Source organism: Medicago truncatula, chromosome 8, assembly GCF_003473485.1.
Source record: "Medicago truncatula cultivar Jemalong A17 chromosome 8, MtrunA17r5.0-ANR, whole genome shotgun sequence".
NCBI lineage: Eukaryota > Viridiplantae > Streptophyta > Magnoliopsida > Fabales > Fabaceae > Medicago > Medicago truncatula.
The window spans coordinates 37,669,769-37,813,289 of NC_053049.1; the positions used below are offsets into that span (position 1 = coordinate 37,669,769).

Sequence of the window (143,521 nt, forward strand, 5' to 3'; positions counted from 1 at the left end):
TTTCTGACAAATATGACTAATTTTTTTCTAAAGAGTTCTTATAATAAAGACCAAACGGAAGTGTATTTTCAAAAGTGTCTCCTTCACTAGAACTTGTTCATTGAGAATAAAAGAGTTAGTATTAAAATAAGATAGGATCAATTCGAGATGTAAATTGATATCTATGGATGTGGATAGTGTCATATATGTGTTCACTCCATTGGATAAATATGAAATCTATACCCTATTTATATTCGCGCGGATATACGTTTAGCTGGTAATTCGTGGATTTTGAAGTATCCACTTGTTCATTCAGATATCCAAGGATAACATTTATAAAAATAAAATAAAAAATTTGTTTAATTTTTTTTAGCTAAAATTTTGAAACAAAGGTTCTACACATGCATTTTCTTTTCTTTTCTGTAAAACATAATATTCATACATTACAATAACAACAAAGAGTATTGACTCAACAAAAACATAAACAACAAAGATCATTGACTCAGCAAAAATATAAATAAAGTCTCTTACATTTAATAAAAAAATAAAGTTTTTTGATTTAACAAAAGCATAAGTAAAGTTCATCATATTCAACAAAAACAAAGCTCTTATTTCAACAATCCTAACCACTTTCACTTTTTTTTTGAAGGAGCATAATAATTAATAACACTCACAATAACTAGGATATTTTCTTAAGTAGTTGAATGATAATAAGGTTATTTATGTAATTTACTTAGTTTAATAGCGGGTGTGGATACCGTTAAATCGGGATCCGTATCCATTAATTAGCGGATAGTTAAAAAATCCATTTATTTTATCCATGGATATCCATTAAGATATCCACTCCGTATCCGTGGTGCGAATTTTTTTGCCATCCTTAAGATCAATTGACATCATGACGTCAAAATTTGTTTGAGATCAAATCTCTTTATTCATTACATTTAATCCAAAAATTTAAAATTATCCCCAAAATAATACTCCTACACTAATTTCTCTCTTTATCATCAAATTAAAAAGAGTTAGTTATTTATCATAAATTCATCATCAATCATTTCCTTTTTGTTTCCCCCTTTTCTATTACTTATTACCTACGTTTCTAATTATAAGACTCTTTTGCTATTTTCAAGTACATTAATTAATTCTTTACCAACATATTCCTATTTATTTTATATCTTTTTTATTCAATCAGCATTAAATACTATATTGAAAACATACACTAACATTCTCTCTTAAAGGAAAAATTTATAAAAACAATACTAATTACAAACAAATTTATTATCATTTTTAATTTTCTTAATTTCCGATATTTTTTTAAAAGGACCCTAATTAGAGACGGAGGTTGTATTATTCTTACTTGGGATTAAAAAAAAAAAATCATGCTTATTGTTGATTGAGTCGGTCATCACCCCTGAGAAATACCAAAATGATTATTTTTCTTTCACCATTGCTGCTAACGACGCCTTTAAAAATATTGTTGCTAATTAGATTATTTTATCACTCATCATGTTTAAGCTTAACAATATTGATCTTTGTTTCACACATCTTAGTGAGCATAGCTCAATTGGCAAGGACAATGCATTATTATATGTAGGGGTTGAGGTTCGAACCCTGGACATCCCACTTATATTCACTTTAAAAGTGAATTCATAGCCACTAAGCTACCTGACTAAAAAATTATTGATCTTGGTATATCTCACAACAATTACATTTACCAATCAGGCCCCTTTCTTCCTCTCTCTCTTCTCTCCTTCTCAAACCCTAGCCGCCACCCCTTTCTTCTTCTTCTTCTTCTTCTTTTCAGAGGGGTGATTTAGGGTCAATTTTGACCCAAAAATCACTCATCCGAATTGTCTTTCCTTCTATCATAATTGAATAAGTGATTTCACATATTTTCTGTTTTCTTTCGTATGTTTTTGTGATTTCGTCGTCTCTGAACGACTATGTTTGTTTTGATTTTCCGTCTTTGTGTAGTGTGTTTTTGATTTCCCGTCCTAGTGCGATGTTTATTTTATTCAGGTTGAAAGATTAGCTTTGAGCAAGTGCAGATCCGATCAATGACAATGACTTTGGTGTCGTCAACGTTGCAGATCTAGAGACATGAGTATTTCGGAGACATAAATATAGTCATATTAGTCATATTTGTAGGCATAGATACTTTGCCGTTTTATGCTATTAACATGGATGTTGTGAGTTTGTTCACAGATTCATCCTTTTTGTTTTTAGCGAATTTGGATTTGTATTGTATCGATGTACTCTATCAATTTGAATGAATGAATATCGTTTATTTTTCTAAAAAAAAAAAACAGTTAAAAAAAACGGCTTACTGCCGTTATAAATTGTGGAAGTAATAAAAAAATAGAGGAAAAATATGAGAATGATTGATCATACATATTTTCCTTTTTTTTAGTTTAATTAGGCGATGGAGGGAGAAATTGGTGTAGGAGGATTATTTTAGGGATAACTTTAAAACTTTGGGTTAATTGTAATGAATGAATGAGATTTGGTGTCCAACTCATTTTGACACTATGATTTCATTTGATCCTATCTCATTTTATAATACGAACTCATTTATTCTTATGCAACAATTTCCAACGAATGAACCACTCTTGAGAATACACTTCTTTGTGGTCCTTATTATAAGATTTTTTTTTTTTTTAAAAATTAGGGGTTCATTGGGCCTGAAAAATTTACTTAAATTTTAATGTGGGGTGTGATTGTTAGTAAGAGACTTAGTTTTTTGTTGACCAATTTATAATTTATTGTGATGTTATAAATGTTGTTCAAATCCTTAGTTTTCCATCATCCCAAACTCTTCGGTCGTAATCAAAAGAAACCATCCCACACCTCTTATCCTCTTCAAGCAAAATTTTCACACTTTAATTTATTTTTATTTTTATACATACACATTATTTAGGACCAAAATTGTAGGTTCGCCTTAGGTCACTGAATTCTCAGAAACGTCACTGCTTTGAGTTAATGTGTGATTTTGATATGCTAAAAGTTTGTATTGGATAGAACATCACAAGACAAAACATCACAACACAAGACAGAACAACACATGATAAAATTTTATGGTATTAGACCATTTTTTGTCTTATATAATTTTTCTGTGAACAAAAAACTATTTTAATATTGTAGACAATTTGTACTTGAGACAAAAAGTAATGTTGTGGTTCATTGTAAGATACAAGAATTTTAGTTTTTGTCTTGTGTATTGCATCCAATTTGTCGTGTACATGATTCGAGTTTACAAATCAAACAATATACAACTGAAGCTATCATCTCATATCATTTATTTTTTATCGGATCAAACACATCGAATAACTATAAATAAATGTATTTTATTTGATGTTAAAATTTAGATGTTTAAATACACTTTAAAATTTCATAAAATACATTTTTAAAGAGGAATGATATGTGAACAACTAAATTGTACAACCAACAACTCATTTGCTATTTTTAATAATATTTTGTCTGATTAATTTCTGTGCTTCTCACAAAGTTAAAGGTTGTTGCATTTTATCCAATTTTAGATCTACAAATAAGATAGCTAAACAACTTTTCATGACAAAATGAATTTTATAATAGAATTAAATTGTGTCATGTTATTTTATCAAGTCTCTTACCCTGACTACCAGAGGACCCTTAAATTAACTTCTGATAAGACACCAAATCCTTAAATTAATGTATGAAGACAATTTTATCATTATCTCATCATCATTCGCCGGCTGGTTCAGAAACTAATGAACGGAAACTAGCATGATACTTCCTTCATTCAATTCAAAGTCAACATGCTTCCAACTCTCTCTAACACGTTTTTTTTTTAAGCAAACTTAGAAAATAATACAGACAACAACAAACTCCTCCTCATAAATAATATTCAAGTACATCAAACAAAAAGTCAATGACCTGATCGTGAAATCTTCTCTCATTTCATTTTTCAACTTCTTTTTTTAAGTATAGACGTCAAGTTTTGAAGAAGAGTGGAGTAGTTAATTTGTTTTCTGGCACTGCAAAAAAGAATTGGTACAAGTAATAATTTAATCAGCACAAATAATTTTATTAAAAGTCAATAGGTAATATAATCATTAATTTTTAGCTAAATTGGATATTTGATCCTTTAACTCATTTTTATGTTTTATTTTGGTCTCATAACTACCAATTTTACTATTTTGGTCCCTTGTTTCTACTTTCAACAATCAACTTATTAGTCATTTTGTAGTTTTTTTTACAAAAAAAATAAAAATATTGCTCACGTGGTGTGTGATGTGGTAGTTATAAGATCGAATTGAAACTAAGATTTTTTTTTAAAAGACTAAATTTGTTATTTAAAGTTTATTTTACCTATCTTCATCTTCCTCATCATCACTTTGATTAGGGGGAAGGGAATCATGTTAGTTCTGCTTTTGGTTTGATATGATGTTATTTGGATCATCTGAACGTTCCGGAATAACCTTATGTTTTCTGGCGACGCTCATCACATGCGGGTCGATTTGAATGATTATTTAAAAAGATATTATCCTAACTGATTCAAATATATGCGGTTTAATTTGGTTCAATTTTTGGATATTCAAAATGCAACATATGTAAAAAAAAATTTATTAATACTAATGTTACACATAAAATTCACCAGAACAACTTTACCTAAATCAAAAAGTAATTTTTTTAGAGAAATTTAGGTTTATGGTCTAAGTGTACACGTCATGTTTTTATTTAGTTTATTTTTTTATAACCATATTTTTATTTAGTTATGGTTTTTTTTTTTTTTTGAGCATATTTAGTTATGGTTGACTGTGGCTAAATTTATTATTTGCATATGTTATCAATTTTTTCCCAAAGGTTCAAAGAGGAAGTATTCCCTACAAAAGGTTAAGAAACATTAGTTCGGGAAGAGAATTTTTTTTTTTTCTGACCCACTTTTCGAAAAAAAATTCAAGTATGACCCCCTATGGAAAAAAATTCCCAAAATGACCCACTTTTGGTTTTTTTTTTTTTTTTTTTTTTTTGTCTTTTAGTGGCGTTCCCGCCACCTGAAATGGCGGGACTGGCCGCCGGAGCTGACATCCGTCACGTCAGCCGTCGCGTCAGGCTGGCGCAACTTTTTTTTTTTATTTTTTTTTTCGTTCCCGCCGTTTCATCTGGCGGGACTGATTATTTTATTATTTTTTTTCGTTTTTTCTATTTTTCAATTAAATAATGATGATAAATAATAATAATAATAATAATAAATAATAATAATAATGATAAATAATAATAATGATAAATATTTAATAAAAAAACTACTTTCTCCGCGGAAACCAATTACGCCAATGTAAACTATGACCTCCCGTAGCACATAATTTATCTTTTTTGTTCCGTACGGGTCGTTGGTGTTGCTCTTCCGCTTCGTCTTCCTCTTCCACATCCTCGTCAAGAATTTCAGCATCATCGTTAGTTTCCATAGCGACTTCATTTTGCATTTGTGAAGCTGAATTGGTCCAGATTTCATTAACGAAGTTATCGTCATTAAACCCTGCTGCCAGATTTTCTATGGGATTTGTTTGTGAATTTGGCCATTGAGGTGCATAGCTTGTTTGGGGATAGTTGACAAAGTGTGGAGGGGTTGGTAGGTTGAACGAGGAGTATTGTGATTGGTCTGGATAACCGGTTTGTGTGGTGTATTGAGTTGGATTGTAGTCATCAAATGAATAGTTTGATGTTCGAGAGCTTTCTCCATGATGACTTTGTTGAGAATAGCTTGGATATGGGATTGGGGTGTTATGTAAGATTTGGTTTGTGGGTTGTGGCGGTGATTGGTAAGTTTGGTTGTAGTTGTAGTTGGTGGATGGGTTAAAGGTTTGGTCAAAGTTAGTGGGTGGAGGTGTATTTGACCACATATTTTCATCTGGCACCGTATAAGCTTGTGGGACTGCAGGATAGTCACGCGGCAATCCTGGTAAAATTGATGCACATGCTTGCCTTGGGTTTGACAATAATACTTCTCTAGAAAGCCACAGATAATCTCCGAAAAATTCCCAATACCATGCAAAATATTGACGATTTGGATAAACCTCATGGTTATACCGAACGCTGTGAAGTGCTAATTGATGACGTTGGTTCCAGTTTTGGACTTGACGATGATGCTTATCTCCCCACGAGCCTTTAATTCTATCTTTTGACAAATTAATTTTGTGGAAATCTTTCAAATTTTCTGGTAAGGAAGGTGGGTGTTGCGGTAAGCCAAATTGAAGCCTTACTCTGTCTGTCTGATGTCTCTCGACAATCTGAAAACAGATGAGATATGTGTTTGCAGACCATATCTGGCTTTCTTCTTCGTTGCTGTAATTGAAGTTGACATAAGGCCTCCAGGAGAACTGTTTAAAAAGAATGAATATTAGTCTTCAATTGTTGACTAAAAAGCAAAGACTAACAGAAAGTGTAATACCTGATCATATGTCATGGTGTCGATTTTTAAACGAGTACATACGAGATTATGGCGAGGATTTTCCACGAATTTATTACCATGTTCTAGCCATCTAGTTAATTTTGAAAATGTTATAATTAGTAAAGTCTGGATAAATTTATGTAAAAATTAATAAAAAAATAACATTTATTTTACTTACATATTTGCCAACGGAAGTTGTGCATGAGCTTGTGGGGGTATCCTTGGCACGGGAGCTAAGCATGACATTCTTGACCACGCCCATGCTTGCAAGAGAATTGTGCACCCAGGCATTTCGGTATTGCCATATATTGCACCGTCACACAAGGATCTATATAGCGTGGCCAAACAAGCTGAACCCCAACTATACTGTCCAACCTCCTCAGGTGATTTATCCAACAATTGCAAAAACGACAAATGTACAAGATTACCACTATTATTAGGCATTATTCGAGAGCCTATCAAGTATAAGACATAGGCTCTAAACAAATGTAGAGTTGTGGGGGGACCTGTCATACCAACACCGTTGATATATTCTTGAAGCCATGATAATCTTATACTCTTCCCGTCATGGCGAGAGTTTAATGGCTTACTTCCTAATATAGGTTCAACAATGTCCCACCCAACTTCTGTTTTACATTGGCGTAATTGGTTTCCGCGGAGAAAGTAGTTTTTTTATTAAATATTTATCATTATTATTTATCATCATTATTTAATTGAAAAATAGAAAAAACAAAAAAAATAATAAAATAATCAGTCCCGCCAGATGAAACGGCGGGAACGAAAAAAAAAATTAAAAAAAAAAGCAGCGCCAGCCTGACGCGACGGCTGTCAGCTCCGGCGGCCAGTCCCGCCATTTCAGGTGGCGGGAACGCCACTAAAAGACAAAAAAAAAAAAAAAAAAAAACCAAAAGTGGGTCATTTTGGGAATTTTTTTTCCAAAGGGGGTCATACTTGAATTTTTTTTCGAAAAGTGGGTCAGAAAAAAAAAAATTTCTCGGGAAGAATATTTTGACGGCGATGAGATGATATGGGTGTTTTATCGATGGAGAATCATGACGATGCTTAGGTGATGTGTTGACCAAAGATGGTCGCATTGAGAAAGATTTTTGAAGAGGTAGAGGAGAGGTGTTTTCAAAGAGGACAACTAAGAGATCACTGGTGGAGCTTCGATGATGATGACTATTGTGGGGATAGGTCACGTTTGAGTTCATCATGGATTATTAAGTTTTGTATATTGAGTCTAACTAATATATATAAAATTAGTTTGTAAAGTGAGGTCTTTATACATTCATGTTAAACTTTATATTTATTCTACGTGAGATTGTAGTTTTTCTCCGTACAGATTGATACTTCCATAGGAACTAAAAAAAACACTTCAATTAGATGATGCATGCAACTAAAAATTATTGAGTAAATAGTCAATTATCCTCCGAAATTGCAGCTTTCGTCAAAAACCCTCATGAATTTTGCAAAACTTCAAAAACCCCCTCGAAATTGTCAAACGTCAGTCAAATACCCCCCTCCGTTAATTTCCTCCATCCAACATGCTGACATGGCTGTTAACTGCCACATGATCAAAAAAGTCATGACATGTCACGGGGGTAATTGACTATATTTTTAATTTTTTTTTATAAAAAAATATGACTTTTTTTTCTTTTCAAAATTAACATTTGTGTCACCCACTCACCTTGCAAATATCCCGTGAAATTTAACATTTACGTGCATATACCCCCTCAAATTTAAAATTTATGTATCAAATACCTCCTCAAATTTACTCCACCTGTTTTTAAGTGTAACCATATTGTTGTTTCATATTGAGGAATCATTATATTAACCTTTTACAATAAAAACTACACTGATCTTTCATATTAGTTAGTTTAATTGCTCATATGGATAATCTCATATTTATAAAGGTTTATTTTATATTGTGAGAGTAAATCAAGTACAATGCTACTGTGACTGTATTTCGCAGCTTATGTCATGCCAATGTGAAATTCTGATTTGTTGCTGATATCATACAGGCATGCATAATTTATTCTAAGTTTTATTATACCTTCATAATCAGAATTAGTTATGACATTGTACTTTATGAAGCAAACATAATTATAAACATAGATTCATGCCTAGGCAAACATAATAAAGGTTGTGTCAATCTAAACATTTAGATATTAATGCATTGTCTCCAAGAATGTTTATCTTTTTTATGAAACTGAAGATATTATCGTCGTAAACTATGTTTTTTAAATTTTCATAAGTTGTTCAAGACAAAAATTTATTCAATTCAATTGCTATCTTTTTCATATGGGTTTGTTCATCACAATTTGTGACTTCTAATGTATATGCATTAAGAAATACTTAAGTTTTATACTTGCAATCTCCCACTGATAGTGTTCATAAACACAACCTAAATTCAAAATTAAATTAGATTTTGATGTATACAAGCTATATATGTTTCTTAATTTAAAAATATGGTTTTTTAACGTTACAGTAATTAGAGTAAGAAAATTTAATCATGTAGTTCAAACTTTAGGAAATGGCAACTTTGGTCTTTGCAAGCTATTTGTATTTGTAATCTTTTAGGTGAGTATCAAATATATAGTCACTTTAGAAAGCCATTTCATAGAATATTGACCAAGTGTTTTGTCATAAGTCTTAAAAAAAAATAGTTGGACTTGCACGTATTGTCATTTTTTTTGTACAAAGTATTTTTGTCATGTTAATTTTCCTTTGTAGTTAATTAGCATGCCTTAATTTTTTAGGGGTATATCCACGCAAATGTTAAATTTCAGGGGGGTATTTGTAAGGTGAATGTGTGGCACAAATGTTAAATTTGAAAGAAAAAAAAATCAGATTTTTTTTAAAAATAAATTAAAACTATAGTCAATTACCCCCTGTGACGTGACATGACTTTTTTGATCATGTGGCAGTGCCACGTGGCAGTTAACAACCATGTCAGCATGTTGGATGAAGGAAATTAACGAAGGGGGTTTTTGATTGACGTTTGACAATTTCAAGGGGGTTTTTGAAGTTTTGCAAATTCAGGGTGATTTTTGCCGAAAGCTACAATTTCAGAGGGGATAATTGACTATTTACTCAAAATTATTACAATGCCATAAGTTTACATTGAGAGCCTTCGACTCGAGTTCATTGATGAAAATAAATTTAAATAAAATCGTTATCACTAATATAATATTTTATTTTATGGTTAACATAAATTTTCGTAAAACATTATATCAAATTAAAATTGAAAATTTAATTATTAAAGTTACATTTTTTTAAGAAAATTATTAAAGTTACTTAAATAGTAAATTTAGCCACAATTATGTTTTCTTCATAATCAAGTTGAATGTATTATGTACTGAAAGTTACATATGAGTGGACAACAAGGGTCAACAAGCTGTGCCACTACGTTTTTTTTTAAGGAAAAACCAATCGTTGAAATTCAAACCCATATGATTTTCTACTTTCAAATTCAGATTATTCCACCCAAAAGCTACACTTCCGGAATTGAGGTAAAATTGAAAAAAAGTCATGGAATTTTTTTATAAAATAGGCGGTGCTAAAAGCAGCACCCTTTGCACCTAAAAGACCTAGTCCATAGTGATCCTGGTAAGCAGCATTGAAATAAAATCAGGTTTTTTTTTTTAACACATCGTAGAAGAAGAAAAAAAAAAAAAAAAAGCTTCCTAACATCTCTGAGGGGAAAAAAAATCAGAGAGGTTTTTTTACATCTGAGTATGACCTATTTATCAAATTTTGTATTTTAAACTTATTGATTTAATCTGTATATGTGTTCTCAAAAAAAGAATTTATATACATTTTTATAAGCCTTTGAACTTGTCATATATCAAATTCTGAATAATGTAACAAAAAAAAAAAAATCTAATTCTTTTGGTTAAAAAAAGATCTAATTCTGAATAGACATATTTTTTAATATTAAATGTTACCGTAGGCTATAAATATATATGCTTCTGAGATGACATAAAACTTAGTCTTTTCATTCATATATACTTTAAAAAATTTACTTAATTTCTCTAATAATAAGTTTGTTCTCATCTGGTAAACAGTGTAGCTCAGATGGTAAAAAAATGATAAAAAACATATAATATGTGGAGCGAGAGTTCGAACATGTAATATCATTTTTACTGCATTTAACATGTGTGAGTTATATTGCTAGGTTCTTGAAACGTTCCATGGATGGCATGCCTTATTCGCATAACACCCTATGTGTGATTATGTTTTAGTTCTTCAATACCCATTTAACACCCTATTTTTCATGCATTTCTCTTTCAATCACATTACCAACATATGTTACATATCACCTCTATTTGATCGATCACTCTCTTGATCTCTCTCTCATGTGTATGGTGTTCAAAGGTAACTTTCCATCTTTAATTTTTGTGTTCTTATATACACCGTCATTCCTTCCGTTTTAATGCAATGGTTTACATAGATTCATAGTCACATGTGCATCTTCAACCACATGGTCCACATCTCTGCATTCTCATTTTCATGTCCTTGGGCACCTACGCTACGCCCTTTCAAACCTTCAAGAGTCTTAGCCAATATTGTGGTCCAGTGGAACATGGACAAGAATCTAGAACTACTAGGACTTTATTTGGTAGCATAACTAACATTTTATAAGCAAAGATCTTGCTAAGCTTTCAATTAAACGTACGGTCTTTCAGAGGTAAGGTATGAGACTACTATAACTTGGACATGTGTGTGATAGCATAATCTTAATTGAAGGTTTTTTGCTAGAACATTGGAAATAATGAATGAACTCAAACCAAACAAAATAGATCCACTTTGAACCACACCTCATGGTTCTTATATATCAAATTCCAGAGATACATCATTTATTTAGACATAAAACATCTACCCTATTTTGCTAAACTTAATAGGACAACAATGATGGGGAAAATACAAATTAGAAGAAAACATTAATAAGGTGAAATTACAATAAAAAGGTAAAATCGCCATTGGAAATACACATCTCACTATACATACAATGCATTCTTGTCTAGTAATCAATAATTTAATGTCCGAATAAAATGATACCAAAGACAAATAATCTTAAGATAAATGATACAAGCACTTGGCAAAACCTTCATAAAGTCATAAACCCCTCATAGAAAATAATAATAATAAACGAGTGATTGAGAAATTTTAGATGAGTGTAAAACAATGAATGAACCACTTCTTACAACCACCAACTCATTATTTTCTCAAGGGTTTATCTATGTTTTTTTTTTTTTATGAACCTATTGATCATTTTATGACTGTCCATGAAGGGATTTGAACTCGGTACTGAAGTTACATAGTCAAGCTCTTACCACTTGATCGAACCGACACCTCATAAAAATGGTTTACCCCTGTTTGCATCATCTCTCAAATCTTATAGCTTCAGTGTAAGATCAGGAGATGCAGATGCTTGAGGTGGAGGAGGTGCCATTGGAACAAAACTAGAATTTGAAGTTTGAGGATATCCTATATTAACAACTCCTCCTTGATCCACCTGTCTAAAACTTCCGGGCCAAAAGCTACCTACATCATCATCTTCAACGTAAACTAGCGATCCAAAATGGTTTCTATCAAATTTCGCAGCAGCTCTCATATCTGGAGCTCTCATTGATGATGATGGTTGCATATGTCTTTGATGCATTGCAGAATGAGCTTCAACACCGAGGGACCGAAAAGGCGAACCATGAAGAGGTAGAGAAGCAAGGCTTGTATACCTTTCGGTGAACATTCCCATTCGCATTGCACGTTTAGCCATCGTCCTCTCCCTTTTGTGAGCGTTCTGATGACCACCTAATGCTTGCGAGCTATAGAACTTCCTCTTGCAGTAATTACAAGAGAATATCCTTGGAGTTACCGATGGCGAAGCATGAACTTCAGCAGCTCCTACTTCGCTACTAGCATCACTTGAACCCATTAACTCGGCTTCACTCGAACTGAAATTGAGTGTCAAGTCAAGGGTCATAGGATCTAGATCTTGGGGTGCTTCTGACTGATTTTCAGGTTCCAAGTTCAAGTTTGGAGTCATCATTTTTATGAACCTTATATGAGCTATAACTTCTTTTCCAGAAGGCAAGTTGGATAGATCAAATGTGGCAAATTGATTAGCTTATCATGATACTGTCACCTACATTATGATGAAAAACATTATATGATATGTAAAGGTTGCTCAATGTCAACAACATCTTTAACTAAAAAGATTTTTATGGAAAAAAGAACTTTTGATCTAAAATTCATTTTGTTTGCCCAAAAGAGGAAATGGCCTTCAAACTATCACATCAGTAGTAAACTATCTTGCCAAAGAAGGAATTAGAAACTTAAATATGTAACAATTTAGATTTGGTCCTTAAAAGAACCCAAATGTTTAATTAATAGATCCACAACAAAGGAATTAGAAAAGTAAGCAAACTGAAAGGGGGGGCTGAGAGGCTTCACACATTTAATCTGATTTCATATTCTTATTGCTAAATTAATTGCTTGTTTGGTTTCATTAAATTATGCAAAAGAGAATATTGGCACTGTGTGTTGTCTGTTTTGCAAATATAACACTATTCAAACTTTTACAGTCTTGCATCCTTTATTTGCTGGGGAAGCCAAATTATATTTTTTATTAGAGTTAAATATATTTTAATCCCTATAAAATTTTAATTTTTTGTAGAGCAAAATTCAAGATAATTGTAGAAAGTAATCACATATTTAACCCTTAATTAACACTTCTATACTTGCATCGATTGATATGATAAGTAACCAGTAACCACTCAAGACTACTCCTAACTATATAAGCAAATAAATAATCAATCAATTATGGAAGATTGGAAACACTCAAACTCTATAAGATAATCAATTATGGTTGGATTGGTTATTGGACAAAGGAAGAAAAAAAATGTTATTAACATCAAATTAGCCTCCCTTTGACACTCACAGCTTAGATCTAAATTTCAATACTCAAATTTAGGAAGCTTAATTACCTTCTCTTTTGTTAGGAAACTTATGTTAATATATTAATATTCTTGCAAGTTAAAAAATATTGTCCAAAAGAATAATTCTTGCAAGTTAAAGTAAAGCTTCAAGGAACTGCAAAGCACAATAAAGATTAAAAAAGAAGAGGAATACACCAATTAAAGAAGAAAAAGAATAGGTGAAGAAAAAAAAAGATAACCAAAAAGAGTAAAGCAGAGTGGTGAAGGAGAAGAAATGCATGGAAGAAAGTGTAAAAGAAGCAAATGTTTAGGTGATGAGATGATTGAAAAGATGTACTTACATAAGCAGCTAGCATAGTACGAAAGAAACTAATATATGCAGCAAAACCAAGTAGTGACTGGGAAGAGTATCAGACAGAAGCAAAAACAGACGGTGGGAAGCTTTTTCTTCTAGTTTCTAGGATAAAGGAGGAGAATGAGTGAGTTGATACTTAAAAAGGAGATGATAAGATTACAGAAAAAGAAAGACTTATGGGAAAGCAGAAGAGAGATGGTATTGGTAGGGTTGTCAGATAACATAATTACATAACACAACACTACAAGACATATAGTAGAGATGAAGAGGTCAGTTGTTTTTTGTTTTAGTTTGACATTGATGGGGAGTGTGGGAAGTGTGGGGAGTGTTAGGAGCAATAATGAGTTAATGGTTCATAATCACTAAGAGACCGAAACATTACGATCTTCATTCAAAATTTTAAGACATTAAATTGGTCTATGCGCTAGACGCAAACACTAGTTTGCCAGGCGTATGGTTGTTGAGTGTTTAGGAGAGTGTTTGCTTCTGCCTACTATGTGAGGTGCTGAGACCAGTACGGTATGAGCCGTACTAGTGCTGACTCATGTGCTAGGCACACGAGGAAGTGTGATTGGCACACAATTTAGTACATGGGTTCGAATTTTCAGCTTTTGGAGTCTAAAATGCTAAGACTGGTTCTTTTTCGTGTAATCTCATAGAAGCAAAAGAGGAGACTCTTAAGAAATGTATAGGCTAAGGGTTGGTACCTTTTAATGAAATTCGAGGTTTGGGAAACAAATGAGATTGTGAGAGATTTGTGTGCAATTTGAGTGAATCTTGAGAGATTAAAAGAGAAGATATTTGCGACATAAAAAACTATAGGTTGGTGTCTTTTGGAAGTAGATCGACTCTATAGTTAGAAAACACTTTGTAAACACCTTGACACACTGAAAATCATTGAGTGATTGTAAAATGGTAGATGGGAAAAATTTAAGGGATGCTCTTAAAGAGCATTGAAAGCTAAATTTTGTAGTCATTTTTAGTGGAAAATGATAAAAATTAAGTTTGCTCTTAAAAAACTTATTAAAACTAATTTTTTATCATTCTTTGTATCTGTTCATATTGACTCTTTGATATGTTAATGAAGAATGATCAATACATATTTATTTCATATGCATATAAGTTGAAGTTTTGTTATACAAATTTTGACCAAGATTTTTTTTATTTTTTAAGAAGTTAAAATGAAATATATTAACCAAAACTTAGTCTCTCAAGCACAAGGTGTGCCAGAGAAGAACTAAGGTAGAAGAAATGTTTGTTACATCAGGTTAACAATGAAAAAAAAGCGATATAGTCATGATTCAAACACACTTAAAATACAGAAGCTAAAATAAATTAAGTGATAACTCCCAAACATAAAAGAGGATTAAGCCACCACATATAATAATTAAAATCAAAATTAGGATAATTTGCCTTCAACCATCAGAAGGATTGGAGCTTAACTTTATCTATGTTGAATGATTGAATTCTCCTTTTGTTGAAAAATTCTAGCATTCTTATCACACCAAATAATTCAAACAAAAAAGCCAAATTAAGTAAAAAACAAAACACTATTTTTTGAGAAGCCGCCTAACAATCGAAAATGAAGCAAGTGATACTTTACTACGAACAAATTATAACATACCAAATTTATCTAAAATAGTCACAAGTCAAAAGATAATCATATTCATCTTGACCAAGAAAATACTTAACTAAATCATATTCTAAATTTCAAATTTTTTGAATTGTATCGCACCCTTATTTATACTACTTATCCGTTTCATAGGCCACTTGGTGATGATAATAATGTAAGAAAGGTAGTTTTTTTTTTTTTTTTAACGGAAAGTGTAAGAACGGTAGTTAATTATGAGTTTAGATGAGTGTCTGTATCTTTGTCTGTGGGATGGTTGTTATTATGGAAAAAAAGGACGGACGAAAAACAGAGACTGCGAGAAAAAGCAGTCCCCACTTCTTCTCTGTCAACAGCACCAACAATAAAAGATGCAACATGCTCCTGCTCAATTACAAATGTGACAAAATTGTATATAAATATGTAAAAGTCACTATGGTTAATAATTTCACACAATTTTTGTTTTAATTTTAATTTTTTTTTTGTCAAGTAGTCTAGTGGCTAAAACTCACACAATTAAATTGTGGAGAAGTGGAATGTCTGGGGTTCGAACCCCAGCACCTGCATATAATATACAATATCCCTACCAACTGAGCTAAGCTTACGGGGATGTTTTAAACTTTTATTAGAAGCAAAAAAGATGTGCAAAATTCTATAAATAATTTAAAAAAAGGTCATGTTAACTTATGCTCAAGTTAAAAACTATAAAAGGAAATGAAAATAAATTTTGTATTGAAAATATAAATTATTAACTTTTAGAACATTAAATATACAAGTTCCAAGAAAATATTTCCATCTTTATTTTTTTAACTTGTGTCTTAAGGACACAGATTATTCTTTCGGTTTAGAAAACTTATAATAAGACAATAGGGTGGTATCCAACCACAACTTTCACACTTCAAATCTCATTAGACATTTATCTTTAATTCACTGTTACTCCCTCCGGTCCTTTTTATAAGAAAAGAAATAAAAAACATCAAAACCAAGACTATCATTACTGGTTGTAATTTTTTAAATGTTTTTACAAATATACCCTCATAAAAATTTGTGAGATATTAAATATACTCTCTAATATTAAAAAGACAAACATTAAATGAGGGTTAGAAAAATCTTTTAAACAATAAATGTATTTTAAAGTTTTGACTTTTTCTTATATATAGGATCAAAGGTTTTTTTGAAAATTTTCTTATAAAAAGGACCGGAAGGAGAATAATAAATACACGAGTTAGCTATTGAGGTTTGGAACCATACAATTCAATTCAATATTTCTGCAGATAAACACAGCTCATTCTATTGGTTAGTTGAGTCAAATTTCATCAACTTTTAATTATTGAAAGTGGACAATAATCAGTAAAGTTGATTGCAACCCTTTTAATTTGTTTCTCATCTAAACTTGATATCCCGTTCATCAACAATCAACAATACTGTACCACAACGGTGTTGTTAGGATCCAGGGTTAGGAGGTTCAAAATTTTAAACTTTAATTTATAATAAATATAATAATATATATTCAAAAAATTACATTGTATTCAATTTATAATGTACTCAAAAAACTGCATCCATTCTTTACAAATGTCCCCTACGCGGTGCCATCTTCTGAAATCGTTGAATAACCAACTCATCATCAATTTTGTCCGCCACATCTCTCTCAATATAAGCCACAAGACAATCATTCATCAAATCATCTCCCATTCGATTACACAATCTAGACTTCACAATCTTCATAGCAGAAAAGGCTCGTTCAACGATTGATGTGGCAACGGGAAAAATCATTGCTAACTTCAAAAGTCCATAGACTAAAGGATAATCAATATGTTTTTTGAGTGCAACCATTTTTTTTTTGAAAGATCACTTATTCCTTTCAAAGATGCAAATTCAACAATCTTACACATATCAAAGATGTAAGTCTCAAGTTGACTATCAACAGGTTCAAAGTGCAAAAAAACATAGGGATATATGTAAAAAAATTAAAATTTGAGGGTTGGCAAGTGCATCCCCTGAGAACTATGTGCACCCGCTACTGTTGTACCAATAAAAGCCACTAAATAGAATACTCCCTCCATTCCATAATACATGACACAACTGACCTTATTACGTATGTCAATCCATAATTTTGAGCTTAAATATCTTGAATAATATATTAGAAAAAATTATGAAAAATTTGATATTTTGAAAATACTTATCGAGACAAATCTAACGACATCTTATATGATATTATTTATCTTTTGTATATTAGAAGAAAAAGATGGTGAAAGTAAGTTAGGTCAAAATTACATATTTTCAAATGGATCATCTATTGTGGAACGGAGGAGTCCGAATATGCTCCATTTACATCTTGCTCCATGTAGCCCATTTAGGGTCTTGGATGAGAGACATCTGGCAAAAAAATATTCAAGGGCTGAGATTTAAAAATAAATAAAACATGTATTTTTTTAATTAAAAAAGATTAATAGTCATAAACGTTCCCTCATTTCAGCTTCCCCCATAAGACTCTTCTTCTCCCTCCCTTATCATCGTCTCCTTCCCTATTTTGTTTGATTGTTTTTCCAACAAAAGAAAAGAAACTTAACTTAAAAAAAAAAAAAAACATAAATCAATTGTTTCAATTCGGAACATGGAAAATTTTGTTTTATTTATTTTTAAATCTCAGTCCTTGAATATTTTTTACGACATGCCTCTCATCCAAGACCCTAAATGAATTAGATAGAGCAAGATGTAAATGGAGCATACTCGAACTTAGGACGGAGGGAATAAATAATAAGTAACTAATTTGTATATTCTGTATTATTTTACTTCCCTTTTCTTTAATAAGATTTTATTTATATAACACCAAAGCAACACAAACAACTATATAATACTGCTCTTGTAAAAAAAAAAAAAAAAAACTATATAATACTGCTATGCGTCGATATTTTTGTTGTAAAAAAAACGGTAGATTTGTTTTCTCTGTAAAATTAAAAAAAAGTGGTCCCATTCTATTCAATATTTGACCTTTTTTTTTGGTCAAAATTTGACCTTTTTTTTCCCCTAGGTGATATTATATATAAATTTTCTATGATTACGAGTATATAGAGGATATTTATATTTACCATTTATTGACCCATCCATCTTTATCACACTTATATGGATTCCCATAACTTTCCCATCTTTTTCCCACTTGTGTGCATTGCATATAGCTCTCCACATATCTTTCTGTTTCTTTTCCCTTTTTTGTTGTGGCATGGCATCAATAGAGCTGCGCACTACTTAAACTAGTGCTTTTATTTGTTTATTAAACAATTGTACATTGAAGTGAGACAGATACCATATTCAAGTTGAGCCAACAGATTTTCCTCCAATAATCGTGACTCGAACATACAAGTGAATGATTTTACAAAATTTAAAGATAAATAATTAATTTCAGAATTCAGTAGTACGAGTATATGGTGGGATTTAGCCCATGCCTATATATATCATGAGGCGTGTTTAAATCTCCACCATGTAAGAATAATAAATTTAATAAATACATTTTTATTTTAGGGAAAAATTTAATAAATACATGTTGACACATGTGAAATGATGTAAATATGTATGAAATGATGCAAGTGAATCTCTCTCTCTCTCTCTATTGGTAACTTGATGGAAGTTACTGATTAGTGTTTAAATGGTTTTGCCATTTACATAAGATCTATAAATTTGTCAACACTCAACAAGAACTAATCTTGAGAAAAAAACAAACCAGAAATAGATAGGTCGAGAGGATTGTTGCTTCTACTATCATCATGGATGAATATATGTTATTTAACAAGTAAATAGGCAAAAACCTCCATGAAATTGGAAGTTTCGTCAAAAACTCCCTTGATTTTTACGAAACTTTAAAAACTTCCTGAAATTGTTAAAATTTAGTTAATTACCCCCCTCCGTTTATTTGGGCTGTTAAACCATGTGACATGGCAGTTATATGTACATGTGGCATCTCCATGTGGGCTAAACCGCATGTCACGTCAGAGGAGGTAAATGACTATTTTTTTTTTTTGTTTTCTTCATCTTCTTCCTTCCACATCTCCATCTTCTTCAACATCACCTTCATCAATATTCATAAAAAAAAATCCAGAATTTTTTTTAGGAAACATCAACCATCAACACCACCACCATCTCAATGCATTCTACCAACAATTCTAATTTCTCATACATAGGACAAACCCTTAAAATTTGCATCATCAATCAAAATGATTAGAACACAATAATAAACCAAATCATTTTTGCTTGTTCTTCCCGATGAATTGGTTAAGCATGCTGTTTCTGAGGGTACCAAAGCTGTGACCAAATTCACAAGCTCTTAGATTTGGGTTCTTGTTTATTATAGGTTGTTGATGGATCATTGTGTCTCTATTGAACTGATTGGATCTTGTTGATCCTTTTTGTTAATGAAAACGGTGGAATTAATAATCCTTTTTGTATAATATAATTGTGCTAGTTTATGTTTTTATCTGTTTGGACCAGAGTAACCAAGATTCAACCTCTTTGTACTATTTGAAATTGCTGCCTTTTTTCATTCTTTAAAGATATGAAATGTATGTTTGCGTTGGTGTTTCCTCCATATCAGTGTTCGTCAATCCGGGTTTTTTTTTATATGAATTCGAGAAGCTTCTAAGCGTAACTTCACTTTTGCTTTTGTTGAAGAAAATGGTCATAATATTGGATTTCAGAAGTATTTGTTTGGTATAACTTGGCAAGTTTGTGTTTTATAGATTGAACTAGAGTAATAAATATTTGACAACTTTTCTCCCTTTAATACTGTTGGGTTTTGTAGCATGCACATTGAGATGATGGTGGTGGTGTTGATGGTTGTTGTTTCCTTAAAAAAAAAAAATTGGATTTTTTTATGAATATTGATGAAGGTGATGTTGAAGAAGATAAAGATGTGGTACGAAGAAGATGAAGAAAGCAAAAACAGGGTGATGTGGCATACAATTTAGCCCACATGGAGATGCCACATGTACATATAACTGCCATGTCACAGGGTTTAACAGTCCAAACAAACCCTTGTTAAAAAAAAAACAGTCCAAACAAATCGAGGGGGTAATTGACTAACGTTTGACAATTTCAGGGGGGGTTTTGAAGTTTTTTAAAAATAAGAGGGATTTTTTACGAAACTTCCAATTTCAGGAGTTTTTTTTTTTGCCTATTTGCTCGTTATTTAACATATTTATTATATAAAAGTAAAAGATTCAAATATAAAAAAATTATGATAGTTTTATTGAATGTGAACATAATGTGATAACTACCTAAATTTTATTGAGAATGTAGGAGAGCTCCATGGAAACACCTCTATCGTTTGTCGCTTGCACCATTGACCCCCGCATGAACCCCTCTCGCGGTGAACCATATTGATCACTGCCTAGCTCGAATTCAAGATCAAGAATGTTGGTTCAATTATGTTTCAAGATTCTAGCCCTCATTCAAGTTGCAATTCAATTTTTGTTCATTTTTTTTATTATAGTTTCGACCCAATCTCTGTTTTCATCTTCGATCCATTTTTTTTTTTCTCGAATTAGGGTTATTCACATGGAGATTTAGGTTCATCTCTTCCTCCATCTTGTGTGTTTGTAGGTTAAGGGGTTGGTCTATGAAAGGTGGATTCTTTGATTTGCTCATGCATGTTACGCGGAATGGCACCTCCATCGCCGATGGGTTAGCCTAAAAAAAGTATGTTCTTGCAAACTCTATCAAATTCGAGTGACATTCAGGTAATATATTCTTTATCATTCAAGTCAATTCTGGTGACTCGTAGGACAAAGTATGTGATGTCATCATTGATAATGAGAGATGCAAAAATGTTGTGTCAAGCTATATAATAGAAAAACTATATTTTCCAACAAAGGAACACTCATGTCTATACAAGTTGCAATGGCTTAAAGAGGATAATGAGGGAAAAGTATCTTACCGCTTCCTTGTATCATTTTCCATTGGCAAATAGTACAAAGACCAAGTATGGTCAATGTTATTCTTATGGATGCTTTTCACCTTCTTCTTGGGAGACCTTGACACTGATTGTCATGCCTTCTATATGATTGTCATGCCAACACTTACACTTTGGAACACTTACACTTTGGAAAAGATGGAGTTAAAATCACCACCCAATGAATTGAATGAAAGAAAAAGGAATTCAATTCACTAGTATTTTTTAGTCACAAAGGAACCATTCAAGGTGACAACAAACATGTACTCCATCCGTATTGAAATATAAGCAAAAAAAACTCATTTTATTTATTCTAAAATATAAGCAAAAAAGACAAACTTTTATTCTATTTAATCTTGTTTTTAAAAAAATCATCTTTTCCAATAAAAACTTTTTCTTATTCTCATGAAATTAAATGCAAATTATATTTAATTTTCTCTCTCTTTTATTTTTTTCCATAATCAATTGCCAATGAAAATTGTTTTTACATCTTCCCATGAAACTTATTCTAAAGAAAACACAAAAAACTATGCTACAAATTTTTATGTTTTAGTTTTTTTAATAAGTGTGATTTTTGTTTTTTTTTTATAATTTAAGACGGAGGGAGTAGTCAGTTTGATTTCTAATCCATCTCGGGAATTCGCTAGAATCAATTTGTCTTTGGACTGCAATTGACTTAGCAACATAATGATTCTATTAATGGTAGTCAATGATAGGTTTTAAAAAAATGACTCATATCACCCCAAGTGAAAAGATTAATGATTGTATCAAAGAACAAAGTCTGAATTAGGGATGAGTTTTTTTAACCCAAGGAGAATATTGAAAAATAATAAAAGGATGATAGAGAATGTTATTGAAATTTCAAGAAACATAATATTATAACAATTTTTTTATCATGTGCAAATTTCTAGCCATATGAACTAGAACACTCATAACACTATCTAGATTTTTCTTATAATAATCATTTAATTTCATTAAATGTATCTAGAACTTTCTATATTTGTCATACTTATGCACACAAGATGAAAATTGAGAATATTATTCTCACTTGAATGCTATAATATTTTTTTTGGGCCACCATGCTATAATAAATGTAAACATATTAATTAATTTATTTTTTATTGATTTGTTCAAAAAAATAAATGTAAACATTTAATTAATTTTTTTTTTTTTTTTTTTGTAAATTACACTCAATTTTGTCATATATATTTTCAGTTAAACAGTACTTTACCAAAACAATATAGGAGGATCTCGTTCCACTTCATTTAAACAATAAGTTTGTATGGTATGCAATAGGGATGTTCAAAACCGAACCAACTCAATAGAAAAACTGCAAACAAAACCAATTCAAATCGAAACCGCAAAAAAAAACGCGCTTGATTCGGATGACTTTTGCACTGAACCGCGCGGTTCGGTTTGCAGTTTGCATCTCAGAAATTTAACCAAACCAAACCGCAAGAATAACTTTTATTGGTTCTTAAATGTTATTTTGGTAGTGATGTTATTTTGGATAGATAACCTTTATTGGTATTCTAATGTTATTTTGGAATTTTAAGTTCTTTTTTTGGATATTTAAAATTGCTTGGTACTAAAATGTTATGCTATAAAGATATCTAAAATTGTTTGGTACTAAAATGTTATATTTGGATGATGAAGTTACCCATATAACTTTGGTGGTATGTTCTGCCACTTTATGACACATGTAATACATAACTATATTAACGCGTAACAATATATTGTTGGTATTGAAAATAAAATTTTAGGATCTATGCAATTCATGTTAATTGTATAGTCATATTTTACCATGTAAACAACAAATGCTTCGCTGCTTATTGAAAGCGAATGCAAGGAAGAACAAACACACTTTAGGAAGTCCTACAAACTCACATATACATATGGGATATGTCCACACTATTCCAAAAGAAAAAGCTACTGTTTAGGAGAAGACGACAACAATAACAACGACGACAATAATAATAATAATAATAGTAGTAGTAGTAGTAGGGTATTTTAAAAAGAAATAATAACATGGTTATTGTCATGTGGCATTTAATATATTCATTATTTTTTTGTTTTTCACAGATTAATGACTGTTGGCTGCTCCACATACAATCCAAATGCATGCGTACGAAAGATATGTTGTTTGTTGTTGTCGTCAATAGAAAAAGTGGAAGTAGCTTATTGATAGCTCAATATATATATATATGATCCAACTAGGTAGTGGAATATAATTCTGATCGACATACATTAACTTGTTTATGTTGCTTTTCTATAGCTATCTCTGCATGGCTGGACCACAAAATGTACATTTGTTTTGGCAAACAAAGGTATACGTAATTGTGTCCACGACAAAATACGCTAATTTTAATTTGACTATAATGTAACAAATAGTAGATTATGAGTAGTAAGAAATAGAAATAAACATCTAATTAATAAAGTAAGAAAACAACTTCATGTATCCTATGATTACCTAAAGTAAGAAATAGGAATTAATCACCGTGAAACATTGTTAAGCTCTTACAATCCATCAAGCGGATGGTGTTGTATCCTATGACGGTAGCTCGAAAGTGCTTGATTGCTACATTTATATATTTTGTACCCATAACTCTATTGGTTTTGTTGCCATTAGGAAAGTTTGCTCGATTAATCCACTTCAACCTCTTCACACTTGATGTTCATATAAACATCAAACACATGGACAAATAAAATGTTAAATAATTGAAATGAAAAGACCTAAACACACAAGCAAATTTCTGCATACCAACAAATCTACACATATCGACAAGACGATCGCGAGATCTTAACAGATAAAAGAGCGAAGATAACTAGGGTTTAACAAGAGAGGTAAAAAAATATCAGCACCTATTTAAAATGCACTTATATTTTTGAAATATTTTACATATTAAAAATATATATTTATATATTCAAAAATCAAAACTATGCTATGATATAGTTTTCCATTTCTTTTTAAAAAACAAAAACGATCCTTAAAAAACTCTCCGCAATATGAACCTAAATAATGATTATTTTTTTTTAGGAGCTAAATAATTAAACATATACTCCCTCTTTTCCTTTTTAAGCGACATTTTAGAATATTAACACCAAAATAGCGAAGTGTATTTTTGCACATTTTCTTCCTGTTATACCCTCATTTTAATCCATCAATATATTCCTATTTTTTTGCACACACTTTCTCTTTCCAATAAAATTAATAGGTTATCTATCTCTTGTAAGAAACATTTGCTAGTTACTATTTTTTTCTCCAACAAATACATATGTTATTTTTCTCTCAGAGTTGTTCTTTTACTTTGCACTTGAAATTTTAAGATAACAAGAAACAAACTTTGTTTTAAAAAAAACAAACAAACTTTGTTTAAAAAAAACAAATTTTGGTTTTCCAAATATATATTATTAATTAGTTTTATTGAAAAAGATAAGAGTAATTGACAAATCACACTCTTAAAATAGCAAAACGACAGTTAAATAAGAACAAAAAATCCGCACTAGAACGATTCTTAAAAAGAAACTGAGGGAGTATATAATATCTCAGATAGAGACCAATCATATAATTGGTTTAAGTAATAATTTTATGACAATTTAAACAATTAGTTAAAAATTCAATCCATATCTTTTTGACATGGGAAAAAAATCAGTTGAGATCAATGAAAAAATCTACCTTAAATATTTAACAGATTTCTCAATAGAAAATTAATCACCACCAAAACAACTGTGTAAGTTTTTAACTTGATGGATTTTCGAAAGAAAATAATACAGAATTGTGCATTCGTTTCAACAACAATGCAGATGATTTCAAAACACTTGCACAAAGTAATATGTTCCCTTATGCAACCTCCACGTGAAAGCCAGGTGGTTTGATGTCATATGTTCCCTGACAAAATGACAAATTCTTCCTGTTCACTTCATACCCCGCCATAACTATAAAACATGCAACAGATGGTTCCTCTACAGTCAATTAATATATCATCATTATGTCGTTCAAATTATTTCGTTAATGTTTTATTAGGTCTTTCTAACTTTTTTTTAACAAGTCAAAATAGAATTAGATTATCAAAAATGATTCATCTCGCACAAGACGTGCAAAAGAAATCACCAAAAACAAATACAAAGTCAAGTCACAAGTGTCTCAAAAGCGATCACCTGAATATAAATGAAATAACAAGAAGATTACAACATAATACCAATACAAGACAAAGAGTGCAGCCACCCGTCGTCATGGTAGCTGAAAACAAAAGAGTGCAGATTGGCCTTTAGCCACTGGAATGGAAGTAGTTTCACCCTGCTGGTATAATGTTAGTACCCGTAGAATTCTGATTAAAAATGCGATTGTTCCTCTCCTTCCAAATGGTCCAAACATAAGCTAGCCTGATTATCTGAAGGAACGAATGTGAAGAATGCAATAACCCAGCCAAATGCCTGAACTGAATATAATGGTCACGACACCCAACAGGAGCGACGAACGATAAACCAAGCCACTTCAAAACCGCGGACCATACGTTGCCGAAGATATCACAGCTAAAAAGAAGGTGTTCCGCAACCTCCCACACAAGCGGTGTCATCCATGTGTAGGACTCGTCGACGTAATAAATTGTCTTTTGTAGACAACCGGTTGCGATGTAGTCTCCAAGCAAACAGTGAAACATTTAGCGGAGCTTGCTTATGCCCCACAACATCAAACCGACCCCTGTGAGGAGGTACATGTATAATAAGTTCCTTAACACATGTCATTAACGATACAAAATAGCATTTGCCTTTTTCTATTTAAAATTTAAATATACAAATGATCATTCAGTTGTGATTTAAATAGAAATTTTTATAATGTCAATTTTTTGTTTTTTGTTTTTAACCTACTAGTTCATGAGAGAAAGAAATTTTATTAATCTCATCATTGATTGTTCTAATTAAAATTTAGATTCAAATTCTTTTGAGCATTTTAAGTTTTGACAAGAAGAAAAAAACAATATAACAATTAACATATTTTTTTTGAACAAAACAACAATTAACATATTAATATTTATCATTAAAAAAAATCTCTCAAACAATTTGTTCATAACATCAGCTCATTAACCACTTCATTATAGTGAAGGAATCTAAAAGGTTGCAAAAATTAATAGATTAAGTTTTAAGTTTCTTACTCAAAACAGTCAACCATAAGAAAAGAACGGTGGTTAAAAAAGTGGTCAGGCAAGAAAATAAAGCCTTGTTTTTGGCGTGTTATGAAATTTCATAATTAAGATGAATAGATGATGATACCTTTTAGTGTGTGTTGCTATGCATAATAAATCTTTTTTGAAGATATATATCCTGAAGACAATGACGTTTTGCTTGTCTTTGTATATCTAACTACTTTTCTTTTTATCTATTTTCATATCTAAGACTAGCTCTAATTGAACATAATTGATTTTTCTCTTTATAAGGGAGTTATTGGATGTGAAATGTTCTAATTAATTGCTTTCGGCATTCTTTCTCCGCCACAATATAATCCACTTGGAACTTTGATTGAATAAGACAATCACAGTAGTTTATATTGTCACGATGCAATATGGTTCATTATATCATTTTCTTTGATATAGTAGTTTATATATAGTGGGTCTCTTTCTTCATAATTCACTCCTTCGTCCAATCAATGTACAATATTATGCTCTTTTACTTAACCGAAAAATCAATCAATACAAACATCCAACTATATCATATATTATATCAAGTTTTGTGATCATTATAATGAGAATAACACGTCAATTCAATCTATGATATGTAATCCACTGACTGGAACTGTACTTTCGGATTAGTTTATTGTATATACTATATAGTATATTGTAATAGTAACTCAATTTAGATGTATTGTACTATTGCTATTTAATTAGAATCTCTTTGAAGATTTGGTTGATAGAATAAGATGCTAGATAAGGAGAATAAAACAAAATTAAAGCCATCATGTAGCTTTAGCTACCTTTAGTCCATTACCAACATATGAGCAAAGCTACTATTCCATCAACACGTAGTTAGAAAAATAGGAATTATTTTGTTTTTTTTTTTTTTAAAGAAAAGGTCATAAATTATTTAGCGTGTGTTTGTTTTGCCGGTGAAAACAAACCAAATGTACGTTTAGCTCAATGCTACAATTTGTAGTTTCATGAAATTCACGGTGGAAAAGCCTTGGGACATGATATTTATACTTGAAACGCATATTCAAATAGCTTGCAAGTGATTAATGATTTTTACTAAAAGATGAATTATTTAGAAGAACTTAAATTTGATTTTTTGGATGAAACAAATCTTTCATTAACTAAACTTTACTTACCTCATAACCGAACGGCAGATTAATAAAAACCTTTTCTTATGAGAATCAAAATCAAAATGGTTAAATAAAAATTGAACACACCTAATTAAAACATTTGGCTATGTAGTGGGTTTAAAGTTCTTCTTTTTAAAAGTCACTTTTAAAATCATAATTATATTTAAAAAATTAATTGTATCTTCTGTTCTGGGAAATGACCCAGACTAATTTGTGTTTGGTCATGAAGCAACTAAAATGTTATCACAAATTATTTCATCACCAAAAATCAACTTTTAATATGAATTGAGTACATCTTTTTTTATAATTGAATTATTTGTTGAAAAACTTGTACACCATATCTTTACTTAAAACTTTTAAAATATTAATTATATCAATGATCTCTCTCTTTTATATCATATATTTAGCTTTTTATGTACGATGTCGATTATTTCTAAAAAAAAAATGTATGATGTGGACTATCAACTCATACTTAAACTTCAATACTATTCACCTATCAAGAAGATCAATAAGACGACTAAAATTACATTTCAGCCACTGCTGCCATCTTATTATCAATAAGATCAAAAAGGCGACTAAAATTACATTTCAACCACCGTTGCCATCTTAATTTTAATTGAAGTTTGATTTTGTTTTTGTTTGTAGATAACCATTCTTGATGGCTAACATGCTTGAGAGTATTTGATCTTTAGTGAAGGTGGTGGCAGACATGGGGCAGTTGGCATACTATGCTTGTTTTTTAGAAGCACTCTAGCTAGGTTTTATGTATTTGTTGTTTTGGTTTTTGTTTTATTTTATGCTGTTGGCTTGAATGATTGATCAACATGTCACAGAAGGCTTGGACAATTGGAGAGTGAAGTGATTTGGAAAATCTTGTCAAATTTTATCTGATGGAATTGTGTCTGCCAGATATTTTTAATAAAGGTGAAATAGGAGTTACAATTTTGATGATAGATTTACATCACAAGAATTTGAAAGCAAAAAGTTATATATACACAATAATGATATTTGGAGCTTCTTGTTATTGTGGCTTTTAGGGAATTTGATTAGTCAAGTTTATACAGGGATGTAAATTAATGATCTGTATTTTTAATAATGATATACATGTATGGAAGCAAACCGATGAAGTGGAAATTAAAAAGGTTTTTCTTGTTGCATGAAAATGAAAAACTGCTGTATCAGATGGTCTTAGAACTGTTATGATGTAATTTAAGTATGTTTCGTAGTTACGGATAAGTAGTTAGCTTGATCGAGGAAGCACATAGTTACTAATAAGTGGACAGGTCAAGTGAAGCGAGACATACATGCTCTTTTGTGCCGTGGGTGAAACCCTCTGATACACTTCAAGACTAATATTGTAAAGGCTTTAGCAATAATTACAGGTCATTTAAAAATTGATACCTGTAATCGGGAGTGGTTATGGTGCATAAGGAAATCCTTATGCACCGTGCATAAATCTCAACATAATTGTTTCCTACACCCCCAAAGTGAGCCAAAATCATTTTTGTTTAAAATAAAAGAAATCTGATGGTTGTGATGTGTTTATGCACGGTGCATAAGGAAATAACTTATGCACCATAACTTTTGCCCCTGTAATCATCCCTTAACCCATTTAATGACTGCCACATCATTAATTTGATGACTTGGCTCTGTTAATTGGTCAACCCACACATGAAATGACAGTTTTACCCCTATCTTCATCTTTTTTTTTTTTTTTTCCTTTTCTGAGGGACCTATCTTCATCTTCTTCTCACCCGTATTCTTTCCTTTCTTCTTCTTCTCCTAACTTTCCTATACATACCCACCAATTCATTCACGACATGAACATGATTCTTAAAACCCATCTCTAAAACATGACAATGAACAATTTTACAATGACCAACACTTCCAATTTTCGAACAAGACTTAATTATCAAAGGTAATGTAAACCCATAAGATAAATGATAAATATTAACAGCATAATTATAATACCCATGTGATACATTGACTCTAATGATAGAATTCCATACAAGATTTGAAAGGGATTCAAATGGCCATCTCTAGCTTCCATCAGACACATGTAAACTTTGTTTTCCGATTTCAATTGTTAGAGCCAGTTTTCATGTTCATCTTCGTTACTGTGTTTAAAGTTCATGCCTTCATTGATTAGAGATGCCACTTTATTCATCTTCAATTTAACAAGTTGGCTCTACATTACTCAAATGTTTGAGGTATTAGTACGGTTAGTTTTATAGGCAACTGTATTTGATATTAAATTTGATTGGTGTGGGGAAGAAACTTATTCAAGAGGTACTTATTGGTGGTCCAACAATTACAAGCAAAACCTTGAATTCAAACCTCTATTCCGGTGTTGGTTTTATGTAAATGATATTGGGTATGTTAGAAAATGTTGGGTATTATTCACGAAGGAGAAATAAGATGAGGATATAGAATAAGAGTGTTGGATCTGCAGAAAAGAAATGAAGAGAAGAGAAGAGGGTTGAATGGTTTAAGTAGTGGAAAATTGAAGAAAAGAAGAAGGATGATGAGGGTATTTTTGTCTATTGCCATCATCCTTCTTCTTTAAATTAGACTGACAGCGATTAACTGGGTCAAAGGACGAAATTTTAAATGATTAAAGAATGCAAGACTAGTTTGCAAGGATTAGCGAATACAGGGATCAATTTTTAAACGACCTCTAATTGCAATGATGAAATACATATTTAAGTCTATTGTAAATTAGACTACACGTATTTAAATTCAAGTTTTTATAAACCCTAACTTTGAGATTAATACAAATAGTTACTCTACGTTTGGAGATATAGACACAGCTGACCGAACTTCGCTAATAAGATCTTGTATTATGTTTTTGCAATTTTTGTTATCTATAATGTTTTAAACCGCAGTTGTTGTCCTAACATAAACAAAAAAACACTTACAGGTTCAATGTGAAGTTATTGAATTTTCAACAAAAATAATTTCAATCAAGGATTACAATTTTTCATAGAGCTGCAACTCAACTTACCTAAACTTTCTATAGATGAAAAAAAAAAAAAAATTATAGTTTTGAATTTCATCCTCCAATGTACACTTCTCATTTTGAAGGAAACAAAATCCTTTTCATTTTGAAATGATATGCTGAATACAGTAGTGAATCCTTTCCTTTACATAAATGCTGCCTTCATGGTATATATATTGTAGCAGAAAACTCAAATTTCAATTTATAAAAGGCTGCTTCAGATCTGTTTTAAGTTCTGTATAGATATAACATTTCTGCATACAAAAGTTTAATCAACTAATCAAACTGAAAAACATAGAATCAGATTTTGAGTTTGATTCTTGCTAATAGTCATTCATCACTAGATTGAGATTCTGTAATAAGTCCTTATATCGTTTTATGTACACCTCAATCTTATATATCGGTATTAGTATATGACGGAATAGATAAGCTTGCTAAATTTGAATCTGGTGACGATGGTGGCGGATCAATTTTTATCAAAGTGGTATCATCATCTCCTGAGATATCCAACACCTCAGGTTTACATTTATATTTCCCATCACTCTGAATATCCTTAAGCCTTTCCATCACTTCTACCATAGAAGGTCTAACATCTTTAGAACTCTGCAAACACTGAAATGCTAACTCTGCCACTGCATTTATCATTTTCCTTACTTTGAAATCTGATTCAAAACTAAGTGTAGGGTCAACAAGTTCATGCAGTGTCCCATTTTGAATTTTCTTAATAGCCATGTTAGACAAATTGATTTCTTGTCTATGCCTTGTGATATCAACAGCAGGCATGGACGATATTAGCTCAATCAGCACAACTCCGAAGCTAAAAACATCGCTTTTATCGGTAAGCTGATAGTACAAATGGTATTCCGGATCCACATAACCAGGAGTCCCTTGTGGAGCAGTTGAAATGTGTGTGACATGGATTGGAAATAGACGCGAAAGTCCAAAATCTGCTACTTTGACGCTAAAATGATTGTCTAGTAGAATGTTGTTTGTTTTCACATCTCTATGGATGATGTCAGAGGCATGAAGATAAACTAATGCACTAGCTGTTTCTATGGCAATATTCATTCGGATATGCCAAGGTAGCATGCCAGGTTTTGCTTTTTTACCATGAAGGTGATCAGCAACAGTTCCATTAGGAACATATTCATATACAAGCAGTAGTTCTTGACTATGGCGCGAAGTGCACCCATATAGTGACACAAGATTTTGATGGTGTAGTCCTGTTAAAATCTCAACTTCATTCACAAATTGCTCAACTCTCCTATAGTTGTTTTCATTCATGCGTTTCACCGCAACCAGACGCCCGTCCTGAAGTGTTCCTAGCCAAAAGAATATCAAAAGACTTAAATTTAGCGATAAACTCTGATTATTTCAAAGACATTTATCTCGTATCAGACTTTTAAAAAGATCAGATTATACACCAGCCCGACTAATCAAACCATATCAAAATCGCTTAATTAAATTATTTATTTAAACAATACCAAGAGTTAATAAATATAGGGTACTAGATTTTACCAAAATATACTGTGCCAAAGCCTCCATCTCCTAGCGCTCTAGTAGAATCAAAGTAGTTTGTGGCCTTTTCAAGTTCACTATAGGTGAAGAAGTGTACTCCACGGTATCTACTTCCCCTCTCAGTATCTTCTGAACTATAACCAGATACACTCCGAGATCGTGCAGATGAAACTACATGAACATTCTTTTTCTTCTTTCTGCAATAATAATAGATGTAGAAGCCAATGCCTACTGCAATTGCACTGACCACAACAACAGAAACTCCTAAGAAGAATTATTGGAGTTTTTTTCAATTAGTATAATAAAATGTAAGTATGTTTTGCAGTTAATGAAAAAAATACAAGATGATGAAAAGAAGTTGCCATGGATTGATTAAATTTATTACCTACAGCAACCTTTGTTTTCGAATTCCATCGATTATCTGTGACAGTTCAAACAAGGCAAAGATGAGTAAGAGTATTTTGAAGGAGATGTTGAAGAAACTTCATGTCAAATCAAGGAGGATATCGATATTCTAGTCCAAGTTGTTAACAAAATAAATATATTTTGTTGGAAGATAAAGAAATCTCTCATTGACTAAGGCCAACTAGTAAATATAAGATTGAAGTCAACAATTTGATAAAGTCAGTTATAATGGTTTATGAGCAAAGCAAAATGGTCAAAGTCAAAAAAATACACAATGTTCACACTCATAACATAGTAGGAAAACAGTTTATTAAAGATGTAGCATCAACATAATGTTTGAGATATGTTTTTTTCAGCTTATTTTCATAAGTTCTCCATAATAGCTTATGAAGATAACTTATAGCTTATATGATATAGAAATAACTTATATGACAAGCGTTTATGCTATAAGCGCTTAATTATACCGTTTATCCAAAGATAACCTTAAAAAGGAAAAGAAGACATACCGTGGAGATGTGAACAATCTAAACCTTCAGTTCCATCAGGACAATAACATGAAAATTTATTCTTATCATTTCCCCCACAAGTTCCATTACTTAAAATGCATTTTAAGCATGCTTGAGTATCAAACACATATCTCACATCAAATCCACCGCTCAAAGCTTTGTTCAACCCTTCAATTCCACTACCTAGCTTCGCTTTCTGTGCTACCTGAACTTCAATACGAACTCCTTCACAATTTATACTCTCTGCAGTTGCAGAATCCATAAATAAAGCACGCTTGTTCTCATCTTCCTTGCACGAAAACGAGTTTGTGCTACCGTTCATGCCATTTGGAAGCTTGATGCCATTAGGACAGTTGTATAAAATAGTGATGTTCCTCACATTAGGCATGTAATGAAAATGACTCAAGTTTAAAGAAGTGTTGGTTAAAGCAGAAGAACAATGATCATAAACAAGGCCTTTTCGAAACATTGACATGGTGTAACCCAATTGATCAATACGTAAGACATGGAAATGTTGTGAACCAATTTGAATGGATGTGTTTTGATGATGAGAATCACATTTAAGGTTGAATTCATTGTTGCTACCACAATAACTTGGTTTGTTTTGTCCCCAAAATGGATAGTATATGCCGGATACTTCACCACATGTGTATGGTTTGATACATTCTTCATATTTGTTATGTTGATGTTGTTGGCAAATTGTTGTTGGCAAAATAACCAACAAGAACAAGAACAAGAACAATATAGGCAAAGCCATAGAAGAAAAATGAGAAATGAAACAGATTAATATGAGTTTGAATGATTGTGATCCTATATGATGATGTAACTATAATAGACAAGACTATAGAGTTATTTTTTTAAATATGTTTGTCTTTGTTATTTGACATTTGATTTTTCAAAATTTGGCTGATTTTTAATTGATCAAGATTTGACTGATTTTTATATGATGTATTTCTTCTTTCTTGGTCTTGTTTATATACGTGGCCAGATTATACTTATGTTTAATTAGGAGGTTGCTTTTATTATTTGGTTAAGTGGCTATGTCATGTGTGTGGATACATAGATTAAGTTCTTCAAATGTACGATTTGAATGCCCTCTGTCGTCATTTAATAATATGGATATTTAATACTTGACGGGTTTCTAATGATACTATGTAAATAAATGTACAAATGTTTTGACTTTCAAATTAAGAAAATTATAACCTTACTTGTTATATAGATAGTCATTGAAAACTCACACACAAGTCAAAAATTAGGGATCAGAACTTTGATCATGATGTTCGACTTAATAGTTTTATCATTTATGTCAATTGAACTAGGACATGTCAATAGGGGTGGGAACATACCAGACTGTTCGACAGAGGCCTACAACATAGCCTATTTAAAGTTTAGCCCGACCTAAATCATTTAATAAGAAGACTAGACTCAAACTTTTTACTATAAAACATGTTTAATTAAATAGGTCAGGTTAAGACTTAAAAAAAAGTATTATGTCTGTCATGTTAGTCTATTAAGTTTTTTTTATATCATATCTCTCCATTATTGATATTGCGAAAGTTTTTTATTTATTTATTTTTTTTTTTTATAAACTCAAGCTTTGGTATGATTTGGTTATTTAGTAGCAGGTATATTAGTGTGATTAGATCTTCGTAATATTTTGTTATTTAGTGGCATTCCTATTCTAGTGTTTTATGGTTTCGTAAGATTTGACCTATTTAGTAGTTGGCTTATAAATGTTATTTGGCCTTAGTGTAAATCAAACTTTTAAACTTCATCGAACATTTAAAATGGTAAGGATAGACCTTGAAAATGAGTCTATGACGGATAATAGGTTACACTCAGACTTATAATTTTTGAAGAAGATCAGACTTACACCTTACAAAATTCGGCGTAGCTTATTTCCGTCCCTATCCGTGAACACAATAATCAAGGTTTTTTTTTTTTGAAGATGTATCATTTAGTCGATCTATTGCAAGATTAAAATATTAAGCATGTATGCAATATATTTAAAATTATGACCAATTTAAATTTAGGTAAAATTTCACAATTCGCCCATTAATTTAATTTAAGTTAACATTATTATCCTTTTTTAATTAAAACACTAAAAAATCTATAAAATTTATCAAAACCCGGAATAATCATCACAAAACTCGGACCTTCTTAAAAAAAAAAAAAAAAACGCACAATCCCGTCAAAATTTCATCTTCTTCATTTTCTCTCTTATAAAATGATCATCATCACATTGTATTCTTCCATTTTTTTTCTGTTGGCCTTTGTTGGCCATAACCTATCAAACAAATCTGTGTTTTTCGTACACACTCCTTATCCATCCGAATGTAATTTAACCGTATTGCTTGAATTTAATTAGAAAGAAAAAAATAGGTAAGTACTTTTGCAAGGGTGGCAATCTGGTCTTGTCTACATGTATTGAGGTTCAGCGAAGAGAAAGGGAGAATCATTCCTCTTCGAAGAATATTGAATTGTTAGCAGCAGACATGCAAGGCCACTGGGTTAGTGGTCCAAACTCTTATTCAGTTGAGTGATAATGATGAAGACCCTAGCTATACAAAGTTTGCATTATTCAAAGGATCTCTGTAATTTGGACGAGTTTTGATTTTTGTCTTTGTAAATTTTTATTTTCGAAAAACGTTCTTGCAAATTTTTTTTTTGTTTGAAAAAGGTCCCTGACCCTACTTCAACATTGAGTTGGCATGATTTTGCCCACGTGGCAGTTGCTGACTGTGAAATTTTTGCCACGTGGCGATGACGTGACATGCCACATAATAAAATATTTTTTAAATTTTGAAAATAATTTTTAAAAATTAAACAATTGAAAATAAAGTTAAAAAATCATAAAAAAATTCCAAATATTTTTTCGATCATATAATTTTTAAAATATGAAAATTAGTTTTTTTTTTTAAATCTGGAAATAAAATTTTGACAATATAATTGTATCAAAAAATTTAATTTTTTGTCAAAAAAATAAGTTTTCAAAAATTTTAATTTTCGAGATTTTTTCTTTTAAAAAAAATGAAATTTTTTGTAAAAGAACAAGAAAATAACTTTTCGAAAAATAAAAAAAAGTTCTTGGAAAAAATCTGAATATTATATGTTCAAATTTTTTTTTTTAAATATTGACAACTTTATTTTCAGAATTTATTTAATTAAAATTTTTTCGATTTTTCTCATATTTCAAAAAATTATATAATCGGAAATTTTTTTATTTTTTAATTTTAAAAATGTTTTTTAAAATTTAATATTATGTGACATGTCATGTGGCAAAAGTTGCACAGTCAGCAACTGCCACGTGGCCAAAGCCATGCCACTTCAGCTGAATAGTGGGGTCAGGTCAGGGACCATTTTCAAACAATAAAAAAATTTGCAGAGATGTATTTCAAAGTTATTTTTTTACAGGAACGAAAATCAAAACTAGACCAAATTACAGGTACGATTATCATATTTAAGCCTTATTTAAATTCTTACACTTCTCGGGTCCTTTCGATAAAACTAAAGATTTAAATACAAGGAATATAATAATAATAAAACGCGCATTAGTTTTGTTTTTCAAATAATAAAATGCACATTAGTCAATTTTGTTTTTTACCAAAAAAAAAAATTAATTTTGGTCAAATAACTTTTTCTGTTAATTTAATCAAATGTTCACTAATAGAAAACATTAGTTAGTTTTTTTTACCAAAAAATAATTGATTTTGTTCATACAACTTTTTTCTTTTCATTTAATCAAAAGATGATCATTTGATAAATAATTTTTTTATTAATAATCTCAAGATTTACAGCACTCACATACATTTTACACCAACCACTTCTGTTATAACTTAAATGAAAAGTAATGTAATTTCTTTATTTTAATCTTTTTGTTGAGTAAAGAATATATTTTTACATAAACTTATTTTATAGTTAGAGAAATTTTAAAATGCTAACATTAACATAATATAAATTGATTTATATTGTTCAGTATCAAATCAATTATATCTTAATAATTAAACCTCACATCGAACCATCAGAGACATCTAAATCACGATTCAATTATTTTAAATCGTTTAAATCAATATAAAATCATATTTGATTTGTTCAAACAACCATCAAAAAAATAGTATCAATTTACAATTCAAGTGTTCAAACTTCAAACAACCAACCGGAACATAGTACCAATTTACAATTTGAGTGGTTGAACCATCTTATTAAGTTTCATTTTTTAAAAACGTTGTACCAAACATCATTTTCTTCTTCTTATAATTAAGTTCATTGGAGTATTTATTAAGTCATTTAACATAAATTAAGAAAAAAATTATAAATGGAGGAAAAGCAATAAAAGCTTTATTAAATATTTTTTTTGACAAATCAATTTTATTATCTTTATTAAGAAATCTTATAAATGAATTATTGGTTAATTCTCATTATCCTAAATTACTTATCAACTCCAAAGACTTGGTTCAATGTAAAACGACAAGTCTTAAAGTCGAAGTTATGAGTTTGAATTCACTAGTGTCTTTGTAAGCATTGTTTAAACTCAAAAGTTTTGTCGGCCTTGAATAGGGATGGCAATTGGACCCAGACTCTATGGGCACTCGCAAAAAATACCCGCTATGGGTAGGGTAAAACTCCGCTTTCATGGGTCCGGACTTGGGTATGGGTAATTACCCGCAAATTTATATGGGCAAAATTACATAAATAGTCCCTTAACTTATTTTTAGGTAACGTTTTAGTCCTTTATCTTTTATTTTTCCCATTTTCGTCCTTTATCTTTTTAAAATTTGTCACCGTTACCCTTCTGTTACTCATCAGTTAAAAAAACCCACAAAATTCAGATTATCTTTTTATCTTATTATTTTCCTTTTTTCTAATTACCCTTTTAACACTTTCTTATTGCTCTTTTCTAGTTATCCTTTAACCCAGAAACGTACAAGGAAGAAGAAAAGAAGAAGAAGAAGGAGAAGGAGAAGGACAAAGTTGCATATGCTGCGATTCGATTTGCAAGATTTATTTGTGATTCTGAAACAGAAGAGGGAAACCCAAAAACGCAATGCTACAGAAAACGCGATTTGATTATGTTCTGATTCGATTCTGCTCTGTTTTGCTAGGATAATATTGATTTGAGTTTCGATTCAGATCTAAAGAGGATGATTCAATATCGTAACTGTTCGCACAACATGCTGCATCCTACATAAACATTCTCATGGCAGGCGAGGTCCACTGAAAATGAAGAAACCGTATAATAACTTTGTATGTGAGGATGCCATAGATTCCAAGGATTGATTTTTATGGTTCTGTTGCTTCCTATGTAACATTGGAGAAGATGAAGTTAACGTGAGATTTGTTTTTTTTAACGGAATGGGTAACAGATTCTAGTTAAAGGGTAATAGTGAAACATTTTAAAAACATAAAGGACGAAAACGGGAAAAAAATAAGATAAAGGACGAAAAAGTTACCAAAAAATAAGTTGTGGGATTATTTGTGTAATTTTGCCATTTATATGGGTATGGGCTCTGTACTACCCAGCCCCGCAACCCGCATATATGTATTTATATAATATTATAATTTTTTTTTGTACAATCAATTAATAAATTTAACTATTTAAGCCTAACCTTAAACCTAAAACAGATTAATAAAAACTTTAGTAACAATTTATTATGATTTTAACATGCAGTTGCAACTTTTTAACGTATAACTGATGTAAGGTATCTATTTTTTTTTCTTTCCAGGAATAATTTGGATGTTTTTTAATTTGGTTAAATATTACGATTCATATTATTTTGTAAGTTGATTTAAAAAAATTTGGATCATAGTTTTATTTCAAGTGTGGTGATTTTTATTATGTTTCCATGGCTAAAGTGCGGGTAATGGGTGCGGGTATGGACACTTAAGTACCCATAGGGTATGAGAAAGGGCACTAAAGTTGTTTTCCACGAGGATACGGACACATGTACGGGCATTTTTTACAAACGCAGGTATAGGAATGAATACTATAGTACCCTATCCATTGGGTACCCATTGCCTTGAACCATGAGAACATCTCTTCACCTTAATTTTTTTTTATATAAAAAAAGAAAAGAAAATTAAATAACTTACCCGAAACATCTATATAATCATTCAAATCACCAAAAAAAAAAAAACGGATTAGTTAAGTTTTAAGTCTCTATAAATATTTACAGTTTTATTTTTAGTCCTTACAAAATAAAATTACACTTTTCAGTCTTTGTAACATTTTAGGGATCAAAAATATTGATGATAATTTTTGATAGAGACTAAAAATGCTGACAGAAAATTTTATAGGACTAAAAACACTAACGAAAAATTTTATAGAGACTAAAAAATATGATTTACAAAGACTAAAAACAAAAATTTAATTAATCAAAAAAAAAAAAAAAACAGAAAATGATAGAATTCCACCAAACATGCTACGTGCACTAAACATTATGCAATTACAAATGTTATTCTTCTTCTCTTGTTTGTCCTAAACTAAACAAGAGAGAGAAAGCGTTGAAGCTTTTCTTCTTCATTCTCTTCTTTCATTCCTTTCACATACGTATTCCTTTTTTATTCCTTTCAATCTTCCATTACCGATCAATTTCTCATACGAATTCACACTCTCCCTACTTATTGATCCTCTCTTTTTCCTCAACTTTTTTCCAATACCATTTTTTCTGGGTTTCGTTCAAAAATCAAAAACAATTTTTTTAGAAAAAAAATCGTATTTTGAAATTTGGGTCTTGTTTATAACAACCCAATTAAGTTTGGGGGAGAAAAATTTGCGAAAAAAAAGGATTGGAAAATGCTGGGTACTACACTGCAATTTGGTGGTGTTGGTGGTGATGATCGGTTTTACATTCCGGTGAAGACAAGGAAGAATCAGAATCAGCGTAAGCAAGCTCAGAGAGACAAGAATGTTGAAGAGGAATCAATAACAGTTGCGTCTGTAGAAGAGTCTGTTAGTAACATTGATAGGTTCTTGGATTCCACAAAGTTATTGGTTCCAGCTCAGTATTTCTCCAAGGTTTTTCTTTTGAAAGTTTTTGATTTGTTGGTTTTTGAAATGCTGAAACATTGATTGCAAATGTGCTGTGCTTTTGAGTGTTTTTGTTTTGATTGCATTTGGTATTGTTTTCTGTAATGTGTAACTTACTGACAAGTTTAGGAATTATTGTAAATTAGTTAAGTAATTTAGTCTCTTAAAATTTACGAATTAGAAAGTTAGTCCAAAGCACAAACAAAGACACCGGACACGACACACTACACACTACACAGACACACCGGTAACAGTTTGAGAAAATGACAAAAATGAATGTAAGCACATGTGTCGGTGTCGTGTCACACCGACACATGTCTGACACATGACACAGGCCACGTCTTCAATCAGAAGTGCTGGTGCTCTTAAATTAAAAACGTCAACTGATTGAGAAATCACTTTTGCGGCATACAAACAGAATCTTTAAAATAGTGGTGATAGATTTGGAAAAAGGACTAAATTGACTGATTTTTTAGGACTAAATTGACGGAACGTTATGCTCACGTGCTCGTTTTATTTATTACTTTCCCTTTTTTTATTCAGATGCTTATTATTTATATAATTGGATGGATGGTACAAAGTTTGATTGTGGTGAATTTTGGTTATTATTGTTGTATGCTGCATTAGTAACTTTTTTATTCTGTTGTGTCTGTAGACGACAATGAGAGGTTGGAAGACTTGTGATGTCGAGTATCAGTCTTACTTTGCTCTGAATGATCTATGGGAATCGTTTAAGGAGTGGAGTGCTTATGGTGCTGGAGTCCCTTTACTACTTGATCAAAGGGAATCTGTAGTCCAGTACTATGTTCCGTATTTGTCAGCTATTCAGCTATATGGTCAACCTACAGAAAAGTCGAGTGCCAAGCCAAGGTATTGCCATTTCATGTGTAGAACCATTCTTGTTATATGTGCATATATATGTATATCATAATAATTGTTTACTTTAAGACAACAACACTAACCGCTGGAAGTTTAGCTGTTGATAGATGTGGCTCTTTTGTTCTTTTGCTTTGTGATTCAGTTATTTGTTTGTTATGTAAATTGTTCAAATGGAATTTATGTTGGATTATGTTTTGTTGTTGCTGGTTGAAAAGGTAAAAGAAAAAATTGAGAAGTAAATGCAACAAGAGAACTAAACACGTTGTTTTAGTCTTCATAAATTTGTATGCTTGTGATATATCTACTGATGGGTTTGTCTGTTATCAATTAAATTATTATTATTTTTTTAATTTAAGAGCATTAAATGATTAAGACTATCCTCTTTTATGCATTCCTTGGTCTTTTGTAAAAGGAAAAAGCTATTTAAAGCGAAAACTTTCTTCACAATTGTATTGCGACATGTATTGTAGTCTTTTCTAATTTGTATTCACCCACTCATTATTTTTTTTTGATAAGTTCACCCACTCATTTATTGTTACAACCACTGATGTATTGTGCCATATAAACATCCAACGGTGAGAGTGCATTCGCTATAATTTCGTGAAATTGCTTTCGCTGTGTATAGCAAAGCTCTTTGTAAAAAGTGTCTAAAACACAAGTTCATAGCCAATTTATTATTTATCTGTTCTATTTTTCTCCCTGTGATTTTGGCAGTAAAATTGAGAACTGTTTTCATTCTTTTACCTATATTGCTTAGCCAAGAAAAGTGAATAAAATTCTATCGATATTCTTCATTTTCCTTGTGGGTTCAATATAGCATCATGGTTTTCTAAAATGATATTGAAACCACAAATCATAGTTCAGGATTTCACTCATAGGAAAAAGGTCTAGTTAAGCTCACAGATTTGTTAAAACAAATTGTTCTAAATTTGCTTTTAAGTGCTGGATTTTTTGAATTCACACACACACATAGTGATATAATGCTTTTATTTTAAAACCATTTTGCTGAAGTTTGGAAGAAATTGCTAAAGTATGTGTACTCTCTCTCTCTCTCTCTCTCTGTGTGTGTCTCTCCCTCTCCCTCTCTCTCTCTCTCTCTCCCTCTCTCTCTTTCTCTTGTGCGCGCGTGTGTGTATCTTTTGTATAGTAGAAAGTCATGCCATGAGGCCACTGCTCAACATAGTGTTTTGGGTATGGATGTGTTGTTAAAAAAAAGTAAATAGTAATACTCAATTAACACCCTGAGTATAAAAATGATGGCAATTAAAAGGTGAAAAGCAAAGGCTCTTTGGGAGAAAATTTGCGGAGGGTTTGAGAGATCTAAGGAAGTGCTGGTGATTTTTGAAATGAGACGAATAAAGTGATTAGAAAGGCAGTCAAAGAAACACTGGGAAAATCGAGGGGTTTGCACCTAAGAGTGAAGATTCTTGGTTGTGTGATGACAACATACAACCAAGTTAAGGTTATACGGGATTGAAGCATGATACTTGTGTAGAATGGGAAGTTCAAATAAATGTAGATAGCTAAATAAGAAACTAAAAAGATAATTTGAAGGTTTATTGTCATTAGGAACCAAATTAGGGAAGCAAGGTATCTATAGACTTGCTAAAAGTAGGGAATGAAAAACAAGAGACTGAAATCCAATGTTGTAAAAAGAGACGCTATAGCAGAGTGGGAATGGCTATGGAGCGACACTAATCACTTGTTATCTGCGTTTTTTAGCTGCAGTAGTAGCTGCTGCAAATCGAGGCCAAATAGTGGCAAAATAGCCCTTTAGTGGTTGTTAAATGGTAAGTGTTTGTAAAGCCCTTTTTGACCCTCTCTTATATCCAATTTTAAATGTTTTTAGGGCCGTTTTACCATTTCCCAATTTCAGTAAGTTTCCTTACACCTCTTCTCACTCGATGACAAAAGAAAAATAGAGACACAAGAGACGATCTGTTCTCCTTTGCGCTTCTACAACTGTGAAAACAAAAAATTGCATAGCGGCACTTTGTTTCCGGCGATAGAGGAGGCGTTTTCTGGCGATAGCGACTGTATCACGTTCTGGTTCTCCACCCTTTCTCGTTGTTGTTTCTAGGTTCTTTCCCCTGTTTTTTGACGTTTGCGTATATGCAAATTGCGAAGGTCAAGCAGCCCCCTACACAATAGGCGTTCTGATAGTGATTCTAATCAAAGAATCACTTGTTATTTTGAATACTTTTAGAGCTTGAATTAGTAGTTAAGTTATATTGGGTTTTGGTTTTGAATGTTAATGAATGATTTTAAAGGTTAATTATAATTATTAGGTATGACCACCCCTTTAATTTCGTGATTAGTCTTCCCAATAGCAGTCATCCGGCTATCCACTATACCACTTTAGTGGTTTTGGGGTCGGGTGCTTCATTACTATCTAAGATTAACAACTTATCAATATGAGATGCATTAAGGATGATGACGAAAATTATTGGTCACTGAACAAGATATCAAAGATGGAAGAGTTATTTTCATACAAACATTTAAATGAAGGGAACAAGTATTCCTTGAGGTCTAACAGACTAAACACTAGAAAGGAGGATCAAGCATGAGGTATATGTGGTTGGACTAGATGATATACCCCTTGAGGTATGATGGGGATAGGAAAGAAAAACATAAGTAGACTAACAAAGTTTTTTCAACAAGACTATGAGTTCTAAGAGCATGTTAATTGATTGGTGAAGAAATACTCATTTCCTATCTTCAAGAAAATAAGAAATATATAAAGTTGCATAAATCATAAAGGGATTAATTTTATTAGTCGTACTATGAATCTTTAGGAGAGAGTAATTAAGGGGTGATTATGACAAGAGACAGACATCACTAGAAATCAATTTGGTTTTATATCAAACTATTAAGAGAGATTTAGAGGTAAATGGTTATTTTGTAACCTTAATACACACACAGGGTGTTCTGACGTTGATTGATTTATGTAGTCAACCCCACCTTGCTTGATGGTTGTAGTTGTATCTTTTGCTTCAGTTTATGTGCTTGTGTTTAGTTCACGTATTTTGTACAACTTGTTCAATGTCCAAACTATTAATAGAAGACAGGTTTTGTTGCAGTGGATCTATATTCTTCAGCAGCAGTTTTATTGGGTTGCACAATAATAATTAAGATGTTGCTTTTTGAATTAGATTTCGAGTATCAAGTGGCAATATTGAGTTAATGCATTGAGTCGTTAAATAATCACTGAAGTTCAACCAGTTGTGCAGCATCTCATGTTTTGATTTGTATTTTAACTGTTTAGATGTAATTGGTTGAAAAAGTTTGGCTGACCGCTGGAAGAGTGTATAAAATGTTTGTGTGTGAGGTAAGTGGAGACACTGCACTTGAGGTTATGTAGAGCCCTCTTCTTATGATTGATAATGGATATGGAGCTTATCTGATCAATATTTAATATCATTCCTTTTATTGCTTCAGGGATCTCTTTATATTGTGAAGTGAAAACCAGTAGAATGTAGTAGATATCATATCATATCTCACTCCTTCCCTCTTCATTCCATACAATTTTCACCCTAACCAAGAACACTTAATTTTTTTTCGAAATATAAATTTATTGGTTGAATTTAGTCCTCGTCGCCATCGAGATTTCAGCTGAAGTAATAAATAACATATACATTGGTATTGAATTTTGATGAACTAGTGAGTGATTCATTTTAGATCTCGATGTATTGGATATGATAGGTTTTTACCTTATTTTATTTTTTATATTCTCTCTCCCCTTCTTTATGGCCACTGATTCTTATATGTAGTCAGTGTAATACCAACTTAGTGAATTTAATTTTGCTTTTTTGATATATGATCACTTATTGTCCTACTTCTTTGCAATTATAACTTCTGATCAGCGTTAGCAAATGTGCCATTCATGATTTGTATCCTATAGATGCACTTGGTAGCTATTAGTTATGCATTGGCTTGTAACCAACCAGATATGATTTTCCCATGTCATTAGGTACATAAGTGAAGATAGTGATGGGGATTACTACAGAGATTCATGTAGTGAAGGAAGCAGTGATTGCGAATCTGGAAAAAGGACAGAATGTTTTACAGCACAGAGAAGCAGTAAACACCTGACAAGTGGTGTCTCTTCTCAAATGAGCACACTGTCTATACATGACAAACACAATACAGTACAAGAAGGATTTTCTAGTAGTGATGACAGCGAAACTGGGAATCCTCAAGAACTGCTTTTTCAGTATTTGGAACAAGGTCATCCTTATGGCCGTGAACCGCTGGCTGACAAGGCAATGTCTGATCTTAATTAATTTGTGGCTTCTTTAACCCTTAACCTGAACAGTCCATCTTATATTGTACAATATTTGGACAGATACTAGATCTTGCACGCGACTATCCTGCCCTCATGTCGTTGAGAAGTTGTGATTTATTGCCAAACAGTTGGATGTCTGTTGCATGGTGATCTAATCCTTAACTTCTTTCCTTTTTTTTTTCTTCCCGATTTGTATAGACACAGCAAGATTAATTTGATCTGATGCATTAGTGCTGGTTTTTTTGTTGGTTAACATTTTTTATGTCATTTTATAGGTATCCTATATATCGAATACCCACAGGCCCTACTTTAAAAGATTTAGATGCCTGCTTTCTAACCTACCATACACTCCATACACCCTTGACAGGTAATTTTGAAATTTCAAGCCTGTGTTTATCTGCAGTAGAATCTTGGCTTTATACAGCACTTATTTTGGCTCAATACTTTTAGTAGATTTACTTGTGTATTTTAATATTATTTCCTTTTAAGTTACTCCTGCTTTTCTTCTCCAAAGTTGAATGAATGTCACATTATTTGGTCCTTAAAAGATTCTTATTGTTAATTAAGTCCTTCAACAATGCAAAGTATGATCAAATTTGTCCTCCAAAGATTTTTTTATACCATAGTTTTATTGCTTAATAATACAGTGTTATTGTGTCGGAAAAAAAATACAGTTTTATCGATTCAGTCCCTTAAGCATGGGCAAATCAAAATTGTATATGTTCAACAATAAGGGACCAACTTGATGATGTTTGTCATAATAAAGGGATTAATTCGTTGACATTAAAAAAAATTAAAGTGAAGATGCTTGTGTTTTTGGATAGGGGTTTACTCTATCCTTTATCCTATATAATATCAGTCTGAACTCGGAAACAAAATAAATTATTCCTTTTTTATTCTGCTGGATTGAATCTCACATCAAATCTAGAAAATCATGTTTTCAAAACTTCCGCTCAACCCACTAGGTTGTAGCTTGATGAGAACAATTTTCTCTCTTGGAAAGAACAAATTGAAGGCATAATTTGCACGTACAAGTTGCATTGGCACACCCCGTTAATCCAAATGCTCCTCTAAGATACCTCTTTGAACTAGATTGCAATCAGGATGTTGAAAATCCAGCTTATACGACCTGGGACTCACAAGATTCCTTGTTCTTCACGTGGCTTCTTTCCACTCTATAAGACTCGTTTCTTTCCCGTGTTGTTCGGTGCCCTCGCATCACCTCTGGGACGAAATTCTTATATTCTTTCACTCACGAATCACTGCCAGGTCGTGTCAACTCAGAGCTGAGTTGAATCCATCACCAAGGGAGATTGTTCCATTGCTGAGTATCTTGCTTGCATTCAAGCTGATCATTGACTTTCTTGAATCACTCAGAGATCCTATCTCCCATCGCGATCAATTTGATCCTATCCCACCGAAATGATTAGCTTGTGTCCCTCAGTATCCCCTGTAATTTAATAGTCTCTTTGGATGTGAATCTAGAAAGTTGGTGATTTTTGAGGTCTGCAGTTTCGTACTTCGAAATGGGTTTCATCTTCTATTATGTCATCATCCATAATGAAGACATTAAATTGCTTATTTGTAGATACATGACCTAGACCAAATCTTTCATCACAATGGAGGCATAATCATTTACTCGATTTCTCTTGCATTTCAGTGTCTGTCAAATGTTCAAAGTTTCATCCTCTAAAAGTACTTGTGCCTTTAGTCTTGCTGGATTCTCCCATGGCAGGAATGCTCACTGGTTTTGATGGTGTCCCTTCGTTCCTAAGTCACATTCCAATTAGAGGGAAAATACCTTGGAAAATTTGGACCATCAGTACTGCCAAAATTTTCTTTCTTAAGAAGGGCATTCTTTTCATCAATTCAATGTGCAAAAATCCACCATTTCAGGCAAGAAAGTGGCTGGGTGCAATTTCAATTCGGCCTTGACCACATCCTTCAATCCATTGAGAAATATACCTTTAAGATATTCTGGTTCTTCCCCTCTGAGCTGTCCTGCATACAGTTTGAATTGCTCGTGATATTCTTCGACGGATCCAGTTTGTTTGAGACTTGGCAACAATTCTTACAGGCTTTAATTCATTGTTGGTTTAAATCTCTTGTATTAAGTTTGCTTGAAATCTTCCCAAATTGGATCTTGTGCACAAAATTCCCACAATTCATACCAAGTTAGAGCTTTAATGCATTGTTCAAAGAACTCAACTCCTGCCTCCATAATGGTGCACGTCAGAACCATACAGGTTTGCCTGGACCGATGCTCCAATACCAGTAACAGTTATACATTTGACTGAAAAATAGAAATTGCTGCACACGATTAAGTAATTATCACAAATAACCAATCCTTTAGGAATTAGAGAGCCTAGACTCTCCCAAACCTAACCAACATCAAAACAACTGAATGGCAAGTCTAAAGCCATCCTCGTTCTATTTAATTAAGTTTGGGCCTTGGGTATTGAGCTTGCTCCTCACAAACATGTTCTTGATAGGAGGCGTGCTAACATAAACCACCAAAGAATGCCAGGACAATCAACCAATAAGGTTTGTGCTTAAAAATAAATCATCAAAAACCAAATGAAGAAACCACTGTTTACTTTCATGAACAGCAGACAAACGGAACCAAAATTAAACCAGGCCAGTGCTTACACACATCTGAAACCCAAACTAGAAGATGTCACAACTTCCAATTCGAACCAAAATTGATACTGGGCCAATGCTAACTGCAACTGAAGCCCCAACTAGAAGACGTGACATCTTTAAACCAAATCAAAACAATATTGGATCAGCACTAACTGCAGATGAAATCCTATCAAAAACTTAAAACTGATGGTGGTATTGACATCACAACTTTGAACCAGATCGGAATGAGAAATTGAGGTCTGGAAACAACTGTGATGTAGCCAAACAACATCAGTACCAAAGAGACACTTGGAAATTCTGCAAAAATGGGACAAAAAAACTAGAAACTTCCAAGAGTTCGTCACTACCTTTTCCTTTCTAGATTTTTATGAAAATCTAGAAACACATGCTTTTCAATTACACTGCTGACTGCTCAAACCCACACAAGTAGCAATTGTGCATAATTTGTCAGAAATGGCTGCATCATATTCATGATGTCAACTGTGCAACTAAGAACAGAATGAGTGCAAGTCTGCATCTGATTTGTAACCACATTTTTAGGAAAGATTATTTGTTTGAAGCATGACACTCTGGGAAAATCTTGTAATTTGAAATCACAAATATGAAAAATCACAAGCCGCTGATTCTTATAACACATCACTCAATTTTCTGGTTGCTGTCATTAATTATGCAAAAATATTCCATCCTTTCAAAAACATGAAATATAATATTTATGTTTGATGTAATGTTGACTGAGTTATTTTGTTTTGTTGCAGGAAGTGGTCCTACTCCTGGTCCTGTACTAGTTTATCCCAGTGAGATGGATGGTGTACCAAATATTTCCATACCTACTTTTGCAATGGCTGCCTATAAATTAAAGGGATCTATTTGGATGAAAAAAGAAGTTAGTGAGAATCAAGTAATGAATTCCCTCGTGCAGGCTGCAGATAAATGGTTAAGGCTAGTTCAGGTGAATCACCCGGATCATCAGTTCTTTAAATCGCATGGCACATACTACAAATGAATTGAATGATATGGCGTGCCAGTTATATTCCCTCGGTTAAAATTAAGCCTTAATTTCATTGCCGTGGTGCAAACTTTATTAAAGTCCATCCATCTGTAGAGATTGTGATGGCACGGTTGTGACAGCCTAATTGTAGGTTTTTCTTATACGCCTAAGCAGCACAAAAGATGAAACTGATCTCAAGCGATGAATTCGTTGAGATTGCCAAAGCGAAGACATAAAAAAGAAAAAAAACTGGTTTTTATAAGTGGAACTCCCTTCTGAAAAGGGAGAAAAATTAAATATGAAACAAAGATTAAGTGGGTATGACAGATTAACAGAGTATGTGTGGGTTTAAGCCAAACTGTACAAGTATTTACAGTTCAATAATGGCTGAGACCCCTTTAATTTCTGGACATAAATATTTACACATGTTGTGATAATAGAAGAAAATGGAAGAAATACTAGATTTCACTGTGGTGTGGCACAATTTTGGTACTATCTGGTGAACATATTGTTGCTCTGATGATAGGATAGATGGTATTGTATAATTCAAATGAATGATACACTTTGTGTTTTTGTATGCCAAATCTTTGAATGGTAGTATATGTTAGTGTTATGTTGTTGGTGTTAATGTCTTGTATCTTCTTTTATTGATAGAATGGTTATATATCTTAACTCTGGTTTTAAAGCCATAAACATTTGAAGAGAGGAAATAAACATGAATACAAGTTAATTGATGAAATAACTTGATTGAAGCAATTAAAGAGTATTTTGATCGGGACGTAATTTTGATGGCTCAACATTAGTACATTACACACCAACCATTACACAATTTTGGCAACAAAAAATCATAACAAATAATGAATGAGTAAACCATCAAATTCGTCCCTAATATGATAAGACATTCTAATACGTCATTGAGATTATGAATATTTCATAAGTCCCTGGATTTGTCAGATATTACTTTCATCCTTCTGTCAATATCTACCTCATCAGGAGCCAAGCACGTGAGAAGTGATTCGCTGGGAAAAACCAATGCGAGGTAGATACAAATGTAATATCAATGCCTCATTCTCCTCCTCTCTTAACCAAGTTGTTATTGATATGTTTTTCAGAAATGATGCATGTGACTTTGTGCTTGCGAGAACTGATTGGTTTCCCCTTATGCGATGTTACAGTGGGAGAAGCAGTTGGGTTACACACGGTAATGCAATGGGTATCAGATCTCCGATTTGAGAATGTTGATTTTGTACTAGATTTACATTATGTAGATTCTTTTCACACAGAGGTAGATGATGATAGTGAACTTTGTTGTATTATTATTGCCCGTAGACAATTATTTCAGGATAGTTTTCAAAACTCTCATGTTGAGTTTAACAAGAGGCCAGCAAATGTGGTCGCTCACGAATTAGAAATGGTAGCTCTATCTGATCACAGTCCTAACATTTATGATGATGTACCGTCATGTATTTGACATCTTTTGAGTAATGAAATGAATTAACTTCCTTAAAAAAAAAAAAAAGATAGAAGAACCAACTTACTGTATTCCCTAAAAAAGAAAAAACCAACTTACTTTACATTAAATTTCAGAGACTATTTTACCTATCGACAAATTTCAAGAGGCATGTTCAACAACTATAATTTGAAGGGGCAAAATGGTAATAATCAAAATTAAACACAACAGAGAAGCGAAACGAGGGAGATCAAATTGAAATCTGAAACCCTAGATTGAGAAAGAGTGAAGTGAAACAACCATGACACAATTTCTACTGAGAAACGCTTCTCTCTACACTCGCAATCTTCTCCACCACCACCACTCTTACACCACCGCGCCACTCGCCGCTTCATCTCTCTCCCGCTTCCGTTTCTTCTCCTCCGACGAAAACCCCTCTCCACCTCCCTCCACCAATGAAGAAAAACCATCTACCCTTCCCTCCATCAAAAAAGACCCTGCCCCCCTCGAAGTCAAAGACGTCGGCAACAAAGGTTTCATACTGAATCTATTAATTCTTATACACACAATGTGAATTATAAACCTGATTCTGTTAATTTTTGTTTTGTTTTATTTCAGAGTTCAAAGCGATGATTAACCAATACCTACACAAACACGACGAAACAGTGTTGCCGGCGATCATGGATGCGATTATGGTGAGGAGGTTATCGGGGTTACATGAAGAAACTGATGATGAGATTATGAATGAACTTCAGATGGCACCTATTGATGATGTGGATGATATGGATTTTGAAAATGATTTTGAGGAAACACATGAAACTGATAATGAGATTGATGATTTGTATAATGCTAGAGATCATGTTATGAAGAAAATGGTTAAAGATCAGTACTTTAATATGGATGATAAGAAATGGGCTGATATTGTTGAAGATGGTGTTAAGCATGGCTTTATGACAGAGACTAAGGAGTGTGAGGCTATTCTTGAAGATATGCTTAGCTGGGATAAACTTCTCCCAGGTACATGCTACTACGCATTCGCATCACATTCGCAACACACCATTGTTCATAGATTTATGTTATGTTTTATATGTTACTTTGTTATTTGTATATATGTGAAAATTTGGTTTTGGTTGGTTCTGTTGATTGTGGAAGCTAAATAATTTTGGGGAAATACAGGGTGCATTTTGGTATGTTGGTTAATTAAGTGCTTATAAAATAAGAGAGAAAATGTGCTTAAACTGTCTTCGTATAAGTTGCAAGTTATTAGCTGTTGTCATTAGCTATTTTTGGGAGATTGTTGAAACATAATAAGATATTTTTGTAACTTGTAAGCTCTCCCAAATCCTTGCATAAGTGCTTTTGTCATGAAACAAACTCAACTAAGGCTTTGTGTTGGATATTAGGACCTTAGTGTGTGTTTGGATAAGGTAATTTGGAAATTTCAAAGAATTTAAAATTCTTGGCAATTTACCTCAAGTATTTGAATTCTCTCGTAACATTACATTACCTCAAAGTATTGGAAATTTTAAAGAATTTAAAATTCCTGGCAATTTAGGAATCTGTCCAATTTCAATGTGCAAGACTGTCGTAAGGGTTTGATATTTGCACTTGACTTTTATTGCTTGTTCTGGCCTCACCATGGAATTTGTGTTGAAATGATATGATGTTTGAATTGAAATGTGGTCATGACCTTGCAGTTTTGGTACTCTTTTTGATTATTTTCTATGCTTTGATATCTATCTAGATGACATAAAACAGAAGGTGGAGACAAAATATAATGAGCTAGGGGACATGTGTGAGAGAGGGGAACTTGAACCTGAAGCTGCTTATGAACAGTATAAGAAGTTTGAGGATGAGCTTGTGAATGAATATATTCAGACGGCGGAAAAAGAAGCGGCCATGCAGCCTGTTGATACTTCTGTGCCAGACAAGAAAAAGGATTCCGATGATCCGCCAGGTGAAGGCCCAATTCTCCGGTGGGTAACTCGGGTAGTATTTGCTCCTGGTGGCGATGCATGGCATCCCAAAAACAGAAAAGTGAAACTATCTGTAACTGTAAAGGAGCTTGGACTTTCAAAATACCAATTTCGCCGTCTCAGAGAATTGGTTGGAAAACGTTATCATCCCGGGAGAGATGAGCTTACAATTACTAGTGAGAGGTAAAATGCTATATAAGCAAAAGTTGATTTGTGCATTATTCAATTTTATGAAACTTGTGTATTTAAAATTTTCTTTTCCATATTTGAAGGTTTGAACATCGTGAAGAAAACAGAAAGGACTGCTTGAGGACTCTTCTCTCACTCATTGAGGAAGCTGGCAAAGCTAATAAACTAGTAGACGATGCTCGGACTTCCTATGTGAAAGAGAGGCTCAAAGGCAATCCTGCTTTCATGGCGAGGCTGCATGCTAAGTCCATGAGATTGCGAGATTCCAATCAAATTCCTGCTTGAGGTTTTCAGGCTTGACGCGGGAATTTTGTAACATTTCAACTGCCAAAATTCATTGTTCTCGGATTTTTGTTTCTACAATTTTTATCTTTATCTTTGTAGTTGCAGTCTAGGTTCTAGTTTCAGAAACACCTGTTCATACTGGGATAAGGCTACGGAGATCTGATACTCACCCCAAAAATTATAGGAAACTCACAAGGGCCAATCTTTATTTATATCTTTCATATTTAGTGCTTAGCATTGCCCATGTTGTTTTTACCTGTAGCCGGTGGTTTACGCTGGCTGACTTTTTGACATGCTTTTGAGTTACTTGTCTTTTTTCACCAATAATATCTTTTAATGTACAGAAGTGTTGTTCCCTGCAATGCTGATTGCCCACAGTTAAAAGATAGTTAATCCTTGGGCACTTGGTTGATCTGTTTTTTTTTTTTTTTAACTGAACGTTGATTCCTTCATGATCAATGCATAGCAAGAAAATGGGGTAATTTGTACAAACAGTACTAATCGCAGCTCTTGTTTTTTCAACATAGGAGTTTAATTATGTATTTGTTGAGGGTTGATCAACCTATCCAAATTTGGATTTCTTTGATGGAGAACAAAGAATTTACTGCTTGTAATAATTTGTAAGGTCAGTTTAAATAAGGAATGGACGGGTCTTTCTCCTGGACTTTTCTTTAATGGGAATGGCTAACATTGATCTGGTCATTTGGAAAAAAATTAATGGTGAAGAGCCTGAGATCGACCTGGTCCTATTTGAATATCAAACTTGAATACAATATTTGCTTGTTTTATTAAAGGGAAATGATGTTTGGTGTGAATTGAGATATTTCACGGCAAAGAGCGAAGGCAAATTCTTTTCAATATCACTCGTGATGTCACCCACCTCCCCATGAATTCTACCTAAAGCGGAAATTTCACTTTGACCTTCCAATGCAACATAAGCATGTAATCCTTCGTCGATTTTCGCGAGTATAGAAATCGCACCAAATAGCACTTATGCTTACGAAAAAATGTTCGTTTAATGATAATTTTTGTTTTTTTTTTAAGAAATTCGTTTAATGATAATAAAATGCGATAAAATGAAGAAAGACCAAACATAAATCATACTATTTCATGTGTTTAGGGGTGGCTGTTTAGTTCATGTGTTTAGGGGTGGTTTTTTAAGGGTTTTTGTTCGAGCCAAGTTTGTGTGGCAACCGATTTCCCCTTGTTTGTTTTTTTCTTCCACCCGAGCTTATTAGTGCTCCTTGCACGGGCTTGCTGGTTAATAATAATATTTCGCCATTTCAAAAAAAAAAATCATACTATTTCAAAAAGACTTGGTACCGTGTAGCAAAAAAAAAAAAAAACATTTTTGGAAGTTTTCCATGCAAATCTTAAAACAATATCTACTGCATAATCAAGCATTGCGTGCGTGTTAACTTCCTCAACCAGGGTTTTGCATGTGTCTCATCATCTTAACCGCACAAAACATTAAATATTTGGTGTATCATGGCAGAAGCCGTAAAATGAAGAGCAAACTAGCCCTTGAAGACAAGTGAAGGTTTAAATTTATCAACATGACTTTGTGAGAGTAGTAATTGCCAAGTCTTGTTCCCGTTACTGCTCTAATCAAATCTTGATTATGATTAGAAATGATTTTCAATATAATGAAAGTAGCAGTACACCAACATTCTCTTTTCCTAAGTGAAGATAAGGACTGTACTTAGTATACAAACACATTTTGAGACAAGAAGTTCCTGCTTCTCTTTATTAAAGTGGAGTTCTATTGTACAAGAAATTTCATTACTTGCTAAGCAAGATTGTCCCAGTGAAGGAATCCACCATGTCCCCTAGCATTTGTGAACGTGTAAGTTGCACCTGAAACTGTTCAATGAAATGCCTTAGTCTCATCAGATTGCAAAGACATCAAAATCTAACCAAGCTTTCCATGAAAACCTATAAAGAAGAACCAATAGGGTATTAGGGTATATACCTTGATAGCCTTCGAGAACTGGATCTTCTGATAGCAAGAGTGGGGTGTCTAGGTCAATAAACCTACACAAGAGCTTGCAATATTTAAACAATATAATAAAATAGAAATTGGGACAATACCTAAGGAAAACAATATGAAGCAGCATAATCTGTGAAAAAGGCTCAGACATTTCAAATAAAATACAATACTTACTTGAAACATCCAAGGCCAGCAGCAAGGTGACCAGCAAATCCCATAGCAAGTCTTGTCTCAACCATACCACCAATCATCAAATCCAAACCTGCTGCTCTTGCTTTTTCAATAATATCCAATGCACCTATAACTCCAACTTTTGCAAGCTTAATGTTAATGACATCTACAAGATTCCCTTCCACAATCCTGTAAACATCAACTAAACTTCTGCAGCTCTCATCAGCTGCAACAGATACTCCATACTTTTCTCTTGCTATGCTACTCACATATCCAAGACCATCCCAATCATCTCTATGAACTGGTTGCTCAAATAGAACAGGGGTCAACCCCAATTCTGTAATACAAAACAAACTAAGTTCCTAACCAAATTGCTAAAAATAATGCAATTAAGGTGCATGTGTGTATTTTGTAATGCAGCAATGACAATCATTTGGATCATATATGGAGAAAAATAGTTCAATTATGTAGGTTTTAACCATGTAATTTCTCAAGGACTTCCACTGCTTCGTTAGAGTTATAGCCTTCGTTAGCATCTAGAATAAACTGACACTCAGGGTGGGCGACACGTATGGCTTGAAGCACTTCTATATCTGCATTGAGATTCTTCCCCACCTTCAGTTTTAAAGTTTTAAATCCTTGTTTATAGTACTTAGAAGCCAATTCAGCTGCTTCAGCTGAAGAAACAATAGGGATCTGCAAATATAATATGTTGGCTTAAATTTATTTTTTCACTTCTGTAAAATTATATTTATCATAAGCATTTCTCTGAGATTGTATAAGATCTTAACTGTTATATCAGTGGTTATGGTATTTGAAGCACCACCAAAAAGCCTCCACAATGGCACACGAATACTACTTGCGACAGCATCGATTACTGCCATCTCCACTCCAGCCCTAACCTTCAATGTTGAAAAAAGTAGACTGAAGTGAAATTTTCATAAAAAAATAAAATAAAATAAAAACATCACATTTCACAAACTTGTAATCACATGGGAACCAGTTCAACATCATCTGAAATTGAAACTGCTCAGAAACAATTTGAACAAAATAAGTTAGAACAATAAAGTCATACTAGTTCCTTACAATTGAGCTTATCAAATTATATTCCTTTCTGTAATCCTTTTACTATGAGCAAACATAATCTTCTTTGCTAATTTAGAAAGACATTTTGCACACATACAAAATTAGGAAAAGGAAGAACTAATTAGTTGAGTTGGAATTTCATGGGGTCATTAATATATTAACTATATTCTCAACACTATCATAATCATTGACCCAATTCTGGTCCCTCATACCAACCGTGAATAGAGTGCATCATCATTACAATTTACAAAGAAAGCATTAACAAAAACTTTTTCCTTCTTGTATCTGAATTATTATCTTGATCTTGATTCCAGAAACAGAAAATGTTAGCAACTTTCAAACAAAACAAAAAAATTAGAGTTTCTCAGAATCAAGCAGAGAAAATAACCAAAGTACTGAGCCTTGATCAGAAGGAAAAGTCAAGCAATATTACTAAATAAAATGCTAAATTTAAGATTGAAAATTATCTCAAAATTTGTAACTAACTATCCTTTAATATTCATAGTTACCGCAAATAGAAAATTACGGTTACATCTGATATTCAAAATCAAGTAATTTGTATAATAAAAGGCCTTTCAAAAGTACTTGAAGCGAGTGACCGAAGTAACAAATGATACGAATCATTAAGTACATGTTTAGATTGACGGTGAGATTGACAGAGTCATAGAGAGCCTCTGCAATTTTGGCAAAACCTACACTTTGAAACTCCAAAAAATTCACGGTGTCACCGTGATTCTAACAAACTCACCACCCATCCAAACACTAAATTGAGAATAAAAAAAACAACACAAGTTAAAGGGTTGACTAAGATCAAACTCACTGAAGCAAATTGATGTCCTGGAAGAATATCACCAATCTCCGTCAACATAGAACCCAATGTTAATGCAGGACACTTCAACAAAAACTCACATGCCTCAGAAGCTTTAACCATAGCTGTGTGTTGATCCTCAGCAGTAACAAAAGGTAGAATTGGTGTTTCACCCCACCCTACGGCACCGTTACTCAATTCAACTCTAATTGCAACATTTTCTACCTTGTCCAATTTTGAGGAAGCAATAGTAAAAGGCGCAATTAAGGGCACATTTAATGGCCTATTTTCTGCTCTATGAACATCAACAGTGAAGGTTTCTAACAAAGTTTTGAAACCATATGCAATTGGTTTTGCTGTTGATGTAGTATAAGAAGCCATGATAGTGGAAAAATGAGTAGATTTTTTGGTGAAACGATTCGTGAAGGTGATGGAATTGGAGTTTTTTGAATTGTTGGTGAAAAGGGTATCAGGAGAACAGAGAAAACTGTGTGATAGCGATGATTTCATTTGCAATTGCAATTTCAACCCAGATGAATCCATTGAAACTTTGTGTATAGTGAATTTTTTTTATTAATGATTTTGTGAAGTAATCTATGTTAATTGTTTTTGTCTACGGTGGTGATTATTTATACATAGAATACAAAGGATGGTGCTTCAAACCTCCTATGATTTATATTTGTCTTTTCTTTCTAACGTTGCATCATGTTACATGTATGACAAATTTATATTTTTCGAATATCGTTTTTTTACTTTTCTTTAGATGGATGCACCAGTCTCTTTTTAAGTTAATCAAAGTTTTTGTTCAAATTCAATCTTGAACAAACTTTCAGAGTGAGTTTGCTATCCATTTAGGTCCACAATGCGCGAAGAATAACCAGTTAAAAAAAGAAGAAGTAAACAAGTGAAGAATTCAAGTTCGAAGTTTAATCCTCTTAAGAGTCCCACATCGGTTAGGAGTTGACTTGACAATTTGTTTATAAGTGGGGGCAATCCTCACTTTACAGGCCGGTTTTGTGGAATTGTGTTAGACCAAACCACGATTTCTAATATGGTATCAGAGCCTCTTCACAATTTTTTGGACAATAATCACCTCACAAACCGTTTTTGTGAGATTATATTAGGCTCAATCACGATTTCTAATAAATCCCTATATATTTCTAATTCAAAATAAAATATAATTTTCACATCAAAAACAAAAATCATTTTTAACTTTAACATAAAGTAATGGGATGTACAGGTTTACATCGCAATAATTCACACGATGACCCTAAAAGGCCAAAACCGTACAATAATGTCAATACTTTATTGAAATAGTTTTCCATGCAGTACAATATAGCTATAAAAAAACTACAGCATTCCTCCCTAATTATAAGGCATTTTTGAAAAATTAACGGAAATTAAGATAGTGGATATTTATATTAAATATGTTTGTAATTACTATTGTTTTTACAATTTTATCCTTTAAGAAAGAGGGTTTTTTCAACATTTTTATTTATTGCTGATTGAAGAAAAAGATGTATAATAAATAGGGGCATATATGTAAAGAAATAATTAATGTAGTTGGAAATAGAAAATAAATCTTATAAAAAGGGACCAACAAAATTCTCAAAATGATCTTATAATTAAAGACTGAGGTAGTATAAGATTTCAATGTCTTGCAGCTGACTTGTTAAGTAAAAATTAAAAATGGTGCCTACCAGAAGATTCTTCGACAAACCTTTCACACAAGTTTTGTAACAAGATATATTGTAGTCAGACTAATATGCTACCCAATGGATGACTGATAAAGATCCTCTAGTCTATAGTTGCAGAAAATGGATCCTCTCCTTTATTAAATAAAAAAAAAAAGACAATGAAAATTGATCTTCTCTATTTTCTCTTTTGAGAAATGATATTTGTATATCTATTTTTGACAACTTTTGAAACAACTATCTCTCTCATATTTATATGTGTTTTTATTCTCTCTCTTTTTATTATTTTTGTCTAATAAAAAGAGGAGAAAAGTAGTTGTCACAAGAGTTGTACAAAATTGGTTATACAAATACCACTTCTCTTTCTCTTTTCATTTTTTCCACAATTACTAAAATTTTGGAATGATTTAGAATATAGGGTTAAATATGTTTTTGGTCCCTATAAATATACTAACTTTCGTTTTAGTCCCTCTAAAATTTTCCTTCAACTTTTAGTCCCTATAAAATTTTGAATCGCTACTTTTGGTCCCTATTTTAAAATAAATTTTAGTATTTTTAAAAAAATTGTAGAAAAATGTGTAGAATATTGTAAAAATATTTCTCCAAAAAAATTAGAATTTTTTAAGTAAACATAAATTAAATAATCTGCAAGTCCTAGCTCAGCTGACAAAATGCCGAAATTGTTAGGTCGGATGTTATGACCGGGAACCCTGACATGTCCACTTGTGTGTGTGAGTTTATAATGGTTTTACTATTTCGTCTATCTACAAAAAAAAAAATGAATTTTCAACCATATAAAATATAAAAATTCATATTAAATTTATGTTTTGTTAAAAAAAATTAATTTTTTTGGGAGAGATTCTTATAATATTATGAATTTTTCTAGACTAAAACAAAAAATTGATATATTTATAAGGAACAAAAGCATATTTAACCCTAAAATATATAGATAGATGATATATTTGGATCTTTCCTCCTAATAATGAAGATCAATTTCTACAATTGCATCTTGAAATTTACTAACTTCCATTAGTTTGAATTATCCTCCAACTTTATCAATCTTTGTTAGAAGACCTGACTGACCATCTTTAATAAAGATATAAAGGAAATGCAACGTTATGCAAAGTAACAATATTATTGCTCAAAAAAAAAAAAAGTAACAATATTAAAATTGTCAAAATGTTGATGAAAAATCAATAGTTTTTATTAATATATAGGAGTAGTTTAATTCGTAACCCTATACACCCAATCTTGGCGATTGAGCACCGTTATTTGAACATAAAAATTCAGACACCTTGTCTCATATGATATCTCATATATTTTTTATTTTTTGACACAAAACAAACAACATTCATTCATTTAAATTGATAGAGTACATCGACGCAATATAAATTCGTTAAAAATAAAAAGGATGAATCTGTGAACAAACTCACGACATCCATGTTAATAGCATAAAACGGCAAAGTACATAAGCCTACAAATATGACTTTATTAAAATATCCGGAATAACCATGTTTCCGGATCTGCAATGTTGATGACGCCAAAGTCATTGGTTGGATTTGCATTGGATCGAAGCTGATATGACAATCTGAATCGAACAAACACCTCAACAAGGGAAAAGACAAACAACGCCGCACAAAGACGACAAACAAAACAGCATCGCACTAAGACGACGAAATCACAAAAGAAAGACCTAATTCGATGTGAAAATCACTTATTTAAATAGAAGGGAAGGAAAAAAATGATTTAGAGGGATGATTTGGGGTCAAAATTTGACCCTAAACCACCCCTCTTTGGTGGATGAAAGAGATAAAATTAGGGTTTCAGCCGACGGCTCACAAAGGAGAGAGAAAAGAAGGAATATCTCATATATTTATCTCTACTTTACTTTTTATGTTTTACAATTTACGCACATCTCAAAAGTACATCCAAAAATCAAAGAATAGAAGAATACCTTATTTGACATAAAAAATACATTTCTCTTAGCAAATCCCGTATGCTCTCATTGATGACAACAATAACATCAAATTCGTTTCTTTTTTTGTTGCAATATTAAATTACAATAATAAAGATTAAATGTATTTCTTATTCCTCTATTTTTTAAAAAAAATGAAGTTTGATCCCTATTTTAAAAACCTAATATTTGGCCCCAACTATTTTTTTCCTTCCAAATTTTCCAACTCCACCCCATTTTGAAGCCATTTATACATATATGAATCATTCATTAATGACTTGGTTATCACCCCTCTGAATATTTATGTCAACAAAAAACAAGTTACATAAGCACTGGCACATCATTATAAATAAGTCATATAAGCAAAAATGCAATGACCAATCGAAACTTTAGTATTTAGACAATAGGGAGAGATAATAAATTCATTTAACCCTAATAACAAATAGCATCTACCCTCTACCTGCCTACCATATGTGGTCTCTTTGTCATACCAAAGGACGGAAAGAAGATATGCCCCTCAAAGGAAACATGGGTCAACTAAGTCCCAGCTGAAAACATTTAATAATAATAAAAAATGTCTCTTTCAATATAAAATATATAAATTCTACTTATAAAAAGAGGAAATCGGAATTACATTTTTTCCATTCACTCGAAAAAATACTTATACCCAGGGGCGTAGCCCTTCATATGGGAGAAATTTCTTTTAAGTGGTCGGTATGTATTTTTATTCGGCTACCCCAAATAATAAATATTGAACTACCCAAACAAATTTCGTTGCAAAATTAGCATAAATAATAAATAAAAAGTTACTACAAGATTGATAGATTTATTAGTATTTGTTTGATACTCTCGATCTCAATAACAACAATAGAGAAACTTTTTTCAACAATAAAAATTATCAAGACAATAGTCATAGACAAATTAAAAGAGTTTCTTGCAAATAACCTATTTATTTACATTTGAAAAGACATTATTAATCTATTATTAAACAGTCTATTATTGATGAAATTTTGGATTCTTGAAACACATTTTGCCTAACGTTTCTAAATAGCGATTTTTATGTTAAGTTTCTAAAATTTGTTAATTTTAGTCCTTAATTTTTTTGTTAAAGATTAAATTCAAGACTAAAAATACTTTGTTTTAGTAAAATTTTAAAAAACTGAGATAAAAATTGAATAATTTTTATTAAGCACTAAACATAAAAAATTATAATTTATGTGACTAAAAATATATTTTATCCTTAAAAATATAAGTTCGTTTTAAAAAAAAAAAAAAATCTTTTTTATAGTTGGCCCCTGCATAAATTTTTTTCGAGCTTCGCCGCTGCTTACAGCTGGACCATTGAATAAAAAAAAAGAGCATTGTTGTTTATCTAGAGAGATTTTATCAAGAATTGATTAAGAAAAGGTCTTAGCCAATTCATGCCCCGTTTGGATAAACAGCTTATATAGATGCTTATAGCATTAGGGCTTATAACATTAGAGCTTACATAATAAGCTCTTATACTTGATAAGCTATTTATGTTTGGATATGTACACTAAAAAGTACTTACATAAATTGAAGTGTTTGGATGTGACATTACATAAGCAATTATCGAAATTTTAAATATTTTTAAATTAATAAAAAAATCAAAGAATCAAACCACAATTATCAAGATTTTTTTTGATAAAATTAATCAAGATGTAAAAACAATATTATAATATATTAATTATAATTATATATATAGTATAATCAATATTCGTCCTTAAAAAAAATATCAATATTTATATAAGACAAAATTAACATTAGATAAGTATATAGTTACGTAACAAAAAAATATTCATATAAGAAAAAAATATTTATATTCAGTTTTATTTTGTTACGTAAAAAATAATAAAAATCTTAGTTACGTGTTTTAAATTAGTAAGACAAGTATATAACAATTTTGTTACTTATGCACCGCCAAAGATAACTAACATTATAATTAAAATATATGTTTTGAAAAAGTGGATCCAGAGAGAATCGAAGGAGGTTACATAAATTCATAAGCTCCTTGTTAAGCCGGAGGGTAAGTTGAAAATTTAGGCTTATTAAAATATGGCATAAGCAACTTATGAAACTATGATAATCTATTTTTATTTATTTACCCAAACACCTTTAAAAAGGCTTATGGGAGTAGATAAGCCCACATAAGCTCAAAATAAGCCAATCCAAACGGGGCTTAAATTTGTTATTTGCGGGAAATCAAGGGAGATAATGTTGTGTAATTAAGGAAAGATGTTAGCAAATACAATGTTTTGAAATTTTCTTGAGGATGATATTTCAAATGAGAGAAAGAAGTTTGAAAATTGTTGTTGACACATATGATAGGGCTGAAAAACACATGTAAAAGACGAAAATGACCCTGCGGCAGTTAACTATCGAAGTTTAGAACTGACTGCAGTTAACTATCGAAGTTTCTTCGGCAGTTAACTGCCGACGAAAAAAGAGAAAAAAGAAAAAAGAAACCTCGGCACTTAAGTTCCGAAGAACTCATCACCTTATTTTTTTTTTTGAAATATTATGCTATGCTTGGAGTATACTAACTTTTAGGCTTAATAAATCATCCGGTCCCTTAACTTAATTGTTTATACCAATTTAGTCTCCTAAATATAAGTTGTATCAAATTGGTCCTCAAAGTTTTGCTCCGTTAATAGTTTAGGTCTTTTCTGTTAGTTTGTATCAAAAAACGTTAGGTTATATGTCGTTTGACGTGGCAATTTAATTGGGTATGTGGCAAAGATGACTCACCACTAAATATATAAATTAACGTTTTACAAGGACGCAAATCAAACCGAAAATTTTATAGGGGCGAAAATCGGAAATGTTCTATATTACAAAGGTGAAAAACACTATTAATCCTTTATAATATGACAAAAAAGGGTAATTCTTTGATTTGAATGAGAAAAGATGGGTACTGATACTCATAAGCAAAAATAATTGACTCAGCAGTTAGTATTACTTCAAAAATATTTAAACATGAGAAGTGGTGTGACATTAAATGATTGAATATTGAGTATGAGTACATGAGAAAGATGGCTAGACATTAAACATGAGAAACGTTATATCCAATTAAATTGTGAATATTGTTCAATAAGCCTTTCAATAATTTCTTTTTAACAAATGCAATTCATTGATAATCAAAGAAGGATGAGATAAAGATCGATATTCTAGTTAAAGTATAAACAACCTTATTTATTTGTCTCTTAGCATGATTCACAACAATCTCATTATTAGGTAGTTGAGACGAGTTAACAATGTCTACTATAATTTTACAGTCAGACTGAAAAATTACGGATGACATGTCTTGAGCTATTGCAAACTTAAAAGCTTCATACAAAATATGTATCAGTATCAACTTGGCGTGCATTGTATGAAAAGTCCAAAGAATTGCATGTCAGTATTACATACTCATCCCGATTCAAGGGATTGGATTACTTCCTTAGGAGTAGTAGCAAAGATGCAACATGATCCTCAAGTTTAAGAAACCCCCAAGCCATACCTTACTTCAATATTGAGCATGAAATCTCCTTGGAGAATAATATAAAAACGGTTTCATAATTAATGGCATCACATTGCCAACAAATTAAGTGAATTGTAATATGGCCCTTAATAATACATCATCTGATTCTGATGATGAAATTGGAAAATCACGAGCAATGATATTTCCACATGAAAAGCCACTTCATGAAATTCTTGGTGGAGGAAAAGGTACGCCATTATTTCATCTTTGTCATTTTCTCTTATATTTTATTTATGATTTGATTTGGACATGTAACAAAATAGTCCCCACAAACAAATATAGCATGAAGGAAAATGAAAGTTAACAAAAGGAACACTATACATATTTGACAATAAAAATTACAAAGCCATATACACAAAAATGAAATCACTCTCCTTAATTTCTTAAATTGTAACTTACTCTATGGTAACACTACTTAGTTTATTTTCCCTTGTATTTTGCCAGAACAAATGAAGGTTAGACTTGAAAAAAAGTTACTAATCATATTGCTTAGATGAAATTTTGAGACTCAATGAATTGTTCATAATGATTTGGTTGATAAATGTGTAGTGGCTGATGTGTTATTATGGAGGGACAGAAATGTATCAGCTGCGTTTTTGCTTGGGATAACATTAATTTGGTTCCTATTTGAGGTTGTTGAGTACAATATTGTGACACTTCTTTGTCACATTTCCATCACCACAATGCTTGTAATATACCTATGGTCTACACTTGCAGATATCTTGAAATGGTACGCATTTTACATAGCACTCATAATTGTGAATTAATAAAATGTTTTAGGAAATTTTGCTCCACTTGCATACATACATATATATATATATATATATATATATATATATATATATATATATATATATATATATATATATATATATATATGTTATAGTCCGGACTCAAGTAAGGACTCACTTTTGCATCAATGTTACCATCCTGCCATTATCTTATTTGCTCAATAAGTCATTTTGAACACAAGAGCTGATAACTTTGAAGGGAATTTTTGTCACTGTGTTATATGTAAACTAATTAGAATGATATTGGTATATTTCTTTACTCTCTTTACAAACCAAATGACATTTTTTAATTAATCTACTTTACTACATTTTCTTTGCCTATTAAATTGTATTTTTCAGGAATGGTCCGCAGTTCCTAGAAACTGTTTTACAAGAATCTTTCTTCCAAGAGCTTGCTTTCATTGTCCACAGAAGATTGAACCAATTACTAAGAATGTTCCTTCACATATCGTGTGGAACAGACCTACCAATATTTCTTCTGGTATCACACTATCACAAATACTAACACTTTATTGGACTCTAATTCTATTCTCAATCAATATAGTGAACTTGACCTTTCTTTTTAAACCTATTTTCACAGATCAATGTTTGCCTCTATATATTGTCAGTGATTGGAACCTACTTCAACTTTATCAATTTGTTATATATTGGTAAGAACTAACTTCTACACATTGCTATTAAAAAAATGAATTAAGGAAGAGGAAATTACGTACATTTTTTATTCTTAATTTTAGTAACTATTGATTTGATATTATTACAAATAAATATGGGTACTAAGTTGTCCTCTTTATGGTTGATAAGGTTTTCTTTGTCTACAAACACTGCCAATTGTGTATGATCGATATGAAGAAGAAATTAACAATCTGGCTGGACATGTCATAGTAGATCTGAGGAGAAAATATAGAAGGTTTAAGAAAAGTTATCTCAACAAAATTCCCCGAGGACCAGTGAAAGAAAAGAAAATCACATAGACAATTATTTTTAAATTGAATAACTTGTGTGAGTAGAGCATCGATCTAATGTAAACTTTATGGACAAATATGATCCATATAGTATTGTGATAAATATAAAGTTTCTATTGGATATTTTCACATGCTAGCTATACATGGCAATGGGGATTGTACAAAAATTTGGATGATGGAATACGACTTTTTTTCTTTTGAAAAAACCAAACACCGTCAAAAATTTATATGGAAACAAAATTTCTAACAATAATCTTACTGTTAATCACTTAAAATAGAGTTCATCTATCGCATATTCCGCCTAAAGGAGATACTATCTGAATTCATTAACATCTAACATTATCCGTCTAAAGAAATTATTTTGAGTAGGAATCCTATCCTAAATAAGTTGCCAAGAGAAAGTTATCATATTTAAAGAAGCCCTTTTAGAAGGTTCAAGTTCCAAACAAACAACACATGCATCCATATGAGATAATTAAGGTGCAATTTTGATCCTTTTGTCAATAACTTTTATTAAAAATAATTGGCTAAATTGCATTTTTGGTTCCTTAACTATTTAGGTAGTATCGCTTTGGTCCCTTAATTAAAATTCGATTTATTTTGGTCCCTTAACTTCTATCCGTTACACATTTTGGTCATTTCCGTTAATTTTAATTCAAAAACGTTAGGTTTTCTTCATCTTCTTCTACTCTTTTTCATCTTCATATCATCTCCATCAACCTTCAACAACAAGAATCCCAGAAGAAAATGAAGAAAACCTAACGCTTTTGAATTAAAACTAATGGAAATGATCAAAATGCGTAACGGAGAGAAGTTAATAGACCAAAATAAATCGAATTTTAATTAAGGGACCAAAACGATACTACCTAAATATTTAAATGACCAAAAATACAATTTAGCCAAAATAATTCTACTAAATTCTTCTCTCACTATTTTATTTATTAAATTTTTTCTAAATTCTCTTATAATATATTTTCGTGAACTGAATTAAAGGGAATGTTAAATTTTAGTGTAGTTTTTTCTCTTCAAATCTTAACCTTTATTTTGTTTGCAATTTTATTACTTTTTCACCTAATCAAATAATTTAATGTTATATCGTAATTTCAAATGGGTCTCTTCAAAGACACTTGTTAAAGATTTAAAAATAAAAATAAATTTTAAATTTTATGTAATTTAAACTAATTCTTAAACTTTTAATGTGTTTCCCTCAAGAAAAAAAAACTTTTAATGTGTTAAATGAATCATTTTCACCGGAAGTGTCATAAGAGCATTTGTTAGGGTATTGTTTGCCTGTGATTTTGGCAAACGGGAGCTACTTCTGATTATTACAAGGTAGATCGAACTAGAAATCTCAAGACCGTTGTGCAAAGGTTTTTATCGAAAAAGAGTTTGAAAAAAGGTCACGAAATGCACTCAGATTGCTTAGAAAGCAGAACGAGTTTGATAGTAAAAGGCAGTGTCTCTCGACAAATTTGAGATTGCAAGAAAAAACTTAAATAAAGCAAGTAAAAAAGATAAAAAAAAAAAAAAAAAGTAATTTTACGCACGTAAACTCAAAAGAAAAGTAAAATATATTGCATTAAAAATAATATATTTTCGTAAACTGAATTAAAGGGAATGCTAAATTTTGGTATAGTTTTTTCTCTTCAAATTTACCCTTTATTTTGTTTACAATTTTATTACTTTTTCACCTAATCAAGTAAGGTACCGTTTAGGCTGACTTTTTTTCGGTCTAAAAGCTACTTTAAAACAAAGTTAAAATAAAGTTATTTAAGGAAAAAGTTAAAGCTGTTTGGTTTCTTTATTTTTTTAGTTCTAAAGTTATTTTTAAGTTAAAAGTTGTTTGGCAAAATATTGTACAAAACTTAATTTTTTTTTCTTCGGTGGTGTCCGGAATTCGAACCCGCGACCTTACATATATTTATACATTGTCTATATCAACTGAGTTAAGCTAGAGAATAGTTTTTTTTTCTTTTCCAATTATACTGTATAACAATTTTTGTTATAAGAATATCATATTTTTGGTGTCATTTAAAAAGATAAGAATTTATATTATATGATATTATATTTGTTACATTGTTGGTGTCATTGGAAAACATATGTTAAGTTTTTTTAATAAGAAAAAGATATGCATAGTTTGTTACACTATAAATGTGTAAAATATATATAAGTATAATTTTTTTAGGCATCTATACTAGTACTTTTAATTAAAATCAAAATTTTATAAAAATAATAATTGTATGCATTACGCAACACTGAAAAAATTATACGCATTAGCGTAATAAAAAAAACAGACATACAGATATAAAATATTACTCTAAACGCTAATGTGTGTGTGTGTGTGTGTGTATTTGTGAGGTTAAAGAAAGGGAATAAAAATATTTGGTGTCATTCAATGACAGCATGAATAAAAATATTTTTGAGGTTGTGATAATTAAACGATATTAAAATTAAATATATAAGTGATAAAAAGATAATAAAATTCCTTCAAAAATAGATAATAAAATTAAATTGATCCTCCTTTAAAAAAAATTATATGGACCGGTTCAAAAAAAAAATTAAATGGAAGAAAAAAAACAAATTGAAATATAATATTAAAAATAAAAGATAAGATTGCTGCGTGAGTTGAAGAGAAGTGCTTGTGAAATAAATTACAGAGAAGTAGTTTTTTGAAGTAGCATTCAACAACTTATGGTTAAAGCTTATACCATTAAATTTTATGCATTCTAAAAAAAGTACTTTTTTTCGAAGGAACTTTATGGATATTGTGTTTGGCTTAATTTCTCCGTAAAAATGTAAAAAAGCTGGAAAAAAAAAAGTCAGGCCAAACGGTACCTTACTCTTCTTTCTAATTTTAAATGGGTCTCGTTTTTTTGGTAGTGTCACTATTTTTTTTTTTTTGTACTGCTTTAAATGGATCTCTTGAAAGACACTTGTTAAAAATTTAAAAATAAAATTAATTATAAATTTTATTTCATTAAAACTTAAACTTTTAATGTGTTTCCCTCGAGAGAAAAAAAAAAAAGAATATTTAACGTGTTGAATGAATCATTCTCACCGCAAGAAGTGTCATAAGAGCATTTGTTAGAATATCTTTTATTTTTTTTTTTGAAGAAAACATGTGTTAGAATACTTGTTAATCTTTTCCATTTTAAATTTGAATCGAATCAAATTTAATCTAATATTTCTGATTAAAATTTTAAATCAAATCAAATTTAGTACGGTACTATGTATTTTGAAAAAATATGTACACACAAGAATGAATATGATTAGAAAAGGTAAAAAAATCCGCATCCGTGGATGAAATCTGCCACGGACATGATGTGGATATCATAATGGACTTCCATGAATAAAATAAACAATTATTTCAACTACCCGCTGATTAATGGATACATATACAAATTTAATTGTATTCGCACCTGTGGATATCCATATCCTTTATTGAATCGAGTAAATTACACAAATAAACTTAATACACCCTCCGGTCACTAATATAAACAAAAATTCATTTTTAAGATACATTCAATTAATGATGTATGTGATCTTTATTATATGTAGATATGTTTTTGTCTGTTTGACTTACACATGACTGGTTACGCCTTCACTTGGTTCAAAAGCCTCGGCACCGCCAGAGCTGTTGAAGAGAAGTTAGACAGAGCACTTGTAAATTCTGATTGGTGTAACATGTTCCCAAACGCAGGTGTTGAATGCCTTTCGACGACATCTTCTGATCATTACCCATTGTGGCTCACGTGCAAACCGGTTACTGCTGTCAACAGAAATCCACATCGCTTTAAGTTTGAAAATGCGTGGCTCGCTGAACCTGATTTTAAACAACAAGTGCAGCAACGCTGGAAGCTCTATCCTAAAGAAGGTATCAAGCAAAAATTGAGTTATCCTGAAGACTACATTACTGTCTAACTTCTCTTCAACAGCTCTGACATATAATAAAGATCACATACATCATTAATTGAATGTATCTAAAAAGTGGATTTTTGCTTATATTAGTGACCGGAGGGTGTACCTTTCAACTTCCTAAGCAAAAAACCTTGATAATGCAACTGTTATTAGTTATTACACAAACTTTATTTATGTTAGCGTAACGTAGGGATATTATGTTTTGTTTAAAAAAAAATACGAGGAACTTTTGTTTTTTAATTAATGTTATCCATAAATACATGTATAAACCCATGAATACTTTTTTATTTTTTTGAAGGATAAGCCCATGAATACTTTAAAATGCTTGAATTATTTATTGAACGGATATCCATATATGGATAGGATACATTTCATATTTATCCAAGATAGTAGACTATCCTTAAAAAAAAAAAAAAAAAAACTATGGGCTATTGCTTTTTTAAGAAAAAAAATCACTTTTTCGAGTTTTGCATTTGTTTATTACAACATAATTTTGTCTCTTCTATCTTTTTTTTCTTTTCTTTTGCCTCGTTACATTGTAACACTACAAAAGAAAAAAAAAAGAGCTTTGCATCCGTTTGTTACAACTTTTAAAAAAAATCAAAATCTAAAAACATATTCAAATGAGAAGCTGTTAAAAGCAGCTTCTCAAAAAATAGATTTCTTTAAATGAGAGAGAAAATATGGTTTAAAAAATTAAACTAATTTTGTAACAAAAAGTTCATTATATATAATTATATCAAAAGAAACTAAATTATTTGTTTAAAAAAAAAATTATTACGATAAACAAACACAAATAAATTTTGATTTCTCATAAAATCTCTAAGATATAATCCATCATCCGCATGCAATTACATTAACATCCCTAAATCTGATTGGTCGGTCAACAGAAAACGTTTTATTTCTGCACTACCTAATCTACAGTACAGTACTATAATAACAGAAACACACACTATTACAATTTGATCAAAGAGTGAAAGAAGCGTCGTCAAGGAAAAAGAAGAAGATGGAAAAGAAGAGTACATTCGACTTGGTTTCAGACGATTCCGATCACAAATACCACAACAAGAACATCGCCGGAAACTGCTTCAGCGACACAAAGAGCGCTATATACAAACGAATCATGAAAGAGTGGAAAATTCTCGAAAAAAATCTACCCGAATCCATCCACGTCAAAGCCTACGAACGCCGCATTGATTTACTCCGCGCCGTCATCGTCGGTGCTGCCGGTACACCTTACCACGACGGTCTCTTCTTCTTCGACATTCAGTTCCCTGAAAATTACCCAAACAACCCGCCAAAGATCAATTACCATTCATTCGGGTACCGTTTAAACCCGAATCTTTACGCTAGCGGCAAAGTTTGTTTAAGCCTTGTCAACACATGGAATGGTAAAAAGTGCGAAAAGTGGGACCCATCAAATTCAACTCTTCTTCAAGTTTTGGTTTCTATTCAAGCACTCGTTCTTAACGCGAACCCTTTTTTCAACGAACCTATTTACCGTTCGGTGAGTCGTTCTTCTTACGAAAAGAAATCACGTGCTTACAACGAAGACGCTTTCGTTCTCACGTGCTACACTGTTATTAATCTCATTCGGAAACCACCTAGGAATTTCGAGGATTTCGTTAAGGAACATTTTCGTGAAAGAGGTCCAGTTCTTCTCGCCGCGTGTAGAGAGTACGCGAATGGGCGCGTGAGGATTGGTTATTACAATTGTAACGAAATCGCGAGTTCCTCAACGAAGACGGTTATTAAAGTTAAGGATTCTTTGAAGGTGTCGTTACGGAATGCTTACTGCATTATGTATAAACAGTTTATAGGGTGTGGTGCTTCTTTGGAGGGTTTTCTTCCAGTCTTGGAGATTGCGGTACAAGAAAAGAGGAAGAGCAAGAGATCCAACGGTGGGAATGGAATCTTCAAGAAAGTTATGGGGAAGATCAAATCAGCTTTGGGATTGAAGAGGAAGAAAAAGAAGAAGAGTACGTGATACATTCAAAAGGTTTTTCTTTTTTTCTTTTTTTCTTTCTTTCTTTCTGCATGATCATGGAGTTTATTATTATTATTTTTTATGGTTAAAAAAAATTACTCCGTATTAGGTTTTTAGCTGTAAAGAATCCCCTTTTATTTTTGTCCTTAAACTTTAAAGCAACAAAAAGATACATATGGTGGAGGGCGTTTATTTCTCTGGAATGAAACGTTTCTACCTTCAATTTAAGTTTAAAGTTAATTTGTTACGTGTTGTGTTTGTTTTTTTACTTCTTTTTATCTAAATGAAGTTTATTCATGCTTGTGCTTTGATGCGACTTGATACTTGATAGAGATGAGGTTAGTATAGTTTCCATTTTTATTTGGCTTCATCTTTATGGGATAATTAAGAAACAATTGGTTTTGGTTAATGGTAAATGTACGGTCTTGAATTGAAGAATAATAGTACACCAAAAAAAAAAATTGAAGAATAATAATATCTAGCATTTTTTTCTTCTTTTTGTTAAAACTTTTACCTATTCAATTTTCTTAATCATTTAACTCAAACAAATTGAGTTTTATATTTATCTCGAGACTTTCTTTAGTCAATCTCACGAGAATCGTTATATAGTGCAAAAGAATACATACTATAATTTTTTTAAATAAATAAAAGTAAAATATCACTAAAAAAATGAAATCTAACTATTATTGTTCAGTTGTTGCTTTTGGTTGACTACTCCCTCTTACCATTTAGCTTTTTAGCCTATGTTTGGTTGGAGGGTGGCATATACATTCTCGCGTCCTATGGCTTGAAAAACGTGAAAATATAGAAGCTCTAATAAGGAGCATTAGCCAAATGCATGGTGGGTAGGGGTGGCAAAAATACCCATGTCCACGGGTAAAATCCATCACAGGTACGGGGCGGATAGCTAAACGGGTATCCACGGGTATAATAAAAGGGTATTTGACCCATTATTATATGGATACGAACACGGATTTGATTGTATCCATACCCGATGATAAATTAAGTAAATGACTAAAATATCCTTATATATCTTATTTTATTTTATCTTATTACTTAAAGTTGTTACCTTATTGAAGGAAATTTTACCGCTCACCTAAGATTCCTCATTAATAAACTATTTTTAATTTTAATTTTTTTAATTCCTCTTATCAAGTTCACCATTTCCCCTTCATTCACATCATAAAAACATATCCTGAATTATGTAAAAATCATGAATTTTCTTCAGATTATGTATGATTTATGAAATTTGGAATGGATTCTGCGTATGGATGTTTAAAAGTTGAAGATTTTTGGTAATTAAAAAAAGTTATTATTTGTACAAAAAAATAAATTCAAAAAACCATGGTACCCATGGATACCTCAATACCCACGGATACCCATATAGTGGGTACTCACGAGGGTACGGGGCGAACATAGGTATCATATTTATTTTACGGAGCGGGGACGTGTATCATATTATTCGTATCCATGGGTACCCATTAACATCCCTAATGGTGGGTGAGGTATCCATCGGATTCCAAACGAGTACTTAGTGTATGTATGTTTGGATGGTTTGACAAAATCATGAGGTACCATGATTTTGAGTCTGTTTGTTAAAAAGAGATTTTTTGAAAAAAGTTGATTTTGATTTGTGTTTGATTGCTTACATAAAAATCATTTTATCTTGCAATCTATTTTTTCTTTGTGTGGATAGAATTATGAAAAACTGCCTTTTTTTTCTTCTATAAAATTACAATAAAAGGACGTTAAAATACAACAGTAGAGGACCATATCAGAAGAGAATATCAAGTTTTCCACCGAAATAAAATGCATATAATGTGAGCTTAGCTCAGTTGGTAGGGATATTACATATTATATGCAGGAGCTGGGATTCGAACCTCGACACTCCACTTTTCCACAATTAAATTGTGTGAGCTCTAGCCACTAAACTATTTGACAAAAAAAAAAAAAAAAACATATAAAAGGCAAAGCCTATATTGCAGTAGTGGGTGATCAAACATAGAAACTGTACCAACAGATAACAAAAACGTATCAGTACTGACTAGGAAGATTTGCAGTGATTACATTAAAACAGAAATTGCAAGCTAGTTGACCGTGACCCTTCTTATTCATCTCTGCCAAGCTCATCATAAACTGGTAGAAGACTGAAAGGGATAAAAAAGATGAGGCTTGGAGTTTGAGAGGTGAACCCGAGAAAGAAAATAGAAGACAATAATTATTTTTTTGAAAATCAGGTTTGAATTGCGGACCTTGCATATATTAAGGTCACGAGGAAGGAAGACAGATTAAAGTTAGTTCTGGTGTGATTTTTGTGAGAAGCTGGTAAAAATAGCTTCTGATCTTAATTTTTTTTTAGATTCTTATAAAAGCTAAAAACAGACAAGATACAAATAATAAAAGTGATTATTTTATTTAAAAAAAATATTTTCTTCTATAACAATTTATAATTGTGTTCGTAAAGTTATAATTATTAAATGGACTTGAATCTTCTTTTAAAAACTAGCTTAAACGATGAAGATTTTCTATCACATTTAAAAATTCATCGGTTAAGAAAACTTAGTTTAAGACTCCAAACAAACTACATCTAATTTTAATACACACCACACTCATGCCTAGCATGGGTATTTAAGTCCAATTCTAACATTGTAATTGTAACTGACTATGATGATAATCCTTAAATTGAAGTGCCTAGTTTGATACTACAAACCGGATGCTTTATTTCTTTGGGAGACACTAGTCTAATCAAATAAAAGTGAAGATTTTTGTTATGTTCTTGATTTTGATTGTTGTCTTGTTGTTAGTATTGGTAGAAATGGTGGTTTGACCCTTTATTAAAAAAATATTTTTAACTGTTCTATTATCAATCATTCATAAAATCACATTAATGTTCGTATTGACGATCCATCTAATGATGCATGGCAATTTATTGGCTATTTTTGGGGTTGTCTTCTATAATTGAAAGAAGCAAGCAAGCTACGTTTGGTTACATTGAGGATCAGATATGTTAACAAATAAATTCATGTAGCAGTAAGTGTTTGCTACAAGCGAGGAGAGAGGTTATGATTATATCCGTATTACAAGCTATACCATCATATGGTATGGGTATGTTTCTGCGTCCGAAATCGTTGATAGATACTATTAAAAAAATAATGAATTATTTTTGTGGGGTAATGGTGGAGCAACCAACAGGGGTATCATATGGACGTGTTGGAAGAAACTATCCGTCCACAAAGAATTATGGTGGTATGTAGTTTAAGGATCTCACACCTTTCAATGCCTCTATGCTAGGTAAGAAAGCCTCGGAATTTCATACTAATGAGGATAATCTTGTATCTCACTTGTTTAAAGCTCGTTCACACTTCGACTTCTTTGGGGCAAAGATAGAAACAAGTTATAACTATGTTTGGCGAAATATTTTTAGTGCCAAGAATGTGGTAAAACAAGGGACTAGATTATTACATTTACACGTATTCCGTTGATGGACCACCAATTGCTATCAACCGGTGAAAGCATTTAGCCAACTCAGATAGGTAACACACAATTTCGCTTGATGTAAGTGAATTGATTCATCATGCAACCAAGACATGGAAAGCTAATCTTGTTTCTCACCTTTTTGATCCGCATACTACCAATTTAATTCTAAATACTCCTCCTTTTCCCCAAGTAACAATTGATTCTTTTGTTTCGATGGGAGAAAAGAATGGACGGTATTCTGTTCGTAGTGCATATCGAGTAGGTACAGAGAGTATAAAAGACACATCTCATTTACGCAGATTGAGACACTAAAATTTTGTTTGGAAAATCAAATCTCCCCCGTTATGTTAAGTGGATGTAGGTGAAGTGTTAGGGCTTTATCAAAAGTTACAATGGGCAGTTGAGTTGGGTTTTAATAGCAAGGATGTTATCTTGATTTGAAGGTCGCCGTCGATGCTTTCAATGGTGATAATAATAATAATAATAATAATAATAATAATAATAATAATAATTTCCATGTAGGTAGATGTTTAGTAATTCTTTTAACAACTTTGAGGTTGAGTTTAATCGGAGGCAAATAAATTAGGTAGATTGAACTAGTTTTGTAACAAAAAATCCCTTTTATATAGTTGTATCCAAACAAACTAGATTATTTGTTTAAAAAAAGTGATTTTTATTACGGTAAATAAACACAAAATAGATTCTGATTTTTCACCAAAACTCTAAAATATAATCTCTAAATTATTTTATGTCAAAATCACTTTTATTTTAATCTGTAACAAACGGGGCCTTAACAACTTCTCTCATTTGACGCTGATTTTAATTTTTTTTTAGATTCTGATTTTTTCGGATACAAAACTTTTTTCATAAACGGGCTGTTAATCTAATTGGTTAATTAACACTTTATTTTCGCCCAACTGAAATACGAGAGTATAGGAAAGGACATGTTTTCATATTATACAGTACTATACATATAACAAGAGAGATGAGAAGCACTAAACATAATTATCTTAGCTTTGAGTTAAGAATTGAGAGTGAAAGAAAGCCGAAGACGATGGAAATGATGAAGAACAAATTCGACTTAGTTTCAGACGATTCCGATCACAAATACCGCCTCGAGAACATCACCGGAAATTGCTTCGGCGACACAAAAAGTGCCGTATACAAAAGAATCATGAAAGAGTGGAAAATCCTAGAAAAGAGTCTCCCTGATAACATCTACGTCAGAGCCTACGAACACCGTATTGATTTACTACGCGCCGTCATCGTGGGCACTGCCGGTACACCTTACCACGACGGCCTTTTCTTCTTCGACATCCAATTCCCCTCCGATTACCCAAACAACCCGCCAAATATCCATTACCACTCATTCGGTTACCGTTTAAACCCTAATCTCTACCCTCCAGGCGGGGTTTGTTTAAGCATTCTGAACACATATCCCGCTGAAAACTCCGAAAAGTGGGACCCATCTAATTCGACTATTCTTCAGGTTTTAGTTTCTATTCAAGGGCTCGTTCTTAATGAGAACCCTTATTATAACGCACCTGATGCTGTGTTCAGTGAAAAGAAGTCACGTGCTTACAACGAAGAAGCTTTCGTTCTCATGTGCTACAGTGTCTATCACCTCATTAAGAAACCTCCTAAGAATTTCGAGGAATTCGTCAAGGAACACTTTCGTGAACGAGGGCATGTTCTTCTCGCTGCGTGTCGAGAGTATGCGAATGGACGTGTGATGCCTGGGTATTACAGTTGTAACAGCAATAACAGCAACATCAACAGCTTGGGTTCATCAACCACGAAGGTTATTAAAGTTAACAAGCCTTTTAAGAAGTCGTTACAGTGTGCTTACCGCCGTATGTATACAAAGTTTCTCGAGTGTGGTGCTTCCTTGAAGGGTTTTAGGTTTCTAGAGTTGGAGATTGAAGTCAAGAACAGTAAATCCAACGGTGGAGATGGAATCTTCAAGAAAGCTATAGGGAAGATCAAAGTAGCTTTAGGATCGAAGAAGAAGAATAAGATGAGTACCTAAGGAAGTTAAATAGAAGTTTTTTTGCTAACTAGGAGTAGTAAATTAGAAAGAACTGGTCTGATTTTATAATTTAGCCGTAAAGAATCCCTTTTTGTTTCTTTGATGACACTCTCTAGAGTATGAAATGTTTCTAGCTTCAATTTATGAATAAAGTTAATTTGTCCCTAATTTGTTTTCTTTGTTTTGTGCTTTATATGGTTTTTACTCCTTTTTCCAAGTTATATTTATTCGTGCTTGTGCCTTGATGCAACTTAATAGAGGTGAGGTTAGTATAGTTTGAAATTATGTAGGGCTTCATTTTCATGTGATAAAAAATTAGGATCTGTTTCAGGTGCATGATATGATAGAGACATGATATTGTTAGAAAGTGGATACAAATATGTTATGATAGTGATAGGATAGACATTTATCATGTCATACATTTGATGCACACATGATAAGAAAGATGATATTATTATTGGATGCTGCATCAAGCGAATAGTTAATCCTGAATTGTCGCGAAATCATTACTATTGGCCAAGAACCCATGTTTTCCGCCCATTTCCTATTGTAAGCTGCCTCATGCATTTTCCCCACAACCCTGAGGTTTGACATGTAGCCTTCGTGATTTTTCTCGCTATGTATAGCAGCGTCAGTTATTATTTTATCCTATCATTTGTTTGATGCATAATTGTTATTGACATGATAAAAAATTAACAACGGTTGCAGCATATTCATATCCACTGCCCATCCCCTTCGTTACTCCATCAACAAGATTCATTGTCTTTGAACGACGGCGCCGAGCATCTATCCCTGGCCGACGAAGCACCGTCATCCCCTTTGGCATAACGATCATCTAGTATTGCCGGCATAAAAATATCTCACGATGCAATAATCCAATCCCAGAGTTATGTGTGCATTAACCAATTGATATTTTTGTCATATATTTGTTTGTGTAATTACAATCGATTGAGAACAACACACATAACTCATGTGCAACAGCTGATTTTGCCAATCAATTTTCTCAATCGATTGTGAACAAGAAGCAAGAAACAAAAAAATTTGTGTGTTGTCATGAAAGAAAATTGATTGGGAATAAGAAACAAGAAATTGATTCGGAACAAGAAATAATTTTCTCGTTGGAATTGATATCGATTGGAAAGAAAATCTAGAAAAAAAAAGAAGAACAAAACATGAAAAATGTAGAAGCAATGGGAGTCAAAGGATGTCCTGTGAGGAATAGAGAATACACACGTTTGAAAACTTTATGCTATTAGGTTGCTAACCCATCAAAAATTAAGGATAAAAATAACGAAGGGTGGGTATATGATACGATTAGAAGTGGGTTTAAGTTATCCTTCCAATTGGTGCACCAAACAGTGAGTTGAATCCAGATAAAATAGTTTTATCATATCTCGTCTTCTTATCTTGTGCACCAAGCAGGCCCTTGGAGTATACCATCAAGTTGGTCACTGTGTTTGTAAGTCACTATCAAATTAGTCCATGACTATGTTAATATTTCAAAGTAGTCTTCGAGGGACTAAATTGAGAAACTTTTGATAAAGACACTGTTGAAGAGTAGTCCGAACATACTATTCAACTTTTCTATGTCAAGTTAAACCTGAAAACATCAACCCAAACATAGTGAGCACAAAACCCACTAACATAGAATATAAAATGTATACACTTCGATGTTTCCAGCCATGTATGGTGTACTAGGCATAGAGAAAATCAGTATCACTAAATAATAAACTCGTATAACTACTATTGACCATATCACTCATTAAATACGAGTTTGAAATGTTAATATAGTTGTAGACTAATTTGAGAGTGACTTACAAAGAAAGAGATCAATTTGGTGGTTTAATTGAAACAATTGGTTTTGTTTGATGGTAAATATTATCTTCAAAAATAATTGAAGAATAAAATATAATTTTTTTTTTTTTTTTTGAAGAAAGGTTGATTATAGAATTTCATTGAAAATAACATTGTTAATACAACAAGGGGTATTAAAATAAATAACGGGACTAGCTGATAAATGGGCTTTTCCTGCAAGCGCATGAGCCACCACATTTGTTTGTCGCCTAGTAAACTCAACTCGAGAGTTTGTGAATTGATTGGTGAAGAGAGATTGGCAAGCTGAAATGATATGACCAAATTCATAAGCATCATCTTTATGAGAATGGAAAGGATCATGAGTGGTTTTAAAATCTGTCTCGAAGTCAACATTATCGAATAGCATATCACTCAACCATTCCAAAGTATGGTATAGACCCAAAGCTTCGCCAGCATGTACCGAATGCACTACATCAAAGTTGATGGTTTTGGCTAGCACAAAAGCACCTTCGTCGTCTCTCACACAAATGCCTATGCATGTTCTATTTGTAGCAACCGAAAAACATGCAACCACGTTACACTTGAAACGTCCTTGAGACAGACGCTGCCAATGTAAATTATTCATAGAAGTTGCAGAAGTGGCCGACATCTGCACACCATCACGCTGCATATAACTGTATGGTAGTTGTTGATGTGTGCCCTGCTGTGTAGCAGCAATATGGTTCACATTTGCATGCTGCCATTCTTCGATCAATACGCGCGCTCTATCAACTGTCATGGCACACCACTCATTGTTTTGAAATTATCATATAAATGCTATATCGAAACTCTCTTTAGGCGACCTTATTTAGTGTATGTATAGATCAACAGTTACAAAATCACAAGTACGATGGTTTCGTTGAAGTTATAACATAGTTTTTCACAAAATCGTGGTGGTAGTCACCACCAACCTAAACATACATTTAGAGAATTAAACTCGTATTATTATTTTATTCAAACATTTCAAAAAACTTATCTCATTTTTGTATAAAAAAGACAATTGAGTGATTTATCCATAAGGGCACATTTAACATGACCCTTTAAAAAATGATCAAAAGTGGTTTATCCATAGAACACTTTAGTGTTTTTTTTTTCTCAACAAAGATTGAGTTCTTGATTTTACTTATGATTCTTACCACACATTAGGGAAAAACAGTCAATCTTTGTATACGATTGTTGCAAGAATGATAAGTAAATTAAACATTCAATCTGTGTAAATCAAGCCTTCAATCTTTCTAAATCTTTGTATACCAAGCTAAGATGAATCAAGCATTCAATCGTTGTATACCAATGTGGTTAGAACGACAAGTTTGGATAAAAAATTCTAAAGATAAAAAAAGTCATGCTAACAAGTGTCATAATGATACTGTTTAAGGTGTGAGAAATTTTCTCTTAAAAATGTAAGTCAAACACATGTAAAAGTATTACTTTTAGTCTGCACACTACTTCCAAAGTATTACTTTTAAAACTAACCAATAGTTAATAAAGATAATTTGGTAAAATTATAATTCTCATTGCATTTCTTAATATGTGTGTAAACACCTAAAACGACACTCATTTTAAAACGGAGGGAGTATAATTTTCTATGTAAAAATTATTCTCTCTCTTCTACCAAAAAAAAAAATTATTCTCTCCGTTTCTCAATAGATGACCTATTTGACAATACTACATCCGTCCATATATAGGAGTCGTTTGCCAAAATTGCGGAGATTAAGAAAGTGAGTTGTAGTATTAAATTTGTATACAATTATTATTGTTTTTACAATTTTATCCTTAAGAGAGAGAGTTAATTTATGTTTTCAATATAATATTTATTGTTGATTGAAGAAAAAGATGCAAAATAATTAAGGGTATGTTGGTAAAGAAATAATTAATGTACTTGGAAATATCAAAGAGGTCTTATAAAAAGGGACAAATTATTTTTTCAAAAGGATCTTATAATTAGGGACGGATGTAGTACTACCTCCGTCCCTAATTATAGGACCCTTTTGAAAAAATAACGGGAATTAAGATAGTGGATATTTGTATTAAATATGTTTGTAATTACTATTGTTTTTACAATTTTATCCTTTAAGAGAGAGTTGGTTTATGTTTTCAACATGTTATTTATTGTTGATTGAAGAAAAAGATGTATAATAAATAGGGGCATGTATGTAAAGAAATAATTAATGTAGTTGGAAATAGCAAAGGGGTCTTATAAAAAGGGACAATTTTTTTTTTTCAAAAGGGTCTTATAATTAGGGACGGAGGTGGTATATATTACTCCCTCCGGTCCTATTTATAAGAGAATTTTGGGTCAACAAAAGTTGATGTATCTAGTTAAAAATTCAGTCCAAATACATTCACTTTTGCTGACCTAAATTTCTCTTATAAATAGGACCGGAGGTAGTATTGACTTAATATACTTTGATCATATTTTTCTACTAATTCACAAAGATAAATAATATCATGTAAGATGTTGTTGGATTCATCTCGATAAATATTTTTATAAAATTAAATTTTCATAATTTTTTTTAATAATGAATTAAAGATATCAAAGATAAAACATGTGCATTGGTACGTGTGTCGGAGTCAACTAGATCATCTAATATAAAAAGATGGGAATACCATTTTTGGTACTTTAAACAACTTTAAACACATGTAAGTCAATCCCTTGTTTATGAAGGTATTTATTATTAGCATTAGTGAAGAATTGGATTGACTCGGCCAAATTTTAAATAATGGACATTATCATGCATGCAAAGTAATCTCGAGGGGAGTACGTTTAAACAAATGGAAAATGCTGTTTAGTACGGAAAACAGCGTACGAAATTTGAAGAATGACGTGACAAAGCTTTTGAATTAGTCAACTCTTAACTAAAATCCAAATTGTAACAAAAAATAAAAAAACTAAAATCCAAATCTAAGTATACGGTACACCATATCCTCCTACCCCCTTTCTACACTGGTATTTCACCAATCACCGCCTCACTAGTAACTATCCATGGTGCCACGGTCATAGGAAATTTGGATCCATAACCTCCTCTTTAACCTGTGTCTACAGATGTTTTGTTTTGATGGAGGTAGTTTCGAATAGATTTCAACTTGCAGAAAAATTCAATTCATGGCCTTCACAATCACAACCGCCTCCATTGTTGGAGGAAGAGTAACTATTATTTGGAACAAAGTTATGAATTTAATTTAGGCATCAAGCTTCTCTCGAATTTTAATTAAATACCTCCTATCAATATTTTTCACGTTAATTAACAAATGAAAATAAGAACAGGTTGGGTATTTCATACATCAAACACAATGCATTTAGAGTCCATCTTCTTATGTCATTGAGTAATTAAAAGAATGTTTGACATGGAAATGGTGGAAGGTCTGTGAAGATGATAATGGTTTAGTTGTGATTTTTACTGTACACGGGTTGTATTATTCTTTGATATATTGATTTTTAATAAAAACCAGCACGTGGGAGAGAGAGATAAGTTTTTGCACGTGCATTCGTTGAAATCCGCACATAAAACTTCCGTACCAAATAGCATCACTCTTTTCAAATTTGCACGAAAAAATTGAATAACTGTGAAGATTGAAAGATAATTCAACCTTAATGAAAGTCAAACATGAGAGCTTAACAACAATGAAAGTCTTTGTATGGATGGTCCCTTGATCAAATTTTAATCTTACTTACACAAATAATCCTAAAAATAAAGGTTAGTGGCCTAGGTAGCATGTAGTCTATACCATCTATGTCAAACATATAGTATTTTACATTTTTTTTTTTTGATACACTACAAAAAAGTGGGTTTTAGTCACTTTTTTTTTTGTTGTTGAAAAAAACGAGTTGTTGGGGACCGACAATACATTCCTATGTAGTTTATCATATTAGTAGATTATTATATCTCTATATTTGCTAACTTTAATTATAGTATTACTTTTTCCACTCTATAAGATTCTCGTGTGCCCTGTGTTTTTTTCAAAAATGTCCTTGAGGTTTCCGGATTTCATAATTTGGAATGGTGTTTTCCTTTGTTATAGGGTGAAAAATGAAGTTACGGATTTTTCCGGATTTTGTAATCCGGAAACTTCAAAAAATAGGGCGCGTTACATGATGTTTCCGGATTACATAATTCGAAAACCCCCCAAACACCATTTTTTTAAGGTAAAATAGTTCGGATTATATAATCTGAATTGTATCAGCACAAATCCTAAACATATTTGTAACATGTATAACCATTTTATGAACAATATTAATCTTCGTAACTCTTATCCTTTTGTTTTGGGTCATTGTTTCTTGTTCTTAGTCAAAAATTGGGTTTTCGGGCTACATGATCAGATTGCTCTGAAACTTTCCCAAAAAATCAGAAAAAGTTCAAGGACCATGACTCCCTTATAAGGAACTTCTTACGGGACTCCGCCCTCAAAATCTAAAATTCCATTGTTTAGACCCATTTTTCATTTTTTTTTTAATTATCATATTCTCAGAAAAATCTGGAAAAAAAATTGCACTAGTTTTATTTGATTTTTAGAATTTTTTGGTGGTATTTTTATATTTTTATGATTTTATTTGACAGATTTTTAGCATTTTTTACTTAGCTTGTTTGTTGTTTTTAAAAGCAAAACTCAAAACTGCTGAAATGTGAGAGATTCTGATGGCTGATTATACATAAGAATTGTCCAGATTATAAAATCCGAAATAGTAAACATAATTCCGGATTATGAAATCCGGAAACATCAATGGCGTTTTTGGAAAAAATACAGGGGCGCGAGAATCCTATAAAGTGGGAAAAGTAATACTCCTTTAATTATGTATGATTATTATGTTTGGGCCTTATATTAAAAAAATGGATCCACATAATATTGAGACCTTGTGTTATAGTCTAGCCTTAACCGACTATAAGCCAACCCTAATTATGAATGTAGGGGCGAACGACTTCATATTAATGGGGTAACATGACTACCCAAAAGAAAAATTTTGAATAATTGGTATAGTTTTATATGTAGTTATCCCATTAATTTATTATTTTGTTATTCCAAACAATTTTGTTTGTTCAAAGGAATAAGATATTAATTTTTTTTTTAAGGATTAAAAAAATGTTGGTAATCTATTTTGTTTAATGTCAATTAATCGTACCTGATCTGAAGGTGATTGTCAATGTTTTCTTTAATGTGGTAGTTCACGGTGGTGAGAGTACTTCAGTGAGCGTTGGACCAAATGAGGGTGTGTACCTGTAGACACTCCGACGCTCAAGTCAGTAGAGGTTCAAAATGGGGAGTTTGAGAGTGAAAGAGATTCTACCTTGGAGGCTGCGAGGAGCCTCCTATTTATTGAGGTGGGTGAATGTAGAGTCGTTGTAATGGCACAAGTGGGACCGACGGTTACAAAATTGGGAGAAGTGTAACCGCCGATGAGATATTCGCGGGATCGTGGGAGAGAGACGTTACTGTTCGTTTGAACAGGTCTCAGTTACTCCGAGCATCCCCTCGCAGAGAAGGCGTGAGTTGCGAGTAAATAGCCAAATACAACATTTGAGCTTGATTTGTTATTAGGGTAAAATAATTGGGCTAGTTCTTTGACCGATCCAAAACATCAATTATGGATAAATTTGATTTCCCAAAATTTCATAAAGACATGATTTTTACAAATAACTTTTGATAATATTGAGAAGAAAAAAACTTGATTTCTCAAAACTCCAAGAGAGCTACTTTTAATTTCATATTGAGATTAAATAAAAAAGGGAAATGTTAACGAGTGCCCCCGGATACTCTTTAAGGGCTTTAAATAATAAGTTTTTATAAAAAATTGTGTAATCAATGCATTGAAAATTGAAATATTTGACTTTTTTAAGGAATAATTTCTTATTTTAAATTGCTCAATGAGTGCCGGGGGCACCGGTTAACAAAACCCAATACAAAAATAGCTTTTTTCTTTTGATAATATTAAAATAGTTAAAATAATGAATTTAAGTTTAATATGAATATATTAAAATAGTTAAAATAATGAATTTAAAGTTTAAATATGAATATATTGATAAACAATTAAAAAAATTAATCTGATTATTTGACACGAGAATGAATCTGATTGGCGAGTCAACTCATGATATTCGCCCAATCTTTCGTTTCGTACATGTAGTGTCATTTCCGAATGATAACACCACAACAAGAACTGAACAGAATATACGATAGTGTGAAGCAACCTCTTTCTTTAATACTAGTAACTCTCCTCTCACATTAACACATTTATAATAGAGATTAAGAAGAATGGAAGAAGAGAAAAATATGGAAGGTAAGAACACATTCGATTTGGTTTCAGATGATTCCGATCATCGATTCCGCAACAACAACATCACAGGAAACTGCTTCAGCGACACAAAAAGCGCCGTTTACAAAAGAATCATGAAAGAGTGGAAAATCCTCGAAAAGAATCTTCCTGATTCCATATACGTTAAAGCCTATGAACGCCGCATCGATTTACTCCGTGCCGTCATCATCGGCGCCGCCGGTACACCTTACCACGACGGTCTCTTCTTCTTCGACATCCAATTCCCCTCCGATTATCCAAATAACCCGCCAAAGATCAAATACCATTCACACGGGTACCGTTTAAACCCGAATCTCTACCCTAACGGCGCCGTTTGTTTAAGCCTTCTGAACACTTGGAATGGTAGAAAGTGCGAGAAATGGGACCCATCAAATTCAACTCTTCTTCAGGTTTTAGTTTCTATTCAAGCACTTGTTCTTAATGAGAAGCCACTTTTTAACGAACCTGTTTATCGTGTGTTGAAACGTTCTCTCCATGAAAAGAAGTCACGTGCTTACATCGAAGAGGCTTTCGTTCTCACGTGCTACACTTCCATTAACCTCATTCGGAAACCACCTAAGAATTTCGAGGATTTCGTTAAGGAACATTTCCGTGAACGAGGTCGTGTTCTTCTCGCCGCGTGTAAGGAATACGCGAATGGGCGCGTGAGAGTTGGGTATTACGGTTACAACATCAATAACATCAAGAACAAAAACAAGAACATCGTTAAAGTTAGGGAGTCTTTGAAGGTGTCGTTACGGAATGTTTATTGCGCTATGTATAAACCGTTGTTAGAATGTGGTGCTTCTTTGGAGTGTTTACATGAAGATTTGGAGTTTGAAGTACAAGAAAAGAAGAAGAAGAAGAGCAAGAGATCCAACGGTGGGGATGGAATCTTGAAGAAAGCCATGGATAAGATCAAGCTAGTTTTTGGATTGAAGAAGAAGAAGAAGAAGAGTACGTAACGCAGTCAAATAGGGCTCCTTTATTTTCGCTAATAAGTTATGCATGATCATCAATTTTATTTTATTATTAAATAAATTATGATTTGGTAGTGTAGAAGGACCTATTCTCTCTTGTTAAAAAAAAAAAAAAAAAGGACCTATTCTCTTGTTAGGTTTTTAGGTACGTATAAGGAATCTCTTTTTATTTTTGTGCTAAGCAACAAAAAATGATATATATATATATATGGTAGAGTTTGTTTCTCTGAAGTCTCTATGGGGTATAAAATGTTTCTAGCTTCAGTTTATGAATAAAGTTATTTTGTTCCTTTTTTTTTTTTTTTCCTTCTCTACTTTGAATTGTGTTTGGTTTTTACTTCTTTTTTCTGAATGAGGTTTATTCGTGCTTGTGATTTGATGTGACTTGATGAGATTATTATAGCTTGTATGGCTTCATGCATGTGATAAGAAATAAGAAACAGCTGATTATGATCAGTGGTAAATATGATCAAACGAAGGAAAACAATTATTGTTTTGAGGCACACGTAGAGACTTTGTTCATTTTTGGATGAGTGGAAGTGAAAAATTAAGCAGTGATTTTTTGAAGTTATAAAGTGTAATTTGGTAAATTTACTATGGGAGGACATGGGATGGCTACGGCCTCCCCATCAAAATAGACGGAAAATTACTAAATTATCTCTGATTTAATATGAAAATTACAACCGTTATCACCCTCAGTTTTTTTCTTCTGAAACGCGTACTCACTTAATAATCATCTTCTTCTCCTCTTTGCAACACCCTCCTCTATTCAATTTATCACCTCAGTTCATGTTGTGACAGTTACGCCTTCCATCTTCGTTGAAGCTCACTTGTCCGTCTCCTTCCATCTCTCTGTTTGTCTCCAGACTCCAGCTCTATATATACAAACCTTAACTGTAACTTGTAATTGTAAGTTAATTTTTCTATCTCCTGCTTTAATTTCCTTTCGATTTGTTTTTTCCCATCGATTTTCGAATCTTGTGTGGTTTGTTGTTGTTTTTGTTTGGTATTTTAATTTGGTTTCACCTAAATTTCTCCATAACCCTAATTAAACCCTTTTCTATACTGCGTTGAAGGAATGAGAAAATCGAATATAAATTGGTTGAAATTGAATCTGTCAAATGTGTTATTTGATTTTGAAACTAGTTGAAAATTTGAAATCGATTATAAACTAAAACAACACTGTAAAAATAAATCGAAACTTGAAACTGGTTCACTAAACCATATAAATCGGTTGAAATTGCTTCGTTAAGAGTCTTAGCATTATGAGTGTTGTATCCACCAAATCAAAAGGATGTCGGCCATATGAAGAGTGTATCTAAAATGAGGTCGTTATCAAATGCAATTAGAAAACTATCCCTTGTTCGATATCGAGATTCATCCAAAGCGGTTTCAACACACTTGGTTTTGCATGTTTCCTTCACGGCTAGAATATTCACCGCTAGAAGATGATGAATATTTGCTTATGATGTTATCTCTTTAGCAAAAAAACCAAGTGGACGTCCCGGGTTACATGTATTCATTTCTATGTAGTTTAATTTTTCGATGATTCACTTTATGTATTATGTAGTTTAAATTTTTTATGATTGATTTTATATTTATTACAACTTAAATATGTTGTATACAATATGACTTATATATTTTAGTTTATTTTGATGGCGGTCATCCCAAACCTTTTTGTCTTACTTTGCCACTGCACTTGTTATATTCTTAGCAACAATGATAGATAATTTTTATTTTAATCGAAAATTTTTATTAAACATAATTGAGTCCAAAGCACAAGGAGCATCTAGAAGCGAAACCAAGTACATAAACAAACACAACTAGCTAATAGCATGTAACTAAGTAGTTGGGTACTCCACTCTATATAGAGAATCATGCTTAATTTACTAACATGTCTATTTCATATCACTTCATGACTTGTTATTACCCATCACACATATTTTTTGAGATCTCCAATCATGTAGGCCGGGTTACCATCACAAATGTCGGTTCATCTCATCACATATCACTTCCTTAATTTTTTCTTCAAAGAAAAAGGCATATCGAATCTAAATTCTTGCAATAAAAAAGTTCAGTTTCTCACTTAACGTGTCAGGGTGTTTTTAAAGCCCAATTTCTCCATCTCTAACCTAGAAAGTATAATGACCTAGAAATGTTAAAACATAGACAAGAAGCAAACATTAAGAACTGCAAATGACCATGTTGTTTAAAGGGGAAAAACGGATAAATCAAGTTGAATTTTCTAGAATCAATTCATGTCAGGCACAGAAGTTAGGAAAGGTAGGATCAAATAAAATCAAATTTATTGTGATTAAAATCAAACCCAAACATGTTTGTAAATTCCATAACCACATTTTGACGATCTAAACATGTGTTTGATATTGTCAGGTACACGTTGCCACATTAGTACATCTTGAGGTAGTAAACAAGCAAAAAAAAACATAGAACAAAAAGAAAATAGATTAAAAATAATTTCAATCACAACATTTACCAAGTAACCAAGTTGATTTAGTTTTTTACCTAGGAAAAGTTGATTCAGTGTTTTCGTTAAAATTCATTACTCAAATTAGTTTTTATTTTATTTATTTTTAGGAAAAGTTGATTCAGTATTTTGTTTCAAATCCAGTTCGTAGGTTTAATTAATTTAATTAGCAGATTTAATTAACAAATAAGTCAAGATGGCCGAGTTGGTCTAAGGCGCCAGTTTCAGGTACTGGTCCGAAAGGGCATGGGTTCAAATCCCATTCTTGACAACTTTTTGATTTATTTACACTTTTTTTATAAATCTATATTCTTTTGACATTAATAATTATCGAGCTATAACAACATCAAAATTCCAAAGTAACACATCAAAATTAATCATATATGATATGATACAGTGTAACACAACAACTATCTAGTTTTTTAATTTCTTCTTTTTGAGGAACTAATTATCTAGGCTTAACTTTACCAAACGCAACATCTTCATCAATGTCAGAAAAGGAAGAATAATCTGCAAAAATCCTATTCTTTGATCCAAAACAGTAACAAGCCCACCGCAATGTTTTCTGAAAAACTCTGCATGGTAGCATTAGGAAGCAACAAACAGTGGCTAGTGGACAACACACACATAACAAACAACAACTACAAAAATATTCAACCAGTTTTTCTTTACATCTCCAACCTGGTTTCACCTTAGGAGAGACCACACTAGAACATGAACAAGCCTTTTCTCTTGTGTTCACAGAGTAGTGTTTCTTCTTCCTATTCAAAAAATGAACCTTTCCTTTGTCTTCATGGACTTGTTTGTTCCCCATTCTATAGTTTCTATCTATCTATTGTAAACCATAACACCATCAAATATTTGTTGTTTGGTTGGTGGAACTAAGATGTGACACATGTACAACGTTTGATCATGCAGCAATTGGTGTAGTATGAACATTTGCATGGAGGAATTCCAGGAATGATTGTTTCGGTTAAACAGTACATACAAAGTTCATTGAAAGTGTGTATTTTATTTATGTTTCTTCTTTCTTCACTTTGTCGTTTGTTTATTATTGAATAAACGAATATTTGTTGAAACAAGCCAAGAATGTTTTCATGTTCGAGGTCACATGCTATGTTATTTATTTATTTTTTTGTTCTATTGAGAAGTCTTTAATCATGAATTATCAAATACAATACTACTACAAAAGTAAAGAATCTCACGCTTTCCAATTTTCCTACACCAGTTTCTGATTACATGAATTGTAGTGGTTGTATTTCTTGCAGTCTAGTTTGATGCACTTGATTCAGAATGTTTGTAATATACAACTTCCATTTGACAGACAATTTACATTACCTTGCTTATAATTAAAGCAAACAGAGTTTAAGGTGACATTCATTTATGAATAAACCATCAATTTACTATCAACCTCTCAACAATTTAATCCCTAATAAACTATATAAATATAATAGGTAGTCCCAAAATTGGATGATATTAGATGAATTTCAACTCAATTTATCTTTAACAAAAATACTAAAAGAATAAGAATTCACATCATCCTAGCCTTACCATCTAAATATGTACATCCTAATCAGTTCAAATCAAATACTTCCATTACAAAAAAACTAAGCCTCTATCACATGGCAAAACAAAACAAAACAAAACAAAATGATTCAGCCTAATCCTGCATTGGACGTTTCCCTCTCGGATCTAATTCAGCAGTAGCTGAACTTCTACCAGTGACGGTGGTAGTAGAAGTGCCAAAGTTGTTGCTTGAATCAGAAGATTGAGAATAAGAGGCAGCAGAAGTACCAACTGTGGAAGACAAAGCAGAATGTCTAGGAGGTCTTCTATATCTGCTACCTGGTATTCCTGGTCTTGTTGGTTGTTCCATGTGGCTTTGTGGTGATTTTCTTGAAAGCTTCACCACTATGCGCCTCATTGTTGGACGTAGCTGTGGATCTCCTTGAATGCATAGCAAAGCTAGCTGAATACACATATCTACTTGTTCCGTTAACACCGTAGATGCTAATGCAGAATCTACAATTTCTAAGCTCCTTCCTTTCTTGTACATCTTGTATGCCTATAAAATAACGATAAATGATATTTGAACATCAAACTTTGAAAGTATTTTGCGTTGGACTCTTTAAAACAAAAGCAGACCCCAAACCATACTAACATGTCATCAAACGTGTACCCCTTTATAAATTCAAAAGATTAATAAATAATACATACCCAATCAAGAAGGTTATGCTCCTCCACGTCTAAATTAAAGGATGAGTTTCTTTGGCCAGTGATCAACTCCAATACCAAAACCCCATAGCTAAACACGTCGGCTTTGACAGACAGTCTTCCATGCATCATATATTCCGGAGCCATATATCCGCTGCATAATTCTAAAATATTTTTAATAAAATTGTTGCGAATTCGATGAGAAATCACACCAATAACAACTTGATGTGTGGAGCAAGAGATAATCAAGCAACCAAAACAAAGTGTATGGAACAATTAAATACAAGCCAAAAGTAGAAAACAACGGCGAGAGAAAAAGAAGAGGAAACACAAAAGAATTTGTTGACCCAGTTCGGTCCAAATTGACCTAGTTTGGGGGAGAGAGCAGCCCTCCGATCCACTATATGATGAGTAACGTTACAAAAGAGAAATCAATGGGTTACAAGAATAAGTCTCCCGCCTAATTCTACCCAAAGTCCCAGCCTCTTCCCGTAGCCAAGAGACTCAATCCTATTAGTGTTTCCCAAGGTGAATCAACCCTCAAACCCTAGTGTTAATTTGTTGCCAAAGAGACAAACTCTATACAAACCATAGAGTTTTGTTGTTGCCTTTCTAAATCCTTGTTTCAGCCCCTCTATCTCTCTCAAAGTTTAGCGCCTGATACAAGATCTATATTTATAGTAAAAGTATAACTCATAAATTTGGAACAAATACCAGACTGAAGATACGTTTATTTTTTTTTCTCCTTCAGTGAAAGAATATTTGCATCAAAAATATAATATTCCCTTTCAAAATATATTTGCATCATCAAATCGTTCTTCATACGATACAAAAATATATTTATTGTCCATAAATATATTTTCAGCACAAAATATATTTGAAAAAAATCTTTTATATTTTTAGCAACAATATTCTCCATCCATCAAATTTTGAGTCATAGTACAACAAAAATAAAGTAAAAATCAGGTCTCTAGCAAATACATATACTCAATTTTTAATTGAGCTATTGTATAAAACTAAACTATCACCCCTATATTGTATTAGATTAAACCTATCATTTCATGGATTAGGACGTTGAAAAAACATGAGAAAATATTGTGTGAGATCTAGACCTTTGAAATGTAAAATGAGAGAATATTAAAATTTGGAAAAAAAAATGGAGAAAAGTTGGTTAAGTGTTGAAATTAAAGACGATAGCATCTGTTACCATGGATACGTGTATCTTTTGTTTTGGAAAAAATAGGTCATAATTTAATTTCTCTTGCACGAATTTAAAAAAAAATGAAATGAATGCATAAAAATAAACTTACTTGGTTCCAGCCACACGTGTTTTAACTTGGCTTTGATCTTCAGGGAAGAGACGTGCCATTCCAAAATCTGCAATCTTAGCCGTCCATTTGTCATCAAGCAATATATTACTGGCCTTGATGTCTCGATGAATTATACAATTGTGTGAGTCTTCGTGTAGATAGAGTAACCCCTTTGCCACGCCTGTGATTATGCCAAACCTACGTTTCCAATCAAGCTGTTCTCTCTTCTCAGCTTCTTCTGCTTCCATCAAAATAATTATTTATTGTTATGTTCTTTTTAGTTTATTTTATTTTTGCATATATATAAATTCTGTTTCAGCTTATTTTTTTATGAATCATGGGTGTGACCATGTGATTAATGGTTTAATCTAACTTAAAGACTAATTTTGATTTTTTCCATATGACCATATACCTCAATTTATTTTAATTTCACATTTTAGCTTAGGTGTAGGAAGTGGAAGCCTGGCCCAAATTCGAAATTTCTATGACTTTTATTTATTAATAATGCTAAATTGAGAAGGAAATGAGAAAATTATGGGGATGCTTCTTGTGGCAGAAGACGTCACACGGCTTTGGTATGTTGGATGAGATCAGGTGTTTGATCGTGGGTTCAGCTTTATGTTGTTTAGGCAATGCATTCACTTATTTGATCTGGTAAATGAATCTTTTTTTTTTTTTTTTTATAATAAAGTCAAGGTCAAAAGTGTAGTCCCTTTCATAGTTACAAGTCCTGCCATTCAACAAAGAAAACATTTTGTATTTAAATTTTTTGAAGAAAAGTAAAGATGGTTGGCTAGAGCATGAAAGTTCACCATGTTGGGAGAAATTGAGATAATCATAAAGTTAAATAAAAGAGAAAAATCCACACATTCTTTGAATAAAATAGTGCTTGCTTCAGTGGTGGAGATGTTGAAAATCCCAAAAGATTACATTGGTAATACTTGGTTTCCAAACTTTTCTCGCAATCATAGAGTCCGTGACTGTCCAGTCTAGACCCAATGATTCCGAAGAAAAAAAATTAATTTTTATTTTATAATTTTAAAAGTAGCGGGCTTATTTTGACAGGTTGAACACAAATTAAATGCATTGCATTACTGCAGGGATTCCCTGACTTCATTGACGAAAAAATAATAAATTAAACATACATTAGAGGATTTTAGGATGTGTATCTATGTTGATGGACTAGGATTTGTTGTTGTAAGGAAACAACACAGTTTCACATAGTTTTCAATTATAGTCATTACGTCTTCCTTTATTCCTTGCTAAATGATGGTTATTAATATACTATGATGAACTGGGATCTAACTGGTATACGGTCTAAAGAACCAAATAGTTATCTTAATTAAGTTTGAAACTATTTAACATTTTAGAAATTATCTGCTTAAAACAATCTTCTAATCACGAAATTTGTTAAAAACTTGATATATATTTCTCATAGAAAAGGGAATAAAACTTACTGAATAGAAATTTGTCTAGGCTTTCATGAGGCACATACTCATAAACAAGTATCTTCTCTGTGCCATGAACACAATAACCCAACAAATTCACCACATTCTTATGCTGCACACGAGCCAACAATTTTGCCTCATTCATAAACTCCTTCTTCCCTTGATTTGATGTCTGTGATAACTTCTTCACTGCAACTTCTCTCCCATCACTCAGTTTCCCCTGTAATTACAAAAAGATGCAAACCCAAAAGTTAATTTTTGAGGAATTTTCTTCAAATAGTATAAAATCTGAAAAATAAAATACTAGAAAAAAATTGATGATTAATTTGATTTACCTTGTAGACAGGTCCAAAACCACCCTCACCTAACTTATGAGTAGCATTAAAATTCTTGGTGGCAGAAAGCAGGGTTTCGTATGAAAATATCTTCTGCTCCCGTGAAGCCATTTTTTGTAACTCAGCTTCATTGTCTCCCTCTGATTCAAACAACAACCAAATAAACAATCATCAGAAAATAAAATTAAAATTAAAATAAAAAAATAAAAAAATAAAAAAACAGAGAAAACTGAGTGTTTTGTATTACCTACCTGTGTTGTAACCGCATTTAAAGTGTTTGAAAATACTGTGAAAAAAGCTATGAGATTTGTCCATATGGCAGTGGTGTCTTTATCTATGGTTCTGAATTCCAACACCAGCCCATGAAACAGAAACAGATATTGAAGGATTGTAGTATAGTTGAAACAGATATGGCAGGGGTGTCTTTTTTTGTATTAACTGAGATTTGGTTTATTTTATGTGGCAGAGGAAATGAGAGTTTGAGAAGAAAAAGATGAATAATGAGGTTGTATGTTGTTTGGGACAGAGCATAATTCTCTGCTAAAAAACAACAACAGAAGCGTGTTTGTTTCAATTGACCTAGTGACCCTTGCTTGACTTGGCAGATGATGACTTACGTATCTAAATACTATACTGCTTTTAATCATAATTTTCACTTTCAAAAAATATCTAAACTTCAAAATTATTACAGGAAGAATTCTAGAATAAATTAATACACGAAAATGTCAAAGGTAAATTGAACAAAATAGTACCCTTTGAGTGAAATGATGTAATTAATATCACCCTCCACGTAAGCTGCTATCATTGCACTAAAGGTAGGAAAATGCAACCCAAAAAACAAGTAACAAACACAAATAAATAAGTTTTAGCACATTCACATAAACAAAGAAAAATAATTGAGAAAGAATTTAATTTATTCACATCATGCAATTGTTCCTCTTTTAATTTTTTATTTATTTATGAGTGTGTGCATAAACCTTTTTTATTTATGTTCGTGACCAGGTAAGCATTTCTTCAACCACAAGGAATCCTGATCGATCCATCTATTGTGTAGTTTAATATATGAAATTGTGTGTACAAAGATGATTTGTAGAGACGTTATAGTTTCAGTCAATAAGTATTTATCAAATCCCGGTAGTGAGCATTGGAATGTAAAATAAATTTTAGGGTGTGTTTTGTTTGCAAAACAGTAAGTACTGGACAGAACAGTACAACACAAGGCAGAACAACACAAGACAAATATTTTATGGCATTGAGTAATTTTATGTTTTATACGTTTTTTGGGGGACAAAATGTTATTTTAGTATTTTAGACAACTTGTACGTGGGACAAAAAGTTGTGTTGTGGTTTGGTGAGGGACAAAAATATGAGTTTTTGTCATGTCCATTGCCTCCAGTTTGTCCTGTACCTGAAACAGTTTTACAAATCAAACACTGGACAACTAAAGTTGTTCTGTCCTGTTCTTCATTTTTTAGCAAATCAAACGCACCCTTAAGATATATTCATGGTACTAATTCTACGAGACTTTGCTTTGGAGGAGATAAGACTACTTTAGTTTAGGTGATACTCTTGCTCAAATAGGCTTAAATATGATATTAGTCCATGTAATTTGGGTCAGTTTTGAATTTCGTTCCTGTAAAAAAAAAACTTTGAATTACATCCCTGTAAAAAAAAATTGTTTGAAAATAGTCCCTGGACCCGCTATAGAGATGATTTGGCATGTTTATGGCCCACGTGGCAGTTGCTGACTGTGCAACTATGGCCACGTGGCAGTCCAACTCATTCATTTATTTTAAATTGAAAAATTTAATTTATGAAAATTAAAGTTAATTTCGAATAAAAAAATGAATTAAAAATTATTAAATCGTTTTATATTATAAAAGGGGAGATAAAAGGAGGGAAAATCTGAAATTAGGGTTTCAGTTTTAATCTTCTTCCTCTTCGTTCCAATCATCCTTCTTCCTCTTCTTCGAATTCAAAATCCTTCTTATCCAAAAACGGTGGTCGAAGATGTCAAGCAGTAGAGGATATTCGAACAGCAGAGGTTCTCACTCATTTTCAATCTCCAGAAACAGTGGATCCCGCAACAGTGGTGGTGGATCTCGCAACGATGGTCGTAACCCGAACCAGATGTGTTGGAACAAAATGTGTTTCACAAAGAACCTTTTTAAGTTTTGATGATAACAAGGTATTAAAAATTGTCAATTGGTTATTACTAATAATTGTTCAAGTGTACAGGACCAAAAGCTACTCAAGTTATTTTGATAGGTCTTGGAAGAACAATGGAAAGAAAAAGAAATTCTGAGCATCTGAAGAAAACTGCTCCTGAAGCTCAACTGCTCCTGAAGCTCAACTGCTCCTGAAGCTAAACTGCTCCTGAAGAGATGACGTCATCAGAAGCAGAAAGTCATCAGAAGCAGAAAGTCATCAGAAGCAAAAGTTTTCATCAGAAGCAATATTTTCACCAGAAGCTAAACTTGATCCTTTAATCAAACTGAAGAAAAAGTTGCTGATTCTCAATTCAGTCTTATCAAAGAAGAACGAAGAATTGAAAGGGAGGTATCAACGGATATATGGAAAGCACTCTGCACTTGTCTCTCATTAATAGAGTTGACAAAGTACAAGTGTACAACCACTACCTCCACTACTCTGTTTTCTGTCTACGCTACAAGACAAAACAACAGCCATGCCTGCAGAATTTGTACACTCAAGATGGGAATGAATTTGAAGTTTATCCTTCAAAGGACTACACCCAAATCAGGCAAAGGATCACTGGTGGATAATCAAAGGATTTCAAACGACTCTTTAGACGTGCTGATTATCTCAACGTCTCTTTCACACCTCTATATAAAGGAGTGAAGACTTGAAGATTTGATAGAGAGATACATAAGTTCAAAAGCGCCAAAACTCTGTCAATTTGATTCTACAAAGCACACTGAATTTCTGCACTGATTTGATACATCTTAGAAATTCAAAGTCTAGAGTCTTTTCTGTATTGTATTGTGAACACCACTGATTGTATATCAAGTGTTCAATTCAAACTCAATTCTCTGTATTTTTGTTTGATTAGAAGTCTCTTGCCTGCGTGCTTGAGCATTAGAAGTCTCTTGCTTAGTGCTTGAGCATTGGAAGACTCTTGCGTGTGTGCTTGAGCATTGTTTTGTGAAGTCTCATACTTTGAAAGTATTGAGCAGTTGTAATCTTGTGATTATAGTGAAATCTCCTTGGAAGTGCAAGGGGGACTGGACTACTTCCGTGTTGTGGAAGGAACCAGGATAACTGCCTGTGTCTTTGTCTTTCTTTTCTCTGCTCTGTTCTTTTCCGCTGCAATCTGACTCTGATCATTTCATCAGAAGCAATCAAACTGCTTCTGAAGTTTTATCAGAAGAAGAATTTTTTTTTTTTAAGAGAAAAAGAAAACACAATTCAACCCCCCCCTTCTTGTGTTTTTCACCTTCAATTGGTATCAGAGCTTGCTCTGTTATCACAGCACTTAACCGTGTTACAGTTCAAGATCTATTAGAAAAACATGTCTGGAGATGAGGAATCAGTTACTCCAAAATACACAAGTGTCAAGCATGACTATGATACTGCTGACAAGAAAACAGACTCTGGAAAAGCTCCAAGGTTTAATGGAGATCCAGAAGAGTTTTCTTGGTGGAAAACTAATATGTACAGCTTTATCATGGGATTAGATGAAGAATTATGGGACATACTGGAAGATGGAGTTGATGACCTGGATTTAGATGAAGAAGGAGCTGCTATAGATAGAAAAATACATACTCCTGCTCAGAAGAAGCTTTACAAGAAGCACCACAAAATCAGAGGGATTATTGTGGCTTCTATACCTCGCACTGAATACATGAAGATGAGTGACAAATCTACTGCGAAGGCTATGTTTGCGTCACTATGTGCCAACTTTGAAGGCAGCAAGAAGGTGAAAGAGGCTAAAGCTTTGATGCTAGTTCATCAGTATGAACTTTTCAGAATGAAGGATGATGAGAGTATAGAAGAAATGTACTCAAGATTTCAAACTTTAGTTTCTGGATTGCAGATACTGAAGAAAAGCTATGTTGCTTCTGATCATGTTAGTAAGATTTTGAGAAGCTTACCTTCAAGATGGAGACCCAAAGTAACTGCTATTGAGGAAGCTAAGGATCTAAATACTTTAAGTGTTGAAGATCTTGTTAGCTCACTCAAAGTGCATGAAATGAGTTTAAATGAGCATGAAACCTCTAAGAAGAGTAAATCCATTGCTTTACCATCTAAAGGAAAGACCTCAAAGTCTTCCAAAGCCTACAAAGCCAGTGAATCTGAAGAAGAATCACCTGATGGAGATTCTGATGAAGATCAATCTGTAAAGATGGCTATGCTGTCCAACAAGCTTGAGTATCTGGCAAGGAAGCAGAAAAATTTTTTGAGCAAGAGAGGTAGCTACAAGAACTTCAAGAAAGAAGATCAGAAGGGATGCTTCAATTGTAAGAAGCCTGGTCATTTCATTGCTGATTGCCCTGATCTTCAGAAGGAGAAGTTTAAAGGCAAATCCAAGAAATCAAGCTTCAACTCCAGTAAATTCAGAAAGCAAATCAAAAAGAGCTTGATGGCGACCTGGGAAGATTTGGATAGTGAATCTGGTTCTGATAAAGAAGAAGCTGATGATGATGCTAAGGCAGCCGTTGGGTTAGTGGCAACAGTATCATCAGAAGCAGTATCAGAAGCTGAATCAGATTCAGAAGATGAAAATGAGGTGTGCTTAAGGGCAAGAGAGAAACAAAGGTCATGGTACCTAGACAGCGGATGTTCAAGGCACATGACTGGAGAGAAAGCTTTGTTCCTTACCCTTACAATGAAAGATGGAGGAGAAGTGAAGTTTGGTGGCAACCAAACTGGAAAGATCATTGGTACAGGTACTATTGGTAATTCCTCCATCTCAATTAATAATGTGTGGCTAGTAGATGGTCTGAAGCATAACCTATTGAGCATTAGTCAATTTTGTGACAATGGGTATGATGTAACGTTCAGTAAGACCAACTGCACACTAGTCAACAAGGATGACAAATCCATTACATTCAAGGGAAAGAGAGTTGAGAATGTCTATAAAATAAATTTCTCTGATCTGGCTGATCAGAAGGTAGTTTGCCTTCTGTCAATGAATGATAAAAAATGGGTATGGCATAAAAGGTTGGGACATGCTAATTGGAGATTAATTTCTAAAATTAGCAAGTTACAACTGGTCAAAGGATTGCCTAACATTGATTATCATTCAGATGCACTTTGTGGTGCATGTCAGAAAGGGAAAATTGTGAAAAGTTCTTTCAAATCTAAAGACATTGTATCAACCTCCAGACCCTTAGAATTACTCCATATTGATCTTTTTGGTCCAGCTAACACTGCATCTTTATATGGAAGTAAATACGGATTAGTCATTGTTGATGATTACAGCAGATGGACTTGGGTAAAATTCATTAAAAGTAAAGACTATGCATGTGAAGTGTTTAGCAGCTTCTGCACTCAAATACAATCTGAAAAAGAATTGAAAATTTTGAAAGTCAGAAGTGATCATGGTGGAGAATTTGAAAATGAGCCATTTGAACTTTTTTGTGAAAAACATGGGATTCTCCATGAGTTTTCTTCTCCTAGAACTCCACAACAAAATGGGGTTGTAGAAAGGAAGAACAGAACCTTACAAGAAATGGCCAGAACCATGATCCATGAAAACAACTTAGCTAAACATTTTTGGGCAGAAGCAGTCAATACTTCATGTTATATTCAAAATAGGATCTATATCAGACCTATGTTGGAGAAAACAGCATATGAACTCTTTAAAGGAAGAAGACCCAATATCTCTTACTTTCATCAGTTTGGATGTACTTGTTACATCTTAAACACTAAAGACTATCTGAAGAAATTTGATGCCAAGGCTCAAAGAGGAATCTTTTTAGGTTACTCTGAAAGGTCAAAGGCATACAGAGTGTATAATTCAGAAACACAATGTGTTGAAGAATCTATGCATGTAAAATTTGATGATAGAGAGCCTGGAAGTAAAACTTCAGAGCAAAGTGAAAGTAATGCAGGTACAACTGATTCTGAAGATGCATCAGAATCTGATCAACCTTCTGATTCTGAAAAGTATACAGAAGTTGAATCTTGTCCAGAAGCTGAAATCACTCCAGAAGCTGAGTCTAATTCAGAAGCAGAACCTAGCCCAAAAGTACAGAATGAAAGTGCTTCTGAGGACTTTCAAGATAACACTCAGCAGGTTATTCAACCTAAATTCAAGCACAAATCTTCACATCCTGATGAGCTAATCATTGGAAGCAAAGATAGTCCTAGAAGAACAAGATCACATTTTAGACAAGAAGAATCATTGATAGGACTGCTTTCAATAATTGAGCCTAAAACTGTTGAAGAAGCTCTCTCAGATGATGGATGGATATTAGCTATGCAAGAAGAGCTAAATCAATTCCAAAGGAATGACGTGTGGGATCTGGTACCCAAACCTTTTCAGAAGAACATTATTGGAACAAAATGGGTATTCAGAAACAAGCTGAATGAACAAGGAGAAGTAACCAGAAACAAAGCCAGACTTGTTGCTCAAGGCTACAGTCAACAAGAAGGCATTGATTACACTGAAACATTTGCTCCAGTTGCAAGATTGGAAGCAATCAGGTTACTTCTATCCTACGCAATTAATCATGGCATAATATTATATCAAATGGATGTCAAAAGTGCCTTTCTTAATGGTGTCATTGAAGAAGAAGTGTATGTTAAACAACCTCCTGGGTTTGAGGATCTTAAGCATCCTGACCATGTTTATAAACTTAAGAAATCACTATATGGCTTGAAACAAGCTCCCAGAGCTTGGTATGATAGACTAAGTAATTTCTTAATTAAAAATGATTTTGAAAGAGGACAAGTTGACACAACACTCTTCAGAAGGACTCTTAAGAAAGATATTTTGATTGTGCAAATATATGTTGATGATATAATATTTGGTTCTACTAATGCATCTCTTTGCAAAGAATTTTCTAAGTTAATGCAGGATGAATTTGAAATGAGTATGATGGGAGAATTGAAATTCTTTCTGGGAATTCAAATCAACCAAAGTAAAGAAGGAGTATATGTTCATCAAACAAAATATACAAAGGAGCTTCTGAAGAAGTTCAAGCTAGAAGACTGTAAAATGATGAACACTCCAATGCATCCAACCTGCACCTTAAGCAAAGAAGATACTGGAACAGTAGTAGACCAGAAGCTTTACAGAGGTATGATTGGTTCTCTGTTATACCTCACTGCATCTAGACCTGATATTTTATTCAGTGTATGCTTGTGTGCAAGATTTCAATCAGATCCTAGAGAATCTCATTTAACTGCAGTTAAGAGAATCTTCAGGTATCTGAAAGGAACAACTAATCTTGGACTCCTGTATAGGAAATCCCTAGATTATAAGTTGATTGGATTCTGTGATGCTGATTATGCTGGTGATAGGATTGAAAGAAAATCAACCAGTGGAAATTGTCAATTCCTGGGAGAGAATCTGATATCCTGGGCAAGCAAAAGACAAGCAACTATTGCTATGTCTACAGCAGAAGCAGAATACATTTCAGCTGCAAGTTGTTGCACACAACTACTTTGGATGAAACATCAGTTGGAAGACTATCAGATCAATGCTAACAGTATTCCCATTTATTGTGATAATACTGCTGCTATTTGTTTGTCAAAGAATCCAATTCTACATTCAAGAGCCAAGCATATTGAAATCAAACACCATTTTATCAGAGACTATGTTCAAAAAGGAATTTTAGATATACAATTCATTGATACTGAACATCAATGGGCTGATATATTTACAAAACCTTTGTCTGTTGAAAGATTTGATTTTATTAAGAAAAATTTGAACATGCATTTTGTGTCTGATTGAAAAATTGCTTGCCTCTGAATAAGAAGTTTGGTTCTGAAGTTTATTCAGGAGCATTTTGGTTCATCAGAAGCTCTTAACTGAGGTTCTGAGGAAAATGTGCTTCTGAAGATGACGTCAGCACTAAAACTTCAGAAGTGTTATTCTTTGCTTCTGAATAGCTTGGTTAGTGGGAACGTTGGAAGTTACTTTATGTAACAGCTGTCTCATTACCCAAAAGGTAGTTTTCTGAAGAGTCTCTGACGTGGTTTATTTGTATTGGAGTATAACAAAAAAGGGCAATGATGTTTTTATTCGCTTTTTGACGTACTTACACGCGCCCCCAATTTGTCATTAATGCTGTGTTTGTTTGTCCCCTCTGAATTACAAACGTTTTAATAAAAACACTAAGTCATTTCACACACTTCTCACTTCACAACAAACACTTGCTATTTTTTTCTTTTCAACCCTCTGCGAACGTAAGCGCATTCTCTCATCCTCTCAAAAACTCTTTAGAACCCTAAAACCACTTCATATCAATGGCTTCTTCAAGTTCTGCATCTGGTTCATCATCAAACGAACAACAAGGAGAAGCTCCTGCTTATGAGATAAAGGGAAGAACCATGTCCTTGGAGGAATGGGAATTAAACATTCAATCAGAAAGTCCGGTGGATTTTGATTCTTTGGCCGCTCACGACTGTGACATTGGCAAGTACTACGAGAAACAAGGTCTGGGAAGGTACTTCAATCTTCTAAATGGACCAACTTATCAAACACTGGTTCGTCATTTCTGGGTTAGAGCCAGCATCTACGACAGAGAAGCCGCCAAGATTGAAGAAGATGAAAAAGTTCTTCTCAATCCTGAACTCAAAGGGAAGTCTAGAGCGGAAATGGGCTTGGAAACTTTCTCCAAAACCCAGATAAGATCAAGCATCATGGGAATCCGTGTCTGGATCACTGAGGACACTATTGCCTTTGTCATCAGAAGACCAGCAGAAGGAGAACATGAGGCTGGGATTTCAAAGCCAAAGGACAGCCCCTGGAATGCTATTGTTAACAAAACTCTCTACAACAAGGTAAAGGACTTTGCCTATGCTGACATGAACACCAAGACAAAGGTTATGTTGAAGATTCAGAACGAAAACCTACTACCAAAAGGTGGTGGTGGTGATCAGCCCTCTCTGGAACATAAAATCCTCTTACACTTTGTCTTAAAGGGTGTAGAGGCAAATATTCCCAGATACATATTCAGACATATGGTTCATCAACTCAGAGAGAGTCAACTGAATAAAAGGTCTTGGGTACCTTATGGAAGACTACTCTCTGAGATTTTCCATCAGGGAGGAATTATTGAGATGCTGAAAGAAGCTCAGATCTTCACAGATGAACAGTTGGGAACTGTTAGAGGAAAGATTATCAATGGTGAGACTCTAAGGGCTATGCATCTGATTAAAGCAAAAGATGTGAAGAAGAGTCCTACTGACTTGAAACCTTCTGATGCCAAATCAGATCTTATCCCAGACTTTCCTCCCATCTGCAAACAAGATCCCTTGGAGGTTCAAAGGGCATATATCATGGATCACTACAAAACCTATAACCAGAAAATCAGCTTGAAGGATGTTCCTGACCAAATGTATGGTGGTGAGCTGCCTGTGGCCAAAAGCAGAAAATCTAAGAAGAAGCAGATCACCAAGGAAGAATACCTTGCTGAAAATGCTACTGAGGTGGGTGCTCAGAAGCATAAGAAAGCTAAGAAGGTAAAATCTGCTATGTCCACCATTCTTGAGGAAGTGGAGGATTTGGATGATGTCCCTCTTATCAAGAAAAGGACAAGGAGTACTCAAGAAACAGCAGAACAGCCTGCTTCTGAACAAGCTGGTTCAGAACAAGCTGCTTCTGAAAAGCCTCCAAGTCCCAAAAATAAAAGAGAAGCTGCTCTTCAGACCATCAAAAGGAAAAGGTCTAATTTAACAAGAAATCTGAAGACAGCTGAAGGAAGAAGGGCACAAATGCTGGAAGAACTGGAAGAGAACTGGGATGAAGACTCAAGCCCTAAGAAAGCAAAAAGGACTGCAACTTCTGAGCCCATAGTCATGCCCAGTTTCGAAATGACTGAAGAAATGGAGCAGTATACTAGGGAGGTTGCTGCATCCAAGATAGCAGAAAAGAAAAGGATGAAGATTTTGTATGAACAAGAAAGGGATGAACGTCTCAAGGCTGCAGGGTATGTGCCTACTCCTGACATTGCTGCTTTAGCGTCGGAGTTAGAAACTGTTAAATATGGAGCAACTCTGCTTTCTCAAGCCTTGAAGAATAAGCAAGCTTCAGGAGCAACTTCATCAGAACCAGCTTCAGAAGCTCCAGAAGCAGTTCATCCAGAAGCTCAGTCTTCAGGTAATCCATCTCACGCTCCAACTAATACTCAGATTCCATCTCTACCCTCTTCACCCTCTTCATCATCAACAGAATCAGATGACCAACCCCTTAGCCAACACATAGACAAGCTTCTAAAAACCAAACCTACCAAACTAACAGATTTAGGAACACTTGACTGGGAGCAAACTCAAATAGAATTTTCTAAGAATAGAATTAAACTTTGTGAGAAATTCAACTTGCCTCCTACTCATCCACTCTATCCAGATAATCCTGAACCTGTTAGTGTACAACAACCTCAACCCAACCCTGAACCTACAACAAACACACCACATAACTCAACCACACAAAAAGCCTCTGAAGTAGCTTCAGATGCAACTACTTCAGAAACCCCCCAACACCAAGAAACCTCAACCCTTCACAACTTAGAAAAACATCTAGGTGGTGAAATGCAACCAACACCCACTAAGGCCTCTAAGACAGTTCCTGAAAAGACTGTCTTGGAAACCCAAACAGAAACCCAAACCATTCCTGAGCAAACTGTTCAGGAGCAAACTGCCTCTGAACAAGTTGCTCCTGACCAAACAACTTCTGACCAAACAACAGAACAACAACAACAACCAGATTCACCTACTATAATAGACTTAACCTCTGACCAACCAACCACATCAAATACAACTCAAACTGAACCTTCACCCATCCCTGACCATATCCTAGAGTCTGAGTATATAGAGGAACAACTAATCAGACTTAGTGATGAGATTCAGGCACTGATTCTTCGCAGAACAGTTCCTGCACCTCCTATTCACTATTATGATCAGTGGATGGATCTACAGAAAAGCTTTGATGAGCTGCTGGATCAGCTAAGAACTAAATGTGTGTCATCTCACTCTGCTATGCTGAAGAAGCTTTTGGATGATATGCATGAAGCAGCTAAGGAGAAAGAGCTGAGTTTTGTGCCTCTGCTGGACATCACTCCTTTCTATCCAGAAGAAGAGTACATCACTAGGGCTGCTAGAATTCAGGCTGGATATAAAAGAAGAATGAGAGAAAAGGATGAGCTACTTCAGAAGAAGGATGATCAGATCAAGTATCTCTTAGAACAGTTGTATAAGCAAGCCCAACCTTAGTTGCACACCCAACTCTAGCTTGTTTTTTACTTTTGTTCTTAGTAGCTGTGTCTTTGTATCTTAATCCTTCTTTCTATATTATCATTGTTTCTGAATCTTGTGCTTTTTCACCTTCAATATGTTTTACAAGCTTTAATTCTGATGATATTTACTGTTTTCAATGCTGCTTGCTCTGAAATTCTATCTTTAAAAGTTATATGTTTATTCTTTTGTTTTGTTTTGCTCTGATACTCTTTCTTTTGTTTCTATTCTTTTTGTTGATGACAAAAGGGGGAGTAAATGTATAGTATTTGTTAAGGCACTGAGCCCTACTATAACCACTTCTAAATTTCTTTTAAATACCTCTGATTTGATTTTTATGAGTATTTTATTGAAATTTAATTAATAAGAATAGAACTTAGGGGGAGCTTACAAACCTCACCTTAAAGATCTATTGGACTCAGGGGGAGCTTACAAACCTCTGTCCCAAGAAGTCAACTTATTAATTAGATCAACAACAATTGAACATTTTAAATACTATTGTTTGTCATCATCAAAAAGGGGGAGATTATTGGAACAAAATGTGTTTCACAAAGAACCTTTTTAAGTTTTGATGATAACAAGGTATTAAAAATTGTCAATTGGTTATTACTAATAATTGTTCAAGTGTACAGGACCAAAAGCTACTCAAGTTATTTTGATAGGTCTTGGAAGAACAATGGAAAGAAAAAGAAATTCTGAGCATCTGAAGAAAACTGCTCCTGAAGCTCAACTGCTCCTGAAGCTAAACTGCTCCTGAAGAGATGACGTCATCAGAAGCAGAAAGTCATCAGAAGCAGAAAGTCATCAGAAGCAAAAGTTTTCATCAGAAGCAATATTTTCACCAGAAGCTAAACTTGATCCTTTAATCAAACTGAAGAAAAAGTTGCTGATTCTCAATTCAGTCTTATCAAAGAAGAACGAAGAATTGAAAGGGAGGTATCAACGGATATATGGAAAGCACTCTGCACTTGTCTCTCATTAATAGAGTTGACAAAGTACAAGTGTACAACCACTACCTCCACTACTCTGTTTTCTGTCTACGCTACAAGACAAAACAACAGCCATGCCTGCAGAATTTGTACACTCAAGATGGGAATGAATTTGAAGTTTATCCTTCAAAGGACTACACCCAAATCAGGCAAAGGATCACTGGTGGATAATCAAAGGATTTCAAACGACTCTTTAGACGTGCTGATTATCTCAACGTCTCTTTCACACCTCTATATAAAGGAGTGAAGACTTGAAGATTTGATAGAGAGATACATAAGTTCAAAAGCGCCAAAACTCTGTCAATTTGATTCTACAAAGCACACTGAATTTCTGCACTGATTTGATACATCTTAGAAATTCAAAGTCTAGAGTCTTTTCTGTATTGTATTGTGAACACCACTGATTGTATATCAAGTGTTCAATTCAAACTCAATTCTCTGTATTTTTGTTTGATTAGAAGTCTCTTGCCTGCGTGCTTGAGCATTAGAAGTCTCTTGCTTAGTGCTTGAGCATTGGAAGACTCTTGCGTGTGTGCTTGAGCATTGTTTTGTGAAGTCTCATACTTTGAAAGTATTGAGCAGTTGTAATCTTGTGATTATAGTGAAATCTCCTTGGAAGTGCAAGGGGGACTGGACTACTTCCGTGTTGTGGAAGGAACCAGGATAACTGCCTGTGTCTTTGTCTTTCTTTTCTCTGCTCTGTTCTTTTCCGCTGCAATCTGACTCTGATCATTTCATCAGAAGCAATCAAACTGCTTCTGAAGTTTTATCAGAAGAAGAATTTTTTTTTTTTAAGAGAAAAAGAAAACACAATTCAACCCCCCCCTTCTTGTGTTTTTCACCTTCAAGATGATGTGTACACTACCTGTTTGTGGTTGTAACCTCCCCATGAGGATGTACATAGCAAACACATTTGAGAATCAAGGACGCGGGTTCTGGTGCTGCAAAAGGTGGAACGATGAGGTAAGTTTAATCCTTGATCAAACACGTCTATTGTATGGTGTTTGTTTTTTATATAATGGTAATCTTCTAATTTGGGTAATTTATACAGGACCAATATACATGTGGGTTGTTCATTTGGGACGATGAACTTGTTCGAGGGATGACACCCATGATGGATGATAATGCTGCCATGGATGTGTCTAAGGATGAAGGATGTAGGAAATGCACCAACATTGATGAAATGCTGAAGAGATTTGATGGAAGGGAATGTGTTCAGAGGAAGAAGTTTGAGGATGAGAGAAAGAAAGTGAAGTGGATTGCGTTTTTCATGATTATCAGTTGGCTTTTCTTTGGATTGTATGTTAAGAATTTGATGTAATGGGATTGTACTGTGTTATTGTGTTAAGTTAACAAGTGTTGTATCGTGTTTCATGATTAACAAGTGGTGTTATTGTGTTATGTATTAACAAGTTCTGGTGTATTGTGAATGAAAAGTTAACTTTGTTTTGAATGAATGAATGAAAATGTTCTATTTGATTATGTAATGAAGTTCCACATTTTATAAGTTACTTGATATGTATTAATCCTTTGATGTATACGACATTATAAGCACCAACATTGAATATGGAATTAGTAGCAAAATATAAGGCATAGTTCAAGCCATTGCATACATAATCTAAGACAGTTGCTTAGCCATGAAAATCAAAAAGGTTATTTGTTATACCCTGTTTTTGGACCTAAAAATACTGGGCCCAACTTCATTTCAAACTTTGTCAGTTAATAAATTTCAACTGCACAGTTCGGATTGTCTCTGCTTCGCGATATTTTCAATCACAATTTTACCTATGTTTTTCTTGCATAAAACCTTTTGAAATGTCTTTACTTGTCTTGTAAGTCATTCAAAAGTGTCTCTGAATCATTACATTGCTTTTTCTACAGTTTATTTCAAATTTGCAAAAAGTCATACAGAAGGGTATTTTGGTCATTTCCTGCAGTGGGACCCATTTTCATCCTTGTGACTGTCTCTGAGTCTTTTCAGATTATGTTTTTAACATTTCATCAGTAAACCTTGCTAATTTCATTTCAAACTTGTGTCTGAGTCAGTGTCAAGTCAATTTGAGTTGGTTTAGGTCATTTTTAGCCCTAGGGGCATTTTGGTCATTTCACATGAAATTTTGGCATGGGGAGGTTACTTTGAAGTACCTCATTTAGGCCATTGGTTCGTTTTAGTCCGTTTTGTCAGTTTTATTTTTGTTTCACTTTACGTTTGGTCAAATTACGTTTTTTATTCAAATTTTATTTTGTATTGCATTTTGGTCCCTCAATTGAGGTCCCAAAATTGCATTTTTGTCCAAACTGTTTTTTATTTCATTTCAAGTTTTTTATTTTATTTTGCAGTTTAGTCCTTAAGTTTTGTTTTTTGCAAAAAGGTCCAAATTTCATTTTTTGTCCAAGGCCGTGTCTTTTTTTTTCCAGGTCCAGGTGTCACTTTCTCATTTGTTCAGAGGCACACATGTCATGCTATAAAAGGTGCACAGTGCCACTCAAAGCCATTGATCAAGTGCCAACTCATAAACACAGAGTCACACTCTCTCTTGTCAGTTACAAATCAAAACAGAAAAAGCTTCAACATTCATCAATGGCGTAAACCTAACCTTTTCCAGAAACAGAAACTACACAAATTCAAGCTATTTTTCATGGATTCTCAGTGATTCTTTGAAGAATCATCATCATTGAATAAGTATCTTCGCAATTCAAGGTGCGAATTCGCCAAAGGCAAACTCCAGCACCGATCACGAAGATACAGTGAGGAAGACGAAGAAGAAAGAAAGATAATGAAGGTTTAAACCGGCGAAGAAGACGATAAAGCAAGAAACCAGCAGGAACACCGGTTTATTTCCGGATTCAAAGCCAAATCACGTAGCATCAGAGATTGAAGTTTTCCAAAGAATTTCTCCATTAAAGGTTTCAACCAAAACCTTAGGTAAAACTCATAATCTTTTTCAAAAGCAATATCACTGTTAAACCTAAAAATCACGCAAGCAAAACAGATCCAAATTTCCAGAATTCAAAGCCAAAACCGTAACCGTAAACACAAAACCTAGATCCATAAGGATCTAAGTCTTGAAAGCAAGAACAAACATCAAAGAGGTGTTAAACAACGAAATGATGTAGATCTTCAAGGATCTAAACGTTATCTTTCAAAAAAATCAAAATCAAATTCAAAGCCGTACGGCAAATTTCCAGATCTACATCGTTTCGACTTGAATTTGAAAAAACAACTGCTGGATTCGTGTTTAGGGTTAAAGGACGAATCAAATGGAGTAAGAATCTTTGAAATCTGGAAATTTAGGTCACCGGAAACTGCATGAACTCGCCGGAGAAGATGAAGTTTCCGGCGGACCTTCAAGGTCTCCGCCGTAGCTTCATCCTCGCCGGCGGCGAAGTTAGTGAGAGGTGAGAGATGAGAGAAGAGAGAAGAGTTAGAGAGAGAATGAGAGCAGCAAAATGAAATAAACCGGAGCTCCTTCCTTTTTATAAGCCAGCGAACCGGACCGGTCCAGTCCGGTCCATTCCCCTTTGATTCCTGGCCGTCTGATCTAGGGTTTCAGAATCCTGGATCAATCGTATGGTTCCTGTGCAACCGGATCTTCTAGTGTATTGGGCCTTTGGTTTGGGCTTTGTTCTGTTACGTTTTTGTTTGTTTTCCTGCTATTTGCACCATATTTCTTTGCTGTTTGAACCCCTGCATGCTTAAAATTTTCTCCAAAAAACCTCCAAAAATTATCACATGTTTCTTGATATTTTCTTAGTGTTTTTATGACATTTTTGAACATTAAGGATCTATGAAATTTTTGTATAATTAATTCATAGCATTTTAATTCTCTTTGAATTATTTGTTATGGATTCTTCTTCACACATTTGTCCTTGATGTGAGAATATGAAATAAAAGCTACTTGACGTGTTAATATGAGAGATTTGTGCCAATAATTTCATGTTGATTTGCTGTTTTGATTTGGTTCATGAGTGCTTGATTTTATGAACAATATATGCATATTTTGAAAGATATAAAATGCCAAGTTTATTCTAGAAAATATGGCATGAAACCATGCTTGCATGTTTCCAATAATTCTATGCTATAACTTGAGATAAAGAAAACTCTTGCAAAATTTGTTAAAGCATGAGAATTAGAGGCCAAGAATGCTTTAGGTTTCATACCTAAGTTTTTAGGATTTAATGTCATTTTGTTAACTTTTTGTGCCATCTTGCATGCTTTTATTTCTTAGTGCTTATTATGTTCTTTCTTTTGACTAACAAGTTTATTTCCATGTTTCATGCATTTCATTCAGTATTCCCTCCACCTTCTTTAGCCTAGCATTTATTTTTTTTCCAAGTCTTAATTCATTTAGAGATGTAATTTGTCATCACTATTTTGTAGCTTGGCAAAGGGGCCATAGAATGTATTTAGGTAATTGTTGTAATATGGACTATGGACACTATGATGCACCGACACGCACACACTCACCTTAGATGTATGCATAGGATTGTATGGTTAAATAAGCGTTTAGGTTTTAAACACTTAGAGAAAATCCATCTTTTTTTTCAAAAAATAATTGAACTTCACTTCAAAAACTTTCCTAATAAGTATGAAGTCAACACTTCATTTTTTTTCCTTTCTTTCTTTTTTTTCTCTTAAGAAAAATTCAATTCATCTTAATCATTTAGACTTTCTTTCTAATCACTAATCAAACCTCACTTTTTTTTTGCTAAATCTAATGCTCATGAAGCCTCCCAATCTCCTTCTTCAAATCATTTTCAAAACTTAAAATCAAACAATTAAAACAAAAAAACAACAAGCCTTTTTAGCAAGAACTACGCCGGTTTTGATCCCGTAAAACGGTACGTAGGCAATGAGTCAAAACTCATCCAAGCCGAAATAAAATTAAAAAGTCTTACAACTTCTCTCCCCCCATTCTTAACTAAATAAACCTCCCATTTTCAAAAGTAAGTAAAAATAAGCGTGAATATAGACTTAGGAAAACGGCTCCTATAGAGGACTATAGTTACTCCGGGTGCCTAACACCTTCCCGTAGTAAAACCGACCCCCGAACTTAGAATCTAAGGGTTTTTTCTCAATTTTGCCCTTCCCAAGAAAAAATAGAGATATCAACGGTCGAAAGGTACAAGTCCAATTAAATGGCTTGGCACCCAAAAACCATGATAACAGAAATGGCGACTTCACTGGGGACATTCTTTTTAGCGGGTCGCACCTAGTTTTCCTTAGTGTATATTTATGCTTTATTTTATTGCTTACACATGTGAATACTTGTTTATTTTCATTTGACGTGTGGGGTGAGAATATCAAAAGTCCTATACCCGGGCTGAGTGAACTTATGTTTAGGTAGAGATATAATCGACAATTCGATCCGGGGGTTGCCTCGTGTATTGGATTATGCGATCAATCTCACATAGCTGAGGCATTTTGAAGGTGATATTGTCGGCGTGTGTTGTCATGCTTAGGCACTTCACTTTCAATTGTTCGACGAAGCTATGAACCGTAGTTACCAAACCCATCCTAGCCTTTTTAGGACGTAGTGCGGTGGCTAAATTGAGTGTTGTCTCAAACTTTAGTCGTCACGCGATACTACACTCAAGCTAGACCTTCTCACAAATAAACATGGAACGGGTGTCGTCCTGTACTACCATGATATATGTGAGAGAGGTTGCAGTTTGGGAACTGTGTTAGAACCTTGGTTACTACTATCCAAAGCCTTAGTTCACCGGACACCGTGTCCATCCGTGGCCTTGTTACTTTGAATCTCAACCCACATTGTAACTAAACAACACAATCATGCATACATGCATTCATGCATAAACATTTTTCATGCATTCATCGAAGGACTTAAACAAATGGAAATTTTTTGTAAATAATCACAGGTATGAAGAAGACTAAGTGCTACAAGTTCAAGGAAGTGGATTTGGTTAGTTTGAGAGAGTTGGCGCTCAAGGTCAAGAGCCAAACAGGGTTCCGACTCCGGTATGGGGGATTGCTTACTTTGCTCCGAACCGATGTGGACGAGAAGCTAGTGCACACTCTAGTGCAATTTTATGATCCAAGCTTCCGTTGCTTCACTTTCCCGGATTTCCAGTTGGTTCCTACTCTCGAGGCTTACTCCAATCTAGTGGGTTTACCTATAGCCGAGAAGACGCCTTTCACCGGTCCCGGGACTTCTCTTACTCCTCTGGTTATTGCTAAGGATCTCTACCTCAAGACTTCCGACATCTCCAACCATCTTATTACCAAATCTCACATCCGCGGGTTCACTTCAAAGTATCTTCTTGATCAGGCTAATCTCGGTACTACTCGTCAGGATACACTCGAGGCTATTCTTGCTTTGCTTATCTACGGGCTCATTCTCTTCCCGAACCTCGACAATTTCGTGGACATGAATGCTATCGAGATCTTTCATTCCAAGAACCCGGTTCCTACTTTGCTAGCAGATACCTACCACGCCATTCATGACAGGACTCTCAAGGGCCGTGGGTATATTCTTTGCTGCGTATCTCTTTTGTATAGGTGGTTTATTTCGCACCTTCCGAGTTCCTTCCATGATAACTCGGAAAATTGGTCCTACTCTCAGCGGATTATGGCCCTCACTCCTAATGAGGTCGTCTGGCTCACTCCTGCCGCTCAAGTGAAGGAAATCATTATGGGTTGTGGAGACTTTCTCAATGTACCTCTTCTTGGTACTCGGGGAGGAATTAACTACAATCCCGAGCTTGCTATGAGACAGTTTGGTTTCCCTATGAAGTCGAAGCCCATCAATCTTGCTACATCTCCAGAGTTCTTCTTCTATGCGAATGCTCCTACCGGACAAAGGAAAGCTTTCATGGATGCTTGGTCCAAGGTTCGAAGGAAGAGTGTGAAGCATCTAGGTGTGAGATCCGGTGTTGCTCATGAGGCCTATACTCAGTGGGTGATAGATCGAGCTGAGGAGATTGGTATGCCTTATCCAGCTATGAGATACGTGTCTTCGTCTACTCCATCTATGCCTCTACCTCTACTCCCCGCGACTCAGGATATGTATCAGGAGCATCTAGCTATGGAGAGTCGTGAGAAGCAAGTGTGGAAAGCTCGGTATAATCAAGCCGAGAATCTAATCATGACTTTGGATGGTAGAGATGAGCAGAAGACTCATGAGAATTTAATGTTGAAGAAAGAGCTAGCTAAGGCCCGGAGGGAATTGGAAGAGAAAGATGAGCTGCTTATGAGGGACTCCAAGAGAGCTCGAGGACGACGAGACTTCTTTGATAGATACTGTGATTCAGATTCCGAGTCCGATGATCTTCCGACTACTTCTTATGCTTGAGGGCTTCATTTGTTTATCTTGTTGAAATTTCAAAGTCTTCCTTTTGAAAATGCTATGTAGTTTTGATTATTTGCAAAATTTCTAATTTGTTTAAAAATCCTTCGATGAAAAAAAATAAGTCTTTCGCATTTGCATTTGCATATCATGCATCATATGCATCATGCATCGGTCACAAAGGCTTCCAAGTGCTTACCACCTCCTGGTTTCTCTGCCGCAGTGTGAAAAGTGGCTCGTGCTCAGAGAGTTTACGAACCTGATAGAATTGATCGAACCAGAGAATACAGAAGAAAGAAAAGGGCTGTGGAAGAAGAGAACACACAGCTTCGTACCGAATTGGCATCTCTAAGGGAGGAATTGGCCAAAGCTCATGATGCTATGACTGCTCTGTTGGCTGCTCAGGAACAACCAGTTCCTGTGGTTTCTACAGCTGCAAATGTGACTCCTACCGTAACAACTGATCCCCGCTCTATCATGCCATCCGGGTATCCTTACGGGCTTCCACTGTACTATACTGCTAATACAGGGGCAGGGACCTCTGGTACTACCAACAGTGGCCCAATCCCAGGGGCAAACTTAACTCCTGTTAGTACTGCCTTGACTCAAGCTGCAACGACTGTTACCGAGCCCATTGTGAATGCGGTGCCTCTATTTGTCCATGCTAATGCACACCACGGGAGTATTACCACAACCGGAACTATGGAAGAGAGAATGGAAGAACTTGCCAAAGAGCTCCGACGGGAAATTAAGGCCAACAGGGGAAATGGAGACTCCATTAAAACCCAGGACCTCTGCTTGGTATCGAAGGTAGATGTTCCAAAAAAGTTCAAAGTCCCGGAGTTCGACAAGTATAACGGGCTGACTTGTCCTCAAAATCATATTGTCAAATACGTCCGGAAAATGGGCAACTACAAGGACAATGATTCCCTTATGATCCATTACTTCCAAGACAGTCTGATGGAAGATGCTGCGGAGTGGTATACTAGTCTGAGCAAAGATGATGTCCATACTTTTGATGAGCTGGCCACCGCTTTCAGGAGCCACTACGGGTTTAACACTCGTTTGAAGCCGAATAGGGAGTTTCTCAGGTCCCTATCTCAGAAAAAGGAGGAAAGTTTCCGTGAATATGCGCAAAGGTGGAGAGGGGCAGCTGCCCGTATCACTCCTGCTTTAGATGAAGAAGAAATGACCCAGACGTTCTTAAAGACCTTGAAGAAAGATTATGTTGAGAGAATGATCATTGCTGCCCCGAACAACTTTTCGGAGATGGTCACCATGGGAACCCGTCTTGAGGAAGCAGTCAGAGATGGGATCATTGTGTTTGAGAAAGCTGAATCTTCTACGAGTGCATCGAAGAGGTATGGTAATGGACACCACAAGAAGAAAGAAACGGAAGTGGGAATGGTGTCAGCTGCAGCCGGTCAATCTATGGCTACCGTTGCTCCTATCAATGCAGCTCAAATGCCTCCGTCATACCCATATATGCCGTATTCTCAGCATCCGTTCTTCCCACCGTTTTATCATCAGTACCCTTTGCCACCGGGCCAGCCTCAAGTGCCCGTCAATGCAATTGCCCAACAGATGAAACAACAGTTGCCGGTTCAACAACAACAACAACAGCAGCAGCAGCAGTATACTAGGCCAACTTTTCCTCCTATACCAATGTTGTATGCTGAGTTGCTTCCAACTCTACTCCAGAGAGGGCATTGTACGACTAGACAAGGCAAGCCACCACCTGATCCGTTGCCTCCAAGGTTCAGGTCTGATCTCAAATGTGATTTTCATCAAGGTGCCCTAGGTCATGATGTCGAGGGATGTTATGCTTTGAAGTATATCGTGAAGAAGCTCATTGATCAGGGAAAGCTGACTTTTGAGAACAATGTTCCACATGTCCTTGACAATCCACTACCAAATCATGCCGCTGTGAATATGATCGAAGTGTGTGAGGAAGCTCCTAGACTTGATGTCCGCAATGTTGCTACTCCTCTGGTGCCTCTGCACATCAAGCTGTGCAAAGCTTCTCTGTTCAGCCATGATCATGCCAAGTGTCTAGGATGCCTCCGAGATCCTTTGGGCTGCCATGCTGTTCAAGACGACATCCAAAGCTTGATGAATGATAATCTTCTGACTGTCAGTGATGTTTGCGTGGTTGTGCCGGTTTTTCACGATCCGCCTGTCAAGAGTGTACCTTTGAAGAAGAATGCTGAGCCTTTGGTGATAAGGTTGCCAGGACCAATTCCTTATGTTTCGGACAAGGCAGTGCCATACAAGTACAATGCTACTATAATAGAAAATGGAGTAGAGGTGCCTCTAGCCTCCTTTGCCACAATAAGCAATATCGCCGAGGGAACTTCCGCAGCGCTGAGAAGCGGGAAGGTTCGTCCGCCTTTATTTCAGAAGAAGGTAGCTACGCCAATTACTCCACCAGTTGAAGAAGCAACTCCAACCGTTGTTTCACCCATTGCTACAGATGTGAACCAGTCAGGTAAGTCTATAGAGGATTCAAATTTAGATGAGATTCTGAGGATAATAAAGAGGAGCGACTACAAGATCGTTGATCAGTTGCTGCAAACTCCTTCAAAGATATCTGTCTTGTCACTACTCTTGAGCTCTGAGGCTCACAGGAATACCTTGTTGAAGGTGCTGGAGCAGGCTTATGTTGACCACGAAGTTACGGTAGACCGTTTCGGTGGCATAGTGGGAAATATTACTGCTTGTAACAACCTCTGGTTTAGTGAAGAAGAATTGCCGGAAGTGGGAAAGGGTCACAATCTGGCTTTGCACATCTCGGTGAATTGTAAATCAGACATGATATCAAATGTGTTGGTGGATACCGGTTCCTCTCTCAATGTAATGCCCAAGACAACTCTAGATCAGTTGAGCTACCGTGGGACCCCTTTGAGAAGAAGTACTTTCTTGGTCAAAGCTTTTGACGGATCTCGAAAGAATGTGCTGGGGGAGATAGACTTGCCGATAACTATTGGCCCTGAGAATTTCTTGGTTACCTTCCAAGTGATGGACATTAATGCATCCTACAGTTGCCTGCTGGGGAGACCGTGGATACACGATGCAGGTGCGGTTACTTCCACCTTACATCAGAAGTTGAAATTTGTGAAGAATGGAAAACTCGTTACAATCCATGGTGAAGAAGCATACTTAGTCAGCCAGTTGTCTTCTTTTTCTTGTGTTGAAGCAGGGTCTGCTGAAGGGACTGCTTTCCAAGGTTTGACCATCGAAGGTGCAGAGTCTAAGGAAGCTGGGGCTGCTATGGCTTCATTGAAGGATGTTCAGAGAGCCATCCAGGAAGGTCAGACTGCCGGCTGGGGCAAGATGATACAGCTCTGTGAGAACAAGCGTAAAGAAGGTCTCGGGTTCTCCCCGTCATCAAGGGTCTCCTCGGGAGTCTTCCACAGTGCAGGGTTTGTTAATGCTATCTCTGAAGAAGCCACTGGATTTGGTCTCAGGCCTGTATTTGTTACACCAGGAGGCATTGCGACGAATTGGGATGCCATCGACATTCCTTCAATCATGCATGTTTCTGAGTAATGTGTCTTGTTGCTTTAGTGCTTTGTTTTCAAAATAACAATCCTCTCGCTCTGCCCAAAGCGAGAGTGATATTTTCTGTAAGGGCATGTTTGTTTCGGCATTGCCGTTGATTAATAAAATTTTGTCGTTTCTTCCACGACTACTTTTTTTTTTAGTGCTTTTTTCCCTTGGAAACAATGGTAATGCCAGAAAAAACCAAAACGTCTGTATTTTCTTATTAATTTCAAAAATCTGCATGAAAAAAAAAACTCTTTCTAAAATCATCCAATCATTATATGCAGGTTGAACCATAATAAACCCGTTGAACACAGTAATCCTACGGTTCCTCCAAGTTTTGATTTCCCTGTGTATGAAGCCGAAGATGAGGAAGGTGATGGCATACCGTATGAGATCACTCGGCTACTTGAGCAAGAAAAGAAAGCCATTCAGCCTCACCAAGAAGAGATTGAGCTTATCAACATAGGTACCGAGGAAAACAAGCGAGAAATCAAGATTGGTGCTACTCTAGAGGAAGGGGTTAAACAGAAGATCATCCAACTCCTCCGGGAATATCCGGATATTTTTGCATGGTCCTATGAAGATATGCCAGGACTAGACCCTATGATCGTGGAGCATCGGATCCCTACCAAGCCTGAATGTCCTCCCGTCAGGCAGAAATTGAGGAGGACTCATCCTGACATGGCCCTCAAGATCAAGAATGAGGTTCAAAAGCAGATCGATGCGGGTTTCCTCATGACAGTTGAGTATCCCGAATGGGTTGCCAATATTGTGCCTGTGCCGAAGAAGGATGGTAAAGTTCGGATGTGTGTTGATTTCAGGGACTTGAACAAAGCCAGTCCAAAAGACAACTTTCCGTTACCCCATATTGACGTGCTTGTTGATAATACTGCTCAATCTAAGGTGTTCTCCTTCATGGACGGTTTTTCCGGTTATAATCAGATCAAAATGTCTCCTGAAGATAGAGAAAAGACATCTTTTATCACTCCATGGGGTACTTTCTGTTACAAAGTGATGCCGTTCGGCCTAATCAATGCCGGTGCTACCTACCAAAGGGGAATGACCACTCTGTTTCATGACATGATTCACAAAGAAGTTGAGGTATATGTGGATGACATGATTGTGAAGTCAGCAGATGAGGAGCAGCATGTTGAATATTTAACAAAGATGTTTGAAAGGTTGAGAAAATACAAGCTGCGATTGAATCCCAACAAATGTACATTCGGTGTCAGGTCCGGAAAGTTATTAGGCTTCATTGTCAGCCAAAAGGGCATTGAAGTCGATCCTGATAAAGTCCGGGCCATCCGAGAAATGCCAGCTCCACAGACAGAGAAGCAAGTCAGAGGTTTCTTGGGACGTTTGAATTACATCTCCCGATTCATATCTCACATGACTGCAACCTGCGGGCCGATTTTCAAGCTACTTAGAAAGAACCAGCCTGTTGTATGGAATGATGAATGCCAAGAAGCTTTTGATAGCATCAAGAATTACCTGCTGGAACCACCTATCCTTGTCCCACCCGTGGAAGGAAGGCCTTTGATTATGTATTTGGCAGTATTTGATGAATCCATGGGATGTGTACTTGGTCAACAAGATGAAACCGGAAAGAAAGAGCATGCTATCTACTATCTAAGTAAGAAGTTCACCGATTGTGAAACTCGATATACAATGCTTGAAAAGACTTGTTGTGCTTTAGCTTGGGCTGCCAAACGCCTGCGCCATTATTTGGTGAATCATACAACTTGGTTGATATCCAGAATGGATCCGATAAAGTATATCTTTGAGAAAGCGGCCGTTACTGGGAAGATCGCACGCTGGCAGATGCTTTTGTCTGAATATGATATTGTGTTCAAAACTCAAAAGGCAATCAAAGGCAGCATTCTTGCCAATCACCTTGCTTATCAACCTCTTGATGATTACCAACCAATTGAATTCGATTTCCCTGATGAAGAGATCATGTATTTGAAATCCAAAGACTGCGACGAACCGTTGATTAATGAAGGTCCAGATCCCAATAGCAAGTGGGGTTTAGTCTTTGATGGTGCTGTCAATGCTTATGGCAAAGGAATTGGGGCAGTCATTGTATCCCCGCAAGGGCATCACATTCCCTTTACCGCCCGAATTCTGTTCGAATGTACCAACAATATGGCTGAGTATGAAGCATGTATCTTTGGGATCGAGGAAGCAATTGACATGAGAATCAAACACCTCGACATCTATGGAGATTCTGCGCTCGTCATCAATCAGATAAAGGGTGAATGGGAGACCCACCATGCTAAGTTGATTCCTTATCGTGATTATGCGAGACGTCTTCTGACATATTTTACAAAGGTTGAGCTGCATCATATTCCTCGTGATGAGAACCAAATGGCGGATGCTCTTGCTACTCTATCTTCCATGTTCCGAGTAAACCATTGGAATGATGTGCCAGTAATCAAAGTGCAACGCCTTGAAAGACCTTCCCATGTGTTTGCTATTGGGGATGTGATCGATCAGGCTGGCGAAAATGTGGTTGACTATAAACCCTGGTACTACGACATCAAACGGTTCTTGCTGAGCCGTGAGTATCCGCCGGGTGCTTCCAAACAAGACAAGAAGACCTTGAGAAGATTGGCCAGTAGATTCCTGTTAGATGGAGATATTCTGTACAAGAGAAACTATGACATGGTATTGTTAAGATGTGTTGATGAACATGAGGCAGAGCAGTTAATGCATGATGTACATGACGGTACCTTCGGGACCCATGCTACAGGGCATACTATGTCAAGAAAGTTGCTACGGGCAGGTTACTACTGGATGACTATGGAGCATGATTGCTACCAGTACGCCAGAAAATGCCACAAATGTCAAATCTATGCTGATAAGATTCATGTGCCTCCGCATGCTCTCAGTGTTATGTCATCCCCATGGCCGTTCTCGATGTGGGGCATCGACATGATTGGAAGAATTGAACCGAAGGCTTCAAATGGTCATCGTTTCATCTTAGTGGCAATTGACTACTTTACCAAATGGGTTGAAGCAGCATCTTATACCAATGTGACCAAGCAAGTGGTAGCTAAGTTCATCAAGAACAACATCATCTGTCGATATGGTGTTCCCAGCAAGATTATTACCGACAATGGTACCAACCTGAACAACAATGTGGTGCAAGCTCTTTGTGAAGAATTCAAAATTGAGCATCATAACTCTTCTCCCTATAGACCTCAGATGAATGGTGCAGTTGAGGCCGCCAACAAGAATATCAAGAGAATTGTCCAGAAGATGGTAACCACTTACAAGGACTGGCATGAGATGTTACCCTATGCTCTGCATGGCTACCGCACTACCGTGCGCAGTTCAACCGGGGCAACCCCTTTCTCTCTTGTATATGGTATGGAAGCAGTTCTTCCTTTGGAAGTGGAGATCCCATCTCTCCGTGTGATCATGGAAGCAAAGTTATCTGAGGCTGAATGGTGCCAAAGCCGGTATGATCAGTTGAATTTGATTGAGGAAAAACGTATGGATGCCATGGCTCGTGGACAGTCATATCAAGCAAGAATGAAGACTGCCTTTGACAAGAAAGTCCATCCTCGAGAATTCAAGGTAGGGGAACTTGTATTGAAAAGGAGGGTAAGCCAGCAACCCGACCCAAGGGGCAAGTGGACGCCTAACTATGAAGGTCCTTATGTTGTCAAGAAGGCCTTCTCCGGTGGTGCTTTAATCCTTACACACATGGATGGTGTAGAACTTCCAAATCCAGTGAATGCCGATATAGTCAAGAAATACTTTGCCTAGAAATGTGAAAAGAACAGCGTGGTAGGTCGAAAACCCGAAAGGGCGGCCTAGGCAAAAATGCGCTTCCCGGTGGATCGAAAACCCGAAAGGGCGGTCCAGGCAAAAATAAGGGACAAAAAAACAAATATGAAAAGCTCGCTGAGATTGTACGCAACTCAGGCAAGAATGAGCGTCTCGATGAGCCGAAAACCCGGAAGGGCGGTTCATGCAAAAATGAGATTGAAACAAAAGGCAAGTAACTATATCTGGCCAACCACCGTCCCCCTTGGGGCATCTGCAGCTGTTAATGCCTATCTTCATCAAAAGCTTCTGTACTTGTGAATTCAAAGTTTCTAAGAACTGTAGTGGTTACCGTGTTCAATGTACCACCAACCAATAAAAATTACCATTTTCCAAGCTTTGTGAATCCGTGGAGTCATGCCTTCGGCTGACCACCACTCTTATACATCAAATTGAGCTTGTGCTGTTGTTTGAAACTCTATTTTTCTTCTACTTTCAAAGCTGTATACAAAACATTTTCTTTCTATTTTGATAATGACAATGCTTGAAACAAACATTTTTTGAAAATTGAAAACTTTTTGTCTGTTTTGAAAAGCAAGCCTGAGCAACAGGGTACGTTCAAATGAAACATGCATGAGCGAGAGTATGTTAATGTCTATTTCAATATATGTTACAAGCAGGTTCTCCTCCAAGATAATCTGTGGTCAATGGCAAGAATGAAAAAACAGAATGAAAATGCATGAAAATGAAAAGGCTCGCTAAGTTGAAAACCCGGAAGGGCGGCTTAGGCAAAAATGAGCACCCCGCTGGATTGACAACCCGAAAGGGCAGTTCAGGCAAAAATGGGGCATTGAAAAGAATCTATTTCCCCGGTGGATCGAAAACCCGAAAGGGCGATCCAGGCAAAAATGGGATGCGAAAAATGAGAATGAGAAAATAGCATGCAAAAAGCATTGACCACAGATGCGATGTCTACAACGTACCCAGCACTGAAATGCCCAGCATAACGGCGTTTTCCCCAGTAAAGCCTTCCGAGATTCAATTTCCAGCAAGTTGTATAGCTACCTGCCCTCAGCCATGGTTCCGATACGTCTCCCAACGACGTCATCTCCAAAGAGGATTTCCAAGAATGTGTAATATAGCACGAGCCACTACGTGCCCAATACTCTGATGTCTTGTCTTCCCCGTGAAGTCGTGCCTACAAAATGCCAACAGTCATGCATTACAAGCATTCATACATGCATAATCATGCATATTACGTGCCCATGCATTTAATGGAACTGTTATATCATCCATGCATATTGCATTTCCAATGTCAACATCAGTCTCAATTCAATACTCATGTCAGGTTCTCTGTCAAAGCCTTGTGATCCAATAATATCAATCAATTTCTACCTTTCAAACCAAATCGACGCCAAGTCAATCTCAATCTATATTTCGTCAAACAAAACTCAATCCCCAGTGAATATGTTTCTGTTTGGTCAAGTGGCTAGTTCAAGTCCAAGAACAGCTTGTACCTATCAATTTGCTTATGTTATCGGTCGAGTGCCCAGCTCAATCCAAGAGCAGCTCGTACCTGTCAATATGTTTCCGTTTGGTCAAGTGGCTAGCTCAATCCAAGAGCAGCTTGTACCTGTCTATCTGTTTCTGTCCGGTGGAGTAACCAGTTCGCATCCAAGAACAAGCTCACACCTGTTTATTTGCCTTTGCTTTCGGTCGAGTGACCAGTTCGAATCCATAAGAACAACTCGTACTTGTCAATTTCCCCAGTCGGGTCACCAGTTCGAATCCATAAGAACAACTCGCACTTTCCAATATCCCCAAGTGAGTTACCAGTTCGAATCCATAAGAACAACTCATGTTTGTCCAGTAACCTCTATCCCCTGTGAAGTGACCAGTTCGAATCCATAAGAACAACTCGCAGTTGTCTGTTTGTTTCATCCCCGGTCAAGTGGCTAGTTTGAATCCAAGAACAGCTTGTACCTGTCCAACTTGTTTCTAGTTTCCCGTTACGCTGCTATTCACTATCTTTGTCAATGTCTACCAATCCCGCGATGGATACGACATATTTTGTTAATTCCAATCCCCATGAGGTCTTGCATTCATAATCCAAATGATGCATGGCATGCATATTATTTGAAAATGGGTAGGCGTATTTTTACGTCCAAACACAGTGCAAATGCTAATATTTAAGTATCTTCGTCCTGTCAAGCCAAAGACTCCGTCTCTTGACTCTCCAGACAAAGAAACTTAAATAGGGGCAGCTGTTATACCCTGTTTTTGGACCTAAAAATACTGGGCCCAACTTCATTTCAAACTTTGTCAGTTAATAAATTTCAACTGCACAGTTCGGATTGTCTCTGCTTCGCGATATTTTCAATCACAATTTTACCTATGTTTTTCTTGCATAAAACCTTTTGAAATGTCTTTACTTGTCTTGTAAGTCATTCAAAAGTGTCTCTGAATCATTACATTGCTTTTTCTACAGTTTATTTCAAATTTGCAAAAAGTCATACAGAAGGGTATTTTGGTCATTTCCTGCAGTGGGACCCATTTTCATCCTTGTGACTGTCTCTGAGTCTTTTCAGATTATGTTTTTAACATTTCATCAGTAAACCTTGCTAATTTCATTTCAAACTTGTGTCTGAGTCAGTGTCAAGTCAATTTGAGTTGGTTTAGGTCATTTTTAGCCCTAGGGGCATTTTGGTCATTTCACATGAAATTTTGGCATGGGGAGGTTACTTTGAAGTACCTCATTTAGGCCATTGGTTCGTTTTAGTCCGTTTTGTCAGTTTTATTTTTGTTTCACTTTACGTTTGGTCAAATTACGTTTTTTATTCAAATTTTATTTTGTATTGCATTTTGGTCCCTCAATTGAGGTCCCAAAATTGCATTTTTGTCCAAACTGTTTTTTATTTCATTTCAAGTTTTTTATTTTATTTTGCAGTTTAGTCCTTAAGTTTTGTTTTTTGCAAAAAGGTCCAAATTTCATTTTTTGTCCAAGGCCGTGTCTTTTTTTTTCCAGGTCCAGGTGTCACTTTCTCATTTGTTCAGAGGCACACATGTCATGCTATAAAAGGTGCACAGTGCCACTCAAAGCCATTGATCAAGTGCCAACTCATAAACACAGAGTCACACTCTCTCTTGTCAGTTACAAATCAAAACAGAAAAAGCTTCAACATTCATCAATGGCGTAAACCTAACCTTTTCCAGAAACAGAAACTACACAAATTCAAGCTATTTTTCATGGATTCTCAGTGATTCTTTGAAGAATCATCATCATTGAATAAGTATCTTCGCAATTCAAGGTGCGAATTCGCCAAAGGCAAACTCCAGCACCGATCACGAAGATACAGTGAGGAAGACGAAGAAGAAAGAAAGATAATGAAGGTTTAAACCGGCGAAGAAGACGATAAAGCAAGAAACCAGCAGGAACACCGGTTTATTTCCGGATTCAAAGCCAAATCACGTAGCATCAGAGATTGAAGTTTTCCAAAGAATTTCTCCATTAAAGGTTTCAACCAAAACCTTAGGTAAAACTCATAATCTTTTTCAAAAGCAATATCACTGTTAAACCTAAAAATCACGCAAGCAAAACAGATCCAAATTTCCAGAATTCAAAGCCAAAACCGTAACCGTAAACACAAAACCTAGATCCATAAGGATCTAAGTCTTGAAAGCAAGAACAAACATCAAAGAGGTGTTAAACAACGAAATGATGTAGATCTTCAAGGATCTAAACGTTATCTTTCAAAAAAATCAAAATCAAATTCAAAGCCGTACGGCAAATTTCCAGATCTACATCGTTTCGACTTGAATTTGAAAAAACAACTGCTGGATTCGTGTTTAGGGTTAAAGGACGAATCAAATGGAGTAAGAATCTTTGAAATCTGGAAATTTAGGTCACCGGAAACTGCATGAACTCGCCGGAGAAGATGAAGTTTCCGGCGGACCTTCAAGGTCTCCGCCGTAGCTTCATCCTCGCCGGCGGCGAAGTTAGTGAGAGGTGAGAGATGAGAGAAGAGAGAAGAGTTAGAGAGAGAATGAGAGCAGCAAAATGAAATAAACCGGAGCTCCTTCCTTTTTATAAGCCAGCGAACCGGACCGGTCCAGTCCGGTCCATTCCCCTTTGATTCCTGGCCGTCTGATCTAGGGTTTCAGAATCCTGGATCAATCGTATGGTTCCTGTGCAACCGGATCTTCTAGTGTATTGGGCCTTTGGTTTGGGCTTTGTTCTGTTACGTTTTTGTTTGTTTTCCTGCTATTTGCACCATATTTCTTTGCTGTTTGAACCCCTGCATGCTTAAAATTTTCTCCAAAAAACCTCCAAAAATTATCACATGTTTCTTGATATTTTCTTAGTGTTTTTATGACATTTTTGAACATTAAGGATCTATGAAATTTTTGTATAATTAATTCATAGCATTTTAATTCTCTTTGAATTATTTGTTATGGATTCTTCTTCACACATTTGTCCTTGATGTGAGAATATGAAATAAAAGCTACTTGACGTGTTAATATGAGAGATTTGTGCCAATAATTTCATGTTGATTTGCTGTTTTGATTTGGTTCATGAGTGCTTGATTTTATGAACAATATATGCATATTTTGAAAGATATAAAATGCCAAGTTTATTCTAGAAAATATGGCATGAAACCATGCTTGCATGTTTCCAATAATTCTATGCTATAACTTGAGATAAAGAAAACTCTTGCAAAATTTGTTAAAGCATGAGAATTAGAGGCCAAGAATGCTTTAGGTTTCATACCTAAGTTTTTAGGATTTAATGTCATTTTGTTAACTTTTTGTGCCATCTTGCATGCTTTTATTTCTTAGTGCTTATTATGTTCTTTCTTTTGACTAACAAGTTTATTTCCATGTTTCATGCATTTCATTCAGTATTCCCTCCACCTTCTTTAGCCTAGCATTTATTTTTTTTCCAAGTCTTAATTCATTTAGAGATGTAATTTGTCATCACTATTTTGTAGCTTGGCAAAGGGGCCATAGAATGTATTTAGGTAATTGTTGTAATATGGACTATGGACACTATGATGCACCGACACGCACACACTCACCTTAGATGTATGCATAGGATTGTATGGTTAAATAAGCGTTTAGGTTTTAAACACTTAGAGAAAATCCATCTTTTTTTTCAAAAAATAATTGAACTTCACTTCAAAAACTTTCCTAATAAGTATGAAGTCAACACTTCATTTTTTTTCCTTTCTTTCTTTTTTTTCTCTTAAGAAAAATTCAATTCATCTTAATCATTTAGACTTTCTTTCTAATCACTAATCAAACCTCACTTTTTTTTTGCTAAATCTAATGCTCATGAAGCCTCCCAATCTCCTTCTTCAAAACCATTTTCAAAACTTAAAATCAAACAATTAAAACAAAAAAACAACAAGCCTTTTTAGCAAGAACTACGCCGGTTTTGATCCCGTAAAACGGTACGTAGGCAATGAGTCAAAACTCATCCAAGCCGAAATAAAATTAAAAAGTCTTACAACTTCTCTCCCCCCATTCTTAACTAAATAAACCTCCCATTTTCAAAAGTAAGTAAAAATAAGCGTGAATATAGACTTAGGAAAACGGCTCCTATAGAGGACTATAGTTACTCCGGGTGCCTAACACCTTCCCGTAGTAAAACCGACCCCCGAACTTAGAATCTAAGGGTTTTTTCTCAATTTTGCCCTTCCCAAGAAAAAATAGAGATATCAACGGTCGAAAGGTACAAGTCCAATTAAATGGCTTGGCACCCAAAAACCATGATAACATTATTGTTCAAGCCATTAAAGACAACTGTAAAAGGAGTTATAACCCATTACTAGCCAAAAAGGCATTGTTCAAGCCACATTACAAACCAAATAAAAGGCATTGTTCAAGCCAAAATACAAACCAAGTAAAAGGCATTTCTCATCCACTAATAGCAAAAAGACAATGGTCCAAGGAATAACAGACATTAGCATGTTGATCTAAGGCTTCCATAAAGCTTTCTTCTTCTTCTTCTTGTTCTTATATGTTACAACTGTCTAAACTGTCTCCTGGGTTAGCTCACCAGGTCCATTATCAATCTCTATGTCAATAGGATTTGTCTCCATTGTTCCTGGTGCTCCAAACTTTGGTTGAGGACCAAAGTAGAATGTTCTTCCACTTCTTTTAAGTCTGCTTAGGTTGAGCTTTGGTACCCCAGCAGATGATTTTTCTGCAGAAGTCTCACACCTTACCTCATGCCATGTCATTGTGGTCTTTGCTTCTTTTTTTTTCTTCAGTTGTGTAACATAATACACCATCTCAACATGTTTTTTCTAACCATAGAAACAAAAAAAGACTCATTTCAGTAATGTAACATCATACACTATATTCAAGAAACAAAATTGTGTTAAGTGGCCCTATTACAATTGTGTTAATGTAGTAATGTACCTTGTTTGGTGGCTTAAATGGTGCATTTACACCAATTGATGCAGGTGCAGTAGCATGTTAAACAGCAGTTGGTGCAGTTTTTTTGCATCATTGACAATAGCAGGTAGAGGTTGAACATTAACTTCTAGAGGTGCATGAACATGACCAACTTCAGCATTAACTTGAGCAGACCTCCTTGCATTTCTTGATGGTTTCCTCTGTAACAATACAATAAATGCAAGTTGTTAAACCTATTTAAATCAATATAATAACTTGAAACATATTTAAATTATAATGAATCTTATACCTTTCTTTTCTGAGCTTCTGGATTAATGGTAGTACTCTTGCAGGATCGGTTGTTATGGCCAAAGTCACCACATTTGGTGCATCTGTACTTACCCACTTGCCTCTTATGATGTTTGGGCTCAGGTTCATCAAGTTCCCTTCTTCTCAGTTTTTTTGGTCTTCTTGGACCTTTCTTGTATGCTGGTGGCAACATTTCCTCAGCATCAACAACTGGCCACATGTCTTGCCCAATATCTTATCAACTCTAATATCTTCAAGTAACAGTGTCAGAAACCATCTCCAAGATTCCTTATTCTCCACTTCAACAACCCCAAAAGCTAAAGGGTAATATTGATCATTTGCATCCCTACCAACTGCTATCAAAAGGTGACCACCATACTAAGTCTTCAAGTGACACCCATCTATTCCTATGAATGGTATGCACCCACTTAAAAACCCTTTTTACGTCCTTCAAAGCAGAAGTAAAATGATCCAAATCTTGGTTGAATTGTTGGTAGTGGTCTTTCAATGTTTATTTTGATAGAGTTACCTTCTGAAACCCTCATTAACTGAACTGCATACCTCCATAACAGTGTATACTGTTTTGCAGCCTCACCTTCAATAATATCATTTGCCCTCTTCTTTGCTCTCTAGGCCATGTAGAAGGTGACTCCCACTCCTTGGTTCCTTCTCGTGTATTTCATGATGTCTTTTACACTTATTTTCTCAGTACACGTTATATTTGGAAGTTGTACTTTTGTAACCCACTTGGACGTAGCAGATCTATTATATCCATCCCTACCACATGTGTGGTCCCCACTCCATGTTTTAATCCTATACGTGTGTTGGCCACCCACTTGACTACATAAAGCAACATAATTACATTTTTTCAATTTGTTATTGCAAACTGCCCTAACCCTTTCATTGTCATTTTTCACCATCTTAAACTCCCACCCATTTAATTCATTCCACTCAGTAAGGGCTTCCTTGAACTCATCTAGGGACTTAAACTCAATGCCAACCTTGAACTTAAATTTTTTGTTAAGCTGTTCCATCCTAAACTTTTCATATCTTGGACCTTTTTCCTCATCAGAATCATCAGGGTCAGAGCTGCCAAGGGAATCACTTTCATAATCAACATCTATTTCAACCTCATCTAATAACACTTCATCTTCATTTCTTGTATTAGGGAGAGTAGTACTTGGACCTTCAATCATGAAATTATTAGAATCAGCTAAACCAAACCCATCCTCCAGTCCTAAAGCTTTATCTTCTTCACTGTCATCAAACTTGTCTCCTCTAACATCACAATCTTCATCAGAACTATATCCACCATCATCAACTTCCACATCATCAGAAACTTCACTTTCAACCACCTTTTCCTTCCCCTTACAACTGCTATTCTTAACAGGTTCAGCTTCTTCTATATACTTAGGAAGATTGACAAAACCACCATCACCTATAACAACATCATGTTTAATGTATATATCAAACTTAATTTCTTTTTACCATCACACTCTTTCATTACTTCAGCATCTTCATCTAACCTAACTATCTTAAAATCAACTTCTTCTTCAACCTTCCACCACAACCTATACCTTTTCCTATACTTATACTTTTTCTGTAAGTCATCTGCATAACCTTCCAGTTCAAAATAACACCATTTATCAACATCTATATCAACCACTGATTCTTCACCACCTTTGTAACATATTAACCAGTCCCTAACAAATAACCCTCCATGATGAAAAGCTACGGTAATAGACATATTACATGCAAAAAAAAAAAAAAACATTTAAACAACATTCATCACTTTTGATTTGGTCCCCGTAAAAATGGAAAACGGTAAACGACTAAAACATTACATAAATATACACAAAAAACGATAATTTAAAAGCATAAAGGCGCTAAAATATTCTTACCTTTCAAAGACTTAAGAGTCAACTCACTCCCAGCCGTCGATTAACCTTCGAACGGCGCAATCCCAGCCGTCGAACTACACAACTTTCGCAGATAAGATCGGCACCGTCGACAAACAACAGGACGACACACGACGAAGGTTTGGAATCTGTAATGTTTGGAGAAGAAGCAGTATCGGAGATCAATGGAGAAAAAGCTGAAAAGTTTGGAATCTGAAACCCTAATTTCAGATTTTCTCACCCTTTTTTCCTTTTATCTCCCCTTTTATATTAATAATTTTTAATTCATTTTTTATTCGAAATTAACTTAAATTAATTTCCAAAAATTAAATTTTTCAATTTAAAATAAATGAATGAGTTGGGCTGCCATGTGACCATAGTTGCACAGTCAGCAACTGCCACGTGGGTCAGAAACATGCCAAATCATCTGTGTAGCGGGCCCAGGGACTATTTTCAAACAATTTTTTTTTACAGGGATGTAATTCAAAGTTTTTTTTACATGGACGAAATTCAAAACTAACCCAAATTACAAGGACTAATATCATATTTAAGCCGCTCAAATATATCAGGTGTGGATGAGTATTTTTGTACTAATGAAAGTCAATCAAATTCGCAACACAATTCAATGTTTAATCATTGAGACTACGGGAGTTCGAACAAGTTAATAGGTAAACTCATGAGTTTCGTGTTTTTTTTTTTCTTTCGAAAAATACCTCCGAATTAGATTTAGGTTTTATAGTCAAAATTGACTTAAAACGGATTAAGGTTGAGTTATTGAAAAATTAAAAGACTTCAAATATAAATGTGTGTTGGATTAAAAGAACTTGAAAATGGGAGACATGAATTTAAAAGACGTAAAGATAAATGACATGTCAAGTGAAGTGTTGAAATTAAAATGGCTTGAAAAATAAATTACGAAGAAAGTAAATGAATTTAAAGGCATTGTTTGTGAAAATAAAATGGTTGAAAGGTAAAATATTTTGAATTGAAATGACAATAAATTTTAAATTAAAGGATTTTACAAGACGGTTGAAGATATGCTTAAGTCTGTTTTTGGTTAGGAGTTGGCTTCATAGTTAAAGTACATGACCCTTTGTTCTTCATTTTCTTACATCAAACTACAATTTTCTCTTCTTCGGATGGTATTTTATCGACTTTAAGGGTCTGTTTGGATGATCAAAGAAAGTGAAAGGAAAGAAAGAGTAAGGAAAGATTATATGAGGAAAGAAAAAGAATAGAAAGTGAGAGGATTGTTTTGGTTGTTTGGTATAAAAGAAAGTGGAATAGAAAATTGAAGGAAAGAAAGATATATATTTATTAATTGACATAAATACCCTTGGACATATATATATATATATGAAGCATAAACATGTGTCTACTCTTTCAAAGGAAAAAAAAATATGTGGCTAGGTGTGAGTAAAAATGAAACAGTAAGTTGAAAAAATAAAAATAGAGAGACAACAAAGGAGTAACAGCTATATCTAAAAAAAAAAATAGTAAAAAGTATATAAAAAGCAAATATGAGTTGGGGGCATTTTAGACTTTTCAAACAAATATGTGTTGTTTTCCAATCTTTCCGTCCTGGTTGGTGTGGAAAGGATTTTAGGCGTGGGTCCCACCTTACTTTCTTTCCATGCTTATTGTTCCCTTGAACCAAACTGTGGAAAGATTGTTGGTTTCCGTGCTTTCCATCCACAACCAATCTTTCCTTCCTCATTCTCGCGAACCAAACATACCCTAAAGTCTTTGTTCAATATGTGGTTGTAAGGTCAACTTTCTCCACTATCTACAATAACAAGAAACACTTTGAAGTACGCTGGGTTATACAAGTGTGGAGTGCATGTCATCTCTTCGATCAATTTCTCAATCCTCATTGTATCCTTTCGTGTTTTATTCAAAATGTTTGACTTCTATGTTTGACTTCTGTTAACTCTGCCTGTTTCAACATACTAAAATTTTGCCAATAATAGATGCTCCCTTAGTTCAGGTCATTTGGAAAACTACAAAAAAGTTGCGTTGTTTGACGACTCAACATGCCCAAAGGTTACAAGTCTTAGATGAACTAGTTTGCTCTTCTTTACATATCATTTGAATCTTGGAACTAGTCATTTTATCATTACATCTTTTCGAGTATTTCATTATAAAACGCAAATTCCCAAAACCCCAAGTTTTGTTATGCCTTCTATCTCTCGAATTTTTTGCTCATAGTTACTTAAATTTGATTTGTAAAACTCCATTGATGTCTACTTGGAAAACTTCCAAAAGCTCTTCATCAACCATGACTTCATACAATAATGAAATGCCATCTGGTGTTGCCTTATGCATGTAGTGAACCCCTCTGGTGATAGAAATCGTTATGTTGCTTTCTTAGGGCCTCCCTTTGGCCCTAAAAGTATTTATCACAATCTTAAGCTTCATTTTCCTTGTCGTAAAAATGAGGTCATCCTTTCTTTTTTGCTACATTTCAATACCTCTTGTTTCTCAATGAAAAAAATTATTATTAGAATGCCTCTTAACACCATTTTTCAAGGATATCTAAACTTTCTCGCCTGAGTCAAGGAAGCCAAAAAAAACATGTGAATTTTTTAGGGTATCGTTGACTTTGTCGAAAAGTCTTGGTATCATAATAGAGTCATCATGCCCATGGTAGCCATATCCTCCTATTTTGGAGTTATACCATTCATAATTTCCATGTCTCTTATGGAATATTTCGCTAGACGTTTTTTGACATGTTGGCCATAATTGAGCTTCGTCCCAGCGATGGTGTCATGAGTTCTTTCGTCTACAAAAATCCCTCAAAGCTTATGTTCTTGGTGTTACGTTCATGGAAACTTTTATTAATTATCATGCCAAAACTCAAGCCTCTATTCGGCTAGTATTGACAGATCAATGGATAACGTGAATAATCTTATCTATCAAGGGAAGTTGTTGGCCTTGAGTCAGTACATTCTCGTTGATTTCTACCATAACATGGACAATCTTGTCACTATGGTTATGACTAGCGTCAAGAAGGTCAATGTTAGTCGCTCTATTTGGCTTCTTTATCTATGGTTTAATACTTTTTATGTTCTTCTGCTGACTCTTATACCCCTTTAAATGAACCACCCACTTACTGGTTCAATCATATTCTAGTTGGTCTCTCTCGAGCAATAATACGGAAAAATTTCATAAGTTCTTCAAGTTGTTCCGTGGAGCTTCTTTGCCTAGTACACTAAAATTTTGACCTTTCATCAAACAAGAGGTCGGTCCTACTTGGTTTCGTCGATTTTTTAACTTCCAAGAGTCTTTAATCCAATAGTTTTGTCGTTATTTCTCATGTCGCCAAATTATGTTAGCTAGTGAGGTCATTGCCAAGCCATTCCTTGTCATTTTCCTCTAGACCTAGAAGATTTAGAGGCTATCCTAAAGGTTTCATCTTTGCCACAAATCGAACTTTAGAAGAAAAATGTTTAATTGTTAGCAGTTTTCGACGCTCTTCTATAGTCAATCGACTCGTGCGGGTAGCTTTCTTTCTCTTATACTCTTATTTGATTATAGTGGGGCTATGTCTTTAGGTCTGAACTACTCGTGATTTTTACCCTTACCTTGAGAGGATTTCGACGCTCTTCAAATTTTTATTACTACTGCATATTATTTTGTTACCATGTTTATGTGTTAATTCCTCATTTTTTTTTTAAAGGAATTCCAAATCATATATAGTATCAAGAGGAATGCTAACAACACTCTCTTTTGAGCACTCTCTCTAGCACCCACTCTTTTATTGGGTGAAATCAATGTATGTCCCACCACTTTATGTGGATTCCATTTCTAAAGTGTAGGTCCTACATTGAATTCAACCAATAAAAGAGTGAGTGCTAGAGAGAGTGTTCAAAAGAGAGTGTTGCTAGCATTCCTCTAGTATCAATTAACCATAATTTTGGATGGGATGAAATAGGAATGAAGATTTGACCAACCAAAAAAAAAGAGGAATAAAGCAAAATATATACTCCCTGTGTCCCAAAATATAAGCAAAAATTGATCAGCAAAACTTAATGCATTTGGTTTAAAATTTGTACCAAATATATTAATTTATATTGACCCATTTTTGCTTACATTTTAAGACAAAAAGAGTACAAAAGAATGAAATGTGCCCAGATGTCATTTCTCATGTCATGGGAGATGTGGTAGTGAAATGGTCAAAGTCCCTATGTTGATGGACTCAGATTAAAACGTTAGATACACCTTCATTGCAAAATGGACCCCCATAGCTATTTATTTGGATCTATTGTAAAAAATAACCAACAGGTTTGGCTCAATCGCTGGTTGTTGATTTTTGTTAACTAATTATTAACCGGATGTACGATTTAGTCTCTAACTTAGATAATCTTTAGTCAAATTTTAGTTACTTTATAACTAAACTCTCAAATATTATCAAAGGATTTCCGTGAGAATTGAAGTCTTAAGACATAAAAAATTATTGAAACTTGAAAGTTAACTTAACCTAAAATCAAGGACACTTTGAACATGTGCATAAGCCTATGCACAACTTGTCATCTTTAATTGGCTGTTCATAGGGAAATATATATTGTCATTTTCATTTGTTATCGTAGAAATAGAAGTAATACACCATAATTTCGGTGCGTTAATAGCATTACTAAAATTTAAAGGTTAAAAGTTTCAATATTGACAAGGATGTATGAACACAAGAAGAAGAAAATACTTATGTTTGTCTCTTGGAAATTATAGTTGATAGTAGATAGATGGTGACCTATTTGTTCCTCTCGACACGTTTAATCTTGATTACACAGATTAGTGTCATATTACATGTAAGGATGATGACAACATGCATCACAATCTCACATTTTCAACTGGATTCTGTTTCTGTGGGCTTTGTTAAAATTAAAGTCTGCTTAAGCTTAATTATATTAAGTATTTTAATTATACCTAAGTCAGGAATATTATTACCTCTTGAATCACCAAAAGAAAGGAAAATGTCTCTTCAAAATGTGTTTGTATTCTAGGCTTTATGTCCCTTTAGTAATATCTCTGTGCCGTCCTTCTATTGTTTTCACCTCACTATATTAATATTTTTAGTTTACTTGCATTGTTTTCAATCAAACACAAAGTTGTATCTAGCTTAAAACACAATCAATTGTGAAAGCTGTGTTTGGTTCTCAATTCTCAATCTCATGTTATTTTTAATTCTTGTGAAACATCCATCTAAGTCACATCACAAGCCTTAAAAAATACCTAGTAAGAGTAAATTCCAAGCTGTATATAAACAAACACTCACTTTTTTTTTTTTTATAATAATTACAAATGAATACAGTACATACATGTAGTATACAAGTGACTCAGCTTTTTTTGTCTTGAGAAAGAAAAAAACCTCATAGGATGCAATAATAATACAAAAGATGAGAAAGAGGCTACTTACCTCAATTTTCACTCTTACCTCAAAAAAATAATGTAAAAAAAAAAAAAAATGACAAAACTAGTGGCCCTAATTCTGTCTCTCTAATAAACAAAATTCTATGCACCTGGCACTGGAATCATTTTTTATGGTTTTCTCCAGCTTTGCAAGCCAGGTCTTAATTTCCTCATAAAATACAAGTGACAGCATGGCCTCTTCAACTCACTACCCTACACACACATATGCTCATCATCCTCCTTTTTCATAAAGGTAATCATGATGAACACAACCCACAAAAATTTGGGCCCACTTGGACAAAGAAAATGAAACAAAAAATATCAAAAGGCAGACTTAATTTTTGTTGTCCACCATATTGTATCAAACAGATCATGCTACAAGGATTCTCCCTTCTCCATTAGGGATCTCCCATTGTCTTTTTTTGTTAAAATTGGAATGATGCATGCATTGTTGTCTTGTGTATATATGTAAAGCACTGCATTGGTGCAAACTTCTCATGTGTGCTTGGTTTGCAGCATGTGGATCAACTACAATCTGCATTTAGGAACACCTCAATGAATTCATATCTCAATTGACAAATAAGATAAAAGCATGTTTGGATAAATAACCTAACCAAGCGCTTATGGCATAAAGACTTGTCATATAAGCCCTCATAGATAAGTTTTTTTTCTTCGAAAAATGGATAGGCTCAAAACAGTTTATGAACACGTCATAAATTGTTTCTATAAACATTCTCGCAAGTGGTTATATCAGTAGATAAGATCAAATAAGTCAACTCAAACATGCTCAAAATAATAAAAACAGTTAGCATTTTACCTGTCATATCTTTGGTAGAGTTTAACATGTAGACATTTTACACCGCAAGATCTCCTATGTTCCTGACTCTGAGCTCCACATTCCTCAAATCGCGTAGATGTTGTAAAATTTCTTGAAGAAGATCTAACCCTTTATCCCCTTTTCTCAATGAGCTGATACAATGCTTTAGAAACTCTCTATCTGCCTCCAAAACTTGTAGTCTCTCATAAACATGATCCACCTCCTCTTCTAAACCAACCTTTTTCTTATCCAAATTGGTCTTTTCAGCTGAAACATTTTGCAACTGAGAAAAGTCTAATTCATCTTCATCTCCACTTAACTCTACATCTTCTTCGGTACTGATTGCATCAAAAAGTGGTAGAAGCCTCTTTGCTTTAGTAGCCAAGACTTTCTTTCCTTGATGATGCTTTCCATTACCATTTGCAAATCCATTTACATGACCTTGGAAATCATCATGATCGTCATGATCGTGATTATGATATCCATTCCCGTTCTCTTCACGAAAATGTTCTATCGAAGCAGTATCATCGAAGCAGTGTTCTTCATCTTCATAATTCAATATAATTAGCTTTTCTTCCAATACTTTCAGCTGTTCTAGTATTGATAACCTCTCTTCCTCAAAATTTGACAATGATTCCTCCAAATATAACACAGCATCTACAGGAGTGTTCTGGTTGCTATGAAAACCATTTTCTTCTTTTGACTCTTGATTGAAATCAATAGACAACCCATCACTATCCTCGGCATTGCTACAAGAAGGAGATGAAGTTCTGCTTCTTATGCTACTATCTCTTCTTGACAAAATCTTTTCTCTTACCTCATACTCATGAACCTTTTTTCTATATACTTCAAGCTCTTTTTCTAGCTCATGCTTCTCTTTCTCCCTCTTCAATATAAGATCATTCAAAATCTGCATAGCCTCTTGATCGTACTCGGATTGTTCATCCATCATTCTCTGATACTGCAAAGCTTCCATCTGCATTGCTGCTTTCTCTTCTTGAAGCCTATTAATCATTGCCATTGTTTGATTGGCTGCTACAGCAGATGCATTTCTTTCTTCTTCTAGTTCTGCATATAGTGTTTTCAAAGCTTTCCTTTCGGATTTCAATTCGGACTTTAACTCCTCGAAGGTTACGTCACCACATTCTATGTCGCCTATTACACTTCCATCCAATGAATCTTCTGTTCCTGACCCTTTCCTCTCAAGAAAAAGTAGTTTCTTATGCAGTTGATGAAGACTCTCCGGAGAAGTCGGTGTGTCAGGAATTTTTTCCTCTTCGTTCTCATTAAGCTCCAAAGATGAAGGCATATGGCCACTTGCTGTTGGCATTCTTAATTCAAGTGACATGGTTGTAAATTCTACAAACTCTTCTTCATCTCTGTCATGACCTAATTACACATTGCAAATTTCTATTTTAAAAATATGAAAAAATAAATTCAGCTCAAGTCATTAGAAAGTTCTAAGCATGGTTCTAAATTATGGCCCCAATAAAAAGGTTTTCGAGGCATCACAACTGCAATTGTGGTCGCATTGGCTACATTTACCCACATTATTAAGGTCTGCTGCGACTGCAACCTCAATTTATAATCACGGTTATATGTATGGATTTGAGGTAAAAGGAGGACAATAAATTGAGGCTTACCACTATCATGTTGGGCATTAAACCTGACTGAGTTAGTAGATGAATCTTCTTGCATTCTTTGATTTGCATCCGAAAGAATATCTTCGCCTTGATACTCATCCATTTGTTCTTGATCAGGAATTTCAGTTCCAATTGATACTTCTGCTTCATATTCCTCCTCACCTTGAGTTTGTGATGCATCATCAGAAGCTGCAAGAATAAATAAAGTACATTAGATCAATGATTGCATATAAAAAATCACAAGAGCAATAATATAAAAAATGAGTGGAATTGTTAAGAAGCAAAATTATAACAACCTAGAGAAACATATGAACCTAGTTCTCCATCAAAATATCCATTCATCATTCTTTCCATGTTTACTTCAACATTATCATCCTTATTGAATTCTTCATCTATTTTAGAAAACCTCACATCTTGATAATTCAATTGATCTGATTCAACCTCATTGACCTTGGAAACATTTTTATTCTCTTGACATGAAAATTCTGCCACAATATCACCAGAAATGTGCCAATTCTCAATTAATGGTTCAGCTTCTGCATGAGTACTCATGCCAAAATCCAGAATAAAATCTTCACTCTCCTTAAACCCTTCATCCACCACCTTATCACATCTACTTTGATTTCCATTTTCTGTGGCAGTGGATTCAACCAATTCAACAGGAATCAAACTGCAATCATCACCATGAATGAAAAATTCAAGATGTTTGGGTGGAATTTCCTCAGTTTTCTCAACTTCAACAGTAGTCTTGTCACAAGCTTGATCATCATCCTGAGACTTTGGAACATTCAATCTCAAAGTTTCCTCTTCCAAGGTTTCATTCCCTTTAATTACACCAAATTCAAGCTTGTAAAGATCATCAACCATAGTTTCCTTGACACCATCACAAACAGAACAAGCACAGTTCTCTTCTACCTCCTCTTTTTTTGTACCTGGATCATGTTCAACCTCAAACAACATATGGATTCCACTGTTTTCTTCAATGTTCTGTTGATTTTCATGATGATCAAGTGTAAAATATGATCTGCTTTGATCTGACTGATGATCACCTTCTTTGATCATGTTCTGCTTCTGTGAGTTCTGTTCATAATCCAAAATGTTCATAGAATGATCAATAACAATGCAAGGAGGGTAGAATCTGTTATCAAAGTTAACACCACAGCAAGAACATCCCAAACCCTCTTCAACTTTCTCAATTCCCTTTCCATCAGCACCATTAATCATATCTATTTCCTTCATCCATGGAAAAACATCTAAACTTTGAGAAACTTTAACATAATTTGGTTTGAATGAAAATGAAGATGAACAATCCTCACACATGTCATCTGATTCAGCTAGTTTGTGATGATTGGAACAGAAAACCAATTTGGAAATCTCAACAGCATGAGCTTCACACACAAGATCTCTACAAGGATTCATGTTTTTTTCAGACTCTATGATATGATCAATTCTTGCACACCACATGCAGGGTCTTTTTAGGCCAAAATAATCAGCAAACTTTATGATCAAATATGAAAAAAGAGAATTTAGAAGAAGAAGGATTATCAGAATCCATTCAAGGATTGCATAAACTAGAACAAGGGTGATTTTGTTGGTGTTTCTGTGTAACATGGTTGCAAACTTGTTGGCAGCCATGGTTGATGATGCTCTGTTTCCTCTGTTTTTGCTATGTACAAAAGAAAAATGAAAAAGGATTATAGAGTTTTCAGACAAGATGTCAAAACTGTATTTTGGTGTGTTTGTTTGTGAGAGAAAGAAAGAAAGAAAGAGTAGATCAAAAGTAGAGAGAGAGCAAGTTGTTTTATTTAGACTTAGAGGGAAAAAGTAATGTTCTTGAGTCAAAACAAATTAAAGAATGTAGATTTTTTCTCCAACCATTATTATCAATGAAGTGCTTTTTTGAAATTAATGTACCATAAAATTAAAATAGTTCACTAGCTTCACTAAAACAAGATACATAAAACAATTACAACATGACATCGTACATGAGACTGACACGTTTATGTTAATAAAATTAAAAAAAAAAATTAAAGATAATCACATTAACATTATCGGACACCAAACATATCTTCTATCTAAAATGTGAAATTGAACATACCTTCTATCCAAAGTGTCTGACAGAAAATGTGTAACACTGCTTTATGTGGATTAGTGTATGGAAAAGAAAGTAGTTTGTTTGAAATGAGTTTTTTTTTTCCAAGGTCTAGAATTTTCTGAGACCAAAAATGTTACTTTTGCCAGCTTCACTTCAAATTTTGTATTGAAGCAGGGAATGAAATGGGCCCACTAAACCACAAACATGAGGTGGTAGACCAGTCCCAAAGTAAGGGGGTGGGACCTGTTACGGCTGCAGATGCTTGAGTTCATTATGTAGGTATGCTTCCAAATAAACTTTGTATTTTTAAATTATTAAGTTATTAATATAGAACTATATAATATAGGCTCCTTCCAACCAATAGATTATGTATTAATCAAATTATTAATTTATTACAACTTTGCTTATTTTAGTTTGTTGACAAGCCTTCTATGTGCCATAGAAGTATTGTGTTTTTTCTCAATCAATATTAAGACCTTATATTGCAAAAAAAAATTACTAACTAGTTAGGTAATCAAAAAGCACCTAGTTATGTGGCTCCAACAAGGATGAATTTGGCTTTTGGGTTAGGGTTGCACCGCCACTCACCGACCTTATTGCATGCAATGGCTACTACCCTTGTTTTCTAAAATTGTGGCATGAAAAAAGCAAAAATTGTTTCCATACGTTATTCACTCACATTCATATGTACTTTCCCAAAAATAATATCCACATTTTCATATACTCCTATCTTTTATGTAAGGAATCTATAGCTAGCATAGTGATCAATATTGTGCTTGTTTTGGATCTCCAAATTTGCTTTTGCTTTAGTCAAGTCTAGACACATAAATTTTTCAGTGTCTCATTTGGCCCTACTGGATATATAATTAACCTAAATTAGACTGCCATTATCATATTAATTCAGTACATATATGCCAGCTTAAAGGAGATTAAAAGGAAATGTGATCACACTTTTTAACATGATGATAAATTTGAATACAAAAAGCATCCAAGCATCCAAAACTTACCAAAAAAAATATACAAATTATGGTTAATTATGCTAGAAAATAAGATGATACGGTATTTATCCACTTACATGAGAATAAGGCTTCTACACAAAATATATAGCTAAAATATGATTTTAGACCTTGCAAATATGTCTCGTTTTGGTTTTAGTTCCTGTAAAAAAAAAATTGTTTTTGGTCCCTGCAAAATTTTTTGTTTTTGAAAATAGTCCCTGACCCCACTTTTGTGATGATTTGCATACGTGGCACATTATAGCTGAACCAATTTTCAAAAACAAAAAATTTTACAGGAACTAAAATCAAAACGAGGCATATTTGCAGGGACTAAAACCATATTTTAGCCAAATATATAACAAAAATTACAAGTTATTGTATATGATACGCATAACCAACATTTAGAAAGAAGAGTAAGTATTTCATAAGCGAAAAATATGATTTCATAAAAAAAATTGTTTTATTTTTTTATGAAACATGCTAATCTTATGTGTCACATGTAACTTGTACTTCAATTTTCTTATCAACCATATAAGTCATATTTGGTGCACACGACTTGCAAATCTTTTTTTTTAATAGTATTATACAAGGCTGTATTCTTATATGTGACTTATCATTTTTAAATTCTCTTTTTACTTATACCAAATCAATATACCCACAAAAATAATTTAATTTATATTCACCAATGATGTAAATATTTTTTACACTTCCAATTATGATTGACTTTAATAATATATATCTTAAAAGTGATACAAAGGGTGAGTTATTGTCAATGTAAAAAAAATAGCATGATAGTGTATAAAATTAATCTTAAAAAATGCCAAACAAATATAGAAATTTCAAAATAGATACAACATCTGGATTAAAAACCAATATGTGTAGGAGAAGAAAAAAACTTATTTGTGTTTATTGGTTAAATTATTAGTTTAATTTGAAATTAATGTGAGAAATGGTAGAGTATATGGAAATCAAATGAAAATTAGATGCAGAGATGGGACCATTTATAATGTAGTGGTGATTAGGAAAACGTTTAAAATTCAAAGCTAGACTATCTTTGGTGGAAAACATCAAAAGCTAAACTCACTTTTTAAACCTAATTAATAGTGGGAGCCCTCAATTAAGCTTCTCAATCTCAACCTTGATTTCCCTTATTTTCTAACCAATTGACCATTTGCTTTTTCCTTTTCTTAAAAAAAAAACCATGAACTATTTGAAATTAAGGACCATTGATACTTTCTTTTTCTTTTTGATAAAAGAAAGTTTATATTAGTTATGTTTTGGAGGTTCATCATGGTTGGAGCATACCTTAAGATTCAACAAACGTTTATAAAGGTATTTACATATCATATCACTTATTAAAGAGATTCTCACATCCACAACATGAATTTAATACACGACCTTATGAGTAAGTTGACTCCTTATCAAGAGAGACAACCATTATTAAGTTGGGAGACGTCAAAATACCTCATTAATACTTAATTTTTCCTTACTTTTTGACTAAAAGCAAAAGTTGATTGTTAAACAAAAGAGAGCCGAAAAAACATCAATGTCACATAATTAGAACACATGACATGGATTAGAATATAGATAAAATGAAATTTAAAAAAGAAAAATGGTTATCTTACGTTTGGGTGATTTGGAACGAAAGAAATAGTCGAATTTCCAAGCACAATGAACACTTCTTACATCAATTGCTCGACAAAATTAAGTTCCATTACCTTGACTTTGTAAGCTTGTGATTTAACAATTTCTTTCTGGCACATCTTATACTGAGAAGTCTTAATCCTTTGATAATATAATATCATTTTAACTTCTTAAAAAAAATGTGAATAAGAACAATTTATGTAAAAAGATTAGGCTATATTGGTCCACTCATTGTTAAAAGTCTGATTTACGGGCCAAATAGCTCCTAATAAAAGCATTATTGAAAATTTCAAATTTGGCGACTTTCAGCAAAATATGAACTCATGAAGTTCATTTGATATTTGGCAGACAGCCAATTTGTGGCATTTGATCTCACCGGCAATTAACCAGTTTGATAATGCTCCTGACATTATTTTTAATTTACTGCAGAATTTGTCGGCAGCTCAAATTGAGATAGTTGCTACTACAATGTGGAGTATTTGGAAGGCCAGGAATATGAAGTTATGGCAACAGGTGGCTAACTCAACTACAGTTATCCTGGATAGAGCAAAACACCTTCTTGATGGTTGGAGGCAGGCTAATAGGAAGCAAGTTCCTCTAAGGTCAGATAATCAAGCTCTACACTCAAGTGCTTCAACTTCTAGTAACAGTATAAACATTAGATGGAGGAAACCAGAGAGGGGTAGATACAAATGCAATGTTGATGCCTCTTTCCCTACTACGACAAATAAAGTAGGCTTTGGTATGTGCATTAGAGACTCGGATGGGAACCATGTTCGATCTAAAACTATGTGGTTTAATCCATCTTGTTCTGTAGATGTTGGGGAGGCTCTGGCTTTACATCATGCGATTCGGTGGATTCATGAAATTCAACTTTTCAATGTTGATTTTGAAGTTGACTCAAAAAGAGTAGCTGATTATTTCAACAATGGTCGTGGAGATGTCACCGAATTTGGCTCTATTATGGACAGTAGTGTTCAATTCCGCAATACTTTTTTAACAAACTCTCATGTCGAGTTTATTCGGAGGCAAGCCAATGAGGTTGCTCATGCTCTAGCTAAGGCAGCCACATCTAGTACTAGCTTCCAGGTGTTTGATGATATTCCAGCATGTATTACCGATTTAATTTTTAATGAAATGATATAATTTACCTTTTCTCAAAAAAAAAAAAAAAAGTTCATTTGTTTAGCTCAATAAGATTGGGACCCGTAGGCTTCATCTTAATGGCTTGCGTGGTTATAAAGACA

General features: G+C 33.9%; 14 protein-coding genes and 1 non-coding gene across 22 annotated transcripts in view; 8 read left to right on the forward strand and 7 right to left on the reverse strand.

Annotated features, from left to right (window-relative positions):
• Positions 1 to 4,820: 4,820 nt before the first annotated feature.
• Positions 4,821 to 7,050, reverse strand: LOC112420269 (uncharacterized). The gene is made up of 4 exons (XM_039829170.1): positions 6,582 to 7,050; positions 6,404 to 6,494; positions 5,340 to 6,332; positions 4,821 to 4,838 (listed from the first exon to the last, which is right to left on the reverse strand). The coding sequence occupies exons 1-4, from the start codon at positions 6,914 to 6,916 to the stop codon at positions 4,821 to 4,823; spliced, it is 1,437 nt and encodes a 478-aa protein (XP_039685104.1). The 5' UTR covers positions 6,917 to 7,050.
• Positions 7,051 to 11,385: 4,335 nt separating this feature from the next.
• On the reverse strand, positions 11,386 to 14,012 carry LOC120577611 (zinc finger protein 4). Its single transcript, XM_039829258.1, has 2 exons — positions 13,686 to 14,012; positions 11,386 to 12,551 (listed from the first exon to the last, which is right to left on the reverse strand). Exon 2 carries the CDS (start codon positions 12,453 to 12,455, stop codon positions 11,802 to 11,804), a length of 654 nt encoding a protein of 217 aa, XP_039685192.1. The 5' UTR covers positions 12,456 to 12,551; positions 13,686 to 14,012; the 3' UTR covers positions 11,386 to 11,801.
• Positions 14,013 to 30,782: 16,770 nt separating this feature from the next.
• Positions 30,783 to 33,853, reverse strand: LOC120577282 (LEAF RUST 10 DISEASE-RESISTANCE LOCUS RECEPTOR-LIKE PROTEIN KINASE-like 1.2). The gene is made up of 4 exons (XM_039828385.1): positions 32,990 to 33,853; positions 32,464 to 32,499; positions 32,079 to 32,342; positions 30,783 to 31,882 (listed from the first exon to the last, which is right to left on the reverse strand). Exons 1-4 carry the CDS (start codon positions 33,744 to 33,746, stop codon positions 30,954 to 30,956), a joined length of 1,986 nt encoding a protein of 661 aa, XP_039684319.1. The 5' UTR covers positions 33,747 to 33,853; the 3' UTR covers positions 30,783 to 30,953.
• Positions 33,854 to 39,442: 5,589 nt separating this feature from the next.
• On the forward strand, positions 39,443 to 50,253 carry LOC120577741 (uncharacterized). 6 transcript variants are annotated; one of them, XM_039829629.1, is made up of 8 exons: positions 39,443 to 40,004; positions 40,672 to 40,886; positions 44,866 to 45,157; positions 45,241 to 45,326; positions 45,456 to 45,547; positions 48,579 to 48,772; positions 49,766 to 49,850; positions 49,924 to 50,253. In XM_039829629.1, the coding sequence occupies exons 1-7, from the start codon at positions 39,783 to 39,785 to the stop codon at positions 49,817 to 49,819; spliced, it is 1,155 nt and encodes a 384-aa protein (XP_039685563.1). In that variant the 5' UTR covers positions 39,443 to 39,782; the 3' UTR covers positions 49,820 to 49,850; positions 49,924 to 50,253. The 6 variants fall into 6 exon arrangements, with proteins under 6 accessions (XP_039685563.1, XP_039685564.1, XP_039685565.1 ...); XM_039829630.1 differs by having other exon boundaries at positions 49,987 to 50,253; XM_039829631.1 differs by having other exon boundaries at positions 49,805 to 49,850.
• Positions 50,254 to 50,444: 191 nt separating this feature from the next.
• LOC120577740 (uncharacterized) lies at positions 50,445 to 53,375 on the forward strand. 2 transcript variants are annotated; one of them, XM_039829627.1, is made up of 5 exons: positions 50,445 to 50,794; positions 50,880 to 51,278; positions 52,006 to 52,420; positions 52,510 to 52,720; positions 53,056 to 53,375. In XM_039829627.1, the coding sequence occupies exons 1-4, from the start codon at positions 50,563 to 50,565 to the stop codon at positions 52,709 to 52,711; spliced, it is 1,248 nt and encodes a 415-aa protein (XP_039685561.1). In that variant the 5' UTR covers positions 50,445 to 50,562; the 3' UTR covers positions 52,712 to 52,720; positions 53,056 to 53,375. The 2 variants fall into 2 exon arrangements, with proteins under 2 accessions (XP_039685561.1, XP_039685560.1); XM_039829626.1 differs by lacking the exon at positions 53,056 to 53,375 and having other exon boundaries at positions 50,446 to 50,794; positions 52,510 to 53,054.
• Positions 53,376 to 54,217: 842 nt separating this feature from the next.
• On the reverse strand, positions 54,218 to 57,462 carry LOC120577623 (L-Ala-D/L-amino acid epimerase). The gene is made up of 6 exons (XM_039829312.1): positions 56,779 to 57,462; positions 55,664 to 55,774; positions 55,352 to 55,568; positions 54,876 to 55,209; positions 54,684 to 54,745; positions 54,218 to 54,574 (listed from the first exon to the last, which is right to left on the reverse strand). Exons 1-6 carry the CDS (start codon positions 57,307 to 57,309, stop codon positions 54,501 to 54,503), a joined length of 1,329 nt encoding a protein of 442 aa, XP_039685246.1. The 5' UTR covers positions 57,310 to 57,462; the 3' UTR covers positions 54,218 to 54,500.
• A 6,520-nt stretch (positions 57,463 to 63,982) lies between these two features.
• LOC120577351 (reticulon-like protein B9) lies at positions 63,983 to 65,914 on the forward strand. The gene is made up of 5 exons (XM_039828555.1): positions 63,983 to 64,143; positions 64,505 to 64,685; positions 65,086 to 65,227; positions 65,327 to 65,396; positions 65,548 to 65,914. The coding sequence occupies exons 1-5, from the start codon at positions 64,035 to 64,037 to the stop codon at positions 65,715 to 65,717; spliced, it is 672 nt and encodes a 223-aa protein (XP_039684489.1). The 5' UTR covers positions 63,983 to 64,034; the 3' UTR covers positions 65,718 to 65,914.
• A 4,680-nt stretch (positions 65,915 to 70,594) lies between these two features.
• On the forward strand, positions 70,595 to 71,860 carry LOC120577652 (probable ubiquitin-conjugating enzyme E2 25). The gene has a single exon (XM_039829406.1). It carries the CDS (start codon positions 70,633 to 70,635, stop codon positions 71,611 to 71,613), a length of 981 nt encoding a protein of 326 aa, XP_039685340.1. The 5' UTR covers positions 70,595 to 70,632; the 3' UTR covers positions 71,614 to 71,860.
• Positions 71,861 to 76,144: 4,284 nt separating this feature from the next.
• LOC25498140 (probable ubiquitin-conjugating enzyme E2 25) lies at positions 76,145 to 77,119 on the forward strand. The gene has a single exon (XM_013592954.2). It carries the CDS (start codon positions 76,145 to 76,147, stop codon positions 77,117 to 77,119), a length of 975 nt encoding a protein of 324 aa, XP_013448408.2.
• Positions 77,120 to 85,108: 7,989 nt separating this feature from the next.
• Positions 85,109 to 86,531, forward strand: LOC120577350 (putative ubiquitin-conjugating enzyme E2 38). Its single transcript, XM_039828554.1, has one exon. It carries the CDS (start codon positions 85,217 to 85,219, stop codon positions 86,219 to 86,221), a length of 1,005 nt encoding a protein of 334 aa, XP_039684488.1. The 5' UTR covers positions 85,109 to 85,216; the 3' UTR covers positions 86,222 to 86,531.
• Positions 86,532 to 88,911: 2,380 nt separating this feature from the next.
• TRNAL-CAG (transfer RNA leucine (anticodon CAG)) lies at positions 88,912 to 88,992 on the forward strand. Its single transcript has one exon. It is a non-coding gene; the product is annotated as a tRNA-Leu (tRNA).
• Positions 88,993 to 90,176: 1,184 nt separating this feature from the next.
• LOC120577691 (putative cysteine-rich receptor-like protein kinase 35) lies at positions 90,177 to 94,637 on the reverse strand. Of its 2 annotated transcripts, none has more exons than XM_039829483.1 (6): positions 94,276 to 94,637; positions 94,029 to 94,168; positions 93,703 to 93,913; positions 92,246 to 92,483; positions 90,939 to 91,089; positions 90,177 to 90,786 (listed from the first exon to the last, which is right to left on the reverse strand). In XM_039829483.1, the coding sequence occupies exons 2-6, from the start codon at positions 94,137 to 94,139 to the stop codon at positions 90,382 to 90,384; spliced, it is 1,116 nt and encodes a 371-aa protein (XP_039685417.1). In that variant the 5' UTR covers positions 94,140 to 94,168; positions 94,276 to 94,637; the 3' UTR covers positions 90,177 to 90,381. The 2 variants fall into 2 exon arrangements, with proteins under 2 accessions (XP_039685417.1, XP_039685416.1); XM_039829482.1 differs by having other exon boundaries at positions 94,280 to 94,636.
• Positions 94,638 to 127,488: 32,851 nt separating this feature from the next.
• LOC120577575 (uncharacterized) lies at positions 127,489 to 129,426 on the reverse strand. Its single transcript, XM_039829171.1, has 3 exons — positions 129,351 to 129,426; positions 127,775 to 129,253; positions 127,489 to 127,685 (listed from the first exon to the last, which is right to left on the reverse strand). Exons 1-2 carry the CDS (start codon positions 129,424 to 129,426, stop codon positions 128,403 to 128,405), a joined length of 927 nt encoding a protein of 308 aa, XP_039685105.1. The 3' UTR covers positions 127,489 to 127,685; positions 127,775 to 128,402.
• Positions 129,427 to 134,926: 5,500 nt separating this feature from the next.
• LOC120577427 (myosin-binding protein 2) lies at positions 134,927 to 139,378 on the reverse strand. Its single transcript, XM_039828818.1, has 4 exons — positions 137,834 to 139,378; positions 137,538 to 137,726; positions 135,895 to 137,283; positions 134,927 to 135,612 (listed from the first exon to the last, which is right to left on the reverse strand). The coding sequence occupies exons 1-3, from the start codon at positions 139,170 to 139,172 to the stop codon at positions 135,932 to 135,934; spliced, it is 2,880 nt and encodes a 959-aa protein (XP_039684752.1). The 5' UTR covers positions 139,173 to 139,378; the 3' UTR covers positions 134,927 to 135,612; positions 135,895 to 135,931.
• Positions 139,379 to 141,920: 2,542 nt separating this feature from the next.
• LOC120577576 (uncharacterized) overlaps positions 141,921 to 143,521 on the forward strand; it is a 2,805-nt gene continuing 1,204 nt past the window's right edge. The window contains exons 1-2 of the mRNA XM_039829172.1: positions 141,921 to 141,962; positions 142,704 to 143,385. Of these exons, the coding sequence (XP_039685106.1) occupies positions 141,921 to 141,962; positions 142,704 to 143,385 (724 nt within the window). The remainder of the gene's footprint in view (positions 141,963 to 142,703; positions 143,386 to 143,521) is intronic.

Excerpts from the sequence above, each read along its gene's own strand:
- LOC120577741 (XM_039829629.1), top strand. The coding sequence starts at position 39,783 with ATGCTGGGTACTACACTGCAATTTGGTGGTGTTGGTGGTGATGATCGG. Across the intron at positions 45,158-45,240 it reads GTGAACCGCTGGCTGACAAG|ATACTAGATCTTGCACGCGA; the intron begins GCAATGTCTGAT and ends ATATTTGGACAG. Across the intron at positions 48,773-49,765 it reads AATGGTTAAGGCTAGTTCAG|ATATTACTTTCATCCTTCTG; the intron begins GTGAATCACCCG and ends TGGATTTGTCAG.
- LOC120577351 (XM_039828555.1), top strand. The coding sequence starts at position 64,035 with ATGGCCCTTAATAATACATCATCTGATTCTGATGATGAAATTGGAAAA. Across the intron at positions 64,144-64,504 it reads AATTCTTGGTGGAGGAAAAG|TGGCTGATGTGTTATTATGG; the intron begins GTACGCCATTAT and ends ATAAATGTGTAG. Across the intron at positions 65,397-65,547 it reads TATCAATTTGTTATATATTG|GTTTTCTTTGTCTACAAACA; the intron begins GTAAGAACTAAC and ends ATGGTTGATAAG.
- LOC120577691 (XM_039829482.1), bottom strand. The coding sequence starts at position 94,343 with ATGGACAAATCTCATAGCTTTTTTCACAGTATTTTCAAACACTTTAAA. Across the intron at positions 93,914-94,028 it reads GTTTTGGACCTGTCTACAAG|GGGAAACTGAGTGATGGGAG; the intron begins GTAAATCAAATT and ends TTGTAATTACAG. Across the intron at positions 91,090-92,245 it reads ACACGTGTGGCTGGAACCAA|CGGATATATGGCTCCGGAAT; the intron begins GTAAGTTTATTT and ends AGAATTATGCAG.
- LOC120577350 (XM_039828554.1), top strand. The coding sequence starts at position 85,217 with ATGGAAGAAGAGAAAAATATGGAAGGTAAGAACACATTCGATTTGGTT.
- LOC120577623 (XM_039829312.1), bottom strand. The coding sequence starts at position 57,309 with ATGGATTCATCTGGGTTGAAATTGCAATTGCAAATGAAATCATCGCTA. Across the intron at positions 55,210-55,351 it reads AGTCCTTGAGAAATTACATG|AATTGGGGTTGACCCCTGTT; the intron begins GTTAAAACCTAC and ends TTTGTATTACAG. Across the intron at positions 54,746-54,875 it reads GCTGGCCTTGGATGTTTCAA|GTTTATTGACCTAGACACCC; the intron begins GTAAGTATTGTA and ends GCTCTTGTGTAG.
- LOC120577427 (XM_039828818.1), bottom strand. The coding sequence starts at position 139,172 with ATGGCTGCCAACAAGTTTGCAACCATGTTACACAGAAACACCAACAAA. Across the intron at positions 137,727-137,833 it reads AGGTTCATATGTTTCTCTAG|CTTCTGATGATGCATCACAA; the intron begins GTTGTTATAATT and ends TTATTCTTGCAG. Across the intron at positions 137,284-137,537 it reads TAATGCCCAACATGATAGTG|GTCATGACAGAGATGAAGAA; the intron begins GTAAGCCTCAAT and ends ATGTGTAATTAG.
- LOC120577282 (XM_039828385.1), bottom strand. The coding sequence starts at position 33,746 with ATGGCTTTGCCTATATTGTTCTTGTTCTTGTTCTTGTTGGTTATTTTG. Across the intron at positions 32,500-32,989 it reads AGATTGTTCACATCTCCACG|ATAATCGATGGAATTCGAAA; the intron begins GTATGTCTTCTT and ends GAACTGTCACAG. Across the intron at positions 32,343-32,463 it reads GAAAACAAAGGTTGCTGTAG|GAGTTTCTGTTGTTGTGGTC; the intron begins GTAATAAATTTA and ends AATTCTTCTTAG.
- LOC120577575 (XM_039829171.1), bottom strand. The coding sequence starts at position 129,426 with ATGTTGATAAATGGTGTTATTTTGAACTGGAAGGTTATGCAGATGACT. Across the intron at positions 129,254-129,350 it reads AAGTATAAGTATAGGAAAAG|AAATTAAGTTTGATATATAC; the intron begins GTATAGGTTGTG and ends GATGGTAAAAAG.
- LOC120577652 (XM_039829406.1), top strand. The coding sequence starts at position 70,633 with ATGGAAAAGAAGAGTACATTCGACTTGGTTTCAGACGATTCCGATCAC.
- LOC112420269 (XM_039829170.1), bottom strand. The coding sequence starts at position 6,916 with ATGACAGGTCCCCCCACAACTCTACATTTGTTTAGAGCCTATGTCTTA. Across the intron at positions 6,495-6,581 it reads CAACTTCCGTTGGCAAATAT|ATGGCTAGAACATGGTAATA; the intron begins GTAAGTAAAATA and ends AAAATTAACTAG. Across the intron at positions 6,333-6,403 it reads ACACCATGACATATGATCAG|TTCTCCTGGAGGCCTTATGT; the intron begins GTATTACACTTT and ends CTTTTTAAACAG.
- LOC120577611 (XM_039829258.1), bottom strand. The coding sequence starts at position 12,455 with ATGATGACTCCAAACTTGAACTTGGAACCTGAAAATCAGTCAGAAGCA.
- LOC25498140 (XM_013592954.2), top strand. The coding sequence starts at position 76,145 with ATGGAAATGATGAAGAACAAATTCGACTTAGTTTCAGACGATTCCGAT.
- LOC120577740 (XM_039829627.1), top strand. The coding sequence starts at position 50,563 with ATGACACAATTTCTACTGAGAAACGCTTCTCTCTACACTCGCAATCTT. Across the intron at positions 50,795-50,879 it reads CAAAGACGTCGGCAACAAAG|AGTTCAAAGCGATGATTAAC; the intron begins GTTTCATACTGA and ends GTTTTATTTCAG. Across the intron at positions 51,279-52,005 it reads CTGGGATAAACTTCTCCCAG|ATGACATAAAACAGAAGGTG; the intron begins GTACATGCTACT and ends ATATCTATCTAG.